The sequence below is a fragment of the Staurois parvus genome, unplaced genomic scaffold (assembly GCF_062004578.1).
Source record: "Staurois parvus isolate SC_StPar_1 unplaced genomic scaffold, SC_StPar_1.0 ptg000449l, whole genome shotgun sequence".
NCBI classification, from domain to species: domain Eukaryota; kingdom Metazoa; phylum Chordata; class Amphibia; order Anura; family Ranidae; genus Staurois; species Staurois parvus.
In genome coordinates, this window is record NW_028318245.1 from 6,780,419 (window position 1) to 6,905,519 (window position 125,101).

The following is a 125,101-nucleotide window of genomic DNA, read 5'->3' on the forward strand; positions in this document are numbered from 1 at the left end:
AAACACAACTAGTTAGTAATTCTCTAGAAAACACAGTAAAATTGGCAACTTAAAGAGCAATTTTCAATTGCATATAGTGTGAGCGAAGCAGGAAAATCAACAAAGGAAATAAATCTTTGAAGGCGTGCGGTACCTGCCTGCTGGGATAAGGGTCTGCTATGCATTTGGGGGAAAAATGCACGCCAGGATTTGTGACAAGTTTGATGTGTGGATTCACCAACCGAGTCTTTTCTCTCTCGCTCACTCTTCTGAATGTCTCTCTTTATCACTCCTCAGTATGTATCTCTCGCTCACTCTTCTTCGTCTCACTGGCTCGCTCTTCTCTCTCGCTCACTCTTCTTCGTCTCACTGGCTCGCTCTCTCTTCTGAATGTCTCTCTTTATCACTCTTCATATGTATCTCTCGCTCACTCTTCTTCGTCTCACTCTTCTCTCTCTCTGTCAGCTCTTTGCTTGCCAAATCCTTCACAAAAGTGGGTGGAGTGTAAACCATCATTATCAAATCTATTAGTGATTCAGGCCCTTATCTTATACCATTGTATGACATTCACATAAGGTGCAGCTTTGAAGGTGTTTCAACAGACAAGGCCTCATTCTAATTCACATTTTAGGGATCATTTAGACAGAATGCAAAGATGTTGCCAGAACATGTATGTGAAGACAGCCACACACGGAGATCATGCTACTACCTCGCCGGGGTTGGGATTCGAACCGACAACCCTAGAGTTGTGAGGCAGCAGTGCTAACCACTAACCCACGGAGCTACATTGCTAACCCAGCCTGTATTTCTGTGCTATGAATCAATCCTAGGTCCCTGGGCATGGTCAGTTTAACTAGCCAGATATCTCCAATGTGACACAAATGTTGTGCTATGTTGCCAATTCACATGTATGATGGTTCTATGTATCCCAATACAAAGGATTGCAATACTAATACAGGCGTACCTCGGTTTACCAACGCCTCAGGGAACGTCATATTTGGGGTACAAATGCCAAACCATTTCAGTTAATTGGTCTGTTTACAAATGTTTGAATAATTTGGTATGGGCATGTGGCCTGGTATGGTTCAGGAGGGGGGAGGCGCTCGCTCGTCCCCCCCCCCTTTCCTGACCTGCCGGGCTGCATGCTCGGATAAGTATGTGTTATGGATTTTGGGGGGTACCCCATGCTGTTTTTTATTTAATTTCAGCGTGGAGGTACCCCTTAACATCCATACGAGACCCGAAGGGCTTAGTATGGATGGGAGGGGGGACCCCACGCCAGTTATTTAAAGAACTGTTTCTAAATCCCTGCAATACTTTGACATTCAACTGTCAGTGGGGAAATCCGCCGACAGCTGAAACATGAGCGCTGCATTGGTTTTCACTACTAAAACGCCGCATGAGTTGATAACATAACTCATGCGGGATTGCAGGAGCGACAGCCATGAGTTAATGTTTCATCTGTCAGCGGGGTTCCCCACTGACAGCTGAATGTAAAATAATTCCCTTTATTGCATAAATAATAGAAAAAAAGCGTGGGTCCCCCCTCCCATCTGTACCAAGCCCTTCGGATCTAGTATGGATATTAAGGGGGAACTCCACGTGGAAATGTAAAAAAAAAAACAGCGTGGGTCCCCTCAATATCCATACCAGACCCTTATCCAAGCATGCAGCCCGGCAGGTCAGGGAAGGGGGGGGGGACGAGCGAGCACCCCCCCCTCCTGAACCATACCAGGCCACATGCCCTCAACATGGGGGGGGTGCTTTGGGGCAGGGGGGCTCCCCCCCCAAAGCACCTTGTCCCCATGTTGATGAGGACATGGGCCTCTTCCCCACAACCCTGGCCGGTGGTTGTGGGGGTCTGCGGGCGGGGGGCTTATCAGAATCTGGAAGCCCCCTTTAACAAGGGGGCCCCCAGATCCCGCCCCCCCCCCCCTACGTGAATGATTCTGCGGTACACGGTCCGCAGACTCATTCACAAAAAAACTAAGTGTGGTGTAAAAAAACACAGTACAGGGTCTTTGACAAGTCCTTTATTAAAACAATGTCCCCCGAAGTAGATCCAACGTCAATCGCGGCGGCGGCAGGGACCCGAAAAAAAAAATAAAAGTTCCGCTCCCGTCGGAGGCTTCCAGCCTAGTGAAGAAGAGGCTAGCTGACAGTTCTTATATAGGTATGGGGCGGGGCCAGCCGGGGACATCATCTGAGTGACCCGCCCCATGTCACATGCTTGCTGTTCCCGGCTGGCCCCGCCCCATACCTATATAAGAAATGTCAGACTGTCTCCTGCATTCAGCTAGTTAGCCTCAGTGGAGAGACAGGGTGACATTTCTCAAATAGGTAAGGGGCGGGGATGATGTGCCCGGCTGGCCCCGCCCCATACCTATATAAGAACTGTCAGCTAGCCTCTTCTTCACTAGGCTGGAAGCCTCAGACTGGAGCGGAACCTTTTTTTTTTTTCTTTTTTCGGGTCCCTGCCGCCGCCGCCGTGATTGACGTTGGATCTACTTCGGGGGACATTGTTTTAATAAAGGACTTGTCAAAGACCCTGTACTGTGTTTTTTTTACACCACACTTAGTTTTTTTGTGAATGAGTCTGCGGACCGTGTACCGCAGAATCATTCACGTAGGGGGGGGGGGGCGGGATCTGGGGGCCCCCTTGTTAAAGGGGGCTTCCAGATTCTGATAAGCCCCCCGCCCGCAGACCCCCACAACCACCGGCCAGGGTTGTGGGGAAGAGGCCCTTGTCCTCATCAACATGGGGACAAGGTGCTTTGGGGGGGGAGCCCCCCTGCCCCAAAGCACCCCCCCCATGTTGAGGGCATGTGGCCTGGTATGGTTCAGGAGGGGGGGGGGCGCTCGCTCGTCCCCCCCCCCCCCTTTCCTGACCTGCCGGGCTGCATGCTCGGATAAAGGTCTGGTATGGATATTGAGGGGGACCCACGCTGTTTTTTTTTTAAATTTCAGCATGGAGTTCCCCCTTGATATCCATACCAGACCCGAAGGGCTTGGTATGGATGAGAGGGGGGACCCACGCTGTTATTTTTTTTTTTTTTTTTTTTATTGCGGACCTTTATTTTTACATTCAGCTTTCAAAATAAATTTTATCTAGACCTTCAAAATAAGTAAAATCATAACAGAAATAATTATAAAGGATAAGAAACAAAAATATAATCACTAAAACGAAGGAAATCTAATTAGATTACATGAAGATATGCTTAATGCTGTTTATTAAACACAGTAGTCGCGACCGAGTGTCGGCTGTCAGAGGAATCCACAATCAGATTCACTATTAGTCAGTGGCTAAAAAGCAAACGCCCATGGCAGAGGACTAAAATGTGTTCTGCACATGCTCAGTTCTATCTGCCAAAGACACTGCACGGGCATCTAGATTTTTACTGTGTCGATTTCCTTGAGAAAAACGATTTTTAACACATTCTTAATTTTTTTGGAAATAGCAGATATTGTTTAAAGTGAAGTCCTGATATTTGGCAAAGCAAATTTCTAAGTGAACATGTCTCTACAGTGATTTTTCATGGTGTTAGACGTGCTTCTTAGCAAGTCTGCTTTTGTGAGTCTGATTCCGGGCGTGTGTCTTTTTGTGAATTAGATTGGGCGTCTGCTTATGGGCTCTGCTCACTAGTGAATTAGGTTGCAGGGTCAAAAATGGACGGACGCCCATGAAAATTGGGCTTAAGCCCATAAATATGCGCCCACGCCCAATAGTGAATCAGGGCCCTAGTGTCCATATTCTTTTCTACCCTTCTCTCTTCCTCCCCGTGTCCTTATCCTCTGCTGGTGGAGCGCTAAACTCCCAAGTTAAGGAGATCTTAAAGTTATACAAAACCCATGTTTTTAAAAAAAAATGAGTTCCATAAGTCTGGACTTACCTCTAATCTATAGTCTGCTTCCTTGAAAATACACCTTACTTGGTTTGCCTGGCTGATCCCACCTCACTATTTGTGGGTGTCTCAATTGCCTAGCCATCTGGTTTGTTGAACTGGATGGATTTTTGTCTTTTTTCAGCCGGACTAACTATGTAACTATGTAATCTGCAAAGGAGGCACTCTGACCAGGGCTGTGTGTGTCCATTGAAACAAACAGTGCCTGCCAAGCCATGCCTCCTCTTTCTCCTCCCAGCTCCTGGTAGACAGCTGCATGAGCCTATCACTACCCCGTGCTCACGTCTCTTTTAAAACCAGGATGTTTTATGGGGAAAGGTGCAGATCGTGGAGGGGTAAGCGTTGGTGACTAGGACAGTGCGTACGTATTTGGGGTTCTGGGGGGGGGGGGGTTGTAAATGGACTGGAGAATGTTTTACCCCTTAAATCTGAATTCCATTTTATAGCACAGTTACATTGGTCCAGCAAGGACCAACGTTTGTATGTATGAGCCATACCTGTGGGATCCCACTGGAAGCTGGAAATCGCTGTAGTATGCACTGCCATTGCCTTCGGGGTCCCCTGGCTGCCCTGCTGCATAATGAACAAAATGAGTTGCTCACTCAGTACAGGTGTCAGTCAAAGGTTGCATTGCATTTTTCTCAGTGAATGCAAGGTGTTCTCTGATTGGACTACGTTGAGACTGTAACGTCACCACCACACCTCGTCCAATCCAAAAGTAGCACTACTTTGAGATAAAATCACAACATTTAGAGGCAGCTCTCCATCAGAGGGTCCCTGGAGTAGTCCGAAAAGCTTTTAAAGGATGAGAGTGCCACAAGAACTTGAATGAGTCCAATAAAAATGTTTAAAACCATCCAATGCATTTCAGGGGTACAAAACTCTCCCTTCCTTAGGGCTTGGACACTGGCAAAAGATTCAAAGAGATACTGGACAATACTCAGAGTTTTTCTAGCAACCCAAAACACAGCCTCAGTATCCATTTGATTTACAACCATTTACCAGTATCTCTTTGAATCTATTGACAGTTTCCAAACCCTGAGGAAGGGGAAGTTTTAAGCCCCTGAAATGCGTTTTCTGTTTATGGGGTTAAAGAGAACTTCTTACTGGCCTCATTCAAGTTCTTGTGGTGCTCTCATCCTATCAATTATTTTTGGAGCACCCTAGGTACCCTCTGGGGTACCTTGGTTGACATAGACGTGCCTTTAAAGGATGGACCCTTCTTAAAGTAGTATTACTTTCTACTGATGAAATCAGGAAAACTAGAAAGTCAGGGGCAGGTAAACAATACCCATGGTCAACAGCAAGTTCAGCTTCTGATGGCTGAAGACCGATGCCCTGGCTATAGTGCTCCCGCACTCCGACAATCAGATCCATAGTAAATTCAAGCCGGCAACTCACTGTAGTCTGTAAAATCAGAATCTTTATTGGCTACGTTCTGAAACACACTGGTAACAAGTTAACGTGTTTCAGCCTTGACAGCCTTCCTCATAGCACACACTGCTATAAGGAAGGCTGTCACAGCCAAAACGCGTTAACTTGTTACTAGTGTGTTTTACTATGTAGCCAATAAAGATTTGGATTTTACAGACTACACCGAGTTGCCGATTTGAATTCACTACAGAAAGTCATTTAAATAGCAAGAAAAAAGTGATGGGTTTAGTGAAAGTTACAGGATGCCGTGCAGAACTTTTCAAGGGGCTACAGTAATTTAGTACAATGTTTATAAAAACAAATCTTTTTCTTTTAACGCTTTATAAATAACGTGTCCATCACTCTTAAGAATCCTCCACCCCAGGTCGTATGTGTGACCTTCCACGTTCATTCCAGTGTAAAAGGGTGCCTTCTCTCGGGACCTGAAGATGGCTCCTGAACGGCATGAGTTCTCCAGTGTCTGGTGGGTTCTGAGTCTTGTTCTGAGTTTTGGGACTCTGATGGAGCAGAAAATGGCTTGTCGGTGGAGTGAATCTTCTGGTGTCTGTTGAGAAGGCGTTTCTCTTTAAACTTTTTGCCACACTCAAGACAGGGAAACCACGTCATCCCTGTGTGGACCTGCTCGTGTTTCCGTAGGAAGAGCCTCCGGGTAAAACGCTCCCCGCACTCAGCACAGCCGTACGGCTTCTCTCCAGTATGAAGCCTAAAATGGTCCACCAGGTAGGACTTCTGCTTGAAGCGCTTTCCACACTCGGAACAGGGGTAGGGTTCAAAGCCAGTGTGGATCCTCCGGTGTGTCATAAAACTGGACCTATGGGCAAAGCTCTTGCCGCAGTCCACACAGGTAAATGGCTTCACCCCAGTATGGACCACTTGATGTCGGATAAGGACTGCCTCCTGTGCAAAACATCTCCCACACTCCGAACAGGAAAAAGGTTTCTCCCCCGTGTGAGTACGCTGGTGGTTGAGGAGAAATACTTTGCGTGTGAAACAACTGCCGCATTCGGAACAGGAAAATGGTTTGTCCCCATAGTGCATTTTCTGGTGTTCACGGAGAGACCCGCGCTGACGAAATCTTTTCCCACACTCAACACACTGGTACGGCTTCTCTCCCGTGTGGGTGAGCCGATGTCTGATGAGTTCAGAGTTGAAGTCAAAACGTTTTCCACACTCTGAACACTCGTAGGTTTCCTTGTACGTTTTCCGAGGCCTATGAAGACCCCTATCTTGTGTGATACGCTTACCACAATCTGGACAGAGAAACGGAATCTTGTGGGAGTTGATGGTCTGATATTCTTCTGGAGGCAACTTTAACAAAAACCATTTAACACATCCTGAACAAACAAACAAGGCGTCAACGGCTCGAGAATCTGTAACTGTACCCATGTTTTCAGGAGGATGCTCACCATATGTAGGAGGATCCTGTGATAGATGAGCACAGGAGAGTCTTGGATGAAGATTGGGATTTGGAGGTGTGTCTTCTGAGGAGCTGAATGTATCTATGTTTTCATGAGGACGCCTGCCAAATATAGGGGGGTCCATTGACAGCTGGGCACTGGGGAGTCCTGGGTGAAGATTGGGATTAGGAGATGTGTCTACTGAAGAGCCAAATGTATCTGCAATTTTAGGAAGATGCCCGCCACATATAGGGGGCCCCAGTGACAGATGGGCACTAGGGAGTCCGTGATGAAGATTAGGATTGGGAGCGTTGTCTACTGAAGAGCCTAATGTATCCATGTTTCTTAGAGGAGACCCACCACACTTGGAGGGAATTGGTGACAGATGGGTGCTAGGGTGTCCTGGATGAAAATTGGGATTAGGAGGTTTGTCTTCCAAAGAGCCAAATGTATTCGTGTTTTCAAAAGCTAGATGGGCACTGGGGTGTCCTGGATGAAAATTGGGATTAGGAGGTTTGTCTTCTAAAGAGCCAAATGTATCCCTGTTTTTTAGAGGAGACCCACCACACTTAGAGGGAATTGGAGACAGATGGGTACTAGGGTGTCCTGGATGAAAATTGGGATTAGGAGGTTTGTCTTCTAAAGAGCCAAATGTATTCGTGTTTTCAAAAGCTAGATGGGCACTGGGTTGTCCTGGATGAAAATTGGGATTAGGAAGTTTGTCTTCTAAAGAGCCAAATGTATTTGTGTTTTCAAAAGAATGTCCTCCACGTGTAGCAGGACCCGGTGACAGATGGGCACTGGGGAAACCTGGATGAAGTTTGGGATTAGGAGGTTTGTCTTCTGAAGAGCCAAATGTAATGTTCTCATCTTCTGAGTTACAATCTAGAGATGAACTGAGTTGTCCCTTGGGGGCAATGCCGATTTCTATGAAGAATTTGGACACGTCTTCTGTTTTACATCTCGGAAATGAGTGTGAAGATTCGCTGGTCTCCCATCCAACTCCTGGAGATGAAGAATTTTTACTCACTATTAAGGTATACTCATACAGTTGTGTTCAAAATAATAGCAGTCATACATCACTAACCTGATCAATCACTGTTTTTGGTAGAAATTATATTTCTACATGGCAAATAATTTACTAGCAGGTGCAGAAGAGTAATAGAAATCCAACAGATCCAATAGTCATGACATGCATGCTGCTGATTCTGTGTAATTGAATCACTAATTGAAAGGGGCATGTTCAAAATAATAGCAGTGTGGAGTTCTATTAGTGAGGTCATTCATTCTTTGAAAAACAGGTGGCAATTATTGCCCTTATTTAAGGAAGGAAGGCAGCAAATGTTGTACATGCTCGTTACAGTGCATTTCTCTCTGAAATTCTGAGGAAAATGGGTCGTTCCAGACATAGTTCAGAAGAACAGTGTACCTTGATTAAAAAGTTGATTGGAGAGGGGAAACATATAAAGAAGTGCAGAAAATGATAGGCTGCTCAGCTAAAATGATTGCAAATGCTTTAAAATGGCAACCAAAACCTAAAAGATGTGGAAGAAAGCGAAAAACTACCATTCCAATGGATAGAAGAATAGCCAAAATGGCAAGGGCTCAGACAACAATCAGCTCCAGGAAGATCAAAGAAGGTCTAAAGTTACCTGTGAGTACTGTTACAATTAGAAGACACCTATGTGAAGCCAAGCTATCTGCAAGAAGCCCCCGCAAAGTCCCACTGTTGAAAAAAAGACATGTGCTGAAGAGGTTACAATTTGCCAAAGAGCACATTGACTGGCCTAAAGAAAAATGGCGCAACATTTTGTGGACTGATGAAAGTAAGATTGTTCTTTTTGGGTCTAGTGGCCGGAGACAGTTTGTCAGACGACCCCCAAACACTGAATTCAAGCCACAGTACACTGTGAAGACAGTGAAGCATGGTTGCGCAAGCATCATGATATGGGGATGTTTCTCATACTACGGTGTTGGGCCTATTTATCGCATACCAGGGATCATGGATCAGTTTGAATACATCAAAATACTTGAAGAGGTCATGCTGCCTTATGCTGAAGAGGAAATGCCCTTGAAATGGGTGTTCCAACAAGACAACGGCCCCAAACACACCAGTAAACGTGCAACATCTTGGTTCCAGACCAACAAGATTGACATTATGGAGTGGCCAGCCCAATCCCCGGATCTTAATCCAATAGAAAACTTGTGGGGTGACATCAAAAATGCAGTTTCTGAGGCAAAACCAAGAAATAGAGAAGAACTGTGGAATGTAGTCCAATCATCCTGGGCTGGAATACCTGTTCACAGGTGCCAGAAGTTGGTTGACTCCATGCAACACAGATGTACAGCAGTTCTCAGAAACAGTGCTTATACAACTAAATATTAATTAAGTGATTCAAAGTAAAGCAAAATCTTCAAACATTTTTCAGTTTATATAGTGAATGTTTGAGTTTGTAAAGAAGAATACAAACACTGCTATTTTTTTGAACAGTCTAATATTCACTTTTCTTCAATTTTTTTAGAGGAACAACACAAATTTGATATATTTTTCTTCATGTTTTGATTTGGAATAGAATGTATAGTGTTCCCAATGCATTTGTGTGTATGGAAATAAAAGCTATTAGAAGGATTTTGAGCTTTATTCACTTTTTTCAACACACTGCTATTATTTTGAACACAACTGTACATGGTGCAACACCGATTTCATTCACATGTATTCAAAATCCTGCCATGATCCACCATCTTACAACTCATAACTACAAATGATTTCAATGATGCTAGAAAGGTATAAAGGGTCATTCGTATCCTATTTTCATTTGTGTTCATCGCTGAATTGGTCAAACATTTAATCATACATGATTGTATTCACTGATCTTATATGTTTGTTCTCCTCTTATCTCTTTTTTTGCTATATACAGGCAGTCCTCGAGTTACGAACAAGATAGGTTCTGTAGGTTTGTTCTTAAATTGAATTTGTGTGTACGTTGGAACAGGTAAATTTTTTAAGTGTAACTCCGGCTGAAAAAAAAATATTTCTAAGATTTGGATAGCAGAGAGAAGGGTTAACTGGCCATGCAAAAAGAAAAAAAGCCATCCAAATTGATATGAAAACCCTATCTGAGTAATATCTCCGGCTCACTTATATAAAAGTGTGGATTATCAACCTAGTAATACTGGAAAACAAAAATTGGCAGTTGACTAGTGCAGAGCCGCCTGGAAAGTGGTTAATTAAATCCTACACAGAGTAATTTGTCACTACAAAGGTGAATGCAATTGTGTATTTATTTGATCACTTAGATCATGAAAAAGGTTGACATTGGCAGGGTGAACATATTGCAATCATATTAAAATCAAAGAGTTAAAATAAAAAAACGTTCAGCGTCTTCATAAATGGCTGTATAGGCAGAAATGATCAATTTGAGGGGTCTTCCTTCTGTATTCATCTGATGTAAAGTTCCATACTGTATGGCCTAGTAAATTTGTTTTCTTCTTTGGCTATCCCCTTATGAATATCACAGTGAAAATGGATGAAGTCCTAGGAATTGTTTAACTGGCCATGCACTGATGTGGGATTGCTGACAGGTCTGCTGGACAGTTGGTGGCAGCAAAATGGTTTCTGGGACGTCACGCTGCCTTTGTTCTTAAAGCAGAGCTCCACCCAAAAGGGGAAATTTTGCTTTAAGGCTTTGTCCCCCGTTCCCTATTAAGGAATGGGACCTTTGGGGAGCGGGTACCCGAATTTGACTGACAGGTACCCTCTCCCACTTCTGATGCTATCGCCTAGGCGATCGGAAGCAGACGTTGTCCTCCTACCGTCCCTCCCTGTAGTCTTCTGGGACACATGATGGGTCCCAGAAGACTACGGGGCCATTCACAAAGCGCAGAGCTTCTCACGCATGCACAGTGAAGCCGCAAGCTGTCACAGCCGGGTGCCCACACTGAAGATGCCGGCGCCGGGGAGAGAAGACTGCCGGTGAAACCAGCGGTGGTGAGGACACCGCTGGACCGAGGGACAGGTGAGTGGCTGTATTTCATTTATAAGTCAGCAGTTACAGTTTTTGTTTCTGCTGACTTTTTTTTATTTTTCAGGTGGAATTCCACTTTAAGTACGAGTCATATGTAAGTCAGGTGTTGGTACTCGGGGACTGCCTGTAATATGGTACTAAATAATTTTCAGTCCATCATTTACTAGTTTTTGAGCCGACTGACGCATTTCACCTCCTGCTAGAAAATAATCCTAGAGCTTTATAATTAAAGTGGTTGTAAAGGCTGAAGGGATTTTTATCTTAATGCATTCTTTGCATTAAGGCACAAAAAAAACCTTCAGGGTGCGTCCTCCCCCCACCCCCTTTATACGTACCTGACCCCGATCTCAATCCAGGGCTGTGCACAAGTGAAGAGGCTTTCTCAGCTTTTTTCATCCTCATTAGTTCAGACACAGCAGCGAGAACCATTGGCTGTCAATCATAACCAGTGAGGAGGGTGCATGGCGCACGTGCCCCCAGAGCACGTGGCTTGCCACGGGGGGCACTCAACTGGGGTGGGGCAGAGCCAGAAGTGCCAGCGGGGTACCTGAGAAGAGGAGATCAAGGCTTCTCCATGCAAAACCATTTCACAGAGCAGGTGATTATAGCATGTTTGTTAGTTGAAAAAATTTATCCTTTAGAATCACTTTAAGGCCAAGCGGTGGGGGGAGGCAAAACGCGTCAATGAGAAGAGGTGGGTGGAGTGTCCTCAATTGTGCTGGAACAATTACATTATTTCAGCAGCTTCCTATGATGGTATGTGGACAGGTATGGGAGGAGTGGATCCTGGACAGATGAGCACCCACTCAGGTGAAGACAGTCCTTTAAGTAGAAATGGCGAAACTGTGGGTGATTATCTTACCCCCTCACCTTCCAACACACTCCCTGATATCCCCACAGCTCAGTTATCTTCTTCCCTCACAAGCAGAATATCTGAAAATCCAGTTGTGTGACCATTCCACAATCAGCCTTGTTCTAACACAGGAGACCACTGATGACCTAGGAACACCTCACCTTGACTACCTGTCCATCCACCAATTAGACTCTCACCTTTGCAATTCATCACAAATGATGCTACAAAATTTGTATACCCCTCTCAACTCTGCTCAATAGTCGCCCCTGCCACTCTGCTAGTCTCCGGACTGGCTTCCAGCCAACCTTCCAATAAAAGGTGCAATGCTTTATCCCCAAGGAACGTTCCCACAATCACTAGGATCTAATCTGTCCGAAGAACAGAACTAGTAAAACACGGAACTGGGCACCAGCTATCTCCCCATTACTTTTTATTGGGGGGGAGCAGAAGAGAGCGTGGTGGAGATCAAGCAAGGAGAATCTGGGACTCTTCTCTGAATTTAATGTTTATTACTCACCTGGGCTGATCTCCGGAGAAATTTCTTCCTTCTTACACAGCTCCTCGACCCTCACATGTGACTCTTCATTCGTAGCTTCCACTTCAAAATTAGTCACCGTTTTATTCTTGATGAAAAAAAAAATAGAACAAAAATTAACCTGAATGAATTTAGACTGCACCTCAGAAAGTGGATAAGAAATTAGGACAATCACTTCTATTTACCTGATGATGGTGGGGGATGGTGTGACCTTCCTGTGTGGAATCCCAGGAATACAGAGGACGGGGACATCTCTCTGGTGGGTTCTTATGACTGGATCCATCTACCTGATGATGGTGGTGAGGGGTGGTGTGATCTTCCTGTGTGGAATCCCGGGAATACAGAGGACAGGGACATCTCTCTGGTGGGTTCCCATTACTGGATCCATCTACCTGATGATGGTGAGGGATGGTGTGATCTTCCAGTGTGGAGTCCCGGGAATACAAAGGACGGGGACATGTCTCTGGTGGGTTCCCATTCCTGGATCCATCTGCAGGAAACACACACACTGACTGAATCCATTGTTTCTATGTGTTTACCAGATGATGGGGGATCTAGGTGGACCCTCAATACTGCTCTCTCCTTTACAATAAAGTCTCCTCTTACCCGGTGATGTGAGGGGCGGCTGATTGTCCATCATGACGTCCTTGTAGAGGTCCTTGTGTTTCTCCATGTACTCCCTCCTCTGCGTCGAGAAACTAATACTGACATCCTGACACCTTATAGGAACCTGACACACACAATGATACAGTCACCATCCAGACACATCCCTTGTCTGTTACTGGAGAATGTCCCAGAATTCCCGGCACCGCTCACCTCTCCTGTCAGCAGATCAATGATCTTCTGGGCGACTTCTAGGATCTTTTTGTTGTTGTATCTCCTTGATGTCAGCAAAGAAGGAGAAAGCATCAGGACTGGGCTCTGGTCTCCATTCCATCCTTCAGATGTACGGGAAGGGCTGCTGAGCGTTACAGATGTCCTCTTTACTACTATGTAATCCTGAATATCAACATAATATAAGAAGGTCAATATACTCAGAATGTGACCTCCCAGAATCCTCCTCACCTCTCCGGTCAGGTCTGTGTTTTATTAATAGAGATGAGTGATGTCATGTGACCTCCCAGAATCCTCCTCACCTCTCATGTCAGGTCTGTGTTTTATTAATAGAGATAAGAGTGACGTCATGTGACCTCCCAGAATCCTCCTCACCTCTCCAGACAGGTCTGTGTTTTTTTAATAGAGATAAGAGTGATGTCATGTGACCTCCCAGAATCCTCCTCACCTCTCCGGTCAGGTCTGTGTTTTATTAATAGAGATGAGAGTGATGTCATGTGACCTCCCAGAATCCCCCTCACCTCTCCGGTCAGGTCTGTGATTTTTTAATAGAGATAAAAGTGATGTCATGTGACCTCCCAGAATCCTCCTCACCTCTCATGTCAGGTCTGTGTTTTATTAATAGAGATAAGAGTGATGTCATGTGACCTTCCAGAATCCTCCTCACCTCTCCGGTCAGGTCTGTGTTTTATTAATAGAGATAGGAGTGATGTCATGTGACCTCCCAGAATTCTCCTCATCTCTCCGGTCAGGTCTGTGTTTTATTAATAGAGATGAGAGTGATGTCATGTGACCTCCCAGAATCCTCCTCCCCTCTGGTCAGGTCTGTGTGTTATTAATAGAGATGAGAGCGATGTCATGTGACCTCCCAGAATCCTCCTCACCTCTCCGGTCAGGTCTGTGATTTATTAATAGAGATAAAAGTTATGTCATGTGACCTCCCAGAATCCTCCTCACCTCTCATGTCAGGTCTGTGTGTTATTAATAGAGATAAGAGTGATGTCATGTGACCTCCCAGAATCATCCTCACCTCTCCGGTCAGGTCTGTGTTTCATTAATAAAGATAAGGGTGATGTCATGTGACCTCCCAGAATCCTCCTCACCTCTCCGGTCAGGTCTGTGTTGTATTAATAGAGATAAGGGTGATGTCATGTGACCTCCCAGAATCCTCCTCACCTCTCCAGTCAGCAGGTAGATGATCTCCAGGGTGAGGTCTAGGATCTCTATCATGTTACTCCGTTCCTTTCCGATCTTCTGCTGGTCTAGACACAGAACAGGTCAGATGTTTTTCGCAACCTAACATAAAAGATGCTAAAATAGAAAAGGTTTCATTCAATGGCCTCTTAGACTCAAGAATCTAAAACGGAGAAGGTTTCAAAAGACTCCTCCAGCAGCTCAAAATGTATAGAGATACGAGGAGGACGTTCATGACATTCATGATGTAGAAGAATAGTAACCTCATCCATGGCCAAATGTACAAGGAGGGGCTTGATAAAAAAAGAACCCTCCATGTACCCTGTGTCATCCAGTGGTGGTAAGTCGTCCAGTTCGTTTGCAGATGTGGACTAGAGGGGATGACGCATCTGGGTGTAGAAGAAGACATCATATTGTGTGACCACCTATAAATGGTTCCCAAAGACCCATCAATGCATATGATTGGGCCATTGACCAGTAATATCTTGGTGTTGCCCTCTGCATCCGATGTATATACCATATAATTAGTGTATATATATATATATATATATACATATATATATATATATATATATATATATATATATATATAGGTTTCCCATAGCACACTAAAGTAAGGCACCTCCTGCCCTACACAGGGACCTCTAAGATTTCTCCCAGACAATCATCTAATAATGAACCTCATTCTTACCTCCCCTGAACCCATATCCACTACAAGCTGCCATCTCTCCACTGTTGTCCTCAGAGGATGTTGTCAATAAAGTTCACAGCTATTTCTATACAGTATAGTGAGCATCCAGTCATACTGACATCTTGTGGCTGAATTTGGGTAATGCGGCTCAACTAGAGGGAGAAATGCATTGTACACAGAGGATCACTCTGAGGGGGACTCGCGCTCCCTCTATTAGTCACATTGAGAACTGCGCTGCATTATATCAGTGAGAGCCAGTAATCCTATTATTTTTTTATTAATCTTATTATTATTTTTTTTTATTAATCCTATTATTATATTTTTTATTGTTTTATATTTTCTTATTGTTATTCAAGCTGTACAATAATTTAATAGGTAAAATATGAATAACCTTTTCAACATGTTTATTTCTTTTGCATAGATTTTCAATGGAGTAATCAGCATGAAAACGGGGAAAGAGTAATGGAAAATAAAAAAAAAAGGACAAGCCGCAGCGGTTATGGCATATAGTTCTACCTAATTGGAGTGATGCAACAGAAAAGATACGGGGAGCCGCTCCAGGTTCCTATCTCCCCAAGTCTGGGAACACCCGCCGGGAGCGCAGGCTAGGAAAGAGCTCGCCTTGGCCCAATAGGTGGAAGCACAGGGAAGGGAAACATTCCAGGTGTCGCACAGCCAACAAAACCCAGCAGTTATCAGAAGTAAAAGCAGCCTCAGCCCAGACTCCATCCAGGCCACGCCCCTCTGACGCGTTTCGCCCTGCTGTTGTCATATATGAAGGATGATGATTGATCTCCGTAGCAATGGTTCTTTTCCAGAGAGAGAGATTTACCAGGTTCTGGAACGGTCCACAAGATACTTGCAACAAATGACAAAATCCATCAAAATATTTGTAAATATTAAAATGAACGTCAGCCCTCAGAGTCCCATTTAACCCCTCGCCCTTCTAAGGATTCCCCCCTCCTTCGTGACCAGGCCATTTTTTGCGTTACGGCGCTGCGTTACTTTAACTGACGTGTGCGGTCATGTGACGCTGCACCCACATGAAATTTGCATCCTGCTTTTCCCACGAATTGAGCTTTTTTCGGTGGTATTTGATCAGCTCTGCATTTTTTTAAGCAAAAAAGAACGACAATTGTGAGCAAAGAAAATATTTTGGACTTTTTGCTGTTAACCACCTCCCGTCGGGCCGTTGTATGTAAACGGCCAGACGGTGGCAGTGCAGGGGCGGGTGGCTCTTTATAAACGGCCACCCCGCCCCCTGCTTGTGCGTGCTCCCTGGGAGCACGCAGCACAGCGATCCGGTGCCCGCTGTGTCCTCCAGAACACCAATTGTCATACGGGACCACTGAGCGAGGTCCCGATCATGTGATCACTGATTGGCCAATCAGTGATCACATGCAGACTAGTAAGCAAGATGTCACTTCTGACATCATTGCTTACTACGTGTGAAATCTGTGAATGATCAGAGATCACATGGTACAGGGCTATTCACTACAGCCTTGTACCATGTGACAAGCTGTGACCAATCACAGCTTGCACAGTATTTCTCAATGGCTGCAGGAATGCAGCCAGAGAGGAGAAGTTATTGCTTTTACAGCCTTTATAGGTGTAAAAGCAGTCAGTGTAAAAAAAAAAAATCTTCATCACCCCCCACAAGTAGTACAGTGTCACCATGGTAACATTGTACTGCTAGGGTGACAGTATGTGAAAAAAAGCATAAATAATAATATAAAAAAATAAAAATGTAAACAACATTTTTTAAAATTTATAATTTTTGGTTATAAACTAATTTGGGTTATTTTTTTTTTTCCTAAAAAGATAACTGAATAAATTTTGGCCAAGATTTATGATGAAATATTATTTGCAAAATTGTTTAAGAAAAACCCTTTTTATTCATTTATACAGTAAAAAAAATAAAAATCCCAGTGGTGAATAAATACCACCAAAATAAAGCTTTATCTGTCTCAAAAAAATGCTAAAACATTCCTATGGGTATAGTGTTGCATGACCGCGCAATTGTCATTCAAAGTGCGATAGCGCTGAAAGCTGAAAATTGGCCTGGACAGGAAGGGGGTGAAAGTGTCTGGACTTGAAGTGGTTAAACATGCCCAGTAAAAAAATTTAAAACATCAAATTTCGTCATAAATTTCGGCCAAAATGTATTCTGCTCCGTGTCTACGCTAAAAAAAATCCCAATATGTGTAAATTAATTGGTGTACGTGAAAGTTATAGCGTTTACAAATGGCGGTATATATACTGGGATTTTTCTTTTTCTATTAGTAATGGTGGCGATCAGCAAATTTTAGCGGGACTGCGGTGGACATTCTGATACTGGGGAAGAACTAACTTGGTGTCACTGACATCCCCAGTGACACCAAAACAGTGATTAGCGCTTAAAAAAAAAGCACTGACACTGTACTAATGACACTGGGCAGGAAGGAGTTAATGTGAGGGGCAATCAAAGGGTTAACTGTGTGCTGGGAGTGTTTTACTAGGGGGCAGGGGGTGTGTGCTTCACTGTAAGCACACTGATCATGATGGCTGTGCTGTGCAGTGTGCAGGAGCTGACAGGGAGGAAGATTGTTTGTAAACAAAACAATCTTCCTCCCCGTCAGAAATGCTCGGTAATCACTGGGCGCCGGTGGCTAATTACTGGCCGGGACCCAGTGATTGACATCCACAGACGTGAATGGCGGCGCGGCTCACACGCGCCCCCTACCCAGAAATGAAGAATGACGTATATATAGGTGATCCTGCGCACCAGTGCTGCCCTGCAGCAGTATATATATCAATAAATACTTCTTGTATGGTCAAATCACATTCTTTATCATCCTAAACCACTTCCTGTCCAGGCCAATTTTCAGCTTTCAGCGCTATCACACTTTGAATGACAATTGCGCGGTCATGCGACACTGTACCCATATGAATTTTTTAGCATTTTTTTGAGACATAAAACTTTATCTTGGTGGTATTTATTCACCACTGGGATTTTAATTTTTTTCCACTATATAAATGAAAAATCCAAAAATTGTGAAAAAAAGTGTTTTTCTTTTCGCAAATAAATAATCTTTCTTCATAAATCTTGGCCAAAATGTATTTATCTACCTTTTTAGTGAAAAAAAAAAACCCAAATTAGTTTATAACCAAAAATTATAATTTTTCAAGAACATTTTTTACATTTTTATTTAATTTTTTCATATTATTATTTATTTGGGCTTTTTTTTTTAACATACTGTCACCCTAGCAGTACAGTGTCACCATAGTGACACTGTACTACTTGTGGGGGGTGATTTTGTTTTTTCTTTTTTTACAATGATTGCTTGTACACCCATAAAGGCTGTAAAAGCAATCATTTCTCCTTCTCTCTGGCTGCCTTCCTGCAGCCATTGAGAAATACTGTGCGAGCTGTGATTGGTCACAGCTTGTCACATGGTACAAGGCTGTTGTGAATGGGCTTGTATCATGTGATCTCTGTGATCATTCACAGATTTCACAAGTAGTAAGCAATGATGTCAGGAAGTAACATCTTGTTTACTACTGTTCATGTGATCACTGATTGGCCAGTGATCACATGATCGGGACCGCACACTGAGGTCCTGTACAGCGATCTGTATCGGCATCGGATTGCGCTGCCGTGCGCACAGGCAGGGAAGTGGAGAGGACGTTTATAAACGGCCACCCACACCTGTACTGCTCCCGTCCAGCAGTTTACATACATGGGCCGGACGGGAAGTGGTTAATGATCGCACCTACTTTTTTCATACCTATCTGGATCTGTGAATTGCTTCTGTATTAGTGTTTATGACTCATCTGAGCTGATCTCTATAGGAATGTGCTCCTCTTTAGACTTTATGATTGGCCAGCGATCACATGAATCGGAACCTCACACAGAGGTCCTGTACAGCAATCTGTGTTCACTGATCACGGTGCCGCGCGATCCTGCGCACAAGCAATGGATGCGGGGGGGGGGGACATTTAGAAACGTCCACCCACTTTGGCAGCGCTCCCAGCCGGCCGTTTATCTACATGGGCTGGACGGGAAGTGGTTAATAAAGAGTGGCACAAGCATAGCACTTGCACTGTTCTTCTAAACATAAAAAAACGGAGGAGATTGAGACTATTCACTCCCTGTTCTATGCTGTGTTGGCAAGCAAAATCCTTTCTTGTATTAAAAGAGGTATAGACTTCAGAGAGAGAGAGATATATCATATTACCCCCTTCCCCCCGGTACAAATCATTAGTAATACCTGATCTGGAATATGCAGTTCAGTTTTGGACACCAATTCACAAAAAGAACATTGGAGAACTGGAGAAAGTACAGAGAAGGGCAACCAAACTGATAAGAGGCATGGAGGAGCTCAGCTATGAGGATTAGAGGAACTAAATTTATTCTCACTTGAGAAGAGGAGATTAAGGGGGGATATGATCTCCATGTATAATACATAAGGGGGGATATGATCACCATGTATAATACATAAGGGGGGATATGATCTCCATGTATAATACATAAGGGGGGGGATATGATCTCCATGTATAATACATAAGGGGGGATATGATCTACATGTATATTACATAAGGGGGGATATGATCACCATGTATAATACATAAGGGGGGATATGATCTCCATGTATAATACATAAGGGGGGATATGATCTACATGTATATTACATAAGGGGGGGTATGATCACCATGTATAATACATAAGGGGGGATATGATCACCATGTATAATACATAAGGGGGGATATGATCACCATGTATAATACATAAGGGGGGATATGATCTCCATGTATAATACATAAGGGGGGGGATATGATCTCCATGTATAATACATAAGGGGGGATATGATCTCCATGTATAATACATAAGGGGGGATATGATCTACATGTATATTACATAAGGGGGGGTATGATCACCATGTATAATACATAAGGGGGGATATGATCTCCATGTATAATACATAAGGGGGGATATGATCTCCATGTATAATACATAAGGGGGGACATGATTTCCATGTATAATACATAAGAGGGGACATGAGCTCCATGTATAATACATAAGGGTGGATATGATCTCCATGTATAATACATAAGGGGGGATATGATCACCATGTATAATACATAAGGGGGGGGGGGGAATGATCTCCATGTAGAATACATAAGGGGGATATGATCTTCATGTATAATACATAAGGGGGATATGATCTCCATGTAGAATACATAAGGGGGATATGATCTTCATGTATAATACATAAGGGGGATATGATCTTCATGTATAATACATAAGGGGGGATATGATCTCCATGTATAATACATAAGGGGGGGATATGATCTCCATGTATAAATACATAAGGGGGGATATGATCTCCATGTATAATACATAAGGGGGGATATGATCTCCATGTATAATACATAAGGGGGGGATATGATCTCCATGTATAATACATAAGGGGGGATATGATCTCCATGTATAATACATAAGGGGGGATATGATCTCCATGTATAATACATAAGGGGGGATATGATCTCCATGTATAATACATAAGGGGGGATATGATCTCCATGTATAAATACATCAGTGGTTCATATAGTGAACTCGGTGTAGAGTTATTCCCCCTGAGGTCATCACAGAGGACAAGGGGGCGCTCTTTACGTCTGAACGAAAAGAAATGTAATCTCCAAACACGGAAAGGTTTCTTCACAGTAAGAGCTGTGAGAATGTAGAATAGACTCCCTCAAGAGTTGGTTCTGGCCAGCTCAGTGGATTGCTGTAGGAAAGTCCTGGATTCTTTCTTGGATACACAGAATATAACTGGATATAACATTTATAGGTAAAGTTGATCCAGGGAATATCTGATTGCCTCTCGGGGGATCCCTGCAGGAGCACATTGGATCATGCTTTGCTGGGGGGTTTTTTGCCTTCCTCTGGATCAACTGTGGGGGTAGGATTATAACTTTTTTTCTTCTATGATTGAACTGGATGGACTTTGGTCTTTTTTCAGCCAGACTGGCACAGATAGACCTGAAACAGGTCTATTTACTTAGTTAATGTGGAGCATGCCACGGATGCCAGTTTCCTGCACCATTATAGCAGGAACGTCAATTCATTCCCTGGACTCTGTTCTCTTTCACTCTTGTACCTCTATACATATATATATATTATAATTTATATATATATATATATATATATATATATATACTGCATGTTGAAAAGCGTTTTTTATATATTACAACATATATGAAAAATATTTTTAAACATATATATCATTTTTAAATATATTCTTCGGATTTTTTTTAACATTAAAAAGGTAATTTTAACATATATATTTACATTTATTAACTGCCCCCTACCGTATTCTACAGCCTCCCTATACATCATACATTTCCCCCCCATTGCCTAGGCCCTCCTGTGTGCCCCCACTTCTCCTCTCCTTCCCACCGGCAGCTGCAAGCACACAATGCCATCCTTAGGGATGGAATGGGGGAAGGGTCCAGTAAAATATGTCACATTTACCAGCCCTTACCTTTTCTGAATGAACACAATGATTGATCGGTACCGATCACTGTGTTCAGTCATAACTGAAGCATAGTAAACTGTGTTTTCTTTTGGGAGGGGCTGTCAGGTTGGCTGGTTTCTAACAGCAACCCTGGTTGGTGCCAGCAGATTTTAAACACATTTTTTCCTCCAGAGTTCTTCCTTAAGACCGCATCGCAGAATCCTAGCACAAGTGTAGTTGTGACCGGTCCTCTTTAGATCCCAATTGTTCCTGTGTGAAGATATCACCATTCTCAGGAGGTGGAGGATTCCTTTCCATGCTGTGACTTCCCTGGTGATGGACCAGGTAAGCTTTGTGTGTGTAACTTTTCCCGCACTCTGAACATGAATAAGGCCTCTCCCTCGTATGAATAACCTCATGTCTCTTTAGATCTGATTTGTGTGCAAAATGGCGTCCGCACTCTGGGCATGGGAAAGGCTTTTCCCCCTGGTGTCGCTTCTCATGCCTGTAGAGGTCAGGCTTGCGGGCGAAGCTCTTGCCACAGTCCATGCAGGAGAACGGCGTCTGACCCGTATGTACAACCCGATGTTTAACCAGCGAGAGTTTCTGTGAAAAACCCTTCCCGCACTCCGAGCAGAAATATGGCTTTTCTTCCGTGTGAAGTCTCTGGTGCTCTGCCAAGTACGCCTTCTGCTTGAAACTCCGCCCGCACTCACCGCAGGAAAACGGCCTATCCTCTGAGTGGCTCCTCCCATGGATCACCACGTGCTGCCTGTACGAGAAACATTTTCCGCACTCCATGCAGAGAAAAGGCTTCTCCCCAGTGTGGACATGCTGATGGTGAATCAGATACGACTTCTGCGCAAAGCTCCTCCCGCACTCCGAGCAGGAAACAGGTTTCTCGCCGGAGTGGACGCGCCGATGGCGCACGATGTCAGACTTGTGGGTGAATGATTTGCCGCACTCAGAGCAGGAGAACAGCTTCTCGCCGCGGTGCATTTTGCGGTGCTCATCCAGGCCGGACTTGTAGGCGAAGGATTTGCCACAGTCAGCACACATACATTTATGGGTGCTCTTGTGTTTGAAGAAGGAGGCTTTGTCCATGAAGAAGTCCCCACATTTGGTGCACAGGAACATCTCAGAGGAACTGTGGGTGGCGGTGTCAGGGGATTCGATATCCCGTAGAGATGAGCAGAGAGCTGGCGATGGTACGACGCTGGGGGGTCTGGGGTGGCGATTTTGTAAAATGTCGTTTTCCTGCCCCACTTCACAGCTTTCTGTCTGTGACTCCAAAACTGAGGTCAGACTCCTCGCTGAGGACTCGCCGGTCTTCTCCTCACCTGCCAAGGATAAAGGATACTTTCAGGTAGGTACCAGACACTGGACTCCACGTCACATCTCCTCCTCTTCAATAGTTTATTTCTGAAAACAGTCTTAGCTTTAAAAGAGCAACGTGTGGTCCCTGACGTGTTTTACGGAGAAAAATTGGAGTCTCAGTAATCACCTGACAAATGAATGTTTCTGTAAAGCATGTATCCCCATGTGGGAGGAGAGGAGAGAGAGGTGGCAGGAGGATAGGAGAGAGAGGAGTGAGGAAAGGGGAAAGGAGAGGAAAAGAAAGAAGGGAGGAGAGGAGAAAAGAGTAAAGGTAACTGGAGGAGAGGAGAAAATTAGGAGAGGAGCCAGTGGAAAGAAGAAAAGAGAGTAGGTGGCAGGAGAAAGGGACAGAATGAGAGGAAGGGAGAGGTAGAGAGAGGTGACAGGAGAGAGGGGAGTGAGGAAAGGAGAGGAGAGGAAAAAGAGGAGAGGAAAGAAGGGAGGAGAGGAAAGGGGAGAGGAGAGGAGAAAAAAGAGGAGAGGAAAGGGGAGAGGAAAAAGGGGAGAGGAAAGAAGGGAGGAGAGGAGAGAAGAGGAAAAATAACTGGAGGAGAGGAGAAAATTAGGACAGTGGCAGGAGGAGAAGAAAGAATGGAGAGAAAAGATAGAATAATAGGAGAAGGAGAGGAGTGGAGCAGTGAGAAGTGAGGGAAAAGAAAAAAAGAGAGTAGGTGGCAGGAGAAAAGGACAGAATGAGAGGAAGGGAGAGGCAGAGAGAGGTGGCAGGAGGACAGGAGAGAGAGGAGTGAGGAAAGGGGAGAGGAGAGAGGAAAAAGGGGAGAGGAAAGAAGGGAGGAGAGGAAAAGGGAGAGGAGAGGAGTGGAGCAGTGAGGGAAAAGAAGAAAGGAGGAGAAAAAAGAGAGTAGGTGGCAGGAGAAAAGGACAGAATGAGAGGAAGGGAAAGGCAGAGAGAGGTGGCAGGAGGACAGGAGAGAGAGGAGTGAGGAAAGGTGAAAGGAGAGGAGAGGAAAAAGGGGAGAGGAAAGAAGGGGGGAGAGGAGAAAAAAAGAGGAGAGGAGAGGAAAGGGGAGAGGAGAGGAGAGAGGAAAGAAGGGAGGAGAGGAGAGAAGAGGAAGGTAACTAGAGGAGACGAGAAAATTAGGAGAGGAGCCAGTGGAAAGAAGAGGAGGGAGTAATGGCAGGAGGAGAAGAAAGGAGAGAAAATATAGAATCATAGGAGAAGGAGAGGAGTGAAGCAGTGAGGAGTGAAGAAAAAGAAGAAAGGAGGAGAAAAGAGAATAGGTGGCAGGAGAAGAGGACAGAATGAGAGGAAGGGAGAGGCAGAGAGGGGTGGCGTGAGGAAAGGGGAGGAGAGAGGAAAAAGGGGAGAGGAAAGCAGGGAGGAGAGGAGAGGAAAGGGGAAAAAGGAGAGGAGTGGAGCAGTGAGGAGTGAGGGAAAAGAAGAAAGGAGAAAAAATAGATGGCAGGAGAAGAGGACAGAATAAGAGGAAGGGATAGGCAGAGAGGGGTGGCAAGAGGACAGGAGAGAGAGGAGTGAGGAAAGGGGAGAGGAGAGGGGAAAGAGGAGAGGAGTGAGGGAAAAGAAGAAAGGTGGAGAAAAGAGAGTAGGTGGCAGGAGAAGAGGACAGAATAAGAGGAAGGGTGAGGCAGAGAGGGGTGGCAAGAGGACAGGAGAGAGAGGAATGAGGAAAGGGGAGAGGAGAGGACAGAGGAAAAAGGGGAGAGGAAAGAAGGGAGGAGAGGAGAGGAAAGGGGAGAGGAGAAGAAAAAGGAGAGAAAAGAGAAGAGGAGAGGAGGCAAGAGAGGAAAGAGGAGGCAGGAGTAGAGGAGAGATTTACAAAAGTAATAAGTGGAAACATAAAAGGAGTGATTGGAAAGGAGGGGAGAGAGGGAGCAGACCAGAGGAGAGGTGTGGGAAGAGGTTGCAGAAGGAGAGGACAGAATCAAAAGAGTGGAGAGAGGAGATGGGTGGAAGGACAAGAGAGAGAAGGGTGAGTGGGGAAGAAAGGAGAGAAAGAGAGAGGAGAGAATTAGGAAGGGAATGAGATGTAAGAAGTGGAGAGAGTAGTGGCAGAAGGGAGAGAGAGAGGAGAAAATCAGCAGAGAAGGAGGAGTAGAGTGGCGTGGTATTTCAAGGAGCAAAGGAGAAGAGAGGAGGAGAGAAATAGAGACGTGGCAAGAGGAGAAGACAGAATGAGAAACCGAGTGAGCGGAGAGATGCTGATAGAGGAGAAGTGAGTGGAGAAGAAAGGAGGAGTGAAGGGGGAGGAATAAAAAAAGAAGAGAAATAGGTGAGAAGTGGACAGGAGAAGAGGAGGACAGAATTTAGTGTGTATTTCTCACTTGTACTAATCTCTGGAGCAACTTCCTCCTCCTTACATGGATCACCACCCATCACACATGTCTCCTCCGCTTCCTCTTCTATCATTTCAGTCTTAACAGTCTTCAGATTGACACCCTGAAAAACAACATGTACAGATATATTGACTTCTTTCACTCCATGACCAAAACAGTGTATCCCATTATTGCAACCAGCCTCTGTACAGATCAAAAGAAGAAAGTACATTCTACAACCTACCTGACGATGGTGAGGGTTAGTGGGGCCTTCCTGTGTGGAGTCCCGGGAATACAGAGGACGAGGACATCTCTCTGGTGGGTTCCCATTACTGGATCCATCTACCTGATGATGGTGGGGGATGGTGTGATCTTCCTGTGTGAAATGCCAGGAATACAGAGGATGGGGACATCTCTCTGGTGGGTTCCCATTACTGGATCCATCTACCTGATGGTGGTGAGGGATGGTGGGACCTTCCTGCGTGGGATCCTGGGAATACAGACATCGGGGACATCTCTCTGGTGGGTTCCCATTACTGGATCCATCTACCTGATGGTGGTGAGGGATGGTGTGACCTTTCTGTGTGGAATCCCGGGAATACTGAGGATGGGGATATCTCTCTGGTGGGTTCCCATTACTGGATCCATCTACCTGATGATGGTGAGGGATGGTGTGACCTTCCTGTGTGGAATCCCGGGAATACAGAGGACGGGGACATCTCTCTGGTGGGTTCCCATGACTGGATCCATCTGTAGGAAACACACACACTGACTGAATACATTGTTTCTATGTGTTTATCAGATGATGGGGGATCTAGGTGGACCCTCCGTACTGCTCTCTCCTTTACAATAAAGTCTCCTCTCACCCGGTGATGTGAGGGGCGGCTGATTGTCCATCATGACGTCCTTGTAGAGATCCTTGTGTCCTTCTAGATACTCCCACTCCTCCATGGAGAAATAGACAGTGACATCCTGACACCTTATAGGAACCTGACACACACAATGATACAGTCACCATCCAGACACATCCCTTGTCTGTTACTGGAGAATGTCCCAGAATTCCCGGCACTGCTCACCTCTCCTGTCAGCAGCTCCATCATCTTCTGGATGACTTCCAGGATCTTCTTGCCATGGATTCTGTCAGGAGTGAAGGGGGGAGGATCACCAGATGAGCACATAGGTCCATAATCCTAAGGTTGAGACATAAACATATGTATCTTAGCCCTCTGATGACCTCCCAGAATTCTCTTCACCTCTCCGGTCAGGTCTATTTTTTATTAACAGAGATCAGATTAATATCATGTGGCCTCCCAGAATCCTCCTCACCTCTCCGGTCAAGTCTCTGTTTTATTAATAGAGATAAGAGTGACGTCATGTGACCTCCCAGAATCCTCCTCACCTCTGCGGTCAGGTCTGTGTTTTATTAATAGAGATCAGAGTGACGTCATGTGACCTCCCAGAATCCTCCTCACCTCTCCGGTCAGCTCTGTGTTTTATTAATAGAGATAAGAGTGATGTCATGTGACCTCCCAGAATCCTCCTCACCTCTCCGTGTTTTATTAATAGAGATAAGAGTGATGTCATGTGACCTCCCAGAATCCTCCTCACCTCTCCCGTCAGGTCCGCGTTTTATTAATAGAGATAAGAGTGATGTCATGTGACCTCCCAGAATCCTCCTCACCTCTCCGGTCAGGTCCGCGTTTTATTAATAGAGATAAGAGTGACATCATGTGACCTCCCAGAATCCTCCTCACCTCTCCGGTCAGGTCTGTGTTTTATTAATAGAGATAAGGGTGACGTCATGTGACCTCCCAGAATCCTCCTCACCTTTCCGGTCAGCAGGTAGATGATCTCCAGAGTGAGGTCCAGTATCCTCTGTGCCATGTGACTCTGCTCCTTCTCCATCATTGGCGGAATCAATTTTCCCAGGCTCCTCTTCACACTACTTTAAAGGGCCTGAACTCTGCACATCCTCGGCTCTTGCCATGTCTGGGTTTCCACAGACTGAAAATCGAATAATGAATAAAAATCGCAGATATGAGTGTTATCTATGGTCCTGACTGGCCGTCTAAATAATGCCTCATGGAAAGCAAACAGAGATCACTACAACTGTAACACCAATTGGCTAAGAAGTGGTACTATATAGCAAATTTCTGTGACTTCTCAGTTGAAACAGTGACACCTTCTGTCAAATTCCAGAATAACTGGACAAATTGGGGTAAGGAGTCCCAGAGGATGGGAGAGGCTCTGAAGAAGTCCTGGAGTGAACATGGAAAGAGGTGAGGAGGGATCTAGAGAGCAGGAGGTCTTCGGAGGAGCAGAGAGGGTAGTTTTGGGTGATATTTTAAGATGGGATTGGTGATGTAGCTGGGCACAGAGTTGTGGATGACTTTGTATGCTGTTGTTAGTATTTTTAATTTTATTCATTGGGAAATCGGAAACCAGCAGAGGGATTGGCAGAGAGGTGGAAGACACTGAAAGATTAGCAAGGTGGATGAGTCAGCAGTATTCATGGTGGATAGAAGGGGGATAGCCTATGCAGTGGTAAGCCAATGAAAAGTGGTAGGCTTGGTGGTGTCGTTGAATAAGAAGGGGAGAATTATGTAAATGTTACAGAGGTTGGCCACAAGATTTGGACAGTGACTGGAAGTGGTGCTGAATGGAGATGTCAGAGTCCAGAATTACACCTAGCACCTTGGCATGACAGGAGGGACTGGTGGTTGAACTTGACGGAAAAGTTGAAGAAGAGAGCAAGGGTACAAGGGTGGGCAGTAGGGATTTTATGAGCTCAGTTTTGGAAAGACTGAGTTGAAGAAGTGGTGTGACACCCATGTTGATATGTAAGTAGGTAAACTAGTAATGCAGAAGGAGACTGAACGGGTGAGGCGAGGAGCAGAGAGATACATTTGGGTGTAATCAGCTTTGAGATGGTATTGGAAGCCATGGGAGGTTATTAGCTGTCCCAGGGAGAAGATGTAGATTGAGTATAGAAGGGGCCTCAGAACAGAACCTTGGGGGACCTCTACGGAAAGAGGAGAGGAGGAGTTGTAGGTGATAGTGAATGAGTGCTTAGATAGGTGGGAGGAGAACCTGGAAAGAGCAGTATCTAGGAAGCCAAGGGAGTGGAGTTTCAAGTAGGATGGGGTGGCCAACTATGTCCAAGGCAGCAGAAAGCTCTAATAGTCAGGTGACTTGTATCCCTATAGGAATGTGTAGCACAGTGACATCTAATGGCCATAAAATAGCACTACGGCCGCCTTACACAGCCGAGTGACTTGTATCTCTATAAGAATGTGTAGTACAGCGACATCTAATGGCCAGAAAATAGCACTACGGCCGCCTTACACAGCCAGTTGACTTGTATTCCCATAGAAATGTGCAGTACAGCAACATCTAATGGCCATAAAAGTGAACTACAACTGCCTTACAAAGCCGGGTGACTTGTATTCCTATAGGAATGTGTAGTACAGCGACATCTAATGGCCATAAAATAACACAACAGCACCTTACACAGCCGGGTGACTTGTATCTCTATAGGAATGTGTAGTACAGAGACATCTAATGGCCATAAAAGAGCACTACAGCCGCCTTACACAGCCGGGTGACTTGTATCCCTATAGGAATGTGTAGTACAGCGACATCTAATGGCCATAAAATAACACTACAGTGCCTTACACAGCCGGGTGACTTGTATCCCCATAGAAATGTGTAGTACAGCGACATCTAATGGCCATAAAAGAGCACTACAGCCGCCTTACACAACAGGGTGACTTGTATCCCTATAGGAATGTGTAGTACAGTGACATCTAATGGCCATAAAATTGCACTAAAGCCGCCTTACACAGCCCGCTGACTTGTATCCCTATAGGAATGTGTAGTACAGCGACATCTAATGGCCATAAAATTGCACTACAGCCACCTTACACAGCCCGGTGACTTGTATCCTATAGGAATGTGTAGTACAGCGATATCTAATGGCCATAAAATAGCACTACAGCCACCTTAAACAGCCCGGTGACTTGTATCCCTATAGGAATGTTTAATACAGCGGCATCTAATGGCCATAAAAGAGCACTACAGCCGCCTTATACAGCCGAGTGACTTGTATCCCTATAGGAATGTTTAGTACAGCGACATCTAATGGCCATAAAAAAGCACTACAGCCACCTTACACAGCCGGGTGACTTGTATCCCCATAGAAATGTGTATTACAGCAATATCTAATGGCCATAAAAGAGCACTACAGCCGCCTTACACAGCCAGGTGACTTGTATTCCTATAGGAATGTGTATTACAGCGATATCTAATGGCCATAAAAGAGCACTACAGCCGCCTTACGCAGCGGAGTGACTTGTATCTCTATAGGAATGTGTAGTACAGCGACATCTAATGGCCATAAAAGAGCACTACAGCCGCCTAAAACACAGCCGGGTGACTTGTATCCCCATAGGAATGTGTAGTACAGCGACATCTAATGGTGAGGAATTAGTACAACAGCGAGACTAACTGCTCATGTGACTCCAACAGATGGCCTTTAGTCCCCCCACCAGTACCGGGGCTCCTCCTTCTTTTATCGACTCCTCCGGTTCCCAGTTATCCTCTTCTACTTACCCACATCCGGTAAATGCCATCAACTCCTTTCCTTTTTTCGCTATTTAGCCCGGGAGAGGGCGCTCGGCGGCACTTCCGATCCTTGCGTTCCAAGCCGGTTCCGGGGTTTGCGTTGCACTGGGCGGATGGTGTGTCTTAAGTACTTCCCCTGCGTCCCCAGCGGTGTAGTTCCGCCTGAAAGACTGTCATAGTCCTTGTTGTGTGAGCTGTTTTCTGTGTGGTCACTGGGTCCAGTCAGTAAACGCACAATGCCTGGAAGATGTTCATTATTATGCCTTATTTCCATTTATTGTTATTTTATTATTAAAGCAAACCTGCCTTTTAGTGGGAATCCAAACCTTGTCCAGTACAGGGATGGTGGGAACCCCTCATAATGGGTACGGCGGGCGTACAGACCCAGGAACTCAGTGCAGGGATGGTGGGAACCCCTCATAATGGGCACGGCGGGCGTACAGACCCGGGAACTCAGCGCAGGGATGGTGGGAACCCCTCATAATGGGCACGGCGGGCGTACAGACCCGGGAACTCAGCGCAGGGATGGTGGGAACCCCTCATAATGGGCACGGCGGGCGTACAGACCCGGGAACTCAACGCAGGGATGGTGGGAACCCCTCATAATGGGCACAGCAGGTGTACAGATCCGGGAACCCATGTGAAGAAGGGTCAGGAAGGTGTTCACTATGTGCAAAAGCAAGAGAGGGCGGTTCTCTGAAAGATACCATTCTGCAACGTAGTCCAATCTCCAGCATTTCTGGGTGGCTCGGCTGATGTGAGTGATAGCATGAAAACCCAAATGCTGCAGATATTACAAGAGGTATAACAAGGCTGATGGGACTGTGGGGGAGGAGACATTAGAGTGTAAGCTCCTCTGGTACAGAGACTGATATGACTGTGGGAGGAGGGGATATTAGAGTGTAAGCTCCTCTGGTACAGAGACTCATGTGACTGTGGGGGAGGGGACGTTTGAGTGTAAGCTCCTCTGGTACAGAGACTGATGTGACTGTGGGGGAGGGGACATTAGAGTGTAAGCTCCTCCGGTGCAGAGACTGATGTGACTGTAGGGGAGGGGACATTAGATTGTAAGCTCCTCCGGTGCAGAGATTGATGTGACTGTGGGGGAGGGGACATTAGAGTGTAAGCTCTTCTGGTACAGAGACTGATGTGACTGTGGGGGAGGGGAATTAGAGTGTAAGCCCCTCTGGTACAGAGACTGATAGGACTGTGGGGGGACATTAGAGTGTAAGCTCCTCTGGTACAGAGACTGATAGGACTGTGGGGGAGGGGATATTAGAGTGTAAGCTCCTCTGGTGCAGAGACTGATGGGACTGTGGGGGAGGGGACATTGGAGTGTAAGCTCCTCTGGTACAGAGACTGATGTGACTGTGGGGGAGGGGACATTAGAGTGTAAGCTCCTCTGGTACAGAGACTGATGTGACTGGGGAAGAGGGGACATTAGAGTGTAAGCTCTTTTGGTACAGAGACTGATGTGACTGTGGGGGAGGGGACATTAGAATAAAAGCTCCTCTGGTACAGAGACTGATGTGACTGTGGGGGGGGGGACATTAGAGTGTAAGCTCCTCTGGTGCAGAGGCTGATGTGTCTCAATGTTCAGCTATATAAATACATAATAATAGTACACAATACATACACTAGTAAGAGAGTGAGAAGATGAGATCAGTAAAATGGAAATGTGATATTTATTGGAATCCACGCATGGGACAAAGTCACGTTCATCCACAGATATGGACATCCTGCTCTTTCAGTGGAGTAACTGTAGGTGGCGCTGTTGATGTCTGGCCAAGCTGGAGCTCTGGGTGAATCGGTCTCCGCATTCTCGGCAGGCGTAAGGTTTGTCCCCCGCGTGGTTCTTGTGATGTCGGTAAAAACTGGACTGGTGAGCAAAGTACTTCCCGCACTCCGTACAGCGATATGGCTTCTGTCCGCTGTGGATGGTCTGGTGCTGAAGGAGGTGAGCCTTCAGGGTGAAATGCTTCCCACACTGCCGGCAGGAATAGCTCTTCTCCTCCGAGTGACTCTGGACGTGCCTCTGAAAGTTGGACTTCTGTGAAAAGCCCTTTCCACAGTGCGAGCAGGAATACGGCTTCTCCGCCAGGTGGACCTTCTGATGCCGCATGTGGTTGGACTTCTGGGTGAAGCTCTTCCCGCACTCCGAGCAGGAGAACGGCCTCTCCCCTGTGTGGATACGCTGGTGTTTATTAAAATCCGACTTGTGCGCAAAGCCCTTCCCGCAGTAGGAACACGCGTGAGGCTTCTCGCCAGTGTGAGATCTGTGGTGGGCCAGGAAGAGAGCTTGATTGGAGAAACCTTTCCTGCACTCGGAGCAGGTCAACGGCCTCCCATCTGGGCTGGAGGTCTCACCTAAACTAAGGCTTAAATTTGGAGGACAAGAGTCAACTGAACTGAGGAACACTTCACCCCCTGAGTCAGGTGTATTATGGGTAATAGTTACTGATTGGGCAGGAAGATGCCTCCTGTGCATTGAGGGACCAGATGGCAGGTTGGCAACTTGAGAATCTGGATGAAGATAAGGAGCAGTGGTGTCCTCTCTCACAGAGGTCTCAACGATGTCTTCTGAAAGCGAATAGCTGCTCTGTCTATCTGTTGGATATGAACATCATTTTACATTAATTTCTATACTTGCATATTTTTATTTTCACTGAACTTTATTGACACAGAGTAGACATTCAGCTATCAGGAACCTTGTGCAGCACGCATGGACCTCTGCGCATACATGCGTGCCCACAGATCCTGACGCCCAGCGGCCTATTTTAAACCTGCCTAGCCTCATTGCTGGATTGTCTACGCCGTGTTCTGAGTTCCTGAAAACCTGCTAACCTTGTTACTGACCCTACGCCTGACAATTGCCCTTACCTGGTATACCTGCTGCTCATCTGTATTATCGACCCTGGGCATCTGAGTACAGTTCTGCTTCCTGACTTGGTACCTCGCTGCCAGCGCATTGCCAGCTTCTGCCCGTCCCGACCTCGAATCAAATTGTGATTCTGTACCCATCTCCCTGGCTGCAGGACCTGACTCCATGTCAGGGTCCTGTCCACGGCAGAAGTTCTGGAAGATCTGCAATTTCTTCCAGAAAACAGAGCTTCGGCAGGAGTTTAAAGAATTAAAATAGGTCACATAATGGCTGGAAGTTGTACTCAGCTGCACATGGTGGCAAAATGGCCACCAAAGTGTAGTATCTGTTGTTATCAGTGTCCAGTAGGGGTGCTCCGCCGTCATTCTTGCCTTCCTGCAAGGATGGCTGACTGTATAGTACCTCTGCTTGTACGATGGGGGATCTGAAGGTTAGAACCGGCTGGAAGAGAAACCGAGGTGCCCACAGGCTGTTGGGGCCCAGGAGTAACTCCCCTGTGAAAACTGGAGGGGCCCAGTTCCTCCTGATTTTAACAGGTCTACCTGGTCTGGCCAGGGGTCGGGGAAGCAGAGAGTCCATGCAGCAGTGCCCCCTGGGAGTGGTCGTCCCAGAGGTGCTCTTAGTAACACATGGGGATGGGATTCCACGTGTGAAAAGTGCACATGGTCACTATTCCAAACACTTTTTCTGCACTGCGCCTTTTAGGGCCAGGCCTTTTGGCTAAGTCCAGGGCAATTTTTTTTGCTATGGGCCTCAGGCCTAGCCAGTGCACAATTGCACCGCCACTTATTTATTTATTTTTCCTCACTGTTTTGTGACCTTTCACTTTTGTGTGTTTTTTTCTCACTAGGATGGATGATGTGGATCCTCGGGCCTGCCCTGAAGTCTACAGGGAAGATGCATGGCCATTAGGTTCCTTCCTCCCCTGTTCCCGGGGGTCTTTCTTTGGGAGAGCTCTTGGTGGTTGGCTTTGGCCAGCCACACGAAAAGGGGTCCGCCAGGCCTTTTTGGCTAGGTGGACCATGTTGGAAACCCTTTGTCCGTGTCAGGAGCCTTGTGCCCCCTGTGGCACTGACAGGTATAAACCCTGAGAACATTATAAAAATGAACAGCAACTACTACTGCATCTGGTGGACCTGCCCAGTAAGAAAAAAAGTTTTGGCGTACGATATACCGCACTTTTCCCACCGGGGTGTGGGGGGCGGGAGCTGCCTAGGTTGTTGTGTTGGCCGGTGGGCGATTGACTGGCTTGCTGGTGTGGGGGGGGCTCTCTCTTTCTTTCTCGAGCTGCAGAGAACGGAGGTCTTTGCATGTTGACTGGCTGGGTGGTTGACGGCTCCTGCCCCTCAGTCACGATCTGCAGATCCTCACGCCCCACCCACCAAGGGGCAGTCCTGCCCTCTTCCGGGCCTTCCGCCTGGCCTCCGGTATTGTCCTCGCAGTGGGTGGGGTGTGGGGGGCTGCGGATCAGGACTGAGGGGCGGCAGCTGGTGATTGCCTGGCTTGTTGGTGTGTGGGGACTTCCGCTCTCTGCAGCTCCAGTCTTTTAATGTTGGTGGGCCGGGTGGTCACCCACTTGCTGACATGGTGACTAAGGCAGCTCACGGCCCTTGGTCCCGTTCTCAAGCTTTTCACACCCCACCTGCTGTGGGGATGATGTCGGTGGCTGGGTGGGGTGCCCAGGGTAGGGCACCAGGTGGTGGTGGTAATGGTGGCATGGCTACGGTCCGGACGGGACTGTTCCTCGGTCCTGTTCCGGACCACGGTCCACCATTTAGTGGCCACTGCCCTATGGTATATCATCTTCTTATACGTATCTTCTTGCACCACTGAAATAAGATGCATCGTATGAATAGGATTTATTCCTCACCTGTGTTGATCTCATGACAACTCACATATGGCTCTTCCTCTTCTTTAACTTCAACTTTCATATCCAGCAATGCACAATTCTGGATAACACAAAACATTAGTCTTTCTCTAACGTCCAGAGAGGTTATTTTGAGATACAATAATGGGTCATTCTGAAAAAAATTAATGCTAAACATCATATAGTTATTTTTGTTGTTTTGTGAGACAATTAGTCCCACCTACCTGATAGTGGTGAGGGATCTCCTGGTCTTCCTGTGTGGAATCCCGGGAATACAGAGGACGGGGACATCTCTCTGGTGGGTTCCCATTACTGGATCCATCTGTAGGAAACACACACACTGACTGAATACATTGTTTCTATGTGTTTATCAGATGATGGGGGATCTAGGTGGACCCTCCGTACTGCTCTCTCCTTTACAATAAAGTCTCCTCTTACCCGGTGATGTGAGGGGCGGCTGATTGTCCATCATGACGTCCTTGTAGAGATCCTTGTGTCCTTCTAGATACTCCCACTCCTCCATGGAGAAATAGACAGTGACATCCTGACACCTTATAGGAACCTGACACACACAATGATACAGTCACCATCCAGACACATCCCTTGTCTGTTACTGGAGAATGTCCCAGAATTCCTGGCACCACTCACCTCTCCGGTCAATAGACCAATGATCCTCTGGGTGACTTCTAGGATCTTCTTGTCGTTTTCCTCAGATGTCAGAGAGGGAGGAAGAATACCCATGATGGGGCTGTGGCTCTTGCACCATCCACTGGATACACGGTCAAGGCTGCTGGGTGTCACATGGCCACCAGGGTTTGGTTCAGGTACATATACCTAAATGAAAACAAATTGGAAATTTCCTACAGATGTGACTTCCCAGAATCCTCCTCACCTTTCCGGTCAGGTCTGTGTTTTAGTAATAGAGATAAGAGTGATGTCATGTGACCTCCCAGGATCCTCCTCACCTTTCCGGTCATGTCCGTGTTTTATTAATAGAGATGAGAGTGATGTCATGTGACCTCCCAGAATTCTCACCTCTCCTGTCAGGTCCGTGTTTTATTAATAGAGATGAGAGTGATGTCTTGTGACCTCCCAGAATCCTCTTCACCTCTCCGGTCAGGTCCGTGTTTTATTAATAGAGATGAGAGTGATGTCTTGTGACCTCCCAGAATCCTCCTCACCTCCCCGGTCAGGTCTGTGTTTTATTAATAGAGATAAGAGTGATGTCATGTGACCTCCCAGAATCCTCCTCACCTCTCCGGTCAGGTCCATGTTTTATTAAGAGAGATAAGAGTGATGTCATGTGACCTCCCAGAATCCTCCTCACCTCTCCGGTCAGGTCCGTGTTTTATTAATAGAGATGAGAGTGATGTCATGTGACCTCCCAGAATCTTCCTCACCTCTCCGGTCAGCAGGTAGATGATCTCCAGGGTGAGGTCTAATATCCTCCCAGTCATGTGACTCCGGTCCCAGCTCATCCCATATATGATTCAGGATGGTCACCTATCCTGTGACCTCACAACCAACCTGCAAATAGAAGAAAGAGGATTTATATCAAACGCTAACAAGACAGATCTTGTATGACACCACGGTATAGGAGGTGATAGCAGTGTGTACAGTCAGCCAATGAATAGTCAGTAGTTGTCTTTCGCGTTCATCCTACTGGCTAGAACAAAATCTGCAGAGACACCGCTGGGCTGTCCTATATTCTGCTACACCAGGGCCACCATATGGCATGGACATGACTATATACAAGCAGTGATGTACACTATATATATATATATATATATATATATATATATATATACACACACAATATGTATATTTCATATGCAATACATATAATGCACATATATGCAATCATTACCTCCCTAGGAGAGACTATCCATCCCTCTCACCAGCATCTAATCCCCCCTCCCCTCTACAACCGTCCTGATTGGTTTTCCCATTGTGTGTCTGAAAAGGAAGTTGTTATTAAAGATATCCATGACCTCCTGGTTGTGCGTTCCACTTAGCTTTGTCTGTCTTTTTTTTTTCAATCAACTTTATTGTTCCCTGTGGATGGCTGAGAAACAGCCGGAAAGAAATGGAAGGGATGATAAAGGTTTTATAGTGGGCTGAGGGAAGCAGATTGACAACCTGGAGTACTTGTGGTGATCAAGGCATCCTGAGATTTGTTGTGCAGCTAAAGAGTTCCTGTATATAGTGTGATATTGGGGAGTTCAGCTCAGCTCACTGGTTTCTCCTGACTCTCCCAGTTCTCTGGGTTCTCCCATCTCTCTGGGTTCTCCCAGCTCTCTGAGTTCTCCCGGCTCTTTGGCTTCTTCTGACTCTCCTGGCTTTGTGGGTTCTCCCGACTCTCTGGGTAGTCCCAGCTCTCATGGTTTTCCCGACTCTCCCAGCTCTCTGGGTAGTCCCAGCTCTCTGGTTTCTCCTGGCTCTCTGGGTTCTACCGGCTCTCTGGGTTCTCCTGGCTCTCTGGGTTCTCCTGACTCTCCCAACTCTCTGGGTAGTCCCAGCTTTCATGGTTCTCCCAGCTCTCTGGTTTCTTCTGACTCTCTGAGTTCTCCTGGCTCTCTGGGTGCTCCTGGCTCTTTGGGTTCTCCCAGCTCTCTGGGTTCTCCTGGCTCTCTGGGTTCTCCCAACTCTCTGGGTTCTCCCGGCTCTCTGGCTTCTCCCTTCTCTCTGGCTTCTCCCTTCTCTCTGGCTTCTCCTGGCCCTCTGGGTTCTCTCAGTTCTCTGGGCTCTCCCAGCTCTTTGGGTTCTCCCGGCTCTCTGTGTTCTCTCGATTCTGTGGGTTCTCCCGGCTCTCTGGGTTCTCCCAGCTCCCTGAGCTCTCTCACCTCTCCTGGATCTTGGCTCTCTTGGTTCTCCTGGCTCACACAGCCTGTAGTTACAGCCCCCAGCTGCAGGTTCCCAGTCCCTGGCCTCTCACTAATAGATCTTCTGGCACCTCAGGCTCTATTACTCCTCCAAGACCTCTAGACTCCCTTGTTCCTCTAGACTCGCCTAATCATCCCGGCTGTTCCAGTCTCCCAGACTCGCTTAGCTGCTTCAACTCTCCCAGTCGTATGGGCACAGAAACTCTCCTCCAACATTAAGTGTTATGTCCTAAGTAGAGAACCTCTCCTAATGGGAGTACACCTGTCTGCTGACCGGAGCACACATGTGTCCCCAAACAGGAGCCCAGAGGTATGGCCAGGCCTCACTTATAACGAATTTACACAGCTGCACAGTCTGAAGATCTCCAGTAAGACCTGAACACAGGATTGAAGAGTTCAAGCCTCCCAAGACTCATTGAAGCCTTGGGACTCTGATCCAGGACTACCAAACCCAAAGAAATCTGAAAACTCAGTCTTCTCTAGTCAGACACAACACTCCGGAGCCCTGCACTTTGCATTCGTGAAAACCCTTTGTTGCTTTTCCCCATACTCACACAGTGGCAGGGACAAGCACTGTCACAATAGGCTTTGCATTTTTTTTGCCTCCATAGAAGAACAACTTACAGTGAAATTTAAGGACACACTGGTTAGAATTCCTAAAGTAGTTTGTGCCTCTGACTCTCCCAAAATGGTGAGATTTCCCGGCAGTAGTTTGTGTCTCTGCCCCTCCCACAATGGTGACATGATGGGGACATTTCATATTTCCTTATTAAAGTTGTCTCTCAATATCTAAGAAAGAAAGCCTCCAATATCCTGGTTACCTTAGCTGTCTTCATACCAAAGGAACGTCATTACAAACTGACCAAGACCTTATTGTTGCTTGCAAGGGGAGGGGGCCGGGAATTGGTCATTTCCTTACATTCAAGACTTATATACACTACAACTAAAACTTGGAAGGGTCAGTCTCATCTTCAGAGCTGCATCATGATGTGTCTGGTCTTATCATCTGTGCCATACCTTGTAAGTGGGCGGGACCCCATGGCAAAAAGGCATCTTTAGTTAATTACACAGGTCTGTGACTAAAAAGCTGTTTGATTATTTTCATCTAATGTCCATGTATTTTGGTGTTTTGAAAACAAATAAAATATTGAAAAAACTCCTAGACGTCATGATTTGCCACAAAATGCTAAATTGTCTTCAAATTTATAATTTTTTAAACATTTTTGCTATTTTCTTTATATTATGGGTTTTTAACCAAATTTAAAGTCCAAATTACTATTAATTAATTCACATAAGTGAATTTAAGAACTAAAATGCCAAAAAAACTTTAAAGGGGTTGTCCGAGTTATGTAAAAAAAAATATAGCACTGTAAATCTGATGGTCAGCAATATATACATAAGCTAAGCAAGTTTTAGGGAAAAAAAATTCTATTTCCTCATTTTCCTAGTTCTCTTCTGTCCCTTTGTTGTTATTTGCAGGTAAACAATTTCTGCCCCTCCCCCCTGCAAAGGGGCTGAATACAAGTGCTGCTCTGAGTGACGTGTCTGACTACTGGGATACTCAGCAGCATGCTGTATGTGTAAGCCTCAGCCCTGAGCATGTGCTTCTAATATTAGAAGGGGTTAATCTTTCCTGAAGAATCCAGTGGGTGGGATACCAAATACCCTTGTTTTCTGTGTCTATGGGACAGTCGAGACCGACAAATTCACTGGACCAAGAAGAGTTGGCAGCCGAGGGTGCTAACAGTCAGTGAAAAAAATGTCCTCCAAGAAACTTTGGTACTTTCCCATAATGTTCTTCTACCACCTCTCCACATAAAATTGGGATTGATGAAGCAATTCGTAAAATCACTTCCAAGAGATGGAGAATGCTTCAAATACTTGGTCACCAAGTTTCCAGGTCTGTCGGAGGCAAAATTGAAGGAAGGTGTGTTCGTCGGACCAGATATTAGAAGGCTTATACTTAATCAAGAGTTTGTCAATACCATGACGGATCCTCAAAAAGAAGGGTGGATTACATTTAAAGAAGTCGTACAGAAATTTTTAGGCAATAACAAAGATCCTCACTATAAAAAAGATCGTCGGATGACTACTGAAAGCATTTCAATCTTTAGGTTGCCTGATGAGTTTGAAAGTACATTTCCTCCAGTCCCACCTTGACTACTTTTCTGAAAATTTGGGAGCTGTGAGTGAGGAACAAGGTGAATGATTCCACCAAGACATTAAAGAGATGGAAAGGAGATACCAGGGAAAATGGAGCATTACAATGATGGCAGACTACTGTTTGATGCTTCAGAGAGACATTCCAGCTACTCACAAGCGTAAATGCACCAAGAGGAGCCTCACAGGGAAGAAGAATCGAGTTTAGTGTGTGTAGGTCAGCTCATTTCAGTTCAAAAAAGGATTTTCATGAAAAAATTGTAATAAAACTTTAATTTTATAAGTCTATTTCCATTTATTTTGAGGTATTGCCTTATTTAACATAGTTACCTAAATTGTCAGGAAACGTGATGTCCTATGACAAAATGGAGGTCATTTTCGGATTCAGTGCACCAAAATACATAAAGATTACGTGGAATAACCAAAACAGCTCTTGAAAAAATTTTTTTGCAGACCTGTGTTATTCTTGTTATATTTTCTAATATTATCACATTTGTTATCTGTATCTGTCATTACTTGATTAAATGTTATACCTACAAGTGTTTGTGTGATTGCTCTTTGCACATCTTGAATAAATAATAACAATAAAAAATTGCTGCGCTACATCTAAAACTGCATACACCTCTGAAATATATAAGCAAAGAATGGTGATAGCAAACAACTAAAAATAATGACACCAAAAAATTTTTTTAATAAAACAAATATATAATCTCCCCCAAAAAATATAAACAATGTATAAAAAAAAAAAAAATATATATCACAGTTCAAAATTTTGGACTGTGATATATAATTTTTATTTTTTTTATATATTGTTTATATTTTTTTAGGGGGACTATAAATTTATTTTACTTTTTGGTGTCATTATTTATTTTTTTTGTTTTTTTGCTATCAGCATTCTTTTTTTATATATTTTAGAGGTGTATGTATTTTTAGATGTAGCGCAACAATTTTTCATTGTTATTATTCATTATTTAGCCCATTGAGACATGGGTTGTATGCACTAACAGCTACAGTATTCATATATATATATATATATATATATATATATATATATATAATATTTTGTATTCATCATAGTAAGCGCTTGAGTTTATTCGCATTTTATTATCACATCTCAAATAAAACCCCCAAAACATTAACCATCATGTATCCGTGGCAACCTATGACATTTCCCTGCAGTAGTTTGTGTCTCCCTTCTTATGGTGTTCTAATAAATACTACATACCATAAGTTTTATTAATAAATACATTCATTGTATAAAATCTCCAGTTGGGGCAGCCTCTATGCCATGGCATTGGTCATGATTCATTGTAAAATATTCCTGAGATTGTACACTACCCATTACGGCTTTGCCAACTGGACCACAATTCAACAGATAGCTATGGATTTGGTTCTAAGAAATGATCTTTACGTATTTTTGTTAACACGACTGAAAATGACCTTTGACAACAAGCTCAGATGGATGGAAATTCATCCCCCCCCCTCCCACACAAACACTAACAACATCAAGAGGAACGTATCTTTTATTATTGATGGGCATCAACCAATGAAGAATGTAGGTTAATGAGCTGGAAATTGCAAGTGCACTAAAGTCATCTTTATTTGGGATCTATACAACTGACAGAGAGCAAATACAGCAGGGGTTTCCAAATGCTTCTGGTTGGGTCTATAGTCCTGACTCGCATGCTGGCACTGTGCAACTGTTTGGAAGTAGGAAATACTCGGATTTCATTGCAATGTAAAATGTTGGCCAGAACCAATGTTTTCCTATAGACTTTCTCAGACTGTAAATATGGAAGAGCTTCAGATGTTAGGGAAAGCCCAACTGAATTAACCTTTTTTTTAACAAACTTGTCTGAAACAAAATCAGGTCCCGTCAATGCCTTGAAGCTCAGCGTGATGCAACTTTTGGTTCTGGTGCCGCACAAGAGATGACTTACACACAAAGCCCTTCCCACACTCAGGGCAGGAAAACGGCCTTTCCCCAGTGTGGGTCCTCTCGTGGATATGGAGGTCCGAGCGGTTTCGGAAGCACTTTCCACAGAGGGAACACGAATGAGGTTTCTCCCCAGTGTGAGTGCGCTGATGCGAAATGCGATGGGAGCTGCTGACGAAGGATCGGCCACACTCAAAGCAGGGATAGGGCTTCTCCCCTGTGTGGATTCTCTGGTGGACGATGCAGTCAGAGCTGCTGCTAAAGCATTTGCCGCACATGGCACAGGAAAAGGGCTTTTCCCCCGTGTGCGTCCTGATGTGGATGGCCAGGTTTGATTTCCGGCTGAAGGTCTTCTTGCATTGCGTGCAGGCATACGGCTTCTCTACAGAGTGCATCCTATGATGGACAGCCAAATCTGAGGTATTTAGAAAGCATTTTCCACACTGCAAACAGGTATAGGTCTTTCTTCCAGGGGGGTTCTTCTGGTGTCTACCAACCAGTGGCCTACCATAGACACTACAGGAAACTGGTTTATGTACCATGAAATGGTCTTCAAGATCAGAATCAGAGAATTGACGCTCAAACCTCTCAAAACTTTGAGAAGTATGAGAAGCCAGTTCACGATCAAAGTTATCATAATGATATTGGGTCACTGAATGGCCAGTGTCCATAAAGTCTTCTTCAGCCAAGAGGGTTTCCTCTTTAATCTGAGAAGCTGGATATTGTATTCGATGTATGAAGTCATCAGAGCATTGGAGATCTTCTTCATCTTGACATGATGCCAGTGTCTTGGTGACGTTCTCTAGAGTGTGGGTCTTGATTTGTTCTTGTGGTGAGGATTTCGCAGTTAAATGATTGACTTTGACCTCGGGATCTTCACTTAAACAGTCCTTTGATGGAAAAATGAGGACGTGGGACTCTCTAAAGAGTAAGTCTGTTGAAGAGAGAAATACATAGTGGTGAGATGGTGGAAAAGGATAAACCTAATCATCAGTGAAGGGGGTTCAAGGAATTAACTCGTCATGTACAGTACATTATATAATAAAGGGTTAGAAAATTGGTGATAGGATAAAATCAAATGTCACCTTTCCAAAATAAATAGATGAAAAGTCTCTTACCCGGTGATGTGAGGGGCGGCTGATTCTCCATCATGACGTCCTTGTAGAGATCCTTGTGTCCTTCTAAATACTCCCACTCCTCCATGGAGAAATAGACAGTGACATCCTGACACCTTATAGGAACCTGACACACACAATGATACAGTCACCATCCAGACACATCCCTTGTCTGTTACTGGAGAATGTCCCAGAATTCCCGGCACCGCTCACCTCTCCTGTCAGCAGATCCATCATCCTCTGGGTGACTTCTAGAATCTTCTCCTTATTCTTTCTTTCAGGTATCAGGAAGGGAGTTAGAGGCACTGTAACAGTTATATGGTCTCCAGACTTGTTCATTATCTGTGGGAACATCAAGAGTGATGTCATTTGACCTCCCAGAATCCTCCTCACCTCTCCAGTCAGGTCTGTGTTTTATTAATAGAGATAAGAGTGATGTCATGTGACATCCCAGAATCCTCCTCACCTCACCGGTCAGGTCTGTGTTTTATTATTAGAGATGAGTGAGGTCATGTGAACTCCCAGAATCCTCCTCACCTCTCTGGTCAGGTCTGTGATTATTAATAGAGATAGGAGTGACATCATGTAACCTCCCAGAATCCTCCTCACCTCTCCGGTCAGGTCTGTGTTTTATTAATAGAGATAAGAGTGATGTCATGTGACCTCCCAGAATCCTCACCTCTCCGATCAGGTCTGTGTTTTATTAATAGAGATGAGAGCGATGTCATGTGACCTCCCAGAATCCTCCTCACCTCTCCGGTCATGTCTGTGATTTATTGAGATGAGTGACGTCATGTGACCTCCCAGAATCCTCCTCTCCTCTCCGGTCAGGCCTGTGTTTTATTAATAGAGATAAGAGTGGTGCCCTCTTTTCCCTCTTGTATTGAACTGTATTGTTGCTGTATTGTTTCCCGTTATATTGTAAAGCGTTGAGCAAACTGTTAGCGCTATATAAATTCTGTATAATAATAATAATGTCATGTGACCTCCCAGAATCCTCCTCACCTCTCCAGTCAGCAGGTAGATGATCTCCAGGGTGAGGTTTAATATCTTTTCAGTCATGTGACTCCTCTCCTTCTTCATTGCTATCTCTGAAATTCCCTTGACTTACAGAAGACTCTTCAATACATTTATTGCCATCCGACTTTTTCAGTTCTACTATAAATATAACCCAGATACAAACATAATACAGTTTAATTTCTATCCAGCCTGTCTGTCCATTACATAGATGTTGGCAGTCCCGATATGGGGATTTGGTAAGGGCAGTGGAATAAAAAAAAACAACCCACAGAACGGGGCAAGAGGGATGGGGAGGGGAGAAGGGTTTATATACCTGGGGGGTGGGGGGAAGAGAAGGGGGGAAGGGTTTGTATACCTGGAGAGGTAGGGGTGAGAGAAGGGGGGAAGGGTTTATATACCTGGGGGGTGGGGGGGAGAAGGGTTTATATATCTGGAGGGTGGGGGGGGGGAAGGGGGGAAGGGTTTGTATACCTGGGGGGGTAGGGTTTATATACCTGGGGGGTGGGGGGGAGAGAAGGGGGAAGGGTTTGTATACCTGGGGGGGTGGGGGGAAAGAAGGGGGGAAGGGTTTGTATACCTGGGGGGGTAGGGGGGAGAGAAGGGGGAAGGGTTTGTATACCTGGGGGGTGGGGTGGAGAGAAGGGTTTGTATACCTGGGGGGGTAGGGGGGGGAAAAGGGGGAAGGGTTTGTATACCTGGGGGGTGGGGTGGAGAGAAGGGGGAAGGGTTTGTATACCTGGGGGAGTAGGGGGGGGGAGAGAAGCGGGGAAGGGTTTATATACCTGGGGGGTGGGGTGGAGAGAAGGGGGGAAGGGTACAGAAGGGGGGAAGGGTTTGTATACCGGGGGGTGGGGGGGGGGATGGGAGAGAAGGGGGAAGTGTTTATATAAACACAGATACCTTTTGGTCACCAAAATTATAATTTGGTATGAGCTGCAAGAGGCCCAGCCAGATCAACTTCGGAAATGACTGACATCTATGGACATGCAGGGGGTGTCTCTGATAAAAGATAAAATCACAATCTATTTATTAAATATATACCAATGTCATAAAATACTAAACCCACTACACAGAATAATAGATGTGTGATGGAATGCATAACCTGTAGGTGAGATCAGCTCTCCCTCCTTCCCCTATACACTCCAACTGACATTTGTCTGCATCTGTTTCTTCCATCCTAACATCAGTCCTCTGGCATCATCTACTACTGCCTAGCCATTATTACACTTAAAGGTCCAGCTGAATGCTGGGAACTGGAATGAACAGACTACAACAACCACAGTGCATTGCTGAGACCATTCCCCACTGTGGGGAATCTGCACTGTGCGTTCCAAAATACTTCCGGTATTTGCGTTCCACAAGGAACGCCCTCGTGTGGTCAGTCTGAAGAATGCAACTTTGCAGTGTTTGAAGTTTTGAAATAGATTATGTTGTAGAGGTGCACTGCCATCTTGTGGTAGTTTTGCTAAATGCAGGTATAATAATAAGCAATATTATATAATATATTAAGAAATTATTAATATGCAGGTATAATAACAGCAAAAATAATAATAATTGCTATTTTGCTATTATTATTATTAATAAAATTAACAATAATGAAAAACACTATTACTACTACTAATCATAATAATAATAAAAAATAATATTTCTATTTATATATAATGTATATTTTATTATAATAATTTTCTGATTTATAATATGTATTATAATTATTGTTGTTATTATTATTATTATTAGTAGTAGTAGTGTTTATTATTGTTAATTTTATTAATAACAATATTAATTATAGCAATAATTATTATTGCTACTATTAATAATAAGAATAAGAATAAACAATAATACTACTAAAAATAATTAAAAAAATTATGATGATAATAAAATAGAACAATAATAATTATTATTTACAATAATAACAATACTAATAACATTATTATTATTAATAATAATAATAATAATAAGGGCTCCTCCCCTTCAGTCTTGTACACTTTTACTGGCTCCTCCCCTTCAGTCTTTCAGTTTTACCGGCTCCTCCCCTTCAGTTTTGCACAGGTGTACTGGCTCCTCCCCTTTAGTCTTGCACAGGAGTACCGGATCCTCCCCTTCAATCTTGCGCAGGTGTATCAGCTCCTCCCCTTCAGTCTTTCACAAGTGTACTGGCTCCTCCCCTTTAGTCTTGAACAGGTGTACCAGCTCCTCCCCTTCAGTCTTTCACAAGTGTACAGCCTCCTCCCCTTCAGTCTTGCACAGGTGTATCAGCTCCTCCCCTTCAGTTCTGCACAGGAATACCGGCTCCTCCCCTTAAGTCTTTCACAGGTGTACTGGCTCCTCCCTTTTAGTGTTGTAGTTGTACTGGCTCCTCCCCTTCAGTCTTTCACAGAAGTACTGGCTCCTCCCTTTTAGTCATGTAGTTGTACTGGCTCCTCCCCTTCAGTCTTTCACAGGTGTACAAGCTCCTCCCTTTCAGTCTGGTAGTTGTACTGGCTCCTCCCTTTCAGTCATGCAGTTGTATCGGCTCCTCCCCTTCAGTCTTTCACATGTATTTACTGACTCCTCCCCTTCAGTCTTTCACAGTTGTACTGGCTCCTCCCCTTCAGTCCTGCACAGGTGTATCAGCTCCTCTCCTTCAGTGTTTCACAAGTGTGCCGGCTCCTCCCCTTTAGTCTTGAAAAGGTGTACTGGCTCCTCCCCTTCAATCTTGCATAGGTGTATTGGCTCCTGCCCTTCAGTTCTGCACAGTTGTACCGGCTCCTCCCCTTCAGTCTTGTACAGGTGTCCCGGAACCTCCCCTTCAGTCTTGCACAGGAGTCTCAGCTTCTCCCCTTCAGTCTTGCACAGGAGTCCCAGCTCCTCCCCTTCAGTCTTGCACAGGAGTCCCGGCTCCTCCCCTGGACTGGCTTACTTTGGTTTCACTGCAGTAAGTCAGTCAGAGCCCACCCCATTTCCTAGCTGGAGGACCTCCAGCATCATCTATCACTTTTCTCTCCAACCTGCCTCTCCCTGGCCTGCCTCTTTCATTTATTGGATCTCTTTCAATCATGGAGGTTCAGCATCACATGTGGGCATTACCAAGGCAGCTGCAGCCTGCCTAGGAATGGCCACTGCTTGCGTCATGGCTGAGGGCTCAAGAGGAGTACTGAAGCAGGGTGCTGTGATATTCTCAGGAAGCTATGTACAGCACCCTGCCAGCCCCTCCCACCAGCCATGATCTGCCTGCATTGCATAGAGAAGCACTGAGACCTAGGAATGCCCATTCCTCCAGACTGACATCCTGGCATATACAGTCAGGTTCATAAATATTGGGACATCAACACAATTCTAACATTTTTGGCTCTATACACCACCACAATGGAGTTGAAATGAAACTAACAAGTTGTGCTTTAACTGCAGACTGTCAGCTTTAATTTGAGGGTATTTACATCCAAATTGGGTGAACGGTGTAGGAATTACAACAGTTTGCATATGTGCCTCCCACTTGTTAAGGGACCAAAAGTAATGGGACAATTGGCTTCTCAGCTGTTCCATGGCCAGGTGTGTGTTATTCCCTCATTATCCCAATTACAATGAGCAGATAAAAGGTCCAGAGTTCATTTCAAGTGTGCTATTTGCATTTGGAATCTGTTGCTGTCAACTCTCAAGATGAGATCCAAAGAGCTGTCACTATCAGCGAAGCAAGCCATCATTAGGCTGAAAAAACAAAACAAACCCATCAGAGAGATAGGAAAAACATTAGGTGTGGCCAAAACAACTGTTTGGAACATTCTTAAAAAGAAGGAACACATCGGTGAGCTCAGCAACACCAAAAGACCCGGAAGACCACGAAAAACAACTGTGGTGGATGAGCGAAGAATTCTTTCCCTGGTGAAGAAAACACCCTTCACAACAGTTGGCCAGATCAAGAACACTCTCCAGGAGGTAGGTGTATGTGTGTCAAAGTCAACAATCAAGAGAAGACTTCACCAGAGTGAATACAGAGGGTTCACCACAAGATGGAAACCATTGGTGAGCCTCAAAAACAGGAAGGCCAGATTAGAGTTTGCCAAACGACATCTAAAAAAGCCTTCATAGTTCTGGAACAACATCCTATGGACAGATGAGACCGAGATCAACTTGTACCAGAGTGATGGGAAGAGAAGAGTATGGAGAAGGAAAGGAACTGCTCATGATCCTAAGCATACCACCTCATCAGTGAAGCATGGTGGTGGTAGTGTCATGGCGTGGGCATGTATGGCTGCCAATGGAACTAGTTCTCTTGTATTTATTGATGATGTGACTGCTGACAAAAGCAGCCGGATGAATTCTGAAGTGTTTCGGGCAATATTATCTGCTCATATTCAGCCAAATGCTTCACAACTCATTGGACGCCGTTTCACAGTGCAGATGGACAATGACCCAAAGCATACTGCAAAAGCAACCAAAGAGTTTTTTAAGGGAAAGAAGTGGAATGTTATGCAATGGCCAAGTCAATCACCTGACCTGAATCCGATTGAGCATGCATTTCACTTGCTGAAGACAAAACTGAAGGGAAAATGCCCCAAGAACAAGCAGGAACTGAAGACAGTTGCAGTAGAGGCCTGGCAGAGCATCACCAGGGATGAAACCCAGCGTCTGGTAATGTCTATGCGTTCCAGACTTCAGACTGTAATTGACTGCAAAGGATTTGCAACCAAGTATTAAAAAGTGAAAGTTTGATTTATGATTATTATTCTGTCCCATTACTTTTGGTCCCTTAACAAGTGGGAGGCACATATGCAAACTGTTGTAATTCCTATACCGTTCACCTGATTTGGATGTAAAGCCCCTCAAATTAAAGCCAACAGTCTGCAGTTAAAGCACATCTTGTTTGTTTAATTTCTAATCCATTGTGGTGGTGTATAGAGCCACAAATGTTAGAATTGTGTCGATGTCCCAATATTTATGGACCTGACTGTATAAAGCCGAACTCCATGCTCAAGCAAATGTGCAGCAGACTGAACAGCTAAAGTCTGCATCACCCAGTGGTTAGCAGGGAGGAATATGCACATCTAAAGAGATGTCGGGAATGTGTTCTTTAATATAATGATAGAGGCAAATTGCTGTTGTTGGGCTGCTTTTACAGCTATTGGTTTTCTCTGCCATCAGTTGTTTTGTTTCCGAGCATTATAGGAAAGAACACATCCCCGGCATCCCTTTAGACATGCACGCTCAAGCAACTGAGCAGCAGATTGCACAGCTAAATTCTGCAGCACCCAGTAGCATGCACATCTAAAGAGATGTCAGGAATGTGTTATTTTATATAATGATAGAGGCAAATTGCTGCAACATCTACAGGGGCCCCTTTAGATGTGCATGCTCAAGAAAATGAGCAGCAGATTGCACAGAAAAAGACTGCAGCACCTAGTGGTCAGCAGGGAGGAATATGCACATCTAAACAGCTGTCGGGAATGTGTTGTTATAATGCTAGAGGGAAAGCACTATTGTTGGGAAACCTCTTACAGCTATTGGATTTCTCTGTCATCACTTGTTTTGTTCCCGAGCATTATAGGAAAGAACACATCCCCGGCATCCCTTTAGATATGCAAGTTTAAGCAACTGAGCAGCAGATTGCACAACTGAATTCTGCAGCACCCAGTAGCATGCACATCTAAAGAGATGTCGGGTATGTGTTCCTTTATATAATGATAGAGGCAAATTGCTGCTGTTGGCCGCCTCTTACAGCTACTGGTTTTCCATGCCATCACTTGTTTTGTTCCTGAGCATTATAGGAAAGAACACATCCCCGGCATCCCTTTAGACATGCACGCTCAAGCAACTGAGCAGCAGATTGCACAGCTAAATTCTGCAGCACCCAGTACCATGCACATCTAAAGAGATGTCAGGAATGTGTTCTTTTATATAATGAGAGGCAAATTGCTGCAACATCTACAGTAGCCTGTTGGCCCCTACCACCAACCCTCTGAGCAAAGACCAGCAGACAGACCCAGTGATGAAGCATTTCTGGGAATTTAACTGAAAATTTTAATTTGGGGGGGGGGGGGGGGGGTAGGGGATATTATAAGCATACATTACATTTCACCTTTGATATGAATCACATTAAAAATAAAGACAATGTTTGTATATTTTAGAGCAGGGGTGTCAAACTGGCGGCCCTCCAGCTGTTGCGAAACTACAAGTCCCATCATGCCTCTGCCTTTGGGAGTCATGCTTGTAACTGTCAGTCTAGCAATGCCTCATGGGACTTGTAGTTTGGCAACAGCTGGAGGGCCGCCAGTTTGACCCCCGTGTTTTAGAGACATCTAATACACCAAATTTAAAATGTCAATAACTGTACCCAAGGATCATAAAAATAAGAACAGTCAGGGTAAGCTAGATGGAAAGCTCTGGTATAATTCCGTCAAGCTGCACTCCTTTTGGTTCCTTCTTGAGCTATCCCAATCCAAGCAAAAAAGCCACACTTCTCTTTTTTTTTTTCTTGAACAAACTTTATCGTTAGCAGTACAAGATCTCAAAAGCACCCACGCGTTTCGTCCCAGATGGTAGGGTGGCTGTTTCTATCAGAGTGAAGCACGTTGAAAGAGTAGGAGGGGGCCATGTGCAACAGGCTGGCCTTGTGATCTTGTGCTACTAGCAATACAGTTTGTTCAATTTTAAAAATGAGCAGAAACTTTTTTTGGGGGGGCGGGGGGTACAGGTCAAAAACCTCTGGAAAGTATTGCATCTCCAACTCCATGTAAGTCCGAAGTGGGGCGGTTTTGTCCGGTGAAGCTTTAGGTGGAAGTCTGCCCTTGCTATGATGGTGGAATCATCATTTGTTGCTCTGTGTGCCGTTATATACAGGGTATAAAAAAGTCATGAGCAAATATGGTCGCCCCGTGTACATTTTTATCATTAGTAGTACAAAATCACAAAAGCACCCACGCGTTTCGTCCCAGATGGTGGGGTGGCTATGTTTCTATCAGGGTGAAGAAGGTCGAAAGAGTAGGAGGGGGCCATGTGCTACAGTCTGGCCCTGTGATCTTGTGCTACTAGCAATAAAGTTTGTTCAACTTTTAAAGATGAGCACAAACTTTTGGGTTTTTTTTGGAGGGGGGGGGGGACAGGTCAAACCACCTACGGAAAGTATTGCACCTCCGACTCCATGTAAGTCCCGTGACGCTTTCGGTATGACGGAGGAATCATCATTTGTTGTTCTGTGTGCTGCTATATACAGAGTATGAAAAAGTCATGAGCAAATATGGCCGCCGCCCCCCCCGTGGACATTGGGTAAAAATGTAAAAGAATATAAAAGGATTATAAAAGTTGACTACATATTGATGAACAGTATGTCACATGATATTGTCAGCTACAAGCCGATAGGACCATTGAAAGGGACCTTGATTCATCAATAGCATTTAAGGCACCTTCAAACAGGGTATACTACATAGTAGTGGTGCACCGAAATAAAAATTCTAGTGCTGAAACCGATGCCGAAAATGCAGAATGAATGCGGCCGAAAACCGAACCGAAACCAAAATGTCTGCGTGTGTGGGGAGGCTCCAATTTTTTTTTTTTTCTACTTTCATGTATATTTTTATTTATTTTTTAACTGATGATTTTATTGCTATCACATAGGGGACCAATAGTCCCCTATGTGATAGCATATGAATGACAGGTCCTCTTTGTAGAGGGGAGGGGGTGGGGGGCAGTGTGTGCAAGGAGGGGGCAGTGCATACAGAGAGGCTCCCTCACTGGTTGTCACTATAGGTCAGTGTCGGTTTTTAAATGCCGTTTTTTTTTTCTTCACTATAGATTACAGAATTAGCTGTCACTTTCCCTGGAGCTAACGGAAACTTTGTTTCTTTTATCTTGGGAAAAAAACTAAAAGGAAACTTTGCTTCTTTTAATTCGGGGAAATAAACTAAAATTAAACATTGTTTCTATTAACTCTGGGAAATAAATTAAAAGGAAATTTTGTTTCTTTTAACTCGAGGAAATAAACTAAAAGGAAACTTTGTTTCTTTTAAATCTGGAAAAAAAAAACTAAAAGGAAACTGTTTCTTTTAACTCGGTGGGAAAAAAACTAAAAGGAAACTGTTTCTTTTAACTCGGTGGGAAAAAAAACTAAAAGGAAATTTGTTTCTTTTAACTCGTGGAAAAACTAAAAAGAAACTTTGTTTCTTTTAAGGCAAGGAAATAAACTAAAAAGGAAACTTTGTCTCTTTTAACTCAGGGGAAAAAAACTTAAAGGAAACTGGTTTCTTTTAGCTCGGGGAAATAAACTAAAATTAAACTTTGTTTATTTATTTCAGGTACTTATATAGTGCCGTCAATTTACGCAGCACTTTACATATATATTGTACATTCCCATCAGTCCCCGCCTCCGAGCAGCGTACAATCTAAGGTCCCTAACCCTCAAGAGGCGTAAAATCTAATATCCCTAACTCACATTCATATACAACGGCCAATTTAGACAGGATCCAATTAACCTCCCAGCATGTCTTTGGAGTGTAGGAGGAAACCGGAGTACCCGGAGGAAACCCACGCAGGCACAGGGAGAACATGCAAACTCCAGGAAGAAGGTGCCGTGGTTGGGATTCGAATCAACGACCCTAGTACTGCCAGGCGGAAGTGCTAACCATTTAGCCACTGTGCTGCCCTAGCTTGGGGAAATAAACTAAAAGGAAACTTTGTTTCTTTTAGCTTCGGGGAAAGTGACAGCTAATTCTGTGAGCTATAGTAAAGAAAAAAAAAAAGCTGGTAATTACATTTAAAAACCAGCACCGACCTATAGTGACAACCAGTCACTGTATACGCTGCTCCTCTCCTGCCTTTCTCAGCCGCCCCCCCCCCCCCTCACATCTGCACTACATACAGTCTCCTGTATCGACTAAATTTTTCCTATCTGCATTATTTTCGGCCGGTATGTTTCGGTGGCTGTACTTTCGGTGCATCCCTACTACATAGGCCTCTATGATTAAGCGAAATGCGTCACAGGAAGCTGGGTGGGGAGTCCTCAACAGTGCTGGAACAACACAGCTGTTACCGTGTCACGAGCATTCCTTAAGTGCAGCTTGATGAATCGGGGCCAATATATTCCAACCCCCCCTCCCCCACACACCATTATTCTTTTCTCATTGCAGGCACTGGCCCCAGAGAGGAAAGGGACGTGTTGGGTGAAGAATGTTGTTTCTCTGTGTGATTGTTCTGGTGTTTGACTAGGGCGGTCCTACAGTGGAAACCTCTCCCGCACTGTACGCAGGAATAAGGCCTCTGCCCCGTGTGAGTCCTCTGATGCAAGAGGAGGTTCGACCTTTGAATAAACCGCTTCCCGCAATCGGAACAAGAGTAAGGCCTTTCCCCCGTGTGAATCCTGAGGTGCCGGGTGAGGTCGGAGTTTTTCAGGAAGGCCTTCCCGCATTCGGAGCAGGAGAACGGCTTCACTCGACTGTGGTACTTCCGGTGTTTGGTTAGGCGGGACTTAGAGACGAAACACTTCCCGCACTCGGAACAATAGAAGGGCTTGTCACCACTGTGGACCCTCAGGTGAGCCCGTAGGATGGCGTTGGTGATGAAGCATTTCCCGCATTCAGGGCAACTGAAAGGCCTCTCACCCGTGTGAGATCTTTGGTGAGTGACCAGGTGGGCATTCTTGATGAAGGACTTAGCGCACATGGAGCAGGCAAACGGACGCTCACCCGTGTGAATGCGCTGGTGGGTGATGAGCTGCGAGTTGTAGAGAAAACATTTTCCGCACTCCGAGCAGGAATACGGTTTTTGCCCGGTGTGGATTTTACGGTGTTTAAGGAGATCAGCGTTGGTCTCGAAGCTCTTTCCACAGCCGCAGCAACCGAATGGTTTATCGTCATTGGGAGATTTGGTGGAAGGGGCTATGGGTTGACCAGATCTAGAGGAAGGTTGTTCACTGGCAGTAGGAACCTTCTGACTCTGAGAGCTGTCCAAGCATGGGAGATGTTTGCCAGTTGAGAGGAGGACCTCCTTAGTATGAGTTTGGGTATTAGCGCTGGGTATGGGGACATTAGGATGGTGGAGATGTTCTTCGGTGGAGAGGGGCTCCTTCTTAATACCAGTGAATACATATTGTGTAGAGTCTGCCGGTGGGGAGACGTAAGAGCTGGACAGATGTTCCTCAGATGAAAGATGTTCTTCCTTAACAATAGTAAGATGAACTTCTTCAGTCAACTCGTTGTCATGAAGATCTCCTAAAATAAAACAGTGAACAAATGATCTCATCTTCTGCCCCATATGGAAAAGCAAAAAAAGACCTATTCTTACCCGGTGATGTGAGGGGCGGCCGGTCCCCCACTATGACGTCCTTGTAGAGGTTCTTGTGTCCTTCTAAATACTCCCACTCCTCCATGGAGAAATAGACCGTGACATCCTGACACCTTATAGGAACCTGACACACACAATGATACAGTCACCATCCAGACACATCCCTTGTCTGTTACTGGAGAATGTCCCAGAATTCCCAGCACCGCTCACCTCTCCTGTCAGCAGATCAATGATCTTCTGGGTGACTTCTAGAATCTTCTTGTTGAGGTTTCTTTCAGGTGTCAGGGTGGCAAGTGGGGGATCTGTGATTGGGCTCTGGGTCCTTCTCCATCCTCCTGACATGTTTGAACAGTTGCTGGATTTCATGTGATCACCAGGATACTTCACAGGTCCATAATCCTGAAAAGGAAGATGGTGCAAGGAAAATACAGTAATATCTCATTCTTACAATCTCTTGCATCCTCCTCACCTCTCCGGTCAGGTCTGCGTTTTATTAATAGAGATAAGAGTGACGTCATGTGACCTCCCAGAATCTTCCTCACCTCTCCAGTCAGGTCTGGGTTTTATTAATAGAGATAAGAGTAATGTCACATGACCTCCCAGAATCCTCCTCGCCTCTCCGGTCGGGTCTGAGTCTTATTAATAGAGATGAGAGTGACATCATGTGACCTCCCAGAATCCTCCTCACCTCTCCAGTCAGGTCTGTGTTTTATTAATAGAGATGAGTGATGTCATGTGACCTCCCAGACTCCTCCTCACCTCTCAGGTCAGGTCTGTGTTTTATTAATAGAGATAAGAGTGACATCATGTGACCTCCCAGAATCCTCCTCACCTCTCCAGTCAGCAGGTAGATGATCTCCAGGGTGAGCTGTAATATCCTGTCGCTCTTGTGACTTCTGTCCTTCTCCATTATTGGTCTGATCACTGGGACGCTGTACGGAGAAATCTCTTCGTTTATATGTATTTGTTATTCTCTGATCTCACAGCGCTGTACAGAAGAGAAGAAATAGATAAATAAACATCACCTACCAGGATATGTTACACCCGAGAACAGACCGAAGGGGAAGTGACTGGATAAATACGCTCCAACGAGCCAGGCCCTCTGTTTCCTCTTGTATTGTAACTGTAATGTGTCCCGTCATTTTGTACAGCGCTGCGCACACTGTTGGCGCCATAAAAATCCTGTATAACGAATATGGGATGCAACACCGAGGAATGACAACAAAATCGCTGTAATGGAGATTACCATTTTTTCCGCTGTCAGATCATTGCTGCCACCTCCTTTTCGCAGCGATCATAAATCAGCATACAAGGTTTACAGTCTCCTTCCCAGCTTCAGCCTCCTGCCTCCATCTGCAGCAGGTCTCTGGAATCATCTACTACTGCCTTGCTACTTCTTTTACTGTTAAGAGATGAAAGGGATTCTGGGAAGTGGGGTCTATTTTGCTCTAAGAAGACCAGAGGAGAATTGTAGGCGAACTTCATGACCCACAATGCCCAGCGGCCTCCAGTTCCTGATTTGACCGGCGACTTCCGTTTTCCACTTCCGGTTTGCGTTCCACGGCCTGGCGTTGATGATGGAGGATATTTGCTGGTGGAGAGAGACGCTGCGCAGTCGCCCTCATGTGGCTCCTCTGGGAACCACAGCGTATGGGCAGCGAGCTAGAGCTCAGTGCTGGCATCTTCTGGCGATTTTACTAACTGCACTTCCCAACGTTTATGTTTAGGTAGAACAATCACAAGAACTATATATTAGAAAGGAATCTTTTTTTATTTATTTTTATATATTTATTTAAAGAATAACTCCACTTTTGTAAAAAAAAAAAAAACACTTCCCTCTGAGTGATCTCTGTACATTGGGGGGGACCCCTCTGGGTGGTCTATGTACATTGGGAGGACCTCTCTGGGTGATCTATGTACATTAGGGGGGCCCCTCTGAGTGATCTCTGTACATTGGGGGGACCCCTCTGGGTGGTCTATGTACATTGCTGGGACCCCTCTGGGTGATCTATGTACATTAGGGGGACCCCTCTGGGCGGTCTTTGTACATTGGGGGGACCTCTCTGGGCGATCTATGTACATTGGGGGGACCCCTCTGGTCGATCTATGTACATTGGGGGACCTATCTGGGTGATCTATGTACATTGGGGGTCCCCTCTGGGTGATCTATGCACATTGGGGAGACCCCTCTGGGTAATCTATGTACATTGGGAGGACCAATCTGGGTGATCTATGTACATTGGGTGGACCCCTCTTGGTTATCTATGTACATTAGGAGAACCCCTCTGGGTGATCTATGTACATTAGGGGGACCCCTCTGGGTGATCTATGTACATTGGGGGTACCCCTCTGGGTTATCTATGTACATTAGGGGGGCCCCTCTAAGTGATCTATGTACATTGGGATGCAAGTGTATGATCCAAATGCACACGTTCCTGCGTTAAAAATGGCTGTGTGTATAAGTGGGTGCTGCAGTGACCGTCGGCTGGAACGCACTGGAACTACGAACACTGATGTGAACTATGACATTGGCAACCATGTACAGTATACTACTTTATCTTTGGATGCAGATGAAAAGTAACTGAAATGCATGTGGTGTGAACTAGCCCTCAATCTGTTTTCTTTGTGTGCTTTTTTCTTCACAGCTCATCTCTGCAACCTTGCCCACCCACTGGTTTGTGTGGCGTCGGTGCCATATGTTTCTATGACACCGGCGACTTGCCTCCGCCTTGTCCTTCCCGGCGCCGACATCATGGGTTTCCATGATGATGGCGACCGGTGCAGGAATGTCTTTGAGCGCATGCGTGAGTAGTAAACTCTCATGGTGCATGCAGGTGACATGCGTCGCTATGAAACCTCTGGGTGATCTATGTACATTGGGGAGACTCCTCTGGGTAATCTATGTACATTGGGAGGACCTCTCTGGGTGATATATGTACATTTGGGGGGACCCCTCTGGGTAATCTATGTACATTGGAAGGACCAATCTGGGTGATCTATGTACATTGGGTGGACCCTTCTGGGTGATCTATGTACATTGGAGAGACTCCTCTGGGTAATCTATGTACATTGGGAGGACCAATCTGGGTGATCTATGTACATTGGGTGGACCCCTCTGGGTGCTCTATGTACATTGGGTGGACCCCTCTGGGTGATCTATGTACATTAGGGGGACCCCTCTGGGTGATCTATGTACATTGGGGGTACCCCTCTGGGTTATCTATGTACATTAGGGGGACCCCTCTAAGTGATCTATGTACATTGGGGGTACCCCTCTGGGTGATCTATGTACATTGGGGGGACCCCTCTAAGTGATCTATGTACATCGGGGGTACCCCTCTGGGTGATCTATGTACATTAGGGGGACCCCTCTGGGTGATCTATGTACATTGGGGGGACCTCTCTGGGTAATCTATGTACATTGGGGGATCCCTCTGGGTGATCTATGTACATTAGGGGGACCCCTCTGGGTGATCTATGTTCATTGGGGGACCTCTCTGGGTGATCTATGTACATCATGGGGACCCCTCTGGGTGATCCATGCGCATTGGGGGACCCCCTCTGGATGGTGTATGTTCATTGGGGGGACCTTTCTGGGTGATGTATGTACATTGGGGGACCCCTCTGGGTTATCTATGCACATTGGGGGTACTCGTTTGGGTGATCTATGTTCTGTGGGGGGACCTCTCTGGGTGATCTATGTTCATTGGGGGGACTTCTCTAGGTGATCTATGTACATTGGGGGACTCCTCTGGGTGATCTATGTACATTGGGGGGACCCCTCTGGGTGATCTATGCACATTGGGGGTGCTCCATGTACATTAGGGGGACCCCTCTGGGTGATCTATGTTCATTGGGGGGACCTATCTGGGTGACCCCTCTGGGTGATATATGTACATTGGGAGCCCTTGCACTCTTCCACCTTCCGTTTGAGGATGCCCCACAGATGCTCAATAGGGTTTAGGTCTGGAGACATGCTTGACCAGTACCATCACCTTTACCCTCAGCTTCTTTAGCAAGGCAGTGGTGGTCTTGGAGGTGTGTTTGGGGTCGTTATCATGTTGGAATATTGCCCTGCGGCCAAGTCTCTGAAGAGAGGGGATCATGCTCTGCTTCAGTATGTCACAGTACATGTTGGCATTCATGGTTCCCTCAATGAACTGTAGCTCCCCAGTTCCAGCACCACTCATGCAGCCCCAGACCATGACACTCCCACCACCATGCTTGACTGTAGGCAAGACACACTTGTCTTTGTACTCCTCACCTGGTTGCCGCCACACACACTTGACACCATCTGAACCAAATCAGTTGACGTTGGTGTCATCAGGACATGGTTCCAGTCATTCATGTCCTTAGTCTGCTTGTCTTCAGCAAACTGTTTGCAGGTTTTTTTGGTCATCATCTTTAGAATAGGCTTCCTTCTGGGACGACAGGCTTTCAGACCAATTTGATGCAGTGTGCGGCGTATGGTCTGAGCACTGACAGGCTGACCCCCCACCCCTTCAACCTCTACAGCAATGCTGGCAGCACTCATACATCTATTTCCCAAAGACAACCTCTGGATATGACGCTGAGCACATGCACTCAACTTCTTTTGTGGACCATGGGGAGGCCTGTTCTGAGTGGAACCCGTCCTGTTAGACCTCTATGGTCTTGGCCACCGTGCTGCAGCTCAGTTTCATGGTCTTGGCAATCTTCTGATAACCTAGGCCATCTTTATGTAGAGCAACAATTCTTTTTTTCAGATCCTCAGAGTTCTTTGCCATGAGGTGCCATGTTGAACTTCCAGTGACCAGTAGGAGAGAGTGAGAGCGATAACACCAAATGTAACACACCTGCTCCCCATTCACACCTGAGACCTTGCAACACTAAGGAGTCACATGACACTGGGGAGGGAAAATGGCTAATTGGGTCCAATTTGGACCTTGTCACTTAGGGGTGGAGTCACTTTTGTTGCCAGCGGTTTAGACATTAATGGCGGTGTGTTGAGTTATTTTGAGGGGACAGCAAATTTACATGTTATACAAGCTGTACACTGACTACGTCACATTGTAGCAAAGTGTCATTTCTTCAGTGTTGTCAAATGAAAAGAGAGAATCAAATATTTACAAAAATGTGAGGGGTGGACTCACTTCTGGGAGATACTGTAAATATATAATAATAATAGTGTGTGACTCTGGGGGAGGGGACATTAAAGTGTAGGCTCCTTTGGTACAGACTGATGTGACTGTGGGGGAGGGGACATTAGAGTGTAAGCTCCTCTGGTACAGAGAATGATGTGACTGTGGGGGAGGGGACATTAGAGTGTAAGCTCCTCTGGTACAGAGACTGATGTGACTGTGGGGGAGGGGACATTAGAGTGTAAGCTCCTCTAATACAGAGACTGATGTGACTGTGGGGGGAGGGGATATTAGAGTGTAAGCTCCTCTGGTACAGAGAATGATGTGACTGTGGGGGGAGGGGACATTAGAGTGTAAGCTCCTCTGGTACAGAGACTGATGTGACTGTGGGGGGAGGGGACATTAGAGTGTAAGCTCCTCTGGTACAGAGACTGATGTGACTGTGGGGGGAGGGGACATTAGAGTGTAAGCTCCTCTGGTACAGAGAATGATGTGACTGTGGGGGAGGGGACATTAGAGTGTAAGTTCCTCTGGTGCAGAGACTGATGTGACTGTGGGGGAGGGGGCATTAGAGTGTAAGCTCCTCTGGTACAGAGACTGATGTGACTGTGGGGGAGGGGACATTAGAGTGTAAGCTCCTCTGGTGCAGACTGATGTGACTGTGGGGGAGGGGACATTAGAGTGTAAGTTCCTCTGGTACAGAGACTGATGTGACTGGCTCAGTGTTTTCTGTACAGTGCTGCGGTATATGTCAGCGCTATATATTGAAGTTCAGACATCTTACAATGAAACATGATTTTATTTTAGAATAATGTTATAAGAAAAAAAAAACAAAAGGCAACATAAAAGTGAGCAGAGTCGATGTTTCTCCCGCTGCAACGTTCGCTCTTTATCATGCAGCTTCGTCTGGGGAAACTGAACAGTACAGAAGGCACAGAAAGAGGGCAAGGAGCAAACTGTAACACCTTTTACCAACCAATCAGATCTCGTTTTGTTTCTGTCGTACCTACTAAAGTGAGTGTTGATTGGTTGCTGCTTCGTCTCACCCTGTGCCTCAAAGAACAATTCCATCTTTCTGACAACCAGGACACAGGAAGGCGGAGCAATAAGACCATTCATTCTGTAAACATAAGCAGTCTCTGTTCCCTTAGGCCAATGCAGGTTCTTGAAGTGCCCATTGGTAAGTGTCGGGAATGCAGACACAGTTGGGGGTCTGTGCAAGTCCCTTTTCCCACACGGCCGCTGCTCCCAATTTGACATGCGGTGCTCCTTCCATTAAAAGAGTCCAAATGAGTTCATTAGGTTGTACTAAAAACAGGCAACGTGTTTTGGGGGGTCAGAAGAAGCTCCCCCTTCATCAGGGTTTCAGGCTTTCTTGTTTTAACTGAAGCCCCGATCAAAAGGGGAGTCTCTTCTAATCCCTGAAACGCGTTGCCTCTTTTTTTTTAATAAGCTAGTAAATTAATTTGAGCTCTTTTATCCTTTGGTCTGGTGCTACTTCCATTAGTGCGTTTTTTTTCCTGAAAAGTTGCACCCAATTTGAGGTCTGTGCAGGTGCACAGCTCCAAACGCAGACAGTGTGCATTCAGGGTCATGCCCAGCATAGATGTCAAAACTGGGGATTGGAAGAAACTCCCCTTTTCATCGGGGCTTCAGTTAAAACAAGAAAGCCTGAAACCCTGATGAAGGGGGAGTTTCTTCTGACCCCCGAAACGCGTTGCCATTTTTAGTACAACCCAATGAACTCAGCCCCAAATGTAGACAGTGTGCATTCTGGGTCAGATGTCAAACTGGGAGCGACTTTCCGGGGGGGGGGGGGAATAATGCACTAATGGAAGGAGTGCCAGACCAAAGAATAAAAGAGCTCAAAATTAATTTACTAGTTTATGAAAAACCCAGAAAAAAAAGGCAACGCATTTCAGGGAAAACAAAAAGGCAACGCGTTTCAGGGAAAAAAACCCAGAAAAAAAGCAACGCGTTTCAGGAAAAAAAAAAACAGAAAAAGACAACGTGTTTCAGGGGAAAAAAACAGGAAAAAAAAGGCAACGCGATTCAGGGATTAGACACTCCCCTTTTCATCGGGGCTTCAGTTAAAACAAGACAGCCTGAAACACTGATGAAGGGAGAGCTTCTTCTGATCCCCCGAAACGCGTTGCCCGTTTTTAGTACAACCTAATGCACTCAGCCCCAAATGCAGACAGTGTGCATTCAGGGTCGTGCCCAGCACAGATGTCAATCTGGGAGCGACTTTCCAGGGAGATTAAAATAAAATGCACAAATGGAAGGAGCGCCAGACCAAAGAATAAAAGAGCTCAAACTAATTTACTAGATTATAAAAAAAAAGAAAAAAAAAGGCAATGCATTTAAGGGAAAAAAACTGAAAAAAAGGCAACACGTTTCAGGTAAAAAAAACAAAAAAAAAGACAACACGTTTTAGGAGGAAAAAACAAACAAAAAAGGCAACGCTTTTCAGGGAAAAAAAAAAAACACGTTTCAGGGGAAAAAAAACCCAGAAAAAAGGCAACGCGTTTCAAGGAGAAAAAAAGGCAACGCGTTTCAGGAATTATAAGAAACTCCCCTTTTCATCGGGGCTTCAGTTAAAACAAGAAAGCCTGAAACCCTGATGAAGGGGAAGCTTCTTCTGACCCCCGAAACGCGTTGCCCGTTTTTAGTACAACCTAATGAATTCATTTGGACTCTTTTAATCCTTTGGTCTGGGCTTCAGTTAAAATAAGAACTTTGATTGGAGTTCTTGATTGCTCGAGCAGATGATGCTGGCCAATGACTCTCCTGATCCGGCAAATGGCTCTCCTACATAGATTCACACAGGAAACCTCTATTTTGGGTCCATTTGAGGTTTTCAAGTTTTTTTCTGAACCCCCGAAACGAGTTGGCTGTTCTTATGCTAATTAATTTATTTGGACTCTTTGATCCTTTTGGCCCGGCGCTCCTTTCATTAGTGCATGGGGTTTTCTTTTCTGGTAACCTGCTGGGGTACCCACTGTGAGGGTAGCCATGTCTGTTGTGGGCAGCCTAACCTCAGCCAATGTGTCTGTCCCCCATATTTTCCTTCATGTCATATTTTAAACAGAAAAAAAGCTCCCTTGTTTCATTGTAGAGAAACAGCCACACCTTTTATTGAAAAGTTTAAATCTGTGCACATGTACAGTTGTGCTCAAAAGTTTGCACCCCTGGACAGAAACGGTGAAATTTTGGCATAGATATTGAAAATATGACCAATCGTTCCAAAAAAGGACTGCGCAAAATCACGTACACATACGTGATTTGCATCTCTGGGTAGGGGGCGCGCGCCCTACTCGCGCCGCTATTGGCTGCTGGGGATGTCAATCACGGCTTCCCACATGGGAGAGATCTGTGTGTAAACAGCACAGATCTCTCTCCTGGCAGCAAGGACATGCTGCTTTGTATCTCTCTGCACAGCATGTCTCCCTAGGAATACACACGTGCTGCTATTGGCTGCTGGGGATGTCAGTCACGGTTTCCTGCCCGGTTACAATACGCCTGACAACACCTTGACACGCCTCACAGCTTCTGGCACACTGTAATCTGGAATGAGGAGACCAAAATAGAGCTTTATGGTTTGGAGAGGGGTCAACATGACCTAAAAGTGACATCAGTACCACCCCACTGTGAAGCATGGTGGTGGCTCACTGATGTTTTGGGGGGGGTGAACTCTAAAGGTCAGGGGAATCTTGTGAAAATTGATGGCAAGATGAATGCAGCGTGCTATCAGAACATACTGGCAGACAATTTGCACTCTTCTGCACATGGGATGCTCTTGGACTTTCCGGCACAATAATGACCCTAAGCACAAGGACCAGTTGACCCTCCAGTGGTTACAGCAGAAAAAGGTGTCACAGACTCCTGACCTTGATATCATCGAGCCGCTTTGGGGAGATCTCAAACGGTTCATGCAAGATGACCAAAGATTTTGCATGCCCTGGAGGCATTTTGCCGAGACGAATGGGCGGCTCTACCACCTGCAAGAATTCGGGGGCCACCTAGACATCCATGACAAAAGACGGCATGCTGTCATTGATGCTAAAGGGGACAATACACTGGATTAGGAGCTAAGGGGGTGCAGACTTTTGAACGGGGGGGGGGGGGGCATTTCATTGGTTTACTTGCTGCCATGTTTTGTTTTGTGATTGGACCAATCTGTTATGACCTCCAGTTACGGAATATGAATCCCATAAGAAATAGGTTTTTCCGGCTCATGGTCCATCCGCTGTATTACCAATTCTCCAAGGGGAGGCCAACCTTTGAGCACAACTGTATCTAATGATTATGATCGTACAGCATTGCCTCCTTTCACAGAAAGGGTCCAAGACGACAAAAGGACTACTGACTGCGGCCATTTCCCATACAGACTGCAGATATCAGACCTTTTTTTTTTTAACCCAATGACTAGGAGGTGGCCAAAAATGCAAGTTGTCACCAGTGTTACTTGGTGACGTCGCTATGCCATCAAGATATCAGTTCCCTGAGAAAAGCTATCACTTACCTTGATTCCCAAAGCTCAGCCAGTCGTGTGCCACCATCACAACCATTGTCATGTCCAGGTTACTGCCTATTCTTCTGCAAGTTGCCCTCTGCAGCTCCCACCTACACTAATGTAGCACCACTGGCCTGTGATCACCAACCATTGTCATGTCCAGGTTACCACCTGATATTCTGCAAGTTGCCCTTGGCAGCTCCCACCTACACTAATGTAGATGCACTGGCCTGTGACCACCAAACCTTGACATGTCCAGGTTACCACCTGTTCTTCTGCAAGTTGCACTCTGCAGCTCCCACCTACACTAATGTAGCTGCACTGGCCTGTGACCACCAACCATTGTCATGTCCAGGTTACCACCTGATCTGCAAGTTGCCCTCGGCAGCTCCCACCTACACTAATGTAGCTGCACTGGCTTGTGACCATCAACCACTGTCATGTCCAGGTTACCACCTGATCTTCTGCAAGTGCCCTCAAGAGCTCCCACCTACACTAATGTATTGGCACTGGCCTGTGACCACCAACCACTGTCATGTCCAGGTTACCACCTGATCTTCTGCAAGTTGCCCTCTGTAGCTCCCACCTACACTAATGTAGCTGCACTGGCCTGTGACCACCAACCTTTGTCATGTCCAGGTTACCACCTGATCTTCTGCAAGTTGCCCTCTGTAGCTCCCACCTACACTAATGTAGCTGCACTGGCCTGTGACCACCAACCTTTGTCATGTCCAGGCTACAACCTGATCTTCTACAAGTTGCCCTCTGCAGCTCCCAGCTACACTAATGTAGCTGCACTGGCCTGTGACCACCAAATCTCATCTGACCCCTAAGCCTGCTGATAGCTCAAGTGATGAAGTTGGGCTGGTCACCAAGCACCGTGCTTCTGGAGGACCAAACACACCGCACCAGCCACCATTTGGTCACCAATTGTGCGGATGTTTCCGGTACAAAACGAAGGTGAGCGGCAGCGTCTGACACGAATTTAGCCTCGGACGCCTACTGCTATCTCACTGGTTGGTCATCAGGCTCCCCACCAACCAGGTCGACTTCAAACACAACTGAAAGAGAAGGGTGGTGTGGGCCCCCTCAGCACTAAGGGAAGTGGCCGATCTGTTAGGAGCAATACTTGCATTTATCTCAAGGCTTTCCATATAGTTAGCATGTTACCTCTAGAAACTGCCAGAGACAATCATAACTAGCATGCTCCCACAAGGCTGGTCAGAACTAGGTCCTCTTGAGGAGGACTTCCAACATGTATCCGTGCCAAGCTCAAGTCTTTCGCTTTGGGTCATACTATGGTGCGCTTCACATAGTCACAGTTCGCTAAAGATGACAAAGGTCCCGGAGACGATGGTGGCAATGACTGTGGAGACGATACCGTTGGCACCGATGAAGAGGATATCAAAGACGCAGCCAGTGGCGGCGATGGAGGTGGTGGAGGGACTTTGTGGCTCTTCTGATGGTGGACCAATTTAAACTTCGACTCGTAGTAGACACCGCAAGTACGGCAGGTGAAGCGCCTCTCCCTGGTGTGGATCCGCTGGTGGGCCTCCAGGTTGGCCTTGGTGTAACAGCCCTTAAGGCAGATCGAGCACATGAAGGGCTTCTCACCCGTGTGAATGCGCCGATGGACAGCGAGGTAGTAGGTGCTGACAAAGTACTTCCTGCAGATCTCGCAGTATGGGTTCTCGCCCCTGTGGCTGCGTTGGTGCTCCACCAAATAGGTCTTGGTGGTGAAACCCTTCCCGCACTCAGGGCAAGGGTATGGTTTCTCTGGGCCATGAGTCTTTTGGTGGCTCAGCAGGTGGGCATTCTGGGTAAAGGCCTTCCCACACTTATGGCACACGAACGGTCGCTGACCCGTGTGCCGCTTCAGATGCTGAGAAAGGTTGGCGAACTGGGAGAAGCACCTGCCACACTCTGAGCACGGATATGGCTTCTCCCCCGTGTGACTACGCTGGTGGATGACGAGTTCTGCCCTGGTGATGAATGACTTGCCGCATTCGGTGCAAGAATAAGGCTTCACGCCCGTGTGAATCTTGCGGTGCCTCATGAGGCCACGTTGGTAGGAGAAGCATTTCCCGCACTCAGCGCAGGCGTACGGTTTGCTCCCTGTGTGAGTCTGCTCGTGTTTGGCGAGCTGGTCACTGTCAGGGAAGCGCCGCCCACACTCGCCACAGGTAAACAACTCTTCGCCACTGTGGATGGCCTGGTGTTTGAGGAGGTTGGCTTTGCTGGTGAAGTTCTTGCCGCACTCTGAGCAAAAATGAGGCTGCTCTTCAGGGTGGGTGGTCTGGTGGTGGTCATCAAATTCTGAGACGTTGAAAAAAGACAGGCCACACTCCGAACAAATGTATGCACCATCCTTGGAGGAAGCACGTGAGTTCATATACTGCTCATCGCTATACAGCTGCTCCTCAGGATCCAGAGTATATTTTGACTCTTCTTCATCGTTTTCACCAAGTGTTCCTTCGTCGCTCAACTCCGACTCCTCCTTAAGATCGGAAGCCAAGTCCTGCACTGGATCCATCAGCATAGAAGCCTCAGGGAGGGGAAGAAGTTCTTCTCCTTCAGCCCAGAAGGGTTCCTCCTTAAAATCAGAAGACGTCAAAGACATGGTTGGAGAAACGTCCATCTGTGGGACATCTTCTTCTTTAGCTGCAAGAGGTTCCTCCTTAATGGTCTCACATTGTGAATCAGTGGTAGTATCAAGGTCAACGAGTGGGAAACGTTCTCCTAGACACCAGGAAGGTTCTTCTTTAACACGGGCAGTGTTGGTTTCTGAAGGATCTGATGAAGAACCATCAGTAAGTTGGGGACATCCTTCCTCCTTAACAGGAGATGGCTTTTCTTCATCCGCTTCTGCAGTGCGGAGATCCGTAGGAGGATCGGAGGGTGAAGTCCTTGCAGGGACATCTTCACGCAAGGTCTCCATCCCGTCTGGCATGGGCATCCTTTTACATGTGGGGTGGATAATAACCCTCTCATCTTCACAATCTGGCGCTGGAGGATCATCGGGTTTGGGTTTCCCAGACAATGGACCTGTTGGAAGGAAAACCACGATGGTGAGAGGATGGAGGCAAAGAGCAGGATACCCTACAAAATTCACACCTCTACTGAGGAGCACTATGAAAAAGGATCAACTTTAATGGACCGCCTCCTCCCCACCCGAATATTTCCCTTCCTTGCACTCCACCGTCGCCTTGCTGGAGCTCCAGGTAGGAGAAGGCCCAAGGTTGGATTTATGTCGGAACTTACACAGGGCTGATGACCTTGCCACCCGTGGGACTGGAAATTGGCCACTCAAGCGCCAACCACTGCATCCTTGAAGAAGAGGTGAGAAGACGCCCCAAGTTTAGTTGGTTAGATCAGATTTTAGGGAAACCCATGACTCCGCCCCGAATGGTGGTACCCATCTGGTAACTGGGCTCCAGGGTCACATACAACAAAAAAATTATATCCTCATGTTCCTCCTCCTGTGTCCCAGACCCCGACCACGTCCACACATCTTCTTTATCCCAGACCCCGACCACGTCCACACATCTTCTCTTTTATCCCAGACCCCGACCACGTCCACACATCTCCTTTATCCCAGACCCCGACCACGTCCACACATCTTCTCCTTTATCCCAGACCCCGACCACGTCCACACATCTTCTCCTTTATCTCAGATCCCGACCACATCCACACATCTTCTCCTTTATCCCAGACCCTGACCACGTCCACACCTTCTCCTTTATCCCAGAACCCGAGCACGTCCACACATCTTCTCCTTTAACCCAGACCTCGACCACATCCACACATCTTCTCCTTTATTCCAGACTCCGACCACGTTCACACATCTTCTACTTTATCCCAGACCCCGACCACGTCTACACATCTTCTCCTTTATCCCAGACCCCGACCATGTCCACACATCTTCTCCTTTATCCCAGACCCCGACCACATTTACACATCTTCTCTTTTATCCCAGACCCTGACCACGTCCACACATCTTCTCCTTTATCCCAGACCCCGACCACATCCACACATCTTCTCCTTTATCCCAGACCCCGACCACACATCTTCTCCTTTACAGAGGGCCTGGACCATTGTCTCTTACCCCAAGACAGGAGAGGTTTCTCCACCAGAACATCCTCGTGTCCTTCTACGCAGCTCTGTGCCATCACAGCTCGGCCTAGGATCAGAGAATGAATGAGACGTCACCATGTACACAGAATTCTTCGTACCCTCCCACCCCATCCATCACCATATCACAGCACACCCACCACTAGGATCGCACCAGTATCAGGTATCCTCTGGGTGAACTGTGGGTGAAGGATTAGAACTTTTTTTTTGGTTGACCTGATTGGACTTTTGTCTTTTTTTCAGCCAGACTAACTACTAGATGTAGCTACTTCCACAAGTGCTCATGATACCAAAACCAAAACCTCTTGCGGTGCGATTTGAGCCAATACAAAATGAATGGGTTCAAATTGCACTGCAAAGAATGGCCTGAGACTTGAACAGGAATGCAGTGCAACTCCTGTCCGAATCGCATGCAGGTTCCTGCACAACTCCTTCGTGAACCCAGGCTTGTTATGGCGACTTTGACCCTAGGCAGGGCAGGAAACTTTCCTGCATGACGGGTTCCACCAGCTCGAGCTCCCAATCCCACTGTGAAAATCAGCAAATGTGGCTTGGGCTCCTCCTGCCTCTCCCATGGCTCTCTCCCAACAAGCCATCCACTGGACCCCCTCCCCATCCCCATCTCCCCTGGTCCCGCTGTACCAGACTGCCAATCCCCTGCTGTCCGACAACGCAAAGCTGCTTCACCAGTCCAGGGATGATTTTAGCTGTATTTTTATAGTTATTATAATAATCAGTGTTGTTTATATATATATATATATATATATATATATATATATATATATATATATAAGATAGTGCAGCGCTGTAACATCAATAAATCAATGTGCAAATATAAATAACTCACAGTATATATGTCACACATGCTCTTAATATCTGCAAAAACAATATAATAGGTGTTAGGGATCCGGGTATGACCAGAAATGTGTGGACTGACACAGGGAAGTAGCAGGCTTCAGGAACACAGGCGTAGTCAGGGCTGGAGAGTTGGAATGGTCAGGCAAGCCGTTAGGCACTGTCAGGCACCGCCCGGCGGGATCTCTAGTACCCACAGAATGGGATTCCTCAGGGCGCGGAGTGTAATCCCCAGTCTGCCTTTTCACCAGAGCCCCTGATGGTGGGGATGGACTTGGCACAGGACTGAGACCAGGTCGCGACCCCTGAGTGCACCCAACTGTGGTAGAGGGGTCCACCGAGGGTATGTACCGTGGGAAAGCCTGACGTTAAGAGGCTGGCAGACCTGGTAACAGGGACAGATCCGTGCAGGATGGATGGATGGATCGTCTGGGTAGCATCGGGCGTAGTCAGGCAGGCCAGGTCAGCAACGTGCGGGCAGCGAGGTACCGGAGGAGCAGGCAGAGAATAGTCAGGGTCACAAGCCGGGTTCAGTAACTCACGGGCAGCGCGGTACAGATCAGGCAGAAGGATAGTCAGGCAAGCCAGGGATCAAGCAGGAGAAGTCAGCAGAGGTCAGGATCAGGCAGGGTCGGAAACAAATCAGATAGTCAGCAGAACAGGAACACAGGATACCAGGTACAGGGGCTCATGGGAAACAATACACCAAGGCACTGACTGCAGATCTGGTCCTGCTTAAATACACCTCCTGCAATCAGCTTCAGCTTATGGCTGACTGCAGGAGTGAGCTTCTGGTTGCTGAGAGCACCCGCTGGCCAGCCCTGGTACTGCAGCCCACACGGCAGGTGAGTCCCACCACCAGTGGTGAATCCATTCCTGACAGTACCCCCCCTCAAGGAGCGGCCTCAGGATGCTTCAAACAGTCCTAAGTGAGCAAAATGTTCCACCGCCCGGGTCAGGTAACTGGCTGAATATCCTACTGCCGGAGTCAACCGGCTGGCTGGGTTTCCTGCTGGTAAACTTCTATTTGTGTAGGAGAACTCAGGAAGGCAGGTTACTGGACACAGGATCTCCAGGAGCAGGCTGGGAACCAGTTATTGGCCAGTTTAGCTAGACATCAGAGGCTGGCACATCAGGCTGGGCAGCGGACAGAGGCACGACAGCGAGCACCGAGTCATCTGGCACGACAATGGGCACTGGGTCACCAAGCTCAACAGCGGCACCGAGTCATCTGGCAGAACAGAAGGCGGGTTCTCAGGACCGCAGGCTGACTGGTTTGGATACCGGCAGGATGGTATTGGTTGGAAAGAATTTTCGCTTCTTCCTGGTTTTAGTTACTGGAGCACTGTAAGTAAACGCAGGTCTGTAAACAGATGGAGCAGCTGCAGACAGAGAAGAGCTGGAGGATGGAACAGGAGAGGGAGCAGTTGCTACAGAGGACTTCTTTACAGGATTAAACACAGGATAGGTGCAGCGAGTGGAAACAGGGTTCTGACGTGGTTGATAACAGGGTATACTGGGCTGGAACTGGAGGTGCTGTCGGGAATGCAGGAAAAGAGCTTTGCAGAAATAGATTAGAAGCAGGACGGGTTTGTTGCAAGCTGCCTGAGGCTGGGGGTAACAAATCTGACCAGGACTGTAATACCGGTTCAACAAAACTCAGCTTACACATAGCCTGTCTGATCAAAGACTGCACTGCGTTTATGCAATCCACAAGCACATGTGATGGACAAGCTGCATAATGCTTATGGAAGCAATCTGGATCCTCCTCCAACAACCATACCAGTGATTCCACTTGATCTGCACTAAATGGGGGAAAAAAGTCATCCCTGCTTTCAGGAGTACTGGACAGAGCCAACTCAGCACAAACCTGGATCAATGGTTGTACCTCAGAAAACTCCATGCCCCGATCCACTAGTGAATGAGCAACCCGCATGAACTCTAGCAGCTAATCCCTGGCATACTTCTTCAGAATCTGATAGCCGTATACTCTGTCTTCCAAGACTAGCAGAGACAAGTACTCAACCTCCTTAGGATGCATCCTCTGCAAACAACAAGCCAAGATGGTCAGGATTGGCCTTGGTGTTCTGTTAGGGATCCAGGTATGACCAGAAATGTGTGGACTGACACAGGGAAGTAGCAGGCTTCAGGAACACAGGCGTACTCAGGGCTGGAGAGGTGGAATGGTCAGGAAGGCCGTTAGGTACTGTCAGGCACCACCCGGCGGGATCTCTAGTACCCACAGAACGGGATTCCTCAGGGCGCAGAGTCTAAGCCCCAGCCTGCCTTTTCACCAGAGCCAATGATGGTGGGGATGGACTTGACGGTGCGTGACTCTCCTGTAGTGATCTTAAAGGTGTGTAGGCCCATTGGGCCGCAGAGTGGAGATGAGGGGGCAATTTAGCCACAGGAGGAGAGTCACGCACCGTTACTAAAAGTCACTTGTGTAATCACCTGCGTTGCATGAATTGGTTCAGAGTTGAGCACCATCATCTACTATTTATGAACATTTTTTACCCACCTTGGATATTTACCATCATCTATTCATTTATCACGATATAGAGTGAGGGGGCCACATGTACTGTGATTTATTCTGTGTTATTAGCACAAATATAGGTCACCTATTATATTGTTTTTGCAGATATTAAGAGCATGTGTGACATATATACTGCGAGTTATTCATATTTGCATATTGATTTATTGATGTTACAGCGCTGCACTATCTTTTATATATTTAGTGTTTACTGTAAGGTACCAGTTTGAGTGCTAGCAGCTTGTTATTATAGGTACTCCATTAAGCGCAGGAAGAATATACATATAGTCTAATCAGTGTTGTTTATAATTATTATTTTTTTTGTACTGGTACTTTTTTTGCATAATAAAATTATCATTATTATATTATATTAATTTTGTATTATTATTATATTATTTTTTGTTGTAATTTTTTTTGCACAATATCAAAAACAATATTATTATTATTTTTTAATTGGTGCTGTTACTAAATTGACAGTTCTAAACACACACACACTATATAAATTTATTTGTAATTATTAGTTGCAGCATTTTTAGTGATACTTTTAGGGCAATCATAAATTGCATTATTTAGAAATGTAATTTTTTTTTTATTGGTCATGTAATTATACACTTTTTTTTGCATAATAATATTATCACTAATAAAAACATATTTTTTGTAATTGGTGCTGTTACAAAATTTGCAGTTCTACACACACCAAAAATTATTTATATATATATCTATATATATTTTTTAATTATTAGCTGCAAGGTTTTTTTGTGATACTTATCTTACTTAGGGTTACTTACTTAGGATTCTTACTTATTATTATTTGTATTATTTATAATTATTTATTATTTTCTTGAATTGGTCATTTAGTTAGAACATTTTTTGGCATACCAATATTATCACTAAAAATATTACTTTTTTTACATTGGCTCTGTTGCTAGATTGGCAGTTCTACACACAAACACATACATACATATATAAATATATACACATACATATACACACGCATTTTTTAATTTTACTTATTAGTTTGGCTAATTAGTGTGGCTTTTAGAGTTATCATAATAATGTGTATTGTAATTCTTTTATTTGGATTGGTATTGTAATTATAACTTTTTTGCATAATATTAATAATATCACTCAAAATATTATTTTAACTGGTGCTGTTACTATAATAACAATTGTAGCTTTAAAACATTTTTTTTTAATTATTAGTGGTGGTATTTTTTTGTGTTATTTTTAGGATTATTATAATTAGTATTTTTTTTTACAGTCTTTTGTATTGGTACTGTACATTTAAAAAAAATATTTTTATTAATAATAATAATAATAATAATGTTTAATAATAATTTCACTCTAAATATATTGTTTTAATTGTTTTTATTTTAAACTGGTGCTGTTACAATAACAATTGTAGCTTTAAAAAAATTATATAATTTTTTAAATTATTACTGGTGGTAATTTTAGGGTTATTATAATAGTTAGTTTTTTTACAGTTTTTTTGTATTGGTATTGTACATTTTTTTTGTATTGGTATTGTACATATTTTTTTTAAATACTTGTATTAATATTAATAATAATAATTTCACTCTATAAATATATTTTTTTTTAATTGTTTTTATTTCTAACTGGTGCTGTTACTATAACAACAATTGTAGCTTTAAAAAAAAATATAATTTTTTAAATTATTAGTGGTGGTATTTTTAGGGTTATTATAATAATTAGTATTTTGTTACAGTTTTTTTGCATTGGTATTGTACATATTTTTTTTTACATACTTGTATTAATAATAATAATTTTTAATAATAATTTCACTCTATAAATATATTGTTTTTATTTCTAACTGGTGCTGTTACTAGAACAATTGTAGCTTTAAAAAAAAATATTTTTTTTTAATTATTAGTGATGGTATTTTTAGGGTTATTATAATAATTAGTATTTCTTTTACAGTTTTTTTGTATTGGTATTGTACATTTTTTTTAAATATTTGTATTAATAATAATAATAAAAAATTTTAATAAACATTTCACTCTAAATATATTGTTTTTAATCGTTTTTATTTTTAACTGGTGCAGTTGCTATAATGAGAATTGTAGCTTTAAAAAATTATATAATTTTTAAAATCATTAGTGGTGGTATTTTTAGGATTATAATAATTAGTATTTTTTTTGTATTGGTATTGTACATATTTTTTAAAAATATCTGTATTAATAATATTAATTTTGAATAATAATTTCACTCTAAATATATTATTTTTAATTGTTTTTATTTTTAAACTGGTGCTGTTACTTAAAATTTTTTATAATTTTTTTAAGCTTCAATTGTTATTGACAATTGTAGCTTAAATGATTAGTGGTGGCATTTTTTGTGTTATTTTTCGGATAATTATAATAATTAGTCTTTTTTTTTTTGCAGTATTTTTGTATTGGTATTGTACATTTTTTTAAATATTTGTATTAATAATAATAATAATAATAATAATAATAATAATAATTTCACTCTAAATATATTGTTTTTAATTGTTGCTGTTACTATAATCAATAACAAGAACATAATGGCAAATATTTATTTTATTTTTATATATATATTTATATATATAATAGAATATTGTTATTATCATCATTATTATGCAAAAGCATTAAAATTACAATATCATTTCTAAAAAAAATAAATAAAAAAAGTTTTTTTCTAATTATTATAACCCTCTACTATTACTACTAATGGATGGGTTTGAGCGCCCCCTGCTGACAGGTCCCTGTAATAACTAGTGTACAGCCATAGACTTCAGTGTGAGGAGTCCTCAGTGCCCTCACACTCCGCTAACAAAAGCGGCTTGTAGGTGAGGCCCCGAGTAGCTCCGCCTATAATGGAAGCACCCTGAAGGGCAAATTCCTCCCCACTCACCCAGGTACCAGCCTTCTGCACACACCGCTCTCCTCTCCTGCAGCGTCCTCCGCTGTCTGTCCTGATCGGAAGTTGCTAATAAAGCATTTCCTTCCCCGTGCGTTCCAGCCTGGCTCTGAGCGGCAAGGTAAGGAAGGATCCAGAGAGAGGCGTGGAAAGCAGAACCCTGAAGTGCGCTGGACCGCAGAACGGGGAAGTGAGCTGGAACACAGAACGCGGAAGTGCCCTGGAACGCAGAGCGATCAGGACAATAAGAGGAGAGTGTAGGATGGTGAGCTGTGACTTTTATTGTACAATGGAGCTTTTTCTCAGCATTCTGACCCTGCCTGGGGAGAAGAGACCTGGGAATTATGCTTTTTTTTAATTAGATATATGCATACATATATCATTTTATTAGTTTTTGTAGCTGTACTATTATATATGTCTACTAGTAAGCACAGAAGTCCCATATCTTTAGGGTTGTCACCTTTTTTTAAAGGCACAAAAGCAGCATTTCCTATTAAAAACATGGAGAACAAGTCCAGCCAGGTGAACCCAACCCCCACCCTATGCCATGGGACGACTCCCCCTCTGCTGCCCCAACAGTCATTGTTTGGGCCAACTGCATGCTGATGAATGACCTCTGACCCTTGCCATAGGGTTCCTGACCTCTGACCTTCTCCTGTTCCCACCACCATGAACTCTAATCACACATGATCGGTTGTCCTATGACTGCCAACTTTGAAGCTGCTGGACCCGTCCTACGCTTCCTCTACCGTATATAACCAAAATGGCCTTGAAGGGTTTGTTTGTCCAACAGCATCAGGGTATCAGGTTGTCACAAGGGTCCAACACAAGTCAGCAGGACCCTGCCCCACCTACAGCAACACCAGACACACTCTGGCCATTGCATGAGACACTCACTGGATACACCAGGCAGGCCCTGAGGAAGGAACCAGAAACCAACCGGTCCCATCTACAAGGAAGACACCCCTGTTTAATGGAGGGGGAGGGGGGCTTGGATTCAGTTCCAATCCTTTAAATTTTAGAATTCCTGAAATAATAAAAAAAAAGGATATTTTTATTTCATGAACAAGTCGTAGCTGGGAAGATATTGTGTCATGGTCCTTCAAGAACCATAGACAGTTCACCCTTAACTCAACCACTCAACATGGACTCCAGTTTGTCTCTTTCAGCTGTTCTTCTAGTGGCCTATATCTGAGATTCCTCATATCAATCCACTGCGGGCACAGATCCCCAACTGAGGATGAAGGCCCGGATCACCATGACTGAGAGGATACTGAGCCTCACCCTGGAGATCATCTACCTGCTGACCGGAGAGGTGAGGAGGATTCTGGGAGGTCACATGACATTGCTCTCCTCTCTATAAATAAAACACAGACCTGACTGGAGAGGTGAGGAGGATTCTGGGAGGTCACATGACGTCACTCTTATCTCTATTAATAAAACACAGACCTGACCGGAGAGGTGAGGAGGATTCTGGGAGGTCACATGACGTCACTCTTATCTCTAGTAATAAAACACAGACCTAACCGGAGAGGTGAGGAGGATTCTGGGAGGTCACATGACATCACTCTCATCTCTATTAATAAAACACAGACCTGACCGGAGAGGTGAGGAGGATTCTGGGAGGTCACATGACATCACTCATCTCAGCTACAACGAGATTTACTTTTCTTCATACTCAATAATGCTTATTTCTATTTAGGAATCCGTAGTGGTAACAAAGACATCTGTGGAGAACGTGACACCCAGGAGTCACCCGCGGGTTTTAAATGAAAAAATCAATGATGAGAGGATTCTACAACTAAGCAGCAAAATCACTGACCTGCTGACAGGAGAGGTGAGCGGTGCTGGGAATTCTGGGACATTCTCCAGTAACAGACAAGGGATGTGTCTGGATGGTGACTGTATCATTGTGTGTGTCAGGTTCCTATAAGGTGTCAGGATGTCACTGACCTTTCTGACTCTACTGTTACATAGCTTGTCTCCCTCCCTTCCTCCCTCTCTCTTTCTCCATCCTCCATTCTTTTTTTTTTATTTTATTTTTACTTTCTCTCTTTTCTTTTTCTCTCTCCCCCCCCCCTTTTTTTTCTCTCATTTCTCTTGTCCTTCTCCTTCCCCCTTCCACTCCACCCTCTCTCTCTCCCTCCTCCCTTTTTCTCCTCTCCTTTCTTTTTTTTATCCTTTCTTTTCTCCTCTCTCTCTTCTCTTTTTTCTCCTTTCCTCTTTTTTTCTTTTCTCCTCTCTTTTCTCTACTCTCCTCTTTTTTTTCCTCTCCTCTCTTTTTTCATTTTCTCTTTTTTCTCCTTTTATCTTTTCTCTTCTCTCCCCTCCCCTCCTTTTTTCCCCTCTCCTCTCCTTTTCTCTTGTCTCTCCACTACTCTCTTTTTCTCCTCTCTTTCACCTCTTTTTCTCTTTTCTCTCCTCTCCGCTCTTTTTTTCTCCTCTCTTTTCTCTTATCTTTTTTCTTCTCTCCTCTCTTTTCTCTTCTCTCTCCTCTCCTCTCTTTTTTCTTCTTTCCTCTTTTTTTCTTCATTCCTCTCCTCTCTCTTTTCTTTCCTCTCCTCTCCTTTTCTCTTGTCTCTCCTCTACTCACCTTTTGTTCTTTTCTCTTCTCTCCTCTCTTATTTTTATCCTCTCTTTTCTCCTCTCTTTTTTCTTCTTTCCTCTCTTTTTCTTCTCTCCTCTCTTTTTCTTCTTTTTTCTTCTCTCCTCTCTTTTTTTTTTCTCTTCGCTCTCCTCTCCTCTTTTTTTTCTCTTCTCTCTCCTCTTTTTTATCTTCTCTTTTTTCTCCTTTTCTCTTTTTTCTTCTCTCCCCTCCCCTCTCTTTTCTTTCCTCTGTTTTTTTTTCCCCTCTCCTCTCCTTTTCTCTTGTCTCTCCACTACTCTCTTTTTCTCCTCTCTCACCTCTTTTTCTCTTTTCTTCCTCTCCTCTCTTTTTTTATCCTCTATTTTCTCCTCTCTTCTCTCCTCTCTTTTTTCTTCTTTCCTCTTTTTTTCTTCTCTCCTCTCTTTTCTCTTCTCTCTCCTCTCCTCTTTTTTATCCTCTTTTTTTTCTTCTCTCCTCTGTCTTTTTTTTCCTCTCCTCTCCTTTTCTCTTGTCTCTCCACTACTCTCTTTTTCTCCTCTCTCTCACCTCTTTTTCTCTTTTCTCTCCTCTCTTTTTTTATCCTCTTTTCTCTCTTTTCTTTTCTCTCCTCTCTTTTTTTCTTCTCTCCTCTCTTTTCTCTCCTCTCTTTTTTTTCTCTTCTCCTCTCTCTCCTCTCCTTTTCTCTTCTCTCTCCTCGTCTCTCTTTTTTATCCTTTTCTCTTTTTCTTCTCTTTTTTCTCTCCTCCCCTCCTCTCTCTTTTCTTTCCTCTGCTTTTTTTCCCTCTCCTTTTCTCTTGTCTCTCCACTGCTCTCTTTTTCTCCTCTCTCACCTCTTTTTCTCTTTTCTTCCTCTCCTCTCTTTTTTTTCTCACCTCTCTTTTTTCTCTTTTCTCCCCTCTCCTCTCTTTTTTATCCTCTCTTTTCTCTTTTTTTTCTCCTTTCCTCTCTTTTTATTTCGTCTCTCCTCTCTTTTTTCTTTCCTTTCCTCTCTTTGCTCTTCTGTCTCCCTCTAACACTCTTCCAATGCCCCTATCAGTGTCCCACCACTCCCATCTTCTTTTCTCTCTCTTTCTTCCCAGTACTCATCTTCCTTATCATGACTACAACTGACCGTCTCCATTGCCCTCCCAGGGATCCTGCAGCCTAATCCCAGCCAAAATATTGATGGACTGGGAAGGAATCTCCATTTCTCTGCTATTTCAGCTTTTTACACCATTGGGGAAGTTTTTCCCTCACTTCTTGGTCACGTTGACAACTGTACAAGCTGGAGTGGTTGTCAGTGGGACAGAAAGACATAGACAACAATAAAATATTGTCAGACGTTCCAACCCTTCCTTCTGGGTTTTAAATCTGAAATTTGGGGTAACAAACGTTGTCTACAAGATGCATGTGTGTTCTTCTTTGAAGGACGGTTCACACCACATGCAGTCCAGTACTTTTTTTTTTTCCTGCATCAAAAATGCATTGATTGTAGGTTACATGGTTTCCAATGGCATAGTTCACACCAGTGCGGTCAGATCCAGAAAAAAAATAAAAGTAGAACATGCTGCATTTTTTCTGCACTGTACTGGAATGCAGTAAAATGCACCAAAAATGCACTGGAACACACATGTCCTTATTTAAATTGAAGTAAAAGAGAGGGGAAAAAATTAACCTGAATGCATCAAAAATGCACCGAAACGCATCAAATGCTTATGCAGAAATGCATCCGGAGCGCATCAAACACACATGCAGAAATGCATCTGGAACACATCAAACACACATGCAGAAATGCATCCGGAACGCATCAGGAACACATGCAGAAATGCATCCGGAACGCATCAAACACACATGCAGAAATGTATCTGGAACGCCTCAAACACACATGCAGAAACGCATCTGGGACACATCAAACACACATGCAGAAATGCACCGGAACGCATCAAACACATGCAAAAATGCATCCGGAACACATCAAACACGCATGCAGAAATGCATCTAGAATGCATCAAACACACATGCAGAAACGCATCAAACACGCGTGCAGAAACGCATCCGGAGCGCATCAAACACACATGCAGAAATGCATCAGGAACACATCAAACACACATGCAGAAATGCATCCGGATGGCATCAAACACACATGCAGAAATGCATCCGGAATGCATCAAACACACATGCAGAAACACATCCGGAACGCATACGCTCTGCATTTCTATGGTGTGAACCAGCCCTAAGCTTTGTGTATTTTTTCCAGTTCTGTGCAGAGATCCAGTGTGAGACTTCTTCTCTGTGCAGGAGCTTTTTTACAGGAGCTTCCTGTAAAAAAGACCGCTCGCTGCTGCTCTCCCTGCACGTGCAGGGTGATTGGCCTTGTCTCCTCCCCCACCTCTAGGCAGCCTGTAGTGGGTGGAGCCTGCTGGGGCCCTCCCACAGCTCTGCTCTCTGCACAGGCTATGTATGGCACAGTGATGATGTCAATGCTACTTTTACAAAGTAACAACTGGGTTTGCAAAGGTATTTGGTGCCCAGAATGTGGATTTATAACTTTTGTGGCTACTGGCGAATACAGTATATTTAAATGAAAGTATTTTTTTCTGGAGCTCAACTTTAACTCCCTCTCCATGCAGGATTATGAAGAAGAGTTTGAAGGTCCGTGTGTAACGTCAGTAGGGAAAGAGGACCACGTGCCCCTCCCATCCCTGGTAAGATCCCCGTTTTGTGCTTTCACTTTTATATGCAGTTTAGCCTGGCTGTAGTAAAAGGTCAGGCCATTAGGGAGTTTCCATAGTCCATACTAGTCCATGGAGCCCAGTGTTGTCCTCCAGCCCAAAGTCCTTCAGTAGGTTGGGACTTATGAATAAATAATGGAATAAGGAATGCTTCTTATATCAACAGGAAAGCTAAAAGAATGTCCCTTACATTGGTGGTCAGTGGGAAGAATGTTCCTTACATTGGGGGTCAGTGGGAAGAATGTTCCTTACATTGGTGGTCAGTGGGAAGAATGTCCCTTACATTGGGGGTCAGTGGGAAGAATGTCCCTTACATTGGTGATCAGTGGGAAGAATGCTCCTTACATTGGGGGTCGGGGAAGAATGCCCCTTACATTGGGGGTCAGTGGGAAGAATGCCCCTTACATTGGTGATTAGTGGGAAGCATGCCCCTTACATTGGGGGTCAGTGGGAAGAATTCTCCTTACATTGGGGGTCAGTGGGAAGAATGTACCTTACATTGGGGGTCAGTGGGAAGAATGTCCCTTACATTGGGGGTCAGTGGGAAGAATCCTCCTTACATTGGGGGTCAGTGGGAAGAATGTCCCTTACATTGGGTGTCAGTGGGAAGAATGTCCCTTACATTGGTGGTCAGTGGGAAGAATGTCCTCCTTACATTGGTGATCAAACACACATCTGGGAGTCTTTGGAACGATGCAGGGCTGCTGGATGGAGAAAGTACTTGCTGGCATTGGATCAGGCAAAAGCTTTTGATCGAGTGAATCATGAATATCTGTGGTTGCTGCTTGGTAGATACGGCCTGCAGGGGAGGTTTATAGATTGGCTGAAGACATTATATAAAGGGGCTGAGAGCTTCCCACTTGTTAATGGTTGGGTTGGGCGGCCTTGTGAGGTCGGCTCTGGTGTGCGCCAGGGATGTCCTTTGAGCCCCCTGCTATATGCTTTCGCAATCGACCCCTTTGTAAGAAGGCTAGAGGGCGCATCGTTGTGCGGGGTGCCTAAGGGCATTGCTGGTGTGCCGCCTTTGAAGGTCGTCGCCTATGCTGATGATGTGTCTGTTATTATCTCTGGGACTGAGGAGGCGCAGGAGGTGGTCTCTGTGATAGAGCAGTACACGGAGGCTTCTGGCTCTAAAGTCAACCATGAAAAGAGTGAAGTTTTCTGGATGGTTGAGGAGGGTGAAAGCTTCGAACTTCCGGATGCCTTCCCAGATCCCCAGCAGCAAATTAAAGTTTTGGGCATCAAATTTGGTCCTGGTGACTATGGTCATCAAAACTGGGAAAGCAGGTTGGTAGATGCCAATGCCAAAGTAGCAAGCTGGAAGAGATGGAGGCTTTCCTTGAGGGAGAGGGTTGACTTGATCAAAACTTACCTGATTCCGATCTTTTTATATGTCAGCTTTGTCTGTATCTTGCCGGTATCTCTCTATGCAAGGGTCTTCAGCTGTTTTTTCCAACTGTTATGGGGAAATAGGCTGAACCTGATCAAACCTAATGTAACTTACCTGTCCAGGCGGGAGGGTGGCCTAGGAATGGTCAACCCGATAGTTTTCTTTTCTTTGCTCTTTTTAAAGTACAATCTTGGTAATATGTTAGCAGAGACCCCGCCGGGATGGGTGGGTATTTTTCAGTCTTGGTTTAGGCCTTTTCTGCATTGCTGGGAAGATGGCGGGCCAGTGAAAAGTCTGAGAGTCCGACATGGCAAGCTCCCGGCTTATGTTGCCCCGTGTCTGAAAATACTTCGGCAGTGGCAGGTGACAGTGGAGGATATCAGGTCCCTTCCCAGGAAGCTTCTGGGGGAGAGGATTTTGGCTTCTGCTTTCAGTGTGTCACTGGCCTTAAAGGATTGCCCAGGTTCTGTAATGAGGGAGGGGTTGCGTTTAATTAACTTGGAGAGAATCCCTTTGACGTTTAGGGGTCAAGCCTGGCTCGCTTTTCATGGAAGGCTCTATGTGAGAGGGAACCTGAAGCACCGCCCTGTGGATGATCGGGATTGTCCTAGAGCAGAGTGTGTTGGTAAAGTGGAGTCTATGGACCACTTTCTGCTCTAGTGTCCCTTTAACATAGAGGTGTATAAAAGGGTGGGGAGGGTTCTGGGCATCCCCTTTATCTATCGCATGAGTTATGCAGAGTGGATGTACGGGGCATTCCCAGCTCGCTGGGACTTTGATTTGATACACTTTTTCTAGTTAGTATAGTTGTTCGTTACTTCACATGGAACGCACGGTATCAGATTACCCTACGGAAGAAAGTCCTCCCTGTAGAGGTGGTGGTGCACGATATTCTGGGTGAGGTCGGGAAGATTCAGGGTCTTGAAAAGGGCAGAGAGCCTCGGGCGGTCTGGATAAGGGCGTGGAGGAATATCAGACCTGCCTTTGGTGAACTGTCCATCTCTGGGTGAGGGGCTCTTTCCTTATACTGTTCTTTTCACTCCCTTAGTTTTTGTTGATTAAGATCTTTTTTGAAGAAGGGCTGCTTGCATAATGGGGGCGGGGTGGTTTCTTGACCTCACAGGTTTGATGTCTGGTGTAGTGATGTGAGTGGTAGTACGATTTATTTCCCCAATTATGTCATGTTCATTTCTGAGACGTTTGCTTTTGTCTGACAGCAGATTTTGCTATATTTATTTTCGTTTTGCTGAAAATATATATATAATTTATTTTTTTATATTCTGTATATTATTTTATGTTTATTGATTGCAAGACTTTTAATAAAGAAAAAATTGGGAAGAATTCTCCTTACATTGGTGGTCAGTGGGAAGAATGTCCCTTACATTGGGGGTCAGTGGGAAGAATGTCCCTTATATTGGTGGTCAGTGGGAAGAATGTCCCTTACATTGGAGATCAATGGGAAGAGTGTCCCTTACATTGGGGGTCAGTGGGAAGAATGTCCCTTACATTGGGGGTCAGTGGGAAGAATGTCCCTTATATTGGTGGTCAGTGGGAAGAATGTCCCTTACATTGGAGATCAATGGGAAGAGTGTCCCTTACATTGGGGGTCAGTGGGAAGAATTCTCCTTTCATTGGTGGTCAGTGGGAAGAATGTCCCTTACAGTGGTGATCAGTGGGAAGAATATCCCTTACATTGGTGGTCAGTGGGAAGAATGTCCCTTACATTGGGGGTCAATGGGAAGAATTCTCCTTACATTGGTGGTCAGTGGGAAGAATGTCCCTTACAATGAGGGTCAGTGAGAAAAATGTCCCTTACATTGGTGAGCAGTTGAAAGAATGTCCCTTACATTGGTGGTCAGTGGGAAGAATGACCCTTACATTGGTGATCAGTGGGAAGAATGCTCCTTACATTGGTGATCAGTGGGAAGAATGCTCCTTACATTGGTGATCAGTGGGAAGAATGCCCCTTACATTGGTGATCAGTGGGAAGAATGCCCCTTACTGTACATTGGTGATCAGTAGAAGAATGCTCCTTACATTGGTGATCAGTGGGAAGAATGTCCCTTACATTGGTGATCAGTGGGAAGAATGTCCCTTACATTGGTGATCAGTGGGAAGAATGTCCCTTACATTGGGGGTCAGTGGGAAGAATGTCCCTTACATTGGTGGTCAGTGGGAAGAATGTCCCTTACATTGGGGGTCAGTGGGAAGAATGTCCCTTACATTGGTGGTCAGTGGGAAGAATGACCCTTACATTGGTGATCAGTGGGAAGAATGCTCCTTACATTGGTGATCAGTGGGAAGAATGCTCCTTACATTGGTGATCAGTGGGAAGAATGCCCCTTACATTGGTGATCAGTGGGAAGAATGCCCCTTACTGTACATTGGTGATCAGTAGAAGAATGCTCCTTACATTGGTGATCAGTGGGAAGAATGTCCCTTACATTGGTGATCAGTGGGAAGAATGTCCCTTACATTGGTGATCAGTGGGAAGAATGTCCCTTACATTGGGGGTCAGTGGGAAGAATGTCCCTTACATTGGTGGTCAGTGGGAAGAATGTCCCTTACATTGGGGGTCAGTGGGAAGAATGTCCCTTACATTGGTGGTCAGTGGGAAGAATGTCCCTTACATTGGTGATCAGTGGGAAGAATGTCCCTTACATTGGTGGTCAGTGGGAAGAATGTCCCTTACATTGGAGGTCAATGGGAAGAATGTCCCTTACATTGGGGGTTAGTGGGAAGAATTCTCCTTACATTGGTGGTCAGTGAGAAGAATGTTCTTTACATTAGGGGTCAGTGGGAAGAATGTCCCTTACATTGGTGGTCAGTGAGAAGAATGCCCCTTACATTGGTGGTCAGTGGGAAGAATGCCCCTTACATTGGTGGTCAGTGGGAAGAATGTCCCTTACATTGGTGGGCAGTAGGAAGAATGTCCCTTACATTGGTGGGCAGTAGGAAGAATGTCCCTTACATTGGTGATCAGTGAGAAGAATGTCCCTTACATTGGTGATAAGTGAGAAGAATGTCCCTTATATTGGTGGTCAGTGGGAAGAATGCTCCTTACATTGGTGGTCAGTGGGAAGAATGATCCTTACATTGGTGGTCAGTGGGAAGAAGGCCCCTTACATTGGTGATCATTGGGAAGAATGCCCCTTACATTGGTGATCAGTGGGAAGAATGTCCCTTACATTGGTGGTCAGTAGGAAGAATGTTCTTTACGTTGGTGGTCAGTGGGACCAATGTCCCTTACATTGGTGGTCAGTAGGAAGAATGTTCTTTACATTGGTGGTCAGTGGGAAGAATGTTCCTTACATTGGTGATCAGTGGGAAGAATGCCCCTTACATTGGTCATCAGTGGGAAGAATGCCCCTTACATTGGTGATCATTGGGAAGAATGTCCCTCACATTGGGGATCAGTGGGAAGAATGCCCCTCACTTTGGTGGTCAGTGGGAAGAATGCTACTTAAATTGGGGGTCAGTGGGAAGAATGTCCCTTACATTGGGGGTCAGTGGGAAGAATGTCCCTTACATTGGGGGTCAGTGGGAAGAATGTCCCTTTCATTGGTGGTCAGTGGGAAGAATGTCCCTTACATTGGTGATCAGTGGGAATAATGCGCCTTACATTGGTGATCAGTGGGAAGAATGCCCCTTACTGTACATTGGTGATCAGTGGGAAGAACGCCCCTTACTGTACATTGGTGATCAGTGGGAAGAATGCCCCTTACATTGGTGATCAGTGGGAAGAATGCCCCTTACATTGGTGATCAGTGGGAAGAATGCCCCTTACATTGGTGATCAGTGGGAAGAATGTCCCTTACATTGGGGGTTAGTGGGGGAATTTGGTGTCAGTGGTTACTTATCTGTGAGGCAGGAGTTTCCTTTTGCTTAAGGAACCCATGGAAGCCTCTGGAGGGACTCTAGGGTTCCACAGGACCCTGGTTGAGAAAGGTTGTATATTATCAACGAGGGATGTTCTGATAAATAGCATTTTTTTTTAAGTGTACAAGCCGCTGCAATCTATCCGGATGATTGTTCTACAATTAATCCAGTGACACTACTTAGGGGAACTCAGGAACTAATTAAAAGCTACAGTTGGCCTTTGTGGTTAACACATGTCTTGGGACGAATTGCTTATCGACAAATATCCCTACGCTTGGTCAACTGTTGAACATACGAAGTCCATAACTGTCTTTGGTCAGCAGCACTGAGAACGAGCCTGCATGGTAGTTGACTTGTACAATTTTGGGTGCGTCCTTGCTTCCTCCTTAATGCGTGATCTACATTTGTCTTTCAGACACCTAGGTTGGAAGTCCTTAGGTCTTCTTCCAGATGTAACATCTCGAATTGGCTGGTAAATGCGTCGCTTGTTACAAGCCAAACGCGAAGTGAACTAGAACCAAGCTTATGTGATGTCACCACGTTTACCATTTCCAAGGAGAACCCCAACTTTGATAAACAAGGCGTGGGTGGAACAAATGTTCCCACAGGCAGCACAGCCAGTCTTACACATCATACCCAATGCAACTCTACTCAAATTAAGAAGGAGTCCATCTCATGTGAAGAAAACGATCTTGCCAGCTCTTCCTCTCCCATGGATCACATAGAATATTTATCTGTCACTGTGAAGGAGGAATACAGTGAGGAGGATGGCAGTGGTCTCTCTGACTCTGATAATGAGGGGACGCAGAACATTGATGAAGCATTGTGTTTTCCAGAATGTGGGAAGGCCTTCAGCTCCAAGGAAGAGCTCATACGCCACCAGGCTTCCCCCTTGGACTCGAAAGGCAGCGAATGTCTAGAATGTGGAAAGTTCTTTTCAAAGAAGTGCAATCTTCGGGTCCACCAGAGGTCCCACTGGGGGGAAAAGCCATTCTCCTGCACTGAATGTAAGCAAAGCTTCTCCGTCAAGTCAACGCTGGTCAGGCACATGATGATTCACAGTGGCGAGAAACCGTTTACTTGTCCCATGTGCGGTAAATGTTTCCGGCAGAGCCAGTCGCTGGTCGCCCACCAGAGATCCCACACGGGAGAGAAACCCTTCACCTGTCCCATGTGTGAGAAATCCTTCAGCAGCAACCAGTACCTGGTGGCCCACCAGCGCAGTCACAATGGCGAACGGCCGTATCCCTGCCCCGAGTGTGGCAAATGCTTTAGCAAGAAGCCCACACTGGTTATCCACCGTCGGATCCACTCGGGGGAGAAACCCTATACCTGCCTGGACTGCGGCAAATGTTTCATCTGGAGCTCTGCCCTTGTCGTCCATCAGAAGACCCATGTGGCTGGCAAACCCTACCCCTGCTCCGAGTGCGGAAAATTCTACCGGTCGAAGAAGACGTTGATGGCTCACATGAAGCATCATAACAGAGACCTGATTGCCAGTGTGTCAGTATGATGTCCGAGGATGGAGACTTGTGGCATGTTCTCATTGGGCAGTAGAGGTGGCCTTTTCACAAAAGTAGACCTCTTGTTTTGTAGATGGAAGGTTTTCAAGATGGAAGGTTTTCAAGATGGAGGTTTGTCTTGCCTTTCATTGATGAAAGCTTGTGCCTGGGTTTGGTGTCCTGAAGAGCCGGTGATAAGAGAGAGGGAACCGTATTTTTGAAGAGCTAAGTTAGGTTCCTCCTTGAAAAAAAGGAAAAAACAGCGCAAACATAGACCTTTACATGAAATCAATATTACAAAGTGCAAACATAAGTGAAAAATTGATCAGTGGTAAAGTCCATCAAAATAAACCAAAGTTCAAAAAATATTAGTGCAAAAAAGAAAAAAAGAAAAAAAGAAAAAAATATTTTCAAATTCTTCTTCTAATATAGAGGAACTTCCACCTTCCACCCGTGAAAACCAATATCAAATGCACTCACCAGATAAAGGTGAAAAAAACGCCTCTTAGGAATTTTTATGGGATCCTACACCCTCTTTCGTATCCACTCTATAGGAATCCTCCTCTCCACCATAGGCTCCACCATCCGACCAGGGAGAAAAAAATCTCAGATAGTGTAATATTGTAAGACACCATTCATAAGTGAAATCAAGGATTAAGGTCACTCACATTCAATTCAATTTAAAAAGGCATATTTATTAGGATCAGCTTCTTCCAAATAAACAGTAGATGCAAGGCAACCTCCCACGGAATCTCACATCACAGCTCCAGGTTTCAGCAGAAGCTCTACAGAGACACCGCATATACAGATCCCAAAAGATGGCCGCTGGAACGCACCGCTCAGCGTGCGCTCCACTCACCGGAAGTGACGTCAGACGTACGGAGTACAAACCGGACGCATTTCCGGTTTGTACTCCGTACGTCTGACGTCACTTCCGGTGAGTGGAGCGCACGCTGAGCGGTGCGTTCCAGCGGCCATCTTTTGGGATCTGTATATGCGGTGTCTCTGTAGAGCTTCTGCTGAAACCTGGAGCTGTGATGTGAGATTCCGTGGGAGGTTGCCTTGCATCTACTGTTTATTTGGAAGAAGCTGATCCTAATAAATATGCCTTTTTAAATTGAATTGAATGTGAGTGACCTTAATCCTTGATTTCACTTATGAATGGTGTCTTACAATATTACACTATCTGAGATTTTTTTCTCCCTGGTCGGATGGTGGAGCCTATGGTGGAGAGGAGGATTCCTATAGAGTGGATACGAAAGAGGGTGTAGGATCCCATAAAAATTCCTAAGAGGCGTTTTTTTCACCTTTATCTGGTGAGTGCATTTGATATTGGTTTTCACGGGTGGAAGGTGGAAGTTCCTCTATATTAGAAGAAGAATTTGAAAATATTTTTTTCTTTTTTTCTTTTTTTCTTTTTTGCACTAATATTTTTTGAACTTTGGTTTATTTTGATGGACTTTACCACTGATCAATTTTTCACTTATGTTTGCACTTTGTAATATTGATTTCATGTAAAGGTCTATGTTTGCGCTGTTTTTTCCTTTTTTTCATTGTTTGTGTTGATCACAGTGCACAGCAGCAGGATAGAACCTGTATTAGAGTGTTTTACTAGGCGCAGGAAGAATTTTTTAGTTTTTTTGTAGGTTCCTCCTTGTCTATTTGAATGGTCATTCCACATTTATGGGGCGTTTTTCTCTCATCTCTATCTTCCCGCCAGCCATATACAGAAGTCTTGTTCTCCACGTAATAAAAATTTTTAAATGGTTGTGTAAGATTGATGATCGGGGGAAGCAGAGTTGGGGAGTTTGATGGTCTGGAGGCCATAAGGGTAGAAGACTCCCTTCAAGTCCCAACATGTCCATTCTAAACCCAACACCCAAGCTTGTAAGGATGGCCATGTAAGACAGACTCCATTTTTGGTTTGGTGTTGTGACTCTTCCACCACTAGCATGTTAAAATTCAAAAAGTGGGCAAGCTTCATGGACTTCTGTTGTTCTATAGAAGGCTTTGAGGACCTAATGTCCAAGAACAGCCCATGGGAAGGAGATAAGGTCCATGTGATATGTCCAAGTTGGTAGATCCAGCTGGGGGAGGTGGCTAGGCAGGCAGGGTAAGTGTGCTTTCTCTGAAAGTATGCTTCTTCTTTCAGCTACCTGTATACATAAATATTTTGTATCAAAATTGGAATTGACCAGCTTTGTCTATCAGTTTTTTTGCACATCTGTGTAACGGGGTGGGGGTCCATACTGATAGAGCTTGATGGATGGAGGGGGGGTCCATTGTTCTCCACTGTGACTTCTACCCCAGAAGTGAAGATGTTTGTTCTTCAATGGTGCTGCTCGGCCTTCATTTATTTACGACATCTGCTCTTTACATTCACTCGGAGAGGTCCATACCAGTTGCATGCAAGATAAGTCATTCGGATATATATATATATATATATATATATATATATATATATATTTATAAACAAAAAATCACAAAAAAGTGCAAATTTCTCACGTTTTTGCCCAGCCGCCACAAATAATTCCAATAGGTTGCCTAATATTTGCATTTTCCGTGATCGTCTGCTGCATCTAGTGGCCATAATGCAGAATTTTTCTGAAATACCTAAATCAGAAAAATACTACTTTATGGCCACTAGGTGGAGCTAGAGAACATAGGAAATAAACATATGATGGAAATGACAGGGATTATTTGTGGCAGATGTGCGAATGCTTGAGACATGAGCACAGCGCATATTTTTTTTCTTTAGAATTGGACCCCATTGTGTTTTTATGCATGAAATAAAAAACAAGGGACTGCTAGAAACGGAAAAAAAGAATAAGATATACAACATTTATATATCGGAGATCCACAAACCTGCATAGAAAAATGGGCTTATTCCTGTTCAGCGTAATGTTTCAACTGTGCAGTCATATGAGGCAAAGGCTATATCAAAATTGAGTGCGCTGTACATTAAATAATAATCAATCAAATAAATGCTGCTACATAAAAAATGTGCATAAATTCATTGAAATGATGTAAGTCCGCATTCATATATTAACCACTTTCCCCACCTTTGAGTCCGGACATTTTCCCCCGTTCCAGTCCGGACACTTTCCCCCGTTCCAGTCCGGACACTTTCCCCCCCGTTCCAGTCCGGACACTTTCCCCCCCCTTCGAGTCCGGACACTTTCCACCCCTTTCCAGTCCGGACACTTTTCACCCCTTTCCAGTCCGGACACTTTTCACCCCTTTCCAGTCCGTACACTTTTCACCCCCCTTCCAGTCCGGACGCTTTCACCCCCTTCCAGTCCGGACGCTTTCACCCCCCTTCCAGTCCGGACGCTTTCACCCCCCTTCCAGTCCGGACGCTTTCACCCCCCTTCCAGTCCGGACGCTTTCACCCCCCTTCCAGTCCGGACGCTTTCACCCCCCTTCCTGTCCAGGCCAATTTTCAGCTTTCAGCGCTGTCACACTTTGAATGACAATTGCGCGATCATGCAACACTGTACCCATATTAATTTTTTAGCATTTTTTTGAGACCGATAACATTTTATTTTGGTGGTATTTATTCACCACAGTTTTTTTTTATTTTTATTGCTATATAGATGAAAAAGTCCAAAAGTTTTTTTTAAAAAAGTGTTTTTCTTATAAAATTTTGCAAATAAATAATTTTTCTTCATAAATCTTGGCCAAAATGTATTCCGTTATCTTTTTAATAAAAAAAAACATTTTTCTCAATTTTTTTTAGATTTTTATTTATTTTTTTACATACTGTCACCCTAGCAGTACAGTGTCACCATAGTGACCCTGTACTACTTGTGGGGGGGTTAAAATTTTGCAAATAAATAATCTTTCTTTATAAATCTTGGACAAAATGTATTCAATTATCTTTTTAGTAAAAAAAAACCCAAATTAGTTTATAACCAAAAATTATAATTTTTCAAAAACATTTCTCCCTAGTAGTACAGTGTCACGATAGTGGGGGGTGATGAAGATTTTTTTTTTTTACACTGATTGCTTTTACAATAAAGGCTGTAACAGCAATCATTTCTCCTTCCCTCTGGCTGCATTCCTGCAACCATTGAGAAATACTGTGAGAGCTGTGATTGGTCACAGCTTGTCACATGGTACAGGGCTGTTGTGAATGGCCCTGTACCATGTGACCTCTGTGATCATTCACAGATTTCACACGTATTAAGCAATGATGTCAGAAGGGACATCTTGCTTACTACTCTTCATGTGATCACTGATTGGCCAATCAGTGATCACATGATCGGGACCTCACACAGAGGTCCCGTACGATGACCAGTGTTCCACTGTGTCTGGAGGACACAGCGGGCACCGGATCACGTTGGTGCGCGCTCCCAGGGAAGCCGCACAAGCAGGGGGCGGGGAGGCCGTTTATAAACAGCCATCTGCCCCTGCACTGCTCCCGTCCGGCCATTTATATACATGGGCCAGACGGGAAGTGGTTAAATAATAAAAAGTCCCAAAATCCAATAACACAGTGCTGTGTGCTTGAGAAATCCTGCAACGGAAAGTGCGTAGGTGTCCACAAATGCTTGACACAAAAGAAAAAAATCAGCCTCTTACCAGACACTTTTGAGATCAAACGAGCAGATGGTGTTCAGATCCCGCACTGACACCCTAATTAGCCGTATCAAGGAGATGAATGTACAACTGCAGGTTCACATGAACAAATCCATCACATCAGACGGCTCACCACACCACGCAAGGAAAGGTTTAAAAACAGAAGGAAACTTCATAGTGCGACCCGATGAACCAGCAAAGAATTTATGAAAGTATTGCACTTACATAGATAAGGTGCATAAAGACCGTGCAAACATTTAAAAGTCCCATGGTGTCAGACCACCAACGTGGTGACGTCACAGACAGCTTCGCCCAGAGATCAGATTGATCTCTTGATTGGAGATCAGAGTATCTGGTAAAAGGCTGAGCTACAGCATTCAGCTGACTTCAGCCCTCCTCTGATCCTCCTCCAGACCCTGCACCTTCAGCTCCCCAGCTTCTTCTCGGTAAGGGGGGTGCACTGTGGTGTAAGGGAGGGTGGGGGAACTCTTGACATCTGATGTAAGGGGGATTGGGGTGCTCTGGACAGCTAGTCTTAGAAATACAATCGTCCCTTTGAGGGCAACCATAATGCTGATACGGCCTGCGATGAAATTGAGTTTGACACCCCCGTACTAAGGCATGCAGGTTCAACGCACATGCGTTGCAGCACACCACGATGCATTTTGGTATGCTGCATGTCCTTTTTTATGCCCATTCCTGCGCTCCAGCAGTTTAAAATGAATGTCCTGTCCTATGGCAACTGATGTTGAGGCATGACACAATGCACCTTGCATGCACTGCGGTTCCACTAATGTGATGCCATTTAACCACTTGCCCTCCTGAGGATTTACCCCCCTTAATGACCAGGCCTCTTTTTGCTGCTTGGCACTGCACTAATTCAACTGATAATTGCACGGTCATGCAATGCTGCACCCACATGAAATTTACATCCTAGTTTTCACACAAATAGAGCTTTCTTTCGGTGGTATTTGGTCACCTGTGTGCTTTTTATTTTTTCACGCTATATACAAAAAAAGACCAAAAACTTTGAAGAAAAACAATATTTTTACTTTCAGCTATAAAAAATATATAGTAAACTCAAAGTTGGTTATAAATTTAGGCCAAAATGTATTCTGCTACATGTTTTTGGTAAAAAAAAAATCCCAATAAGTGTATATTGATTGCTTTGTGTGAAAGTTATAGCGTCTACAAACTATGGTATACATACTGCAATTTACGCCTTTTTTTGCTATACAGCGCTGCACTAGTTTAACGGACAATTGCGCGGTCATGCAATACGGTACATAAATGAAATGTACATCCTTTTTTCCCCACAAATTGAGCTTTCTTTTGGTGGTATTTGATTGCCTGTGCATTTTTTATTTTTTGCGCTATAAAAAAAAGGCTAACCATTTTGAGGAAAAAAAACAATATTTTGGACTTTTTGCTATAAAACATGTCCAGTAAAAAAAATGTAATAATCAAATTTAGTCATAAATTTCTGCCAAAATGTATTCTACGACATGTCTTTGCTAAAAAAAAAAACCAATACGTGTAAATTAATTGGTTTACGTTATAGCGTTTACAAATGGCGGGAAAGATACTGGGATTTTTAATTTTTTTCTATACTAATAATGGCGGCGATCAGCGACTTATGGCAGGACTGCGGCAGACATTCTGGCACTGGGGGGGAACTGACTTAGGGTCACTGACATCCCCAGTGACACCAATACAGTGATCAGTGCAAAAAAAACCCACTGACACTGTACTAATGGCACTGGGGAGGAAGGGGTTAACTGTGTGAGGGCAGTTTTTACTAGGGGGTGGAGGTGTGTAATTCACGGGAACACGCTGATCGGGAGAGATAAACTCTTCTCTCCGGATCAGCATGTCAGGAGCTGACAGGGGACTGACAGAAAGCAGAGCTACTGCAGCCCTGCTCTCTGTCAGTGATTGCCACTAATCGGCGGGACATGGCCGGTAATGACCGGCTGTGACCCGGCAACTGACACCCGCGGCCGTGATCGGCGGGACGGGTAGGGCGGGCACGCGCCTCGCACACGCCCCCTACCTGTTTTGCAAATGCACGTTTTAAAACGTGGTTTTGCCCAGCCATGCCGACCTGCCACCGTATTTCTACAGTGGCTGGTTGGCAAGAAGTTAAATGAATGGCACTGCAATGCACATGCGCGCCGATGTGACCCTCAAAAAATGGCCCTAGAACTCATAGAAAGGTGAAATAAAATGAAATACAATTTCTCATATACTCATATTATAATTAGAACACTATCAGATTGTTACGATAACAATACATTATTATTACTTTTTTTTATATTCAGAATATGTATTTCTGTTCTCTACACCTGGGTGGTAGTACCATAAATTAGCAGATGCATTCTTCAAAATGACCACAAGATGGCAGTGGCGCTCTGCAGAATGAGCTTCCTATGGCAGTCCTTGCAATTCTCACTGCGGCCACCTGGTGGTGGAATCAGCTGGAAGGCAGTGTGGGGCATTTTGGGAGTTGTAGTTTTCTGTATCCATGTACCTCTTTGAACTACAACTCCCATCATGCATTAGAAACTTAAAAAAAAAAAAAAAAACATGGCCAGGAGGAGCCCCTTTTTAAAGGACCATTGGCTTCTGGGTAATGTGATGGTTTGCAATGTTGTCCTGTAAGCACAAGCCCCTCCTACTGGGAGTTTAAAGGGATGGCACAGCCTGGAAGCGTACTGTTTCAGCCTAAAGGGTCTCATCAGTGTGGGGGTGGCATCACTCCTGAACCAAAATTAGGAAATTGGAATGAGGCCAGAGGAGGCGGCCCAGCTGGACTGTATTCAGGTTGATGATCCATGAAACCTACTTTTTTTTTATTATTATACATTTCTATAGCTCTGACATATACTGTAGCATTGTACAGAGATCACTGAGCTAGTCCCATCAGTCTCTGTACCAGAGGAGCTTACACTCTAATGTCCCCTCCCCCACAGTCCTATCAGTCTCTGTACCAGAGGAGCTTACACTCTGTCCCCTCCCCCACAGCTCCCCCACTGCTGAGTGGCCTTCTCTGGATTCAAAATGTTTCCTAAACTTAAAGCGGTATTTTTAATCCGAAAGTAAATATTTCCTATGTTGCTGCTTTCCAGTTCTTAGATGTGACGGCTGCAGTAGTTTTCTGCTCTACACCAGTGGTTCTCAGCCTTATCTATGGGAATGCAAAACGTATTGAAATGCTGGATGGAACTGGGTGTCACTGTTGGGGGATGGGGGTGACAGAGTGGGCTAGGGAACCCTGCAGCAGACTTGGTGGTCCTGTAGAAGAATGAAGTTTCTGGACTGGGCTGTGGAGCAGCAGGGGAGGTTGGGCACACTGTGGAGGGCCGGGGGCTCTGCAGCAAGCATGGTGACACCGTAGGAGAATGGGGGCACTGTGGACCACTATGGAAGGTTGGGGGCAGTATGAAGGCTGGGAGGTACTGTGGTAGGTTAAGGGATCTGCAGCTGGCAGGAGGCCAGGGTGAGGGAAGATTGTGGCCCAGCAGTGGCCCACAGCCTTGTGGGTGAGAACCACTATTCTAAACCATTTGTTCAGCAATGACATGGTAACATAGAAAGCTCTAGGACACGGGTGTCAAACTGGAGGTCCTCCAGCTGTTGCCAAACTACAAGTCCTATGAGGCATTGCGAGAGTGAGTTACAAGCATGACTTCCAAAGGTAGAGGCATGATGGGACTTGAAGTTTCGCAACAGCTGGAGGGCCGCCAGTTTGACACCACTGACCTAGGCCATCACTGTTATATATTATGACTTCATAAAAATTAGATCAGCTTTTAGGAACAACTCATTTAGACGTCCCGCCTTTTCAGAGCTTGCAAATGTTTTCTTGCACAGGTCTCAGGATGTCCATATTTCTCCATGGAGAAGTGGGAACATTTAGAAGGACACAAGGATCTCTACGCGGACGTTATGGTGAAGAACCAAACGCTCGTCACATCACCGGGTAAATGGAAGTTGGGGTTTCTGGACAGATGCTATACTTTATTTTAGAATAAGAAGGAATATCTTTTTCCAACAGATATAACTACAGATGAAGAAACTAAATATCAGAATAGTCCAATTAAAAAGGAACCCCTCTCAGATAAAGAACATCTTCCCAACCCTGACATCTACACGTCATGTACGATGTGCAGCTACTCATCTGAAAGAAGAAACTCCCTCAACTGAAGAACATCTCCTCAATTCCGGCATCTCCATGCCAATAAATTTTGCACAGTATCCAGCTACTCCTATCATAGGGGAACCCCTCTTAGTTGAAGAACATCTCTCCTACCCTGACATCTCCATATCTACAATGCAAATACAATGTTCGACTACACAGATCAAAGAGGAAACCCCTTCACCTGAAGAACATCTCCCCCGGTCTGTCATCTCCATACCAACAAATCATGCACATTGCCCAACTACTCATATCAAAGATGAACCCATTTCAGCTGAAGAACATCTTCCACACACTGTCACACCAGTATATCATACGTACCATCCAGCTACTTGTATCCAAAAGGAAACCACCTCAGCTGAAGAACATTTTCCCCGCCCTGACATCTCCACTCCTGAATGTCCTACAGAATGTGCAGGTTCTCGGACTAAGGTGGAACCCCTCCTGGCTGAAGAACATAACCCAAATGCCAATTGCCACACCTACAGGTCATGCGCAAAGTCCAGCGGCTCATATTACAGTGAAACCCCTCGAGTGTAGAACATTACCCACAATCCAACATTGCTGAATCCCATCTGCAGTCACTAAAAGAGTTACTTTGTTCTGAATGTGGGGGAAGTTTTACCCAGAACCCGGAGCTTTTGAATCAAACTCACAGTGGAGTGACAACACATGTTTGTCCTTCATGCTGGAATAGCTTGAGAAGACAGTCGAAACTTGAAGACCACCACCTGAAAGAATGATTGTCCTGCTCCAAGACAGTTCTCCGAAACTATGACCCCATTCACCACCAAAAAGTACTTGCTGAAGTAAACCCAAGTTTTTGTACTGATGGAGGAAAATACTCAAACAATAACTTCACCCCTGCCCATCAGAGAAGTTGTTCTGAAGAAAGGCTTCATACTTGCCCCATCTGTGGAAAGTCATTCACCCGAGCCTTAAGTCTCAGGAAACACAAAAAGGTCTACTCTACAGAGCGCCCTTATGCCTGTTCTACCTGTGGGAAGTGTTTCCGGACCACAGTAGGAAGCCGAAAACATAAGCAGATTCATGTGGGCCTCAAGCCTCACCAATGCGAAGAGAGTGGTAAATGCTTCGCCAGCAAAGCAGACCTCGTCATCCATGGAAGGATTCACACGGGGGAGTAACCATTTCCTTGTTCTGAGTGTGGGAAATGCTTCATCAGCAGCTCAGCGCTGTTTCAGCATCAGAAGATCCATCATGCCCTGCGGCCACATTCTCGCACCGAGTGTGGGGCATGCTTTGCCTATCCATAACAGCTAGTCAGACACTGTGAAACACACACAGGGGAACGGCCGCACGTTTGTGCTGAGTGCGGAAAATGTTTCAAGTGCATCACTGACCTGGAAAAGCACCACAGAACTCACACAGGACATAAGCCTTATTCTTGTGCGGAGTGCGGTAAAAGCTACTCAACCAGCTCATATCTCATTGTCCATCATAAGATCCACCAGAGAGAGAGGTCCTATTCTTGCACCGAGTGTGTCCTTCGTACACAAGTCCTTTCTCACCAAACATCTAAAAATCCACACTAGGTACAGGCGCTTTTGCTGTATAGAATGTGGAATATGCTTCAAGGAAAATCACCACCTCATTGAGCATCAAAGTGTGCATAGCAAAGAGAAGTTTTACCAGTGCCAGGAGTGCGGGAAATCCTTCATTACCAGCACCAAACTCTTGGCACACCAGAGAAAGCATGTGGGAGAGAAACTGTACTCTTGTGCTGAGTTACGGAAGGGGTTTATGAGCCCTGCCTACATCTCCACACCAAGAGGTCATACAGTACTTCCACCTACTCATACTCAAAAGAAAAACTTCTCAAATGAAGAATATCCTCCCCACCCTGACATCTCCACACCTGAATGTCATGTACAAAGTAAAGATTTTCAAATTAAGGTAGAAACCCTCTTGGCTGAAGGACATCATCCTCATTCAGACGTCACCACACCTACAGGCCATGCACAAAGTCCAGCTACCTATATTAAAATGGAACCCTTCTTGGCTGAAGAACATCATCCACATTTTGACATCACCACACCTACAGGTCATTGGCAAAGTCCAACTGCTCATATTAAAATGGAACCTCTCTTGGCTGAAGAACATCATCCACATTCTAACATTGCCACACCTACAGGCCATTTGCAAAGTCCAGATACCTATATATAAATGGAACCCTTCTTGGCTGAAGAACATCATCCACATTTTAACATCGTGACACCTACAGGTCATGCACAAAGTCCAGATACCTGTATTAAAATAGAACCCTTCTTGACTGGAGAACATCATCCACATTTGGACATGGCCACACCTACAGGTCATGCACAAAGTCCAGATACCTATATTAAAATGGAACCCTTCTTGGCTGAAGAACATCATCCACATTCTAACATCGCCACACCTACAGTTCATGCACAAAGTCCAGATGCTTGTTTTAAAATGGAACCCTTTTTGGCTGAAGAACATCATCCACATTCTAATATCATGACACCTACAGGTCATGCACAAAGTCCAGATACACATATATATATATATATATATATATATATATATATATGGAACCCTTCTTGGCTGAAGAACATAATCCACATTCTGACATGGCCACACCTACAGATCATGCACAAAGTCCACCTACTCATATTATGGTGGAACATCTCTTGGCTGAAGAACTTCATCCATATTTGGACACGGCCACACCTACAGGTCATTCACAAAGTCCAGCTACTCGTATAAAAAATGGAACCCTTCTTGGCTGAAGAACATCATCCACATTGTGATGTCACCAAACCTACAAGTCATGCACAAATTTCAACTACTCCCAATTATAATGGAGCCCCTCTTGACTGAAGAACATCATTCACAACCTAATATTTCCAAATCCCAACACTGTACATAATTTCTAACTATTGGAAGAATCCCTCACAGCTGATGAACATCCTCCATGCTCTAACACCTCTGCACCCCAACTTTGTACAAAATTTCCAGATAATTTTTTTAAAGGAGGAGCCTCCTACGTACAAAGTTGTAGCTCCCACTGGCAATGAGATGTCCAATAATAACATGGCAACAGGCTCAACTGAAAAAGATTTTCCAGAAACCAATGAGCTTTTGGAAAACTATATGATGTCATCAAAAGAGTTTGTTTGTTCCAATTGTGGGGGGGGGGGGCGTTTCACTCAGGGATCATCAGAAAGGTCATGGTGCTGAGGTAGCATGTGCTTGTCCTCAGTGCTGGAAATACTTAAAAGGGCAGTCAACCAGCCCGTATCTCATTATCCATCAGAGGATCCACCAGGCCCTATTCTTGTATGGAATGTGGGAAGTCTTTTGTGCCCAAGTCTTCCCTCGCCGAACACCATAAAACGCACACCACAGGCAATTGTTTACCAAAAACCCCCAACATCGAAGAGTACACCGCGAACTGAAACTTTACATATTTCAGGAGTGTGAGAAATCCTTCACTTCCAGCACCAAATGCATGAGAGAAACTGTGGGAGAGAAACCGTATTCTGGTGCTGAGTGTGGGAAGGGTTTCATGAGCTATGCCTACCTTAGCAGACATTCGCAAATTCCTGCCAAGCAGAAGATGATCGAGGAGCCGGTTCGGTGGGGTTGGGGGAATCTTCAGGCAGGCTCTTGATGGTTGATTTTGTGATTTGGCTAATGTAAATGACCTGAATGTATGTAAATAAGAATAAATGGACCACTTTAACAATTTTTCCGTGTGGCTTTTAGTAAAAAGAAAAGGAATAATTGGGCTTTTTAAAATAGCTGAGGACACAAGTTGCCTTCGATCGTTCCAGCATGCAGCGAGTGAAGTCAAAACAACCCATTCCTGCACCTTACCTGTTGGTCAGTGAAGCCACCCACAAAAGCAGTAGACGCAGGGGTGTCAAACCGGTGGTCCTCCAGCTGGTGCGAAACTACAAGGCCCATCATGCTTTGAACTTTGGGAGTCCTGCTTGTAACTGTTCACCTTGCAATGCCTCATGGGACTTGTAGTTTGGCAACAGCTGGAGGGCCACCAGTTTGACACCCGTGCAGTAGAGTAAAGGTGGGCCTGGGAGAGGTTGGGGCTCAGATCTCCACCTTAGAAACTGGGTGCATGCCATGTGGGCTTACTAAACTTTAGGCCCTATTAATCCCTCTTAATTACTGGAAAGAAACCAGGCAGCATATACTGTAATGAATGTCTCTTTTTTTTTACCTGGTAGGTGGTGCAGCAGTGGTTAAAAATACCTGTGCTGGCACTAGGAGAGCCAGACCGCTGCTCTCACTCAGCCTAGCTCTCCGATGCTGTCAGGATACTATGGGAGGGAGAGCAAATCTGATAAGAGCAGTGCTCAGTGGGGGCATTCCAGACCGCAGGAGAGCCAGGCCGCTGCTTGTGTGCTCCTTGCTTCAACAGTTAGCTGATCAGCAGCCACTCTCAACCAACGTTTCTCTGGGGTAAATAGAAAAAAAGGCTGCTCTAGAGCAGGGGTCTCCAAACTTTGGCCCTCCAGCTGTTGAAGTACTACAAGTCCCATCATGCCTCTGCTTCTGGAACTCTGTCAAGAGTCTTGCAAGGCCTCACGGGACATGGCCACTATAAAACTCAATTGGACCTTCTTTTGCCTTAATGAAGTCAGGAGTCATACTGTACACCAGGTTTTCTCAACCTATTGGCCAAGAAGAACCCTTGGAATCAATTTTAGGTCCCGGAGAACACCTGCAAAAAGCATTTTTTTGTTGGGGGGCAGTTTGGAAAAATGCAGGAACTATCAAAAGAAGGTAAATCAGTCAGAGCTCAAGGAACCCTTACCAACCTATAGAGCAGGCATTCTCAACCAAAGTTCCATGGAAACCTAGGGATCCTCCCGAGGTTCGTTCTGGTGGTTATTTGACCTTCCATATGCTGGTGCCTTCATAGTTCGAGCAGAACCAGTAGCATGACACCAATGGTCTCTTTAGCTGACTGTAAGGGTGGCTTTTTAACCAGCACTTTAAGCTCTATAGGTTGGTAACGGTTCCTTGAGCTCTGACTGGTTTACCTTCTTTTGATGGTTCCTGCAATTTTCCAAACTGCCCCCCAATGAAAAAATGCTTTTTGCAGGTGTTCACCGGGACCTAAAATTGATTCCAAGGGTTCTTCTTGGCCAATAGGTTGAGAGAGCCTGGTGTACAGTATGACTTCTTCTTGGCCAATAGGTTGAAAGAGCCTGGTGTACAGTATGACTCCTGACGTCATTACGGCAAAGGAAGGTTCAACTGAGTTTTATAGTGGCCGTGGGTTAACTTTTACCCCTGGTTCACATCTGTGCGGGTAGTGCCGCAGCGGATCCGCAAAAAAATCTGTGCACCAGCACAGAGGAATGTGGACCTGCAGGCAGGTGCCATTAATTCTAATGGCACTTCGCCCGCACTGGAAATCACAACCGTACTGGGAACCGAGGTTCTCGTGCGGGCTGCGTTTTCCAAGAAGTGCAGGGACTTCTTCCCTGCGTGTCCCGGGGCACGGGAGTCCATTCAAATGAATGGGCTCTCGTGCCCGCGCCAACAAAATTTACCCATGTAAAATCTACAGGTCCCAAGTCCTGTGTCTCCTTTTGCCCTGGCTAACCCAATGCTCGCCCTTCCATGGTCCTGCAAATTCCGCCATGGTTCTGAGCTTGGCCTCAGTAGCAGGTTGTATCTATAGCTCCAGAGATGCAGTGTTTACAAAATGGATATCTCTTAAAAATTTTTTTTTTTTTTTTAAATTTTGCAATGATTCCTGAACTTGAACCTTTCACCATTGTGGCAATCATAGAAAATGGCTCCTGGGCATGAATGAGATAGCCCAGTACAGGTGTTGAAGATCACGTCACAGGATTTGTTGCCCTCTAGGACTGGGGGCGTCCTTAAGCCGCTACAAGAAACCAACAGGGAAGGGCGCACCAGCCTAGTTCATTATCCCGCAAAATATCGAGAAAACTATCCTAAAACGTACTCACAAACGTGAATAAAGATGGCTCACTAAGGCCGGGCATACATGGGTCGAAATTCCACCGATTTTTTTGTCCAAAAAGTCCAGACCCAAGAATAAATTGGCCGATTTTTGCTCTGTTAGTGGGGTCAATGGCACCGGCCAATTTTCGTGGTTCCTCCCCTTTTCGGTGATTGGGCATGTTGGAAAATTCATGAAAAACGACCAATTTTGGACTCTATGGTCAAATCGTACGATCGTTTTTCCAAAAAGAATATGTGCATGAGCCATGACCTGGAAGGAACAGAAGTTTCACCTGTTATATGGGGTAAACTTTATGACTTGGTCGGCCGATTTGTGACCAATCGGATTACAGAGCGAACGTTTTTGATTTTCGGACAAAAAATTGTTCGGAATTCGACCCATGTATGGCCTGCATAAGCCACTTGTCCATAGCTCTACAGTCCTAGACAGTACGGAGGGACTGGTTGACGTGTTTTGAAGGTTGCGGGCTCTGAAGAAGGCGGTACCTTCGAAACACGTTGGGAAAGTTTTGAGCCCCGCAGGGTCCCCCCGTACCATTGTGGGTACCTGAGTTTTCCCAATCGCCATATACAGTTGCAAGAAAAAGTATGTGAACCCTTTGGGATTACGTGGAGTTTTGCATGAATTGGGCATAAAATGTGCTCTGAACATCATCTAAGTCACAACAATAGAAGAACACAGTCTGCTGAACATAATACTACACAAACATTAGATGTTGCCATGGTTTAATTGCACATAACATGTAAACATTCACAGTGCAGGGAGGAAAAAGTATGTGAACCTTTGGACTTAATAACTGGTTGACCCTCCTTTGGCAGCAATAACCTCAACCAAACGTTTCCTGTAGTTGCAGATCAGACCTGCACAACGATCTGGAGTAATTTTGGACCACTTCTCTTCACAAAACTGTTTCAGTGTAGCAATATTCTTGGGATGTCTGGTGTGAATCGCTCTCTTAAGGTCATGCCACAACATTTCAATCGGGTTGAGGTCAGGACTCTGACTGGGCCACTCCAGAAGGCTTATTCTGTGCTGTTGCAGCCATTGTTTTGTTGAATTACTTGTATGCTTTGGGTCATTGTCCTGTTGCATCACCCATCCTCTGCGGAGCTTCAGTTGGTGGACAGATGGTTGTACGTTTTCCTGCAAAATGTCTTGATAAACTCTGGAATTCATTTTCCCATCACTGACAACAATCCGTCCAGGCCCTGAGGCAGCAAAGCAGCCCCAAACCATGATGCTCCCTCCGCCATGTTTTACAGTGGGGATGAGGTTTTGATGTTGGTGTGCTGTGCCTTTTTTTCTCCACATATAGTGTTGTGTGTTCTTCCTAAACAACTCAATCTTGGTTTCATCTGTCCACAGTATATTTTGCCAGTAGTGCTGTGGAACATCCAGGTGCTCTTTTGCAAACTTCAAACGTGCTGCAATATTCTTTTTGGACAACAATGGCTTCCTCCATGGTGTCCTCCCATGTACTCCATTCTTGTTTAATGTTTTCCTTATCGTAGATGTGTCAACAAAAATGTTAGCATGTGCCAGAGATTTCTGTAGGTCTTTAGCTGACACTCTGGGATTCTTCTTTACCTCATGCAGCATTCTGCGCTGTGCTCTTGCAGTCATTTTTACAGGACGACCACGCCTAGGGAGAGTAGCAACAGTGCTAAACTTTCTCCATTTGTAGACAGTCTGTCTTACCGTGGACACATGAACATCAAGGCTTTTGGAGATACTTTTGTAACAGCTTCATGCAAGTCAACAATTCTTGATCGTAGGTCTTTTGAGAGCTCTTTTCTGCGAGGCATGGTTCACATCAGACAGTGCTTCTTGAAACCAGTAAACCCAAAACAGGTGTGTGTTTTTTAAGGGCAGGACAGCTGTCAGCAACACATCCAATATCATCACACTGATTGGAGTCAAGGTTGGCTCACTCCTGGCTCCAATTAGCTCTGGGAGAAGTCATTAGGCTAGGGCCTCACATACTTTTTCCTCCCTGCACTGTGAATGTTTACATGTTATGTGCAATTAAACCATGGCAACATCTAATGTTTGTGTAGTATTATGTTCAGCAGACTGTGTTCTTCTATTGTTGTGACTTAGATGACGTTCAGAGCCCATTTTATGCCCAATTCATGCAAAACTCCACGTAATCCCAAGGGGTTCACATACTTTTTCTTGCAACTGTAAATCTACATATCTAAGCCTTCTTCAATCACGTTGTGCATTATAATGGTTATTTTCTGATCTCTTCTGTGTTTTTGAAGGCCAATCGCTGTCAGTTAAGGCTCTAGTTTTTGTTCTCACCTACTCCTGTTTTTCTGGGCTTCTGCTGAATGGTGTGAACTCTGGTGGCGACCTAAAGTTGTGCAGTGCCACCTTTCCCAATTCTCTAAAGCACGGGTATCAAACTGGTGGCCCTCCAGCCGTTGCCAAACAACAAGTCACTCCAGCCGTTGCCAAACAACACATGAGGCACTGCAAGATTGACCAGTTATAAGCATGACTCCCAAAGGCAGAGGCATGATGGGACTTGTAGTTTGGCAACAGCTGGAGGGCCGCCATTTTGACACCCGTTCTCTAAAGGTTATTGTGTTTCGGAGGCAGGATTCTGCGAATGGGACCAGGTTTAGAACATAAAGCCGTCAACTGCTTAGTGAACCAATCCAAAGGGTAAAGACCACATTGATGCGGTAAAGATACAAGGTTGTTAAGCGATCTTGATAAAAAAAAACAAAACTTTATTGATAAAAAGAAACATATGGGCAATCAGGTGGCAGAATACAACAAAAACTGAGGACTCATAAAACATGTAGAGGAGACCAATAATGGCTGTTTCTTTATTGAAAACCAACTCAACATCTCATCCAGTTGCCTGGGCATGGAGGAAAGTCAGCCGATTCATTTGAAAGAACTTGGTTGACTCTTTAAAGGGGGGCCCCACCCCTTCAAGGCTGTATTCCTGAAGCTGCCTTTACAGGTGGGTCACAAGCCTGGAATCAGTATGCACGTAGGAGTTGCTACATTGCTGGCAGCAGGCCTAATCCCTCTCTACTCGATACAAAACCAAACAAAAAGTTTCGCCTTCAGCTACACTTTAAGACAGGGGGTCTCCAAACTATGGCCCTCCAGGTGCTGAGGAACTGCAAGTCCCATGAGGCCTTGCAAGACTCTGACATCCACAGGCAAGGCACCCAGAGGCATGATGGGACTTTTAGTACTTTAACAGCTGGAGGGCCATAGTTTGGACACCTCTGCTTTAAGATGACCACCATGGAGCCCACGCACCTAAAAACAAGTCAACAATCCCATAGTTCTAGACTTATGCCGGCCATACATGGTTCGAAATTTGACCGCTTTTTCGTCCGAAAATCAGACCCAAGAATAATTGGCCGATTTTCGCTCTGTTAGTGAGTCAATGGCACCGGACAATTTTCGTGGTTCCTCCCCTTTTCGGTGATCGAGCATTTTGGAAAATTGGTGAAAAACTACCGACTTTCAACTCAATGATGGTCAAATCGTACAATAGTTTTTTCCGAAAAGAATATGCGCATGAGCATGAGCCCGTGACCTGGAAGGAACAGAAGTTTCACCTGTTCTATACGGTGAACTTTATGACTCGGTCGGCCAATTTTCGAAATCATTGATGGCACCATCGGATTACTGAGCGAATGACGTTTTCAATTTACGGATGGAAAATAGTTATTCGACCCATGTATGGCCTGCATAAGCCATTTGTACGTAGCTCTACAGTCCTAGACACAGTGCACTGCACGGTATGGAGGGACCCTGTCGGGGTCAAAACTGGTTGACTTGTTTCGAAGGTTGCGGGCTCTGAAGAAGGCACTACCTTCGTAACGCATCGGGAAAGTTCGACCCATGTATGGCCTGCATAAGCCACTTGTCCGTAGCTCTACAGTCCTAGACAAAGTGCACTCCACAGTACGGAGGGACCTCTGTGGTCAAAACTGGTTGACTTGTTTCGCGGGCTCTGAAGAAGGCGCTACCTTCGAAAGGCGTCAGCCAAGTTCAACCCATGTATTGCCTCTGCATTAGTTGTCAGCAGAGCATTAGGCACAGAAAATGTCAGGGCTCATGCTGAAGGGCAATTAGTCCTGGCCTCTGAGTAGATGCGTGGTCGTCCACCTCGGAACTGCGCCTACGCAGCCCACAGAAGTGATTGGCCATGTAGCAGCTGCAGAGACATAATTCCATGTCAAAAACGCACATGTGGACAGTAGTGGGTGAACAGATCCGAATGCATTGTCTTCTATGAGCTGCCTGGGCCGCAGCTTGGAGGCGGATGCATATCTGGGCTAATGATCCGTGACGTGGCCATTCGATGTCCAGTCCAAGTACCTGCTATTTTTGGTGTCTAGATACCCCCACTTATTTTATAAAGCTGCAATCTTGGAAAGACGGGGAAGCAAAATGGCCAACTAAACAAGCCCTACAACAACTCAGGTGCTGTGAGAAAGCAGAGATAAAATACGGCTCAATAAAATTTAACTTAAGATTTGAAACGTCATCCGAAGAAATGTCTCTCTTCTGAAGCTCATTTAAGGTCCATGAATCTGATGTCCATAATGAGCAGGACACATTTGGGCAGAGGTCGTGGTGCCGGGGAAAGCACCGTCAGAGTTTGCCTTTCAATGTCCACACCAGTAATGACGATGAACCCTGCCACGTTTTTCTCCTCAATACTTTCATCCGGTAGTCCACCATCGAGAGGCACCACGCTGAGCAGGTGGTGAGCCATGTCTCTGCCCGGTGTCACTGGCACCAGTTTCAGCTGATTATCCTCCTGCGACATGCCCAGAGGAAGGCAGGAATCAGGGATTGAGGGAGCTCCGACTTTGTAGACTTTGACCTCGGAGAACTTCACCTCGAAGGCGTGAGGGTAGAGAGAACCCCGAGGGCCGTAGAAGTACTCCCGCACCCGCTGATCTCTGGCCTCCCTCCGGCACTCCTTGGACCTCTCTGAAGCTCCACCAGATTTAGGGAGCAGAATGGTATGGACAAAGTGTGGGAGGTCTCGGTGGAGGTCGTTGTACAGACGTTCTTGGTCCAACACGATCACGACATCCACTTCAAAAGCAGAAGCGGCGTGTATTATGGCTTGATAGCCGCCGCCTTTGACCCAACCGCAAGTATTAATGATGCAGCCACTGACTGCAGCTCGACGATTGGAGTCGCATCGCAGGTTGAAGACCTGAGCCAGACGGGAGGTCAGCTGTGGAAGGGGAAGTAAAATGGCGGTCAGAAGTTGTATACATGACAAACACATTGAGCAGAATGAGAAATCAGTTCTATGGTACAGTGAAGGAAATGCGTATTTGCTCCCCTGCTGATGTTGAATGTTTGCCCACTCACAAAGAAATGATCGGTCTAAAAATTGAATGTTCGGTGTATTGTAACACTGAGAGACAGAATAGCAACAACAAATTCAGCAAAAATGCATGTCTAACAAATGATGACTGATCTGCATGTTCATGAGGGAAATAAGTATTTGATCCCCTATCATTCAACAGGATTTCTGGCTACCAGGTGTCTTTCATACAGGTAACAAGCTGAGATTAGAAGCAGTCTCTTAAAGGGAGTGCTGCTAATCTCATGTTGTTACCTGTATAAAAGACACCTGTCCACAGGAGCAATCAAACAATCAGATTCCAAACTCTCCACCATGGCAAAGACCAAAGAGCTGTCCAAGGATATCAGGGACAAGATGGTAGACCTACACAAGGCTGGACTGCGCTACTAAACTATCGCCAAGCAGCTTGGTGAGAAGGTGACAACAGTTGGTGCAATCATTCGCAAATGGAAGAAACACAAAACAACTGTCAGTCTCCCTAGGTCTGGTGCACCATGCAAGATCTCACCTCGTGGAGTGTCAATGGTCATGAGAACAGTGAGGAATCATCCCAGAACTACACGTGATGATCTTGTCAATGATCTCCAGGCAGCTGGGACCACAGTCACAAAAAAAACATTTGGTAACACACTACGCCGACAAGGATTGAAATCCTGCAGTGCCCGCAAGGTCCCTCTGCTCAAGAAAGCACATGTCCAGGCCCGTCTGAAGATTGCCACTGAACATCTGAATGATGCAGAGGAGGACTGGTTGAAAGTGTTGTGGTCAGATGAGACCAAAATCAAGCTCTTTGGCATCAAATCAACTCGCCGTGTTTGTAGGAGGAGGAATGCTGCCTATGATCCCAAGAACACCTTCCCAACTGTAAAACGTGGTGGAAACATTCTGCTTTGGGGGTGTTTTTCTGCTAAGGGGACAGGACAACTGCACCAAAAGGGATGATGGACGGGGCAACGTACTGTCAAAATTTGGGTGAGAACCTTCTTCCCTCAGCCAGGGCATTGAAAATGGGCCATGGATGGGTGTTCCAGCATGACAATGACCCAAAACGCATGGCCAAGGCAACAAAGGAGTGGCTCAAGAAGAAGCACATTAAGGTCCTGGAGTGGCCTAGCCAGTCTCCAGACCTTAATCCGATTGAAAATCGGTGGAGGGAGCTGAAAGTTCAAGTTGCCAAACGTCAGCCACCAAACCATAATGACTTGGAGAGGATCTGCCAAGAGGAGTGGGCCTGAGATGTGTGCAAACCTGGTGGCCAACTCCAGGAAACGTCTGACCTCTGTGATTGCCAACAAGGGATTTGCCACCAAGTACTAAGTCATGTTTGTGAAGGGGATCAAACACTTATTTCCCTCATGAACATGCAAATCAGTCATTTGTTACACATGCATTTCTGCTGAATTTGTTGTTGCTATTCTGTCTCTCAGTGTTACAATACACCGAACATTCGATTTTTAGACCGATCATTTCTTTGTGAGTGGGAAAACATTCCAAATCAGCAGGGGAGCAAATACGCATTTCCTTCATTGTAAGTGGTCTGAGAACTTATACTTCAGTTTTGTATAGAGGTAACCTCCCAACTCTTCAAAAACTACCTAGGGGCCTACCTGATTGGATACTGCCTTGGGATGTGTAGGTACAGTAGATACCTACACAATCCAAAGAACTTTGCAAGTGTTAAAATTACAGTTTAAGATCATCTTCAGGACAATGTACAACCAGACTGATATGTACACCTAGCTTTGGATCTATCAAAGGGCATCTGTGATAAGGTCTTTTCCTGAACAACCTACTGCCCAGCTTCAGCAGATGCCACCACCAAATGACATCTTCTAATGGCAGAAATAGAATCTTGAATGGAAAAATAACCAACCGGTGGTGAAACCACTAGCATCGACCCAAAAAGTAAGCCATTTTGTTCCACTCGGCAAGAGCATCTATAATGAGGTCTCTTCCTGAACACCCTACTGCCCAGCTCCAGCAGATGCCACCACCAAATGGCAGAGCTAGAATCTTGAATGTAAAAATGACCAACCAGTGGTGAAACCACCAGCTTCGACCCACAAATGGAGCCATTTTGTTCCACTCAGCAAGAGCATCTCTAATGAGGTCTCTTCCTGAAGACCCTACAGCCCAGCTCCAGCAGATGCCACCATCAAATGGCATCTTCTAATTGCAGAGCTAGAATCTTGAATGGAAAAATTACCAACCAGTGGTGAAACCACCAGCTTCGATCCACAAATGGAGCCATTTTGTTCCACTCAGCAAGAGCATCTATACTGAGGTCTCTTCCTGAAGACCCTACAGCTCAGCTCCAGCAGATGCCACCACCAAAGGGAATCTTCTAATGGCAGAGCTTGGGATCTTAAGTAGAAAGATTTCAGCAACCACTGGTGAAGCCACCAACATCAACCTGCAAATGGAGCCATTTAATTCCACTCAGCACTCAAATCTGTCTAGATCTGACCACTGAAAGTATGAACATACTGGTGCCGATGTCAACATTTTTTACCGGGATTTAGATATGGACAAGCATGGCCACCATAGATCCTTACTATCCATTCCAGGAACTGAATCTATTTCAAAGGTCAATGCTCCAATAGGTCTACACCATTATAATCAGCCAATCAGTCCTGTGTGCGGACCCTGAGGTCCATCCACCATAGGATCTTTGGTGGACTTTAAACCTACAGGCTATGATATGGAAAAGCCCAGACCAGCCAATCTCCTCAGTGAAGGAGTTACAAAAAGTCCTTCCTCACCTTGTTGTAGAGCTTGATGTTCGTCCCTGGCGTAGTGGAGCCAAAGTGATAAACAAGCGGAGCTTGAGTTGAGAACCCTTCCTCCACATCAGCTGGCCGTTCCACACACAGAGCCCCAACTGTCCCCGGGACCGACACCGAGCCCTGCCCGACATCTAGTTCCACCATGGCTGGCCGCCGCCCGATCCTCACCGCGTAGTTTAGGAGCAGTCGGCAGAGCGTTGATTTACCCACGTCAGATGGCCCGGCCACCAGCACCCGAGGCCCGCGCTCTCCTTCCCGCTCTGCCTGCACCCGCATCTGCTCAAGGGCCACGTGGGTGTTGAGGTAAAGGAGCATGGGGGTATCCTTGGAGACGTACGCTGTGTCCGGGCTCCCGAACAGCTGAACGGTGCACCCATGCCAGGTGAAGACAGCGGCTCGGCTACCCGGCGGGAATGTGTACTTCTTGTTCTTCACCAGCTCGGTGCCGAACACTTCGGCGAGGCCTGAAACCAACTCCACCTGAACGGGGGCTGGGCCTTCCACCTCCAGCCGCAGCTCTGTCTCCTTGTCCAAGTCAAACTTGGTTGAGGGGCCGCTGGAGGAAGAGGAAGACGGCCAGGAACTGCTGACCTCCGAGTTCCCGCCGAGGACATCTTCCGACATGGTGGCCACCTAAAACATGAAGGACAGAGATGAGGGTCAACAAGATACAAGACGGAAAAGACTACAAACATAAACACGTAGCCAAACGGCTTGATCTACCGAACTATTTTGATCATCCCATTCGAATCCTCGTCCCAGCCCGACCACATTTTGCGCCACATCATTCCCCGAAATCAGGGTCTGACCCAAAGGGTTCCCCCCTCCTCATTGTCCCTTAAAGTGTCCATTGTGCTCAAGATCGCCCCAGCGCAAGCACCACTCCAAAAACCGCTTTCACCCACTGGGGGAAAACGAAACTCGGTTAATGTGACATGGTGCTATTACCCAAAGCAACCGAACAGGCCTAATCCTCCCAGTGCCACTGCATGGTAGCTACTGGCAACAGCTCCACCTGACCAGGCCCAACCAGGAGCATAGTGAAGCCCTCTCCACCCTGTCAACGTGCCCCATTCACACCACCAAACTCACCAGCAGCGTTATACAAGACGACCGGAAGTCACAAGGCTCAGAATCCCTTCCGGGTTCACAATTTGCGTCAAACAAAGCCGCCGCCATTTTGTTGTAGACCGGCTCTCATTCAAACGTCCTACAAATACGTTCTCTCCACAGACACATTTCTTCTTTTAACATCAAAAGAGAAAATAAAACATAATTGAGCCTTCCGAAACTGCTTTAAATTAAATTGTCCGCAATCTGCAAGAGCGGCGGCCATATTGTTGTAGTCCTACTGCTTTCTTGAAGGGATATTCGGTGTCAGTACATCCCTGAAATCATTTCAATAGAAACGAAGAACTTCTCTTTAGTTTGCAGCCTATTTTGAGGTGGGTGAGTTATCGGTGAGGCAAAACGGCCGCCATTTTGTTGTAGTCCGGTCTATTTTTTTTCTAAAAAGATATTCCATGTCAAAACAGCGGTGAAATAATTTCAATAGGTAAACAGTACATTTCTCTCTAGTTTACACTCTATTTTATGGTATTTTTCGTTGTGTGTTAAAGGATAGCAAAACAACAGCCATTTTGTTGTAGTCCAAGAGCTATACTGTTCGCTGTCAAAACATCCGTGAAATCACTTTCATGTGTAAGTTGAACGTTTATCTTTAATTTATAGTCTGATATTTTGCTATGTGTGTGCTAAAGGGTAGCAAAACAGCAGCCATTTTGTCCAGTATCTTTTCTGAAAGAATGATCCTCCTTAAAACATCACTGAAATCACTTCAATAAGCAAGCTAGACATTCCTCTTTAATTCTTAGTCTATTTTATGATATTTTGATGTGTGTGAGTTAAAGGCATCGCAAGATGGCAGCCATTTTGTTGTAGTCCAGTCGCTTTTCAGAGAGAATGTTCCCTGTCAAAACATCACTGAAATCACTTCAATAGGCAAGCTGGACGTTCCTTTTAATTCGTACTCTATTTTATAATATTTTGATGTGTGTGAGTTAGAAGCATAGCAACACGGCAGCCATTTTATTGTAGTCCACAACACAGACAGTTTCCCAGAAATGTAGGCTCCCATAATCCCTTGAGTGTCTGGACCTGAGCAGATTTGAAGGGAGTGTGATGCTGGAGTGACTGTTGGACAGGTAAAGTCAGTGCTGCTCTTATTATTCCTACTATTAATAAATTTATTGTGAGGTGACTTGAAAGCTGATTCATTCTGACCCAATAGAACCCATTCCACCAGTCTGACAGCTGAAAACGCAAACCGCGGCATTCCAACAACCCTCAGCCTGCCTCTCGGGAAACACAGACGCCATGTCCATGGAGTACGGTTGTCAAGCTGCAGATTGGGCATTCTGACACTGGGAGGAACCTAACTTGGTGTTGCTGACATCCCCAGTGACACCAATACAGTGATCAATGCTAATAAAAAGCACTGACACTGTACTAATGGCACTGGGCAGGAAGAGGTTAACATCTGGGGTGATCAAAGGGTTAACTGTGTGCTGTGTGTGTTCTACTAAGGAGACATGCTGCTATGCAGAGCCATACAAAGCAGCATGCAGGAGCTGATAGGAGAGATACCTGTATTGTTTATATACCGGCCTCTCCCGTCAGTGATACTAGGCGATCGGCGGGTAATCACCGGCTCGGACCCGGTGATCAACAGCTGAAGCCTCCGATGGCGGCTCGGGTAGGGCACCCCCTATCCGGAAATGCAAAATCACGTATATATAGGTGATTTTGCCCAGCCCTGCCGCCATATTGCAGTATTTCTGCTATAGGCGGCGGGCAGGCGGTTAAAAGGTTACCAAGAAACTACGTATACAGGTAAGGGGTGGCTGTAGATAAAAGCAAACTGTGCAGCTCTGACTACAGTTGAATAGTACCCTTGCTATAGGTGTAGGCCATTTTACATACCTCATGAAGCCTGACTTGGAAATTCCCAGAGATGACGTCATCCCGTCCTTCCTTGTTGCTAGGGAGTTGCTAAGACACTCCCAGCCACTACTGTTCACCTCACAGGAGTGAGCACTCAAATGCCGAGCTCAGAGCTACTGCGTCAGGGGAGAGGAAGAACACATGAGGGGGGCTGAACCAGAGAAAGACCTCCCTCCTGTGATGGTGGAGGTGAGCAGTAGTAGCTAGGCTTCTCTTTGCAACGACCTTAGCAATGTTCCAGTCAGGCTTCAGGAGGTATGTAAATGGCCTACTCCTATAGGAAGGGCATTATTCAGTTTTGATCAGAGATGTTCAGTTTATTTTTATCTTCAGACACCTCTTATCTGCATAGGCAGTGTATTGGTAAAGGTGGACTAACCCTTTAAAGACGGCAGAAGAGAGGTTAGCAGTAGCGAGGAGATCGGGGACCATGGGCGGACTGACAACTCATGGGGCCCCCGGGCAATAGGGGATCATGAGGCCCCTGTGTCCTTGCCCACACTCATAAAAGCCTATAAAAAAGGTACCAGAGGCATCTCATGGGGCCCCCTACTGAACCCGGGCCCTCGGGCAGTGCCCGAGTGCTCGCATGGTCAGTCCGCCCCTGTCGGGGACTCTACTGAATCTACTAGATTGGCAAATCCCATCTTACATGGCCACCACACTATAGAAGTTCGTGTATCGATCAGGTGTCTGAGATGACCGCTCGATGTATCGAATCCGATCGCTTTCAGTGTCAAACGTTCGTTGGAAAACAAGGACACGATCCATTGATCAGCTTGAAGAGTTCCAAACTGTCCCATGAGGTCCTCTTTCCTTCTGTCCCGCAAGATCAGATGACAGCATTCAAAATGATAATGATGAACGATTGGTAATGACAAGATTCGATCAGGTTTTAATAAAGATTGTTTTATTGAAGGATCAGATTGAGACATGTATGGCGGTCGGTGTACTGATGTTTCTGCCCTCCCCTTCCCTCGTGGTTCAGTAAAACTTCCTCTGTGAGGAACATTCCTATCTACCCAACAGAATGCTTTCAAACCTGAAGTTTGCATAACAAGTAAATGCATTTATTTATTTATTATTTATTTATTTCAGGTACTTATATAGCGCCATCAATTTACGCAGTGCTTTACATATATATTGTACATTCACATCAGTCCCTAACCCTCAAGGGGTGTACAATCTAAGGTCCCTAACTCACATTCATACATACACATACTAGGGACAATTTAGACAGGAGCCAATTAACCTTCCAGCAGGTCTTTGGAGTGTGGGAGAAAACCGGAGTACCTGGAGGAAACCCACGCAGGCACAGGGAGAACATGCAAACTCCAGGCAGGTGGTGCTGTGGTTGGGATTTGAACCAATGACCATAGTACTGCCAGGCGGAAGTGCAAACCACTTAGCTACTGTGCTGCCCATTTATGAGTCAATAATTGTAACCTGTATATCGTTGTTTTGGTGGGGTTTTTTTTATTCTCTGTATTAAAGATCTCTTCCTTGCCGGTGTCAGGTTGCTGAAGTTTATTTAATTAATGGACGCCCCAAGAATGAAGATGGACAAGACTAACGTCACCCAGATACTACTAAACCTCACCCTTGAGACCATCTACCTGCTGACCGGAGAGGTGAGGGGGATTCTGGGAGGTCACATGACGTCACTCCTATCTCTATTAATAAAACACAGACCTGACTGGAGAGGTGAGGAGGATTCTGGGAGGTCACATGACGTCACTCCTATCTCTATGAATAAAACACAGACCTGACCGGAGAGTTGAGGAGGATTCTGGGAAGTCACATGACATCACTCTCATCTCTATTAATAAAACACAGACCTGACCGGAGAGGTGAGGAGGATTCTGGGAGGTCATATGACGTCACTCCTATCTCTATTAATAAAACACGGAGTTGACCGGAGAGGTGAGGAGGATTCTGAGAGGTCACATGACGTCATTCTTATCTCTATTAACCATTTGGCGCCCGGCCAATAGCCATATGGCGTCCGGAAAAATGCACTAGCTGTCCGGGAGGCAGCCATTTGGCGTACTCCCGCACATGCGCAGTTCGCGCGCTTGCAGAGCCGCGCAGTGGCGTGATCTGTCACCGGCCGTGTACCTCGGACACAGCCTATGACATATCTGAGTATCGGCCCTGTTGCCAGTACCATGTGACCTGCTGTGACCAATCACAGCAGGTCACATGACAGTTGTATACAATGTATGGCTTCATTCATGCCATCCATTGTATACTAGTGTCTAGCTGTGAATGGTCACAGCTAATCACATGCACATGTCATGTGATTAGCTGTGGCCAAATCACAGCTAAGCACAAAAAAAAAAGAAAAAAAAAAAAAACCCTGAATGAATCGATGTCATTCAGGTAAATGCTTGCTTATTGCAAAGTAATTCTTTGCTATAAGCAAATTGTGCATAAAAAAAAATAAAATACTGATCACTTCCCCAAAGTAGTACAATGTTACTATGGTAACATTGTACTACTTTGGACATAGTGAAATATGAAAAAAGAAAACTTAAAAAAAAGAAAAAAAATGTAATAAAAAATTTTAAATAATAAAATTTTTTTTTAAAAAAATATATATTTTTTTTCACACTGTTACCAGTCAGTGTCCCTGATCACCGCCATGCCAGTTATATGATGACGCTGTACTGCACTGGTGACAGTATGTAAAAAAAAAAAATAGTGAAAATAATTTTTTTCATTTTTTCATTTTCCGAAAAAATACGACAAAAAAAATACAACTTCAAAAAACTCGCCATGCCTCTTATGAACGTACGTCGGATTGTCTACTCTGCAAAAAGGGGTCATTTGGGGGATATCTGTACTATTCTGACATTCTTGGACCTCAAGAAATTAGATTGGCTGTCAGTACTTCAGGATTGATCAATATTCAGATCTATACCATAGTTTGTGAACTCTATAACTTTCCTACAAACTAAATAATACATACTAATTTGGGTTATTTTCACCAAAGACATGTAGTAGAATATATCTCGGCCTAAATTTATGAAGAACAATTATTTATTTGCAAACTTTTATAACAGAAACAAAGAAAAACGTGTTTTTTTTCAAAATTTTTGGTCTTTTTTTGTTAATTTAGCAAAAAATAAAAACCCTGGTGATTACTAAATACCACCAAAAGAAAGCTCTAGTTGTGTGAAGAAAATGATAAAATTTTAGTTTGGGTACAGTGTTGTATGACCGCGCAATTGTCATTCAAAGTGTGAGAGCGCTGAAACCTGAAAAATGGCCTGGGCAGGAAGGTGTAAAATTGCCCGGTATTGAATTGGTTAATAAAACACAGACCTGACCGGAGAGGTGAGGAGGATTTTGGAATGACATACTGGCTCTGGTGTCCTTAATGGCAACATATATTCTTTCCCTTTCAACTTACAGGACTACGAAGTGATGAAGAGGACATCTGATGATGGTGTCACTTCCCGTTTTCCTGGTGGATTGAATAGGAGCCGGAGCCAAACTATGAGTCCTTCACCTCCCTCTATGATGCAGGAGAAGAATGACAAGAAAATTCTGAAACTCACCAACCAGGTCATTCATATATTGACTGGAGAGGTGAGTGCTGCTTGACCCTTCTACAGGTCTCTCACCATTTCCACATCAATAGACCTCTTTTTGGAGTCACCTATCTAGCCCGGTCTAGGTTCTCAGATGGACAGTTCCAAATATTATTGTCAGCTCAAGTATGACATCCCACTGGTTACGGTTCTAGAGCTCTGCAAGGGAAATTTACATTCGAAACCCACTTAAAAATTTTACTGAGCACAAATTAGAGTTGGTCAATGGGCCCGTAACTATCATTGGTGAAGCTAAAAGGTTCTTTCAACCAGAATGTATAATACCATGGGTGGTAGTTGATGGAAAAGTAAAACCACTAAACAGTTTCCTATACTGATTAAAAATTTTGTTGGTGGGATGTTGAGGTTTGGCACTGAAATGTCTGCGACCACTCATAGTGAGGGGCTCCCACCAATGCAATCTGTAGTATGGAGAATGCAACAAGAGTAGCTGGACTGCTCCAAGGTGGGAAGCATTCATGATGGCCCCATTCTTGTCTACTTTAGAGCTTTGGCTGCTTTCATTCGTCTTGGGGTTAGTCCTTCTGATTCAATCTTATAGCAAGACCTGGTACCTCAGGTACAGACATCCCACCATTGGTGATTCTGAGAGATATTAAAACCATTTTTAGTGGCCTAACTCTCCAGCCTCTGCTGGAAGTTGAAGTTTTGGGTCAACTCGGCCTTTAACCACTAGCGTACAGGGCACTTATACCCCCTTCCTGTATAGGCCAATTTCCAGCTTTCAGCGCTGTCACACTTTGAATGACAATTGCGCGGTCATGCAACACTGTACCCATATGACATTTTTATAATTTTTTTGTGACAGATAGAGCTTTATTTTGGTGGTATTTAATCACCTCTGGGTTTTTATTTTTTCTTAAACAAACCAAAACCCACTGAAAATTTTGAAAAAAAAAGTTTTTTTCTTAGTTTTTGTTATAAAATTTTGTAAACAAGTGATTTCTCCCCTTGCACTGATGTGCACTAATGGGGCTGCAGTGATGGACACTGATAGGTGACACTGATGGGTACTGCTGAGGAGGCACTGGTAGGTGGCACTGATGGGCATTGACAGGCATCATTGATGGGCACTGAATGGCAGCACTCATATATGGCACTGACTGGCACTGATAGGCGGCACTGACTGGCGGCACTGATAGGGAGCACTGACTGGCATTGATAGGTGGCACTGATGGGTGACACTGAAAGGCAGCTCAGATGGGCACTGATATGTGGCATTGATGTGCACTGGTAGGCACTGAAATGTGGCATTGATGTGGCACTGATGGGCACTGGCAGGTGGCATGGATGACCACTGACAGCTGGCACTGAGGGAAACTGACAGGTGGCACTGCTGGGGCTACACAGATCATTAGGGCACACTGATCATCAGTGCCCTAATGATCAGTGTACATGTCCCCTCTGAGGGATGCCGATTACCGGCTCTCCACTCCTCTGTCAGCGTGACAGCTCGTGAGGAGAGAAATGCCAATAACCGGCATTTCCCTATTTACATGCGATCAGCTGTGATTGGACACAGCTGATCACATTACCGAGCCGATATCTTCGGCTCTTTCTTTTGATCGGTGATCCGCTGTGTCCGAGGGACACAGCGCACCACCGATCGCCACGCGCTCCCGGAGCCGCGCATGCGCGGTTAGAATGGGACGATGTCATATGACGCCGTCCCAGAAAGAGAGAACCGGGCGGGTGGGAGGCGGTTAAATACCTACAAATTAGAGCCAGTATCCACAGACTTGGTAGTGACCTACAGTGACCTGTAAATAACAAAAAGGTGTCAGTATCACTGAGAACTCTCTCCTTTCTGCAGGTGTGGAAGTATTTAGGAAAAACAACTTTACGTGACTACACAAATCCTGAACAATCTCCGTCTATACGGTCACATGGTAAGTTGGGGTTTACTGGCTGCTCATCACATATTAGGTCCCTACTGTTAAATGATCATTTTGATTTTGATTTTCCTGCCATGGAAGGAACATGTCCATGTATTTAACTTTATTGCTCCCTGTCTGCATTGGGGAGGAAGTAGGTCCTGGTCCACATTTTATTGCCCCTTCTTCCTTGTGTCCTTCCCTAGCTTTGAGTAAAATGCTTGCATCAACGAGTGTTTGTGCATAGAGGCCAAAAACCTAATGAGTATGTCTTTTTTTTTTTTCTTTTTTTCCCAGATGTGACTCATGATGATCCACCCAGCTGCACCAAGCTGGCATCCAATTTCCATGGTGATGACGACCATATATCCTTTAGGCATGACTTATCTGAAGGGGTTCCTCTACCAGTCGTTGACATCTCCACACCAGTTCTTATCAAAGAGGAGTCTGTGTCAAGTGAAGAAAATCTCCACTTGGAGGACTCCAAACCTAGACCACGTACACAACATACATCTAGTGAAGAAGATCTTCTCCACTTGGAGGCCTCCAAACCTAGATTACGTACACAACATACATCTAGTGAAGATCTTCTCCACTTGGAGGCCTTCAAACTTAGACCACGTACACAACAAACATCTAGTGAAGAAGAGCTTCTCCACTTGGAGGCCTTCAAACCTAGACAACGTACACAACATACACCTAGTGAAGAAGATCTTCTCCACTTGGAGGCCTCCAAACGTCGACCACATACACCAGATACATCTCAAGTTGATGCATTATCAAATGAAGACAGGCATACAGGAAAGCTTGGTTTTCATAGCCCTGCAGATCATACCCAATACACATCTTTCATCATTAAGGAGGAGGAAGAAGGAGATCTAGCAGACTCCAACACATCAACCAATCAAATACAGGTCACAGCACCAGAGATGGCAGATGAATCGACTACGTTGGAAAATTTCAATAAAAATGTGACTTCCCTTGGTAACAGTTTTAATGTCTCACCAAACCAAGAACATTTCCAGCAAGCCAACCCTGGTGAGGCACCATATTCTCATTACAACTATGGTGCTTGTGTAGGTGGTGATTTGACTACAGCGGGGTTCTCCAGGACTGGCGAAAACCCTACTGACCCACAGACAAATCTCGGCAAACACCTGATGATTCTCCGTAAAGGCAAAACCTTCTTCTGCTCAGAGTGTGGAAAATCATCCTCCTGGAGGTCAGTATTAGTCCATCATCAGCGCATTCACACAGGAGAGAAGCCATTTTCTTGCGCCGAGTGCGGGAAATGCTTCAATAGTAAGTCCCACCTTATTCTACACCAAAGGACCCATACGGGAGAGAAGCCATATTCATGTTCGGAATGTGGAAAGTCCTTCACCTGCAGTTCGCACCTTGTTACACACAGAAGGGTTCACACGGGAGAGAAGCCTTATTCCTGCTCTGAGTGCGGCAAAAGCTTCATCAGCAATTCAAATCTCATCCGGCACCAGAAGTTTCACACCGGAGACAAGCCATACACGTGCCCGGACTGCGGCAAATGCTACCGCTACAACTCCGACCTTGCTAGACACCAGAGGTGGCGGCCTGGCGGCAAACCCTACTCTTGTTCGGAGTGTGGAATGTGTTACTTTAGCAAATGTGCCCTGGCTGTGCATCTACAAAGTCATGGACTGGCTCCCCGTGTTATGTAGTAGGGACGGACAAGTACTCTGCATCATGCTGCCGATCAGAAACATTCCATGCTGAAAGGGTCAGTCCGCCCAAGAGTGGTATTTTTAGACCTCTTAGAGGTTGATGGTTTAAACCATTGGCATCACCATTCTGTAAATATATATAATAAAATTACTGTCACTTCAAGTTATTTTTTATATAGGCTAGCACGGTGCCGTCTTATAGTCCTTGGATCTCAAAGTTCACATCCTAGCAGGGGCCTTATCTCTGTGGAGTCCGTATGGTCTTTTGGTTTAACTCGTGCCGGTAGGGGACATGGCTCCAAACTGGCCCCACAATATGCATGCGGGCTTGTGTGACTGGTATAAGAACATTAGAGCAGGGCTTAAAATTTAAAGTCTAGACCTACTAGCTAGGCAAAAACCTTACTCTTCACCAGTTGCCCCACCAAACCTTGCCCAGGTCTGCCTCCAACCCCACCCCAGGCCCATCCCCCAGCCCTGCCCCCGGCAGTTCAGATTAAAGGCAGTTCAGATAAAAGGCTGGCCTAATCAAAGGCTGGTCTGCTTGAATGATTAGAGTGTAAGCTCCTCTGGTGCAGGGACTGATGTAAATGGCTCAGTGTTCTCTATACAGCACTGCGGTAAATGCTAGAGAAATATAAAGGTATAATAACAAGTGTGTGACCGCGCTGGGACGTTAGAGTGTAAGCTTCTTTGGTGCAGAGAATGAGGTGAATGAGTCATGGTTCTCTGTACACCACTACAGGACATCTAGTGAAGAAGATCTTCTCCACTTGGAGGCCTCCAAACCTAGATCGTGTACACAACATATATCTAGTGAAGAAGATCTTCTCCACTTGGAGGCCTCCAAACCTAGATCATGTACACAACATACATCTAGTGAAGATCTTCTCCACCTGAATGCTTCCAATCCTAGACCAAGTGTGTGACCGCGGTGGGACATTAGAGTGTAAGCTTCTTTGGTGCAGGGAATGAGGTGAATGAGTCAATTGGTTCTCTGTACACCACTACAGGATAAGGTGGCTATATAAATATATAGAATAAAGCATGAAAGTGTCAAAGATCCTCTCACAACTCTGGACATTTGAGAACCAGATTCCCACTTTAAATTCTCTGTCAGGCCCTGGATCACCTGCTGGTGGCACTGTTTTTTCCTGGGTGAAGTGTTGCAGTTCCGATGTTCACCAGCGGGTGTCTCCCAGCTGATCCCAGTAATCAGTCTCCACCTGGTGCTGGCTTCTGGGAGGGTATTTAGTTCCTCCTCTACTGTCCCCTTGTGCTTCAGTGTTTTGTCCTGCTTGGGTCGTCCTGGTACTGCTGCACTGCGGGAGAACTGAATTCCGTCTGAAAAGGAAGCCGTTCTCCCCAGCAACACTGCTGGGCCGACAAATTAGTGGTCACGGGTGGGCACCAGTCGGCTGTGGCTCTCCGAATCCCGTGGCAACTGCCAGGGTGCCCACCTGTTCACAAAACACTTCGGCTCAGGGGTGTCATTTGCTAACATATTAATATGTAGCTTCTTGTTGAGGTAGAGAAGGAGATTTCCCTCTCCTATCTTCTTCCTCAGGCTTAGGACTACATCTGGCCTGAAGGTAGTAGCGCCTGTGTGCACCGGAACCGGAAAGTCGAATTCTGGACCTCGCCTCCCAGTGGTGTCCACAGGTACCTTCATCCAAGATGGACAGTCCTCAATACCTGCTAGCATCCAGGACATCAGTTCCTCCAGTTTCCTGTCTGCTAGGTCAGTCACAGGTCCAGCTGAGCCATGATCGTCGCATCCAGGCGTCTTACCGTAGCCAGCTGCACCCACGACTGAGGTAACCTGCTTTTTGGCCTAGGGAGCAGACCAGGCCTCAACTGCCTCAGTCTCCCCCTGCCCAGACCTCTGGGGGTCTCTTCTTACCGGGGTGTTCCCAAACTGAACCACTGACATGCCCCTCTGACAGCTACCCTTCTCCACTGTCAGACTGTGCACGGGCGGTTGGTTCCTGACTAGTGACAGGGGCCCAAGTGGCTCTTCCCAGACAGGGCCGAACACCACGAGGCCCCTAAAGTGGGCAACTGCACCTGGTTCCACTCCACATTGCGGGCCATTCCTGACCGCTGGAGAGGTGGTCGGTGCATTCTCAACCCCAACTAGCTTTCCCGTGGATTCAGGCAAGCCACATGGGGTAGCGAAGGCTGGCTCGTCTTGAGCTTGCTGGGTTAGAGATGGTGGCCCATGCTCCTTGCTCAGGTCCATGATGGCAAAACAGCAGGCACCTTCTGGATGCTCCATTACCTCATGGCTCCTGGGCATGGGGCAGGCCACAACCACAGGGCTGGCGCTCAGATTTCCAATGTCCTCAAAAAGCCTGGTCATCGGATCCTGCTTGAAGACCGCGACTACCGGGGATGCCCAGACTCTAGCTGACCCCTGGCTTCCTGACTGTGCCATTCCCTTGGTCTCTGTGGCCCAGTCAGCCTGCCCCTTCTGGATTTAGACACCATCTATCAGAGGCCTGGCCAGCAGCTCTGGAACCTGAGTGGCAAGGAAGGGTGATTGGATCTGGGCCCTGCAGCCCTCTCTCTGTAATCCAAGCATCAACCCCCCTTGCACTCGTAATCCAAGCATGCTGTCACTGCCCATGACACATGTTTGTCTGCCTGTTGACACACCAGGACACATGAGATCACATAACAGGCTCCCAGCCCCCAGTGACTAGGCCAATAGTCCTGTCAGGCCTGTGTTGACTCTTCCCAGCAGGGGAGTTCACACCTAGCCCTGGACTGAAATCTCCATATGAATGGCTTTCCAGAGCTGCCTTACTCTTGGGACTAAAAGTCCCAGCTAGCTCACCTCCGAAGCTCCTTTGAGAATTGCTTTTCAGGGCTGCCTGAAGCGTGGAACTACAAGTTCCAGTCGGCTGTTGTGTACCCTCCTTAGCAGGGCAACTCACAGCTAGCGGACTTCTGAAGTTCCTTTGGGAATCGCTTTTCAGTGCTGCCTGAAGCGTGAAACTACAAGTCCCAGCCGGCTGTTGTGTACCCTTCTTAGCAGGGCAACTCACAGCTAGCGGACTTCTGAAGTTCCTTTGGGAATTCGCTTTTCAGTGCTGCCTGAGGTGTGGAACTACAAGTCCCAGCCTGCTGCCTAGTCCTATGCAAGGCCAATGGCTGGGCACTTATCAAGGCACAATCTTTTGGGCCCGGGCAAGGAACAGGCCTTTCCAGACCATCCCCTTGCTCAGCCCCCAGAGACTGTACCTCTGCCCCCGTCACAGCACTGTGGGTGACCCCCAACAGTGAAAATACATAATTTGTCTCATCATGAATATCACAATCATTGTTAGCACTACCAACCATACCATCAACAAAACTGACATTATCAACGACATTACTGACTCCACTATCAAGGTTACTGACATTATTAATGACATTCCTGACTTTACTATCAATGTTACTGACATTAGTAATATCACCCCCATTGTCCTCACAACAATTATCAACAGTCACGTTCATAATATCAATGACACATGAGTTCAATACCTCCCCAGGCAAGGGGATTTCTTCTTGTTCTCCAGCTAATGGAGAATCCTGTAGCCCCACACCATTCCCAGCCCCCTCCCTCTGTCCATCCACCGGTGGCCCAGACATTACCCCAATATCTGTCCACAGTACCTTGGCTTGTCCAGAGAGTTCCAGGGGGCCCTTCCGGGTCTTCTCGGCAGGGGCATAATACAAAACAAGAGTGCCTAGATCAGCACCCAACAAAACAGGTGTGGGCAGTTCATCTGAGACCCCTACCTCTCTCATCCCCCTTCCTGCACCCCAATCTTGGAATACCTTTGCACAGGGTATGCGTGAACGGGTCCCCCCAACTCCTGTGAGAGTAAGGAACTTTCCTGGGATGCGGTTCCTTGGCTCAATCAGCTCTGGCAGGATCAAGGTGACTTCTGCCCCGGTGTCCCGGAAACCAGTTACAGGCCGGTTGCCCACGGTAACGGGCTGCAAGTTGGCGGGGGTTACCCGCATCTTCCTGCGAACGAACAGCACAGAAGAAGAGGTGCTGGCCAGCTGATGTCGTCTGCTTCTGCTCAGGACACTGCGTCCTGAGATGTCCGGCTTTCCCACAGGTGAAACATCTGCGGGTGTCAAGCAGGAATGGCTTGGCTCCAAGCGCTGCAGGTGTGGGCGGAGGAGAAGCTTGACTCGCCGAAGTAGGAGAGGTTGCTAGGGACAATTTCCCCCCTTTCCAGCTGTTTGGAGGAGCCTTGTGAGGGTCAGGCATCCGCGTGTGGACGAAGGTATCTGCCAGATCTGCTGCAGCTTTAGTAGATGCTTGCTCCCTCTCCAAGACTAACTGTCTGACGTCTGGCGGGCAAATGTGCAAGAGTTGATCTCGTATCATGAGATCTTCCAAAGACTCATAGGAATCAGCTTTCAGTCCCTTAGTCCACTGCCGGAATGTAGTGTGTAAGCAACTTGCCACATCCGTGTAAGAGTCCCCAGGTCCCTTCTGCATGGACCTGAACCGCTTGCGGTACACTTCCGGGGTCATCTGGTACTTCCGGATGATGGCATCTTTTAAAAGTTCATAATCATCATCTTGCCCCTCTGGCAATTCAACAAACGCGTCCAGGGCCTTGCCTCATAGCCCTGGTGTCAGGTACCGAGCCCATTGAGCTGGGGGCACATGGTACTGACGGCACGTTTTTTCAAAGGACAGTAAGTATGTGTCAATGTCACTGTCCTTTTCCATCACTGGAAACTTGGCTGCGCCCACGCAAAGAGCGGCGTCCCTGTGATCTAGGGACCCGAGGTTCTGACCCGGTCGCTGTGGCTGGAGCCTTGCCATCTCCAGCTCGTGCCGACGATCAGCCTCCCTCTGCACCGCCTCTCTCTCAGCTTGGTGTCTCTCTCTCTCAGCCTGACATTCCGCCGTTTCTCTGTCAGCCCGGCGTTCCATGAACCGCAGGTATGCCTCCAGATCTGTCTCCATGAGGCATTTCAGGGCTTCCTGCATCTGAGGAGGGTCTCTGCTGATTGCAGGCACTCTGGTGCTGGCGTGCTCAGGCGGTTGTGTGACGATAACATTTGGTGATCTTCCAGTGTCAGTCTCTGTATGCCCATTCTGTGAGGCCGCCTCTGAGCCACTGGAAATGTGGGTAGCGGGAACTTCTTCATGTTCAAGTTCCCCCCGTGTTCTGATATGCTCGGATATCAAACTCCACTAGATCACTAATCAAATCTTCATGATTTTTGCGACCGACATCCAATCCTCGTGAGGTACATTCCGCACTCAATTCACCTTTTCTCATTTTCTTGTAATCTGCTGCACCAGGCGTAATTGCAAGCAAAGATAGAAGAGAAAGTAGGAAAAGAAAGGAGCTGTTGCTATATGTCTCTCTCTCTCTATATATGTAAAATATGCACCGCTTGTTTCTAAGGACTGTTTCCACAAAGGTTACAATCCTTCAGTGCAGAGCCAATTTTTACCACTGCACTGAAGCTCTTAATGCAATTATCCCACGTACACTGCCAACAATATGTCACGGTCGCGGGATCGCCACCCTCAACATGCGACAATCTCACGACCGCGACCAACAATGCGTAACACCCGCGGCGTCAGACCCCAGACCTTCTCACCAAACTCATGACCAAAGGACCGGCCGATCTAGAACCGCGGTATGATGCGTGTAACAATGCCACACTCAGCTGCGCCCTGCACAATGATTGTCCAGCTAATGGTCTACAATCTCTGCCTGCAGCCTGAATGCACTTGTTACTGGGTCGGGTTAATCACACAACTAACCCTCTACTGCCACCACCACTTTTTATACAGAGAAAGGGAAAACTCTCTTTATCAAATATACACTGTAATGGTTGAAAAGTCGCCTGTCCAATACGGCCACCGCAGGCTGATTGGGCAGAGGATTAAACAAGCACAGTAGCGTCTCTTCAGAAGGCAGGGATTCGTAAATTGCAATTAAGTGCTTTAGAAACAGTTTAACACTTTCAGAAAGAAAGATTTATTACTCAAGTCAAACAGGTGCAATAAAATATTTACAAAAAAAATGTAACTAGGATATATATTTATATATAAAAAGAAAACAGC

The 125,101-nt window shown here is 45.4% G+C and overlaps 8 protein-coding genes across 18 annotated transcripts; 2 read left to right on the forward strand and 6 right to left on the reverse strand.

Annotated features, from left to right (window-relative positions):
* Positions 1 to 5,571: 5,571 nt before the first annotated feature.
* On the reverse strand, positions 5,572 to 21,499 carry LOC149453489 (uncharacterized). 2 transcript variants are annotated; one of them, XM_089688228.1, is made up of 7 exons: positions 21,369 to 21,499; positions 14,136 to 14,221; positions 12,942 to 13,124; positions 12,732 to 12,855; positions 12,311 to 12,615; positions 12,108 to 12,213; positions 5,572 to 7,717 (listed from the first exon to the last, which is right to left on the reverse strand). In XM_089688228.1, the coding sequence occupies exons 2-7, from the start codon at positions 14,187 to 14,189 to the stop codon at positions 5,703 to 5,705; spliced, it is 2,787 nt and encodes a 928-aa protein (XP_089544354.1). In that variant the 5' UTR covers positions 14,190 to 14,221; positions 21,369 to 21,499; the 3' UTR covers positions 5,572 to 5,702. The 2 variants fall into 2 exon arrangements, with proteins under 2 accessions (XP_089544354.1, XP_089544353.1); XM_089688227.1 differs by lacking the exon at positions 21,369 to 21,499 and having other exon boundaries at positions 14,136 to 17,809.
* Positions 21,107 to 28,382, reverse strand: LOC149453490 (uncharacterized). Of its 2 annotated transcripts, none has more exons than XM_089688358.1 (6): positions 26,841 to 28,382; positions 26,090 to 26,203; positions 25,880 to 26,003; positions 25,258 to 25,763; positions 25,023 to 25,137; positions 21,107 to 22,681 (listed from the first exon to the last, which is right to left on the reverse strand). In XM_089688358.1, the coding sequence occupies exons 1-6, from the start codon at positions 26,919 to 26,921 to the stop codon at positions 21,564 to 21,566; spliced, it is 2,058 nt and encodes a 685-aa protein (XP_089544484.1). In that variant the 5' UTR covers positions 26,922 to 28,382; the 3' UTR covers positions 21,107 to 21,563. The 2 variants fall into 2 exon arrangements, with proteins under 2 accessions (XP_089544484.1, XP_089544485.1); XM_089688359.1 differs by having other exon boundaries at positions 25,258 to 25,559; positions 26,841 to 28,381.
* Positions 28,383 to 31,302: 2,920 nt separating this feature from the next.
* LOC149453491 (uncharacterized) lies at positions 31,303 to 55,127 on the reverse strand. The gene is made up of 12 exons (XM_089688651.1): positions 54,992 to 55,127; positions 54,578 to 54,733; positions 53,956 to 54,144; positions 53,746 to 53,869; positions 52,582 to 53,672; positions 36,838 to 37,097; positions 36,621 to 36,759; positions 35,033 to 35,218; positions 34,823 to 34,946; positions 34,609 to 34,706; positions 34,388 to 34,466; positions 31,303 to 32,243 (listed from the first exon to the last, which is right to left on the reverse strand). The coding sequence occupies exons 2-12, from the start codon at positions 54,653 to 54,655 to the stop codon at positions 31,384 to 31,386; spliced, it is 3,228 nt and encodes a 1,075-aa protein (XP_089544777.1). The 5' UTR covers positions 54,656 to 54,733; positions 54,992 to 55,127; the 3' UTR covers positions 31,303 to 31,383.
* Positions 40,932 to 44,702, reverse strand: LOC149453492 (oocyte zinc finger protein XlCOF8.4-like). Of its 4 annotated transcripts, none has more exons than XM_089688503.1 (6): positions 44,600 to 44,695; positions 44,398 to 44,496; positions 43,483 to 43,635; positions 42,691 to 42,819; positions 42,481 to 42,604; positions 40,932 to 42,296 (listed from the first exon to the last, which is right to left on the reverse strand). In XM_089688503.1, the coding sequence occupies exons 3-6, from the start codon at positions 43,558 to 43,560 to the stop codon at positions 41,293 to 41,295; spliced, it is 1,335 nt and encodes a 444-aa protein (XP_089544629.1). In that variant the 5' UTR covers positions 43,561 to 43,635; positions 44,398 to 44,496; positions 44,600 to 44,695; the 3' UTR covers positions 40,932 to 41,292. The 4 variants fall into 4 exon arrangements, with proteins under 4 accessions (XP_089544629.1, XP_089544628.1, XP_089544630.1 ...); XM_089688502.1 differs by having other exon boundaries at positions 44,398 to 44,519; positions 44,600 to 44,675; XM_089688504.1 differs by having other exon boundaries at positions 43,483 to 43,632; positions 44,398 to 44,702.
* A 4,518-nt stretch (positions 55,128 to 59,645) lies between the features above and the next one.
* LOC149453493 (uncharacterized) lies at positions 59,646 to 73,965 on the reverse strand. The gene is made up of 3 exons (XM_089688406.1): positions 73,793 to 73,965; positions 67,487 to 67,561; positions 59,646 to 66,426 (listed from the first exon to the last, which is right to left on the reverse strand). The coding sequence occupies exons 2-3, from the start codon at positions 67,548 to 67,550 to the stop codon at positions 64,673 to 64,675; spliced, it is 1,818 nt and encodes a 605-aa protein (XP_089544532.1). The 5' UTR covers positions 67,551 to 67,561; positions 73,793 to 73,965; the 3' UTR covers positions 59,646 to 64,672.
* On the forward strand, positions 73,732 to 94,642 carry LOC149453494 (uncharacterized). Of its 4 annotated transcripts, XR_016314688.1 has the most exons (7): positions 73,732 to 74,063; positions 74,968 to 75,113; positions 75,501 to 75,635; positions 78,995 to 79,069; positions 84,781 to 85,999; positions 94,322 to 94,430; positions 94,506 to 94,523. XR_016314688.1 is itself a non-coding variant. In XM_089688494.1 (5 exons), exons 2-5 carry the CDS (start codon positions 75,039 to 75,041, stop codon positions 85,876 to 85,878), a joined length of 1,383 nt encoding a protein of 460 aa, XP_089544620.1. In that variant the 5' UTR covers positions 73,732 to 74,063; positions 74,968 to 75,038; the 3' UTR covers positions 85,879 to 86,344. The 4 variants fall into 4 exon arrangements, 1 of the variants encoding a protein (XP_089544620.1); XR_016314687.1 differs by having other exon boundaries at positions 74,954 to 75,113; positions 94,322 to 94,642; XR_016314686.1 differs by having other exon boundaries at positions 94,322 to 94,642.
* An 8,731-nt stretch (positions 94,643 to 103,373) lies between these two features.
* On the reverse strand, positions 103,374 to 110,047 carry CLP1 (cleavage factor polyribonucleotide kinase subunit 1). 2 transcript variants are annotated; one of them, XM_089688488.1, is made up of 3 exons: positions 109,903 to 110,047; positions 108,787 to 109,443; positions 103,374 to 105,886 (listed from the first exon to the last, which is right to left on the reverse strand). In XM_089688488.1, the coding sequence occupies exons 1-3, from the start codon at positions 109,987 to 109,989 to the stop codon at positions 105,209 to 105,211; spliced, it is 1,422 nt and encodes a 473-aa protein (XP_089544614.1). In that variant the 5' UTR covers positions 109,990 to 110,047; the 3' UTR covers positions 103,374 to 105,208. The 2 variants fall into 2 exon arrangements, with proteins under 2 accessions (XP_089544614.1, XP_089544615.1); XM_089688489.1 differs by lacking the exon at positions 109,903 to 110,047 and adding an exon at positions 109,534 to 109,876.
* Positions 110,048 to 110,928: 881 nt separating this feature from the next.
* LOC149453496 (uncharacterized) lies at positions 110,929 to 119,167 on the forward strand. Of its 2 annotated transcripts, XM_089688416.1 has the most exons (5): positions 110,929 to 111,014; positions 113,330 to 113,444; positions 115,231 to 115,407; positions 117,244 to 117,319; positions 117,602 to 119,167. In XM_089688416.1, exons 2-5 carry the CDS (start codon positions 113,352 to 113,354, stop codon positions 118,999 to 119,001), a joined length of 1,746 nt encoding a protein of 581 aa, XP_089544542.1. In that variant the 5' UTR covers positions 110,929 to 111,014; positions 113,330 to 113,351; the 3' UTR covers positions 119,002 to 119,167. The 2 variants fall into 2 exon arrangements, with proteins under 2 accessions (XP_089544542.1, XP_089544543.1); XM_089688417.1 differs by lacking the exon at positions 115,231 to 115,407.
* The last annotated feature ends 5,934 nt before the right edge of the window (positions 119,168 to 125,101 follow it).

What these genes read in the sequence shown, in the direction of transcription:
- LOC149453492 (XM_089688504.1), bottom strand. Translation starts at nt 43,560, where the DNA reads ATGAAGAAGGAGAGGAGTCACATGACTGAAAAGATATTAAACCTCACC. An exon ending in TCTACCTGCTGACTGGAGAG is followed by an intron (nt 42,820 to 43,482) that starts GTGAGGAGGATT and finishes ATGTTCCCACAG; the next exon opens with ATAATGAACAAGTCTGGAGA. An exon ending in TGGATCTGCTGACAGGAGAG is followed by an intron (nt 42,605 to 42,690) that starts GTGAGCGGTGCC and finishes TGTGTGTGTCAG; the next exon opens with GTTCCTATAAGGTGTCAGGA.
- LOC149453489 (XM_089688228.1), bottom strand. Translation starts at nt 14,189, where the DNA reads ATGATAGAGATCCTAGACCTCACCCTGGAGATCATCTACCTGCTGACT. An exon ending in TTGATCTGCTGACAGGAGAG is followed by an intron (nt 12,856 to 12,941) that starts GTGAGCGGTGCC and finishes TGTGTGTGTCAG; the next exon opens with GTTCCTATAAGGTGTCAGGA. An exon ending in CCATCCCCCACCATCATCAG is followed by an intron (nt 12,214 to 12,310) that starts GTAAATAGAAGT and finishes TTTTTCATCAAG; the next exon opens with AATAAAACGGTGACTAATTT.
- LOC149453490 (XM_089688358.1), bottom strand. Translation starts at nt 26,921, where the DNA reads ATGATGGAGAAGGAGCAGAGTCACATGGCACAGAGGATACTGGACCTC. An exon ending in TCTACCTGCTGACCGGAAAG is followed by an intron (nt 26,204 to 26,840) that starts GTGAGGAGGATT and finishes TCTCAACCTTAG; the next exon opens with GATTATGGACCTATGTGCTC. An exon ending in CTAACCCTCACCATCGTCAG is followed by an intron (nt 25,138 to 25,257) that starts GTAGGTTGTAGA and finishes GTTGTTTTTCAG; the next exon opens with GGTGTCAATCTGAAGACTGT.
- LOC149453491 (XM_089688651.1), bottom strand. Translation starts at nt 54,655, where the DNA reads ATGGAGAAGGACAGAAGTCACAAGAGCGACAGGATATTACAGCTCACC. An exon ending in TTGATCTGCTGACAGGAGAG is followed by an intron (nt 53,870 to 53,955) that starts GTGAGCGGTGCT and finishes TGTGTGTGTCAG; the next exon opens with GTTCCTATAAGGTGTCAGGA. An exon ending in GCCGCCCCTCACATCACCGG is followed by an intron (nt 53,673 to 53,745) that starts GTAAGAATAGGT and finishes GTTTTATTTTAG; the next exon opens with GAGATCTTCATGACAACGAG.
- CLP1 (XM_089688488.1), bottom strand. Translation starts at nt 109,989, where the DNA reads ATGGCGGCGGCTTTGTTTGACGCAAATTGTGAACCCGGAAGGGATTCT. An exon ending in CGTCTTGTATAACGCTGCTG is followed by an intron (nt 109,444 to 109,902) that starts GTGAGTTTGGTG and finishes TTCATGTTTTAG; the next exon opens with GTGGCCACCATGTCGGAAGA. An exon ending in ACATCAAGCTCTACAACAAG is followed by an intron (nt 105,887 to 108,786) that starts GTGAGGAAGGAC and finishes CCCCTTCCACAG; the next exon opens with CTGACCTCCCGTCTGGCTCA.
- LOC149453494 (XM_089688494.1), top strand. Translation starts at nt 75,039, where the DNA reads ATGAAGGCCCGGATCACCATGACTGAGAGGATACTGAGCCTCACCCTG. An exon ending in CTGACCTGCTGACAGGAGAG is followed by an intron (nt 75,636 to 78,994) that starts GTGAGCGGTGCT and finishes CTCTCCATGCAG; the next exon opens with GATTATGAAGAAGAGTTTGA. An exon ending in ACGTGCCCCTCCCATCCCTG is followed by an intron (nt 79,070 to 84,780) that starts GTAAGATCCCCG and finishes TTTGTCTTTCAG; the next exon opens with ACACCTAGGTTGGAAGTCCT.
- LOC149453493 (XM_089688406.1), bottom strand. Translation starts at nt 67,550, where the DNA reads ATGGCACAGAGCTGCGTAGAAGGACACGAGGATGTTCTGGTGGAGAAA. An exon ending in GAAACCTCTCCTGTCTTGGG is followed by an intron (nt 66,427 to 67,486) that starts GTAAGAGACAAT and finishes TCCTTCCAACAG; the next exon opens with GTCCATTGTCTGGGAAACCC.
- LOC149453496 (XM_089688416.1), top strand. Translation starts at nt 113,352, where the DNA reads ATGGACGCCCCAAGAATGAAGATGGACAAGACTAACGTCACCCAGATA. An exon ending in TCTACCTGCTGACCGGAGAG is followed by an intron (nt 113,445 to 115,230) that starts GTGAGGGGGATT and finishes TTCAACTTACAG; the next exon opens with GACTACGAAGTGATGAAGAG. An exon ending in TTCATATATTGACTGGAGAG is followed by an intron (nt 115,408 to 117,243) that starts GTGAGTGCTGCT and finishes TCCTTTCTGCAG; the next exon opens with GTGTGGAAGTATTTAGGAAA.